This window comes from Aedes albopictus, chromosome 2 (assembly GCF_035046485.1).
Source record: "Aedes albopictus strain Foshan chromosome 2, AalbF5, whole genome shotgun sequence".
NCBI classification, from domain to species: domain Eukaryota; kingdom Metazoa; phylum Arthropoda; class Insecta; order Diptera; family Culicidae; genus Aedes; species Aedes albopictus.
In genome coordinates, this window is record NC_085137.1 from 204,232,555 (window position 1) to 204,376,733 (window position 144,179).

General features: G+C 40.2%; 4 protein-coding genes across 6 annotated transcripts; 3 read left to right on the plus strand and 1 right to left on the minus strand.

The window, feature by feature from the left end:
• Nucleotides 1-8,276: 8,276 nt before the first annotated feature.
• On the minus strand, nt 8,277-10,848 carry LOC134286824 (uncharacterized). The gene is made up of 5 exons (XM_062848506.1): nt 10,597-10,848; nt 9,833-10,537; nt 9,545-9,767; nt 8,755-9,143; nt 8,277-8,615 (listed from the first exon to the last, which is right to left on the minus strand). The coding sequence occupies exons 1-5, from the start codon at nt 10,726-10,728 to the stop codon at nt 8,406-8,408; spliced, it is 1,659 nt and encodes a 552-aa protein (XP_062704490.1). The 5' UTR covers nt 10,729-10,848; the 3' UTR covers nt 8,277-8,405.
• A 19,124-nt stretch (nt 10,849-29,972) lies between these two features.
• On the plus strand, nt 29,973-41,733 carry LOC115254647 (uncharacterized). 3 transcript variants are annotated; one of them, XR_009997616.1, is made up of 3 exons: nt 29,973-38,491; nt 38,717-40,117; nt 40,189-41,733. XR_009997616.1 is itself a non-coding variant. In XM_029852261.2 (3 exons), the coding sequence occupies exons 2-3, from the start codon at nt 36,913-36,915 to the stop codon at nt 39,157-39,159; spliced, it is 2,022 nt and encodes a 673-aa protein (XP_029708121.2). In that variant the 5' UTR covers nt 29,973-30,709; nt 31,075-36,912; the 3' UTR covers nt 39,160-41,733. The 3 variants fall into 3 exon arrangements, 2 of the variants coding, with proteins under 2 accessions (XP_029708121.2, XP_062707014.1); XM_029852261.2 differs by having other exon boundaries at nt 29,973-30,709; nt 31,075-38,491; nt 38,717-41,733; XM_062851030.1 differs by having other exon boundaries at nt 38,717-41,733.
• LOC134286326 (uncharacterized) lies at nt 33,219-34,239 on the plus strand. The gene is made up of 3 exons (XM_062847929.1): nt 33,219-33,785; nt 33,866-34,074; nt 34,176-34,239. Exons 1-3 carry the CDS (start codon nt 33,219-33,221, stop codon nt 34,237-34,239), a joined length of 840 nt encoding a protein of 279 aa, XP_062703913.1.
• Nucleotides 41,734-41,747: 14 nt separating the features above from the next.
• Nucleotides 41,748-118,778, plus strand: LOC134287884 (serine/threonine-protein kinase meng-po). The gene is made up of 2 exons (XM_062851031.1): nt 41,748-41,906; nt 116,788-118,778. The coding sequence occupies exon 2, from the start codon at nt 116,788-116,790 to the stop codon at nt 118,198-118,200; it is 1,413 nt and encodes a 470-aa protein (XP_062707015.1). The 5' UTR covers nt 41,748-41,906; the 3' UTR covers nt 118,201-118,778.
• Nucleotides 118,779-144,179: the final 25,401 nt, after the last annotated feature.

The window sequence follows — 144,179 nt, forward strand, 5'->3', positions numbered from 1 at the left end:
GAAAAAGTTATTGATTTATTTCCGATTAGTGATCCAACGAACGGCTTTTTGTTTTGTTTTATCAGCAGCACTGCTGCTGCCGTTGCTGCATGGGGTGGCGGGTTGCATCACCACCCCCAGAAACAGCAGCAGCCAAGGCAGCAGCTACAGTGCTGCTAATAAAACAAAACAAAAAGCTGTTCGTTGGATCACTAATCGGTAATAAATCAATAACTTTTTCCACAAGCATCCAATAGTTTTGCGGTCTTCGAAGGAAAGTTTTATGAATGATTTTTCTACAAGAAGCGTTGATCGATTTGAATTAAGGAGACAATGGGCGACCTCTGGGATTTTTAATCTGAAAGTGTAACTTTTCCCATAGTAAATCCTATGAAAACTTTAGACTGCTTGCGCTAAATTTTAGTTTCACCGATTGCGCTGAAATTTTGCACAGTTCATATGGGACCTAAATGGAATCAAAAAAGTCGACTGGAGCGAGGATTTATTTTTTCCATACAAGCGTGTCCCATACTAATATGTATCTTGCAAAACGTATCAGTTTTGCTCTAAATGTAAAACAAATTGAAAAATTTTACTTTTTACTTCCAACCTAAACATAATTAAAAAAAAAAACAATGCGCACGCCCCTTGTGCTGCTGTCACTTCACCCAACTAGCGAATCGAATTCGTTGGTTGGGTGGAGGTTGTGGCTCAACGAGCGGGTTCCGACTGTAGTCAGTTAATCAAACAAGACATATTAGTATTAAAGCGAAGAGACAATGAAGCAACAACCCGAACCTTGAGAGCACAAACCCCAAGTACCAAATGACAGGCTGCGCGAACAGTCGATCAACTGACCACCACCAGTGAATAACCAATCGAGCAAACCCTCCAGCACAAACCGCCACCAGCTCTTCCGACCTGTACCCAACAAATCCGAGGCACAGCCCAGCTATAGCTTCACCTTAAAACCAAAATCTAGATTGCAGAGCACAATACTTCCCAAGTAACCACGCAGCTCGGGCCGTAAATCACGCACAACACGTCACGAATAAGACAAACACTACCCCGCCCGTATAACCGAAACCGATCTAGGGTAGAGAAGGGTCTCTTTCCACTCCAACCCGGACTCAACTGCACCCACAGGATCCATCACGACCCGAGCCGCACGGTCACCTGGGTTGCTTCTATCTGCATGACCTCACCCAACCCGTAACGCAGACTTTAAATCCCTCTCTTGCATTACAAAGCAGTTCCAGTTTGTTCGTGGTATAAATGAGTTTATAAAGCTGAAGGAATCGTCACCAACACAACCGCCAACAATGAGCACTCAATGGTGTCGACAGAATCAATGACGACCCCCTCAGTCCCACTGCACGTACGAAGTACATACAGACCTACCCGCACTGCCTAAACAAACCACCTAGGCCGAACACAAGCGAAAAGCGGCGCCACCACTGTTGAACCACGACTATACTAGTGGGTATAATCGCAATTAAGCAATCGTAGATCCATTCCCCGCTCTTACTCAGCCCTAACGATCCATAGCAATGCTTGTCAATATATGCACCCCACACACGCAGCCCCCACAACTCAACAGTATGGTCACTTGAGTATCCCTGGGATTTTGATTACATGATGGTCAGGGATCACAGCCATCCACACTTTACCAGGGCTTGCGACCTGTAACCATGATGATTTCCGCTATGGGAAACCATGATGGCTAGCGGTGTTTATTTTAAAATATCAAGGATATTACTGTAAATAACATTGATTCATTAAATTGAAGAAAATTGATCCTTTTTGGTATACAATTTAGATGATTTCTTGTTAATAAATCAACAGCAGTACACGAGAAAGACACTACCATCAATAGGTGGATTAATCTGTTTTTCAGCAGTTGCCAACATTACCTTACCTTACCGGTCAGGCTAAGGCCGGGGTGGCCTCTGCTGTACATAGTAGCCGCCTCCATTCCACTCGGTCCATGGCTGTTTGTCTCCAGTTCCGCACTCTGCGTAGGGTCCGCAGATCGTCCTCCACTTGGTCGACCCACCTAGCTCGCTGCGCTCCACGTCTTCTTGTACCGGTCGGATGACTCTCGAGAACCATTTTAGTCGGGTTGCTATCCGACATCCTGATGACGTGACCCGCCCACCGTAGCCTCCCGAATCGGGTCCCGATTTTCGCGGTATGGATGGTTGGTTCTCCCAGCAGCTGATGAAGCTCGTGGTTCATTCGCCTTCTCCAAGTCCCGTCTTCCATCTGCACTCCGCCGTAGATGGAACGCATCACCTTCGGGTCCATGTTTCGTGCCCATAGAGGACGACCGGTCTAATCAACGTTTTGTAGATGGTTAACTTCGTGTTACGGTGAACTTTATTCGATCGTAGAGTTCTGCGGAGTCCAAAGTAGGCACGATTTCCTGCCACAATGCGCCTCTGAATTTCTCTGCTGGTGTCGTTGTCGTCCGTCACCAGTGAGCCCAAGTACACGAATTCTTCAACCGCCTCGATTTCATCACCGCCGATATGAATTCGGGGTGGCGGGCGCGGTGATTCCTCCCTGGAGCCCTTTGCCATCATGTACTTTGTCTTCGACACATTAATGACAAATCCGATTCGCCTGGCTTCACTCTTTAGTCGGATGTACGTTTCCGCCATCGTCTCAAATTTACGAGCAATAATATCAATATCATCGGCGAAACCAAGCAGCTGAACGGACTTCGTGAAAATCGTCCCACTCGTGTTTATCCCCGCTCTCCTAATTACACCCTCTAAAGCAATGTTGAACAGCAAGCACGAAAGACCATCACTTTGCCGTAACCCTCTGCGAGATTCAAAGGGACTCGAGAGTGTTCCTGATACTCGAACTACGCATATCACTCGAACCTTCGTCGCCTTGATCAATCGTATCAGTTTATCCTGGAATCCGTATTCGTGCATAATCTGCCATAGCTGTTCTGCATAACCGCGGTAAGGGACGAAATACTGTGGGTGGTGCCTATAGGCCTATCGGCCTATAGGTACACCACAGACTCCGTTAACGATCGAGCATCTAGGTGCTCACTCTAGGTCTAAGTTAGTTATCGCTTATCGAAGAACTCAAATCGAGGAGCTGAATTCAGCAAACTGTTCAGCAAAGCTGTTTACCTTGTATGGGTAGCTGGATATTCTTCCATCGCTGGAAATGGAATGGCTGATGAGTTAGCTCGCACTGGAGCATCACATGACTTCATTGGCCCTGAGCCAGCCTCTGGTAGGTGTTGGGTAGGGGTAGGCGGGGCATAATAAGCACTAAATCCGATAAATTAAGTGCAACCAATGTGTAATTTTAACGTTCAATCCTCATTTGAACCATAACTGACAAAAGCTAATCGTTGAAATTCCGAATAAAGTTTTACATGTTGTAAAATTTTATGTTTTTAAAAACGTATAAAATCGCAAGTTGCGTTTTGAGGGTGGGGCATAATGAGCACCCTAGGTGGGGCAGGATAATCAATACCAGTTTTGCACACAATGAAATGCTAATTGACTATTCTTGCTAATGATAAAGCATACCGTCAACAATCAATGAGAATTTGAAGGGATTACGGGGTTTAATTTGTAGGAAACTGTGGGGTTTCAAGGAGTCTCCTATTAAAGAATTTTTAACGGTGATAATATACAGATACTGAAATTTTCAAGCTAATAAATTGAAAGTTACAGACAAAACCTTACAATATTCATCAAAACAGAGAAAACCATAATTAAAATTCGTTTGTTGAAGAGGTTTACCAATTTCATTATTTTTTCACCAGTTGCTCATTTTGCCCCACCTTACTACCACAGAGAACAGACATCCAAGTCCAGTTCCGAAACTGTGTAAGGAATTTAACGGCCATTTGAAATCGACAACACAAGTGGCAATCGCGTGGCGCTGCAATCGGTTAATTTCCCATACTAATTTTATTCACCACTTGAAATGTTTCAACTCACCACTGACTGTGGCAATATGGTGTTTGGTGGCGTTAGTGTTGTCATCGTGTATTGGTTTGCAACCTTACTCAAGTGAAGATTCAAATCCTTACACAACTTTCTGTGTGAAATTTGTTCTAGCCTGGATGTCTGTTCTCTGTGTTACTACCAACTCTTTGAAGCATATTTTTTCAACAAAATAATTATACGAATATGTAGTTGAAAAGTGTTACAAATACATTTCATTGTCGTATGGAATATCAAGAAAATCGATAGATGCCCAGTAAGTTGTGATTTCGATTCCCAAAACCTTATTTTAGGTCACCTGATTCTTATAATATTTTCCCAGTACATGACCACTTTACGCTTTTTGATTAATTTTTTAAGGTAAACAGATTTTTTGACTAATATTTTGTCATCAACTCATTGGATTTTAGACAATTAGGCTACAACCAAGCAATTTGTTTTGTTAATTTGAAGATTTACAGGCAAAATACAAGGTGCTCATTATACCCCACCTGCTCATTATGCCCCGCCTACCCTCAAAGCTTCAGATTGACACTTGGGCTACCACTCCGCACATGCAATACTGGAATAACTTGGAGACTAGTCATTAAACAAAACTTTATTGTACTGTGGCATTCTTAGGGGTGACGAAATATCTAAAAAATATCTCTAAACTGAATTAAAGCCATTAAGGCCTTTTCTTGTGTCATCACAAAATGGCTTCTTCAGAATCATCATCCAAATTTAACTTTACACAGTATTGCACTAATACATTTACGTAAGAAAATCGACGCTTACCTTTCCTCTAAAATTCTCCACTTCACGCAAGATATTTTGAAAAGAAATATAGAACACACTATTCCAATTAAAATTCTCTTTCGAACTATCTATATCACAAAGAAATATTTTCACTCAAACTTGAAAATTATTCAAATTTGTCTCATCCGCAACAAGAGTTTGATGGCAATGTTTACCACCCACCACAGTACAACGACGACGGCAGCAGCAACGGTGCCGTCCGGCGCACAATCATCGATCATTGAACGCAGTGATGTCGACCATTGGGCCAATTCATCAATAAAATCAATCAAAATCATTGAAATGGTCAACTCAAATTTATCGATTATACGTCGTAAAATCGAAAACTATTCTTCGTAGATTATTGTTGTATTTTGAATCACATATGATAGTAATAAAAGCAAATAATTTTTATTTGTGAAATCTCCTCCGCACTGTTCGCCAACACTGCTGCTGCATGCAAACATCAACAGCGGAAGAACATACTAAGGGGCCGTCCATATACCACGTGGACAGCTTGGGGGGGAGAGGGGGTTCGAGAAAAGTCCACGCTTGTCCACGGAGAGGGAGGTGGGGGTTCGTCAAATGTCCACGTGGAAACAAGGATTTACAAATGAAACAAATAATGTCGCATTATTGATGAAATTCTCTTCAATAAGGCCGTTACAAATATTTGTTTCACTTTTTGTCCCACCACTCTTTGGCTGGTCGAGGTGGGGGGGGGGGATAAAAATAATAAAGCATTTAATCTGAAAATTATTAAAAACTCATCGGATTTGTTAAGAAATTTTTAGCAATACCCGATATTTTGATAAATATTTTTTTATCTGCCCCCTCAAAATGCCAAATCCAGCCAAAAATTTTTGAAATTAAATTTGTATCAGCCTAAGAGTTCTTTGATACATTTTATTTTATTATACATTGTCTTTAAGTTGGAAATGACTTCTATAAGAAAAAAAATATGGTGTTGATCCACCGAATAATTTGTTTTAAATTATCAAAATTTTGAATTACTTAGTTTTTTTCGTCGACGAATATTCTGGAGATTTGAAATGGAGTGTAGGCCATGAAAATTTTAGTGTTTCAGTATGAAACTTTTCATTGAAGTTCTGTATGGAATTCTCAAAGTTTCATATCAAACTACTTTAGAGTTTTCAAATACATGTAGAAATTTGCAGGCTTATCTCAAACACTTTTTCTGTAGCATTCTTTAAAATTTAAGATTTTTCTATAGGATAGTGAAGCAATATAATTTAGTATAGAGTATAGATGCATTTTTGAAAAGTTGCTGTAATTCTTGTTTTTGTAAGAATCTAAGAAATGTAATCTTACCCCAATAAAAGTCTAAGAAAAAAATACCTTAATATCCTAACAAAACAATCAAACAATCATAAACTGAAAAAATAATAAAAAAAAACTCTGTCTTCAACCAGAGGTTGCACAGATTGAACAATCACTAACATTATGCGAAGGACATCACACGAAACACCCAGTGGAGAATTTTCCGTTTGATGAAAATTTGTCATCGACTGGAGCGAAAATCGAACCCACAACTCCGCAAACATTATGCTCAATTGGCTTCTCTAATGATTTTGAGATGATTTCATATTCTGAATCTGCATGCCAAACTGGACCGAAATAAAAATTTTGATGATTTTTGGTGCCCGGGAACCTATTTAAAAATCAATTTGAACTTAGTATGGGAGCGATTTGTTGAATCACTCCTCATCGGATTTTGTACTGGGCGGAGCTGTCCATCAGTTACCCAGCTGTCAAAAGATGATAAAAAAAATCTCTTTAAAATTAATTTTAGGTGAAGTTTTAAAAATCTGAAAAAGATCATAGTTGCTTAGAAAAAGGTGTTCTTGTAAAATTAAAAAAATCAATGAACTTTTCCAAATTTAAAACCCCAATTAAAATAATGTTGAAAACTTGTAGGTACCTATTTTGTGCCTCTGTAGAAAGTTACTTTAAAAAGTTTGCATTTCTGTTATTTTTTAGATAATAACTTGTTTGTACTCTGTGTGAAGCTATAGAATATTTGTGATTGATATTTTTTTTTGTCTTTATTATAGAGACTTTCAGAAATGTAATTGATAAAGATTTTAATTATATTTAAAACAATGTACACAAAAAAAACTTTTGAAAAAAATTTAATATGTATTTTTTTACGTGGAAATTGGGGGAGAGGGGTAGGGGTCAATGAAAAGTCCACGCTTGTCCACGGGGAGGGGGGAGGGGGTTAAAAATTATGAATTTTTTGTCCACGTGGTATATGGACGGCCCCTAAGAGTATTCGATCGTTTTTAGCTTATTACACATACAATTCGGTGTTTTCGTAATGTTGAGACTTGTTTCATTGTTATTTAGCAAAACAGAGTAGTCTACCGCTTGAATTGCTTTTAAGGTGAAACATCAAGAAATCCCATTGCATTTTTGCATACAAACTTTAGAGGCACAAAACTGACGAACGAAGCACCGAACCAAGCCGCACTTGTTAATCCCGGCTTTGCTCACTTGCCAAAAGAGGCAGCTTTTCCTAATCGAGTGCATTTGTTTACGTATTTTCAAGATTGGTGCCCTTGAAAACGTGAGTAAGGGTCCAAGTCGGCCATTGTGGCAGCCATATATGTATTCTCTGAAGCTTCTCCTTAAATGATTAATAATCTTGGAATGTTTACATTGGTGAAAGCGAAACAAAGAGGTGCTATTTTTGTTTGCTTGTTTATAGAACAAATATAAAAAGGCAACACCACTACTGTTGCGCTCGATGATTGTTAGAAATAATAATCGAAAAAGAAGTGCTGAAATAGGAGTGATACAGGGAGTCACCTTAACTGGTCGCTGCCGCCTCAGCTATCACATGGCGAATATTCAACAAGCTTATTCATTTGCATGTGATAGCTGTGAATACAATTATGAAACTTCGTATCATCTCATATGTAATTTACAGTTTTTGCGCAACTGCGTTTCCGACTACTCGGTAAACAAATACTTATTAAGTGAAACTGTCTTCAGAAACCTGAATCTTCAGAATGTTCTGTTGTTCTTAGCCCGCTGTACTGTGGTAAAAAGCTATAGGCTCTCTACGTTATTATAATGCCTTATTCAGGGCACTGTTGGAACCCATTGTAATATGCTTATGCGTTACTACCCTATTCTAGGATATCTTTTTCTGTTTCACTACCTGTTTCTATTCCCATCATAATCCTAATTTCCTTCCAAGTAGATCCCAATTGGAGGATAACGTGCCTTTGGAGCCGGCTTTTTTATATGACAGATGATATTTAGAAAACTAAGAATGTTTGACAAACAGAGGACAACAACCCAACAAGATGTTTTGTAAAACTAATGTCGTTTTCGTTTTTGATTCAGTTTCAACCTGGGTTGGAACTGGATCAGATCACAGTTTCAACCCCAACCCGACTTCGGTTTCGCTTGTACTAAAGTTTGTTTGACGTTGTTTGTTTACACATTTTCCGCCGATCCAGTTCCAACCCAGGTTCAAAAACGAATTCGACATAAATCTGATACGTAGACATTTTCAAATCGAATTCAATTTAATGTTGTTCTGTTCTTTAAAATCTTACATATCGAGGAATGTAGTTTAGTTAAAAATCGGATCGGTCGTATCCAATCGAAACATATCCATTTCACCTACCTCTTCTAAGCAGTAGCCGAGGGGGGCTCAGCATCGATTTGTTTCTTCAACCGTGGGTCGCGATCACATACCTTGGTATGACTGCCGTGGCGCACCTCCGTTGGGCCGACGTTGAACATAATCTGTATGCGTGGATCCAAACTGTACGAGGGTTGTGTGACGAAGGAACGCCGAATGCGATCGAAACTGGGTCTCGGAACGTCAATCGGAATCAGCTATTGGAACAGGAGAAGCTTGATTAGTATTAAAACATCATATTACGTACGAAATATATATTATTTTACGGTATTTTTAATTATTCAAAACCTGTTGGTTGATTATGGTAGTTCATACTTGATTAGAAGGTTCACTCACCTTATACTGAATGTTGGGATATTTGCCATTGGATGCATCGATCTCCTTCGCAGGCGTGTACCGGTTTATGATTGATTTGAAGGGCATCAGAAAGCACGTTTGACTGTCACTGTCGCTGCCAAATGATTGGTTCACCGAATCGGTTACGGATGAATCGTGCTTCGGATAATCACCGGAAGTGTCACTCTCTGCGCTGCCCCAGCTGACGTCCTGTTCCTTCGGCTCGGACAGCAGCGAGTCGATTCTCTTCAGCTGGGCTACGGTTCTCTGAATGGAATCCAACGATTGCCTATCGTTTTCCTTTTCCTTGACCGATGCGTAAAACAGAAGCTGACGGCACTCACTTCCTGCGTCGCTGGGGAATGCTCTCAAGGAGCATTCTTCGGTATCTGTTTCGGAAAAAAAATATCATGATTAAACAATTTTAAGAATAAGCTATGAAACTGCTGACTAAAGTAAATCTAATTCAATCGCAGTGTTACATAAAATAATCTAAAATCCCCAAAATCTTTGCAATAATGGGGATAGATTCAGTGGATGCTACTCTATATAGTGATTTGTTAGAGAACTTGTTTTCGTTAAACTTCCATTCTGCCACATACGCTCGGTAACTGGTAATAACTGTGACAGAGCAAGCGAAAAATGCAAATGTTACAAATACAGTTATGGGCTGTTCTGCTCCCATTCGCACAAGTCAAATGTGAATAGGATACCCATACCCAGCAAAGATGGGACTGTTATGCGAATAGGGGCAGTATACCAAACATCGAAAAGCATAACAAAAATTTACCTGGACTCTTAACGCTGCTACCGATAAATTGGCCTCCAACGCCGACTTCAGACATTGCTCCAGCACGGTCTTGCTTCGGTGAGTCATAATCAGCCGCGCCGGTTGAACCACTACAATCCTCGTTAAGGATGCTCAGTAGTTCCTGATCTGTAAGTGCCGGTTGCTCTCCTATTGCAGAAGCAAGGGAACCATCAAGATCCTCCGAACCAAGGATAGAATCGACCTATTAGAAATATGCATATAATGAGTAGATTCGCTACATATATGCTGGTACTTCGAAAAACTTACAATTTCGTTTGATTCCATTTTCTCGTCGGCGCTGTCGGGAGTGTAAATTGACGTACGACGCTTTGCTTCCTTGAAGTTACCGATTTTGATAAGCGCTTCCAAATCAAACCCCAACTCCTGTAAAGCGGTAGCGCCAAGCTCGAACAGTTGCTCCAGCTTTTCCACGCCAATCCGCGCCAAGGTAGCGATCTGCTCCGGTGCCAGAATATCCACCAGCTGACCTAACTCCGAGAACGGTCCACCGGACATTTTCACCTGGCTGACTGTCTTCATCACCTCACTCAGCAAGGTCTGCGACGGAGCAGCAGAAAGCCCTGGAACATCTTTGGCCAGCGGCTGCCTATTTTCCTCCAGCAACCCTTCCTGTTCCATCAAAATCAGCTCGTGGTGTCGATCGTCGAAGTTTTTCTTCAAGAGCACATTCGGAAAACAGGGAAATCTCTGCAGAAGATTTGCCGGAGCAGAAGTGACATGGTCCCATAGGACATCCTTCATATTTCCATCCAGGGCAGGTCCATGGCGCAGTTTGCAATTATTCCCTTCCTTGCACTCATATCCAAAATAATAGAACTTGCATGGAAACTCGGAATGCATGAAGGAGCAGTTGTCGGCTTTCGAGCAGTGGTCCAAGAAGTAGAAGCGGCACAATTTCTTTTGGGGCTCCATTTCATTAGCCACATCCTGGTCGTCACACTCCAATGGTCTCTAGAAAGGGGATTGAAGCAATTTTTTATATGAAACTGTATTGCTACTAAATTACCCACTTTTTGCTTAGCCTCAGTCGAATCACCATCACTCATTTCCGTAACAGTTCCCGATTCAACAGCTGCGTCTGATTCTGGCAATGTTTCTTCCCGTTGGGGAAACACTCCAATTTTCTCCGGAAAACTATCCATTCCGAACAGCTGAAATTGAAGTTGGCCGTAAAAATACACTTTTTGAAGGTAAATTTTTGGCAAAATTAATCGAAAAAATATGAAATTGTTACAAAATTGCACTAACCAAAACAGTAACGTAAGCAAAATAAACAAACGATGCGGATGCGGGCGAAGCGGGCGGCGGTGTTTTGGTAACTCACGCTTAAAATTTTAAACACAGAAAAGTGAAATAATTATGCCAAATTTTTCATATTTCAAAATTTCATATTTTGAATATCATATTTCATATTCCAAATTTTTCCAAGCTGCATGTCGCAGACATTGACTATGTGAGACTTAGGAGACTTACACATCAGCATTTGCGCATTTACAATAGCTTAAGCGCTTTAACTATGGAACTTTCATTTGATTTACAACGTTTCTGGCATTAATGCCAGCAAACTTTGTCAACATTAGGCTGATTAAGGTACATATTTTAGTGAGCCATGGAATTTTGTTGATACAAAATGTGTAGCATTCGTTTGCCGTGCGCCGTGTTGTTAGAAATGTCAAAACTAATATTGGGCGCAAGGTAATTATATGGGAGGTAATCCGATATGGCATATCATGCATTCCGCCATATTGAAAAAGTAAATGACAGCTGGCAAGTTTGTATGTATTGCTAAGCAAGCCATGATTCGAAAGTTGTCATTTTTTTCTCTCGGCATGAGAAATTTTGATACTTGTACTCAAATTGCATGATTTGGCACGATTCAAAAACTAAAAACGAGAAAGTGCAACATTTTTGATTGCATTCATTAATTATGCTTATTGATTTTGCGTGCTTCTGGACAAGACATTTCTCTAAGTTCGCATAAAGAACGTTAAGTGAGAAAAATCTTGTGCCGGGCAGTGTTCAAGGAGAAGTTCAAATCCACTTGGATGGGACCGGAACAAAGCAACTTGATTGCCAGCACTGCAGTGCACTGTAGTTCTAACGACGTCCACCGCTGGTTCTCCGCCGAAGTCCTTGAAAAAGTATATCCGTGCCAATACGTGCGCAATATTCAATGCTCTTTGTTCACTAGCAGCAGACCTTAACTAATCCACGTACATATTTGGCAAATCTTTACAAAAAAGCATCGATTGAATGCACTGATTTACACCTCGAAAACCTTGACGAAAACATTTTTCCCATTTGTTGATTGATAACGAAGTCGGAAGCGTCTTCGTTCTTGGAAGAAAATTTTCGCTCGGATACAAACAACAACCCAAATATCCCCATAGAAACTGCAATCGAAGGGAAGAGCCGATGTAAATAAACTCGCCAGCTATCACCTCTACCCTCCCCGCAAGATACCTCTCCCCGCATCATCTAACTGCTCATATGCTTGTACCTTCCTTAAACTTACCTTGATTGGGCGTCTGGACGTTTCGGAGTTTTCATCCACACTGAACCCAAACATCCTCCCTAAATCGACTTCAAAGTTTTACGCACACGCCCTTTAACGAACATCATTCCTTTAGCGAATGATTTCCAACCGAAATACTCTGATGTGGATGACAACCTGTCGAATGACGATCATGCTAAAACCGTATGAATTTCAAGATAAAAACCGAATAATTAGTCATCTGGTTTTCAGATGAGTCCAATTTGGTTATCAACTGGAATAAATCTGGTTTTTGTATGGGAAACAGAACGTTTTCCTATGCGTAATGGATCCATAGGGAGGTTTTTGTGAATGAAACAATTTGTTTATCCTTAAAGTTTATTGAATGTCTCATGGTTGAGTAAAACTAAATGCACTACATATTAATCTTACAAGCAACACTAATCCAGTGATGTGCTCAGTTATCGAGCGATGCGGGGAATCCAGGTTGCGACATGAGCTGCTGGACCTGCTAATGGTGCACCCATAGGAGCTTGGGTGGGAGTCTCGTCGGTTCCCGATTCCTGTCGCTGAACCTCGCTCTGAACTATGCGGAAGCTACAGCAAGATGCCTTCCTAAAATGTTGAAACAAAACCTGTAATATTAGTTAAATTTCAAACAATATATACTACTGCTAATATTATGTATTACCTTGATCGCAGTGTTCTGGTGTTATTTATTTTTACCGAGATTTTTACAGAAAAAATATTTAACTTTCAAAAATAAATTACCGAGGTAAAGTGCTCAATTCACCAACAATGGCTGCTGAACGGAACGAAAACTTCCAATGCGGGACCAGCGCAAGCGAAATCCATGCATCCTAGGTGATAAACTTGGAGTTGAAATGAAACACGTCCTTTGTAGTTGGAGGTTCAGTAACGAATGAACAAATTGTATTTAAGCTGTCACTTCATAATAATCATGGTATACTACGATTCATCGATTGCTTCAACATCCCCCCTCAATCGAATAATCCAAGCTTCTCACGCAAATGTTGGAAAGGGGCCTTGGTTAAACCTTTGGTGAAAATATCAGCTACTTGGTCCTTGGTACAAACATAAACTGGGCGGAGTACTTCCTTTTGAACGCATTCACGGATGAAGTTGTACCTTATATCGATGTGCTTCAATCGTTTATGATTTCGAGGTTCTTCTGCCACACGAATACAAGATTGGTTGTCTTCATACAAAACGGTTGGTTCTGTCATCTCAAGGTCAAACTCCGTCAGCAAGTTCCGTAACCATATAGCTTCGCAGGCTGCTTCACTAAGGGACACATATTCAGCTTCTGTCGAAGACAGGGCGATAGAGTTCTGTTTCTTCGTAGACCATGACACCGTCGAAACGTGAACTTGGAAGATATATTCAGAAATGGATCGCCGGTCATCTTCACTGCTTCCCCAATCAGCATCAGCGTATCCTGTCAGGGGTGACATAGAATGATCCTTTCGGTAGAGTAATCCAAAATCTTGAGTTCCTTTGAGGTATCTCAGGATTCTCTTCAAATGGTTCCAATGAATGTCCAATGGTTTCGCTTGAAAACGACTGAAGAAATTGACGGCGGCACAAATATCTGGTCTTGACGAAATTGCCAGGTATGTGAGGCAACCTAGCAGTTCCTTGAACGGAGATTTTGTCACTTCTTCTGTTTCGTTCCTGTCAAATTTCAGGTTTGCTTCAAGTGGAGTTGAAACAGGATTACACGAAGCCATTCCGAATCTCGTCAGCATATTCTTCACATATTTGGGTTGACTGATTTTCATTTGTCCAGCGCCCATATCTCGTTCTATCTTTAGTCCAAGGAATTGCTTCACTTCACCCATATCTGTCATTTCAAAGCGGTTGAACATCTTTTTCTTGATTTGTTGGATGAGTCCGAGATTGCTTGATACTAGTAGAATATCATCAACATATAGTAACAGGTAGATTACGTCATCTCCTGTCTTCTTCAAATACAAGCAGCTGTCATACCCAAGTAACCATTAAGCCGTAAAAATGGCATTAAGTCGGCTCTATAGTCGAATGTAGAACCTGGCTAACAGAGCTAATTGGTTCTATATCCTCTTATAGAGCTGCTCAAAAGCCACTTTTGGCGAATTATTCGGCTGATATACGGCCAACTTTGAAATATCGTACCAAGTCTCTGGAGCGAAAGTTGTCAAAAGTGAGACAAAGAAAAAAGAAAAAAATATTTTGTTTATCTCCTGTTCTTTTCTAACTTCCTTCGCTTCCATTGAAGTTGCTTTTTTGCTACTTCATCCAGATTCTAGCTGTTGTCCTCCGGGTTCCTGATCAAGTCCAAGTCTGTTCCCTTTCTCATCTGCTCCACCAATGCACCATGGGAATGGTGTGATCAAACTAGTATTTAAACCATGAAAAACAAAACAGTTTGGGCATTTCGAGGGTTGAAAATGATATGGGATGAGGATGATTCAGTGGTAGGCTTGGTGGTGACGAACGCAGGAAATGAAGCAGGAGAAGCAATGTTTATATAAATTTTCGGGAAACGTTTCAGAAGAATAGGGAAACGAGCTGGAGTTTGTCTTGATTGAAAAAAATGGAATAATTAACATAACCAGATTCCATTATCTATTTAACAACACAATTCCGATAAACATTCCAACATGGATGTTTAAAATGTATTGATCATGACCGACTCGAGTCTGTTTTGGTCGAAATCTATTTTGATTGATATAAACGTCATGTGCTCCAAGCCCTGTGACAGCACTGACAAACTTCTTTACAGCTTGTAGGCTTTATATAGGCTTACAGGGCTTAATTTAGTTCTTACTGGTTATAGTGCCCATAAGCATTAGGAATGCTTATATAGAGCTATTTAGCACTGAAAAGCTGTTAAATGGCTGTTATAATGCTCGGAACAGTGCTTAGTGGTTACCTGGGTAGTTTGAACGGTGGAATCCTAGCTTCATCACATGGGAATTGAAGGCTTCATTCCAGCTCCTCGGTGCTTGCTTTAACCCATACAGCGATTTCTTCAAGCGACATACAAGGTTCCGATCGGCATCATATCCCTCGGGTTGTTTCATAAAAATTTCTTCCTTCAAATGGCCATTCAGGAAAGCGGTTTTGACATCCATTTGATGGATATGGTAGTCCTTTTGGGTCGCAACAGCCAGGAGAATCCGTGTAGTTGTAATCCGCGCTACCGGGGCAAACGTCTCGCTGTAGTCAAAATCTTTCCGCTGCGAATAGCCTTTTGCTACTAAACGCGCCTTATAACGATCGATGTTTCCGTTCTCATCACGCTTAATCCGAAATACCCATTTGCAGTCCACAATGTTTTTACCAGTCGGTCGTGGAACCAGTTCCCATGTTCCGGATTTCTTCAATGATTTCATCTCGTCGTCCATCGCCTCTTTCCAGAACTGTTTGTCATCACGAGTGCTCAAATCATCAACGTTCCTCGGAAGGTCTTCCACGAAAGCTTCAGCGCTCAGAGCAACTTCTTCTTCAGCTTGCATCGACATTTGGTAGTCCTTATGCCAAGAGGGAATCGAAACGGCACGCCTTGGTCGAGCTTCCGGCTCAGCAACATCATCAGCCTGTTCTTCCACTAACGTTCTTTCGAGTTCCTCTTCTTCCACCGGTACTGGATCCGGTACAGCTGCAAATTGCGGTACAGCTACGGGTAGTCTATCGTCTCTCGCTTCTTGATCAGGTGTACGTTCTTCATAATTATCCACACAACTGTCATCTTCAATTGTCTCCACGTAATGCTTCGGTATGGCCAATGCTGGTTTCTCATCAAAAATCACGTCCCGAGATATGAACAGCTTCCTCTTGTCGACATTCCAAATGCGATAACCGTTGTTTGCGTATCCAATCATCACATTCTTTTGAGATCTCGCGTCCAGTTTTCCTCGCTGCTGTTTCGGTATATGCGTATAAGCAACCGAACCAAAAACACGTAAATTGTCGACATCCGGTTTCCGATGATACCACATTTCGTAGGGCGTCTTCGATTCTCGCAATGCAGCCGTTGGGCAACGATTTCCAAGGTACGCTGCCGTAAGCACTGCTTCTCCCCACATCATCTTCGGTAGGCCAGCATCCAGGATTAGAGATCTTGATTTGTCCAACAACGTCCTATTCATCCTTTCGGCAACTCCATTTTGTTGTGGATTGTACGGAACGGTATACTCCAACGAAATTCCTCTCTTGCGGCAAAAATCTTGAAATTCGGCACTGCTATATTCTCCTCCGTTGTCGCATCTCAGTCTGGCAATCTTGCTTCCAAAATATGCAGTAACCTTGGCTTCGTACTCGATGAAATGTTCCAGCACCTCGTCCTTCGAATTCAACAGATAGACCACAGTAAAATGCGTGTAGTCATCCGTAAACGTTACGAAGTACCGCTTCTGATTCCACGTATGCGGGACAAACGGCCCACACACATCCGTATGAACTAGCTCGAGGGGCCTCCGGGATTTCGGCTCTTGTACCTCCTCAAAGGCTTTCTTTGTCTGCTTTCCCGCGATACAAACTTCGCAAATTCGGTTCTCAGTACTACTCAGTTGACTCACCTTGGTCTTCACCATATCGTGCATCCACAACTTACGGAGATTTGCTTCACCGACGTGTCCAAAGCGCCTGTGCCAGAGTTCGAAGTCATCAGTTTTCGCCACCATTGCATTCTGCTCACGATTCCACAGATGGACGTCCAGCTTGTACAACGATCTTCCTCTCGTGCCCGTCGCAACAACTTGATCATTCCTCTCGATCAGGACCTTTCCGTTGACGAATGTAACTTTCATGCCTTCTTGCTCCACTCTTCTTACAGAAAACAGATTGCAGCTCAGCTTGGGAACATACAGCACATTATCCATAACAGCTCTCAGTCGCTTTCCGTTAACCAGCATTTCAGCTCTCACGGTTCCGGCCAGATTCGTTTCCATCGATTCTCCACTTTTGGCTACAGCAATTCGAACGGTTTCCGGTAGTGTATGCAGCTCTTCAAAATACGCTTCCGAGTTCAGCATATGGTTCGACGCACCGGAGTCTACGTACCAGTCGATCTGCATTCCGTCTTCAGAGCTTCCAACAACCAGTGCTTCTTCATCACACGTGGCCAAAAACGCAATGTCCGCTTCCACACCGATATCCGCCTTGCCTCTGGTTTCGAATTTGGGTCGCCGATTGTTTGGTCTACTTACTTGATTGCTTTTTCTTTCGTCCATTGGTTTCTCCTTGCATTCCGATCGTTTATGGCCTATCTTTCCGCAGTTATAGCACTTGAAGTTCCATTTCTTGCTCACAAACGCCGATTCCGAGCTTCCGGATGCTTCACCCACATTCTTGTTCGCTCGCCTCGTTTCCTCATCCAGCAGTCGTGTTCGCACAAATTCCAGCGTCAATCGATCCGGTTCCACAGTGTCCAATGCCGTAACAAGCGCGTCGTACGAAGAAGGTAACGTCAACAGAAGGTAACAAATTGCGTCTTGCTCATCTATCTTCGCTCCGCTGGCCTTCAGATCACGTAGCAGCTTGTCAAAATCCAGGAAATGGTTTTGTATTCCAACGCCTTCACTCATCTTCATCATCAACAGCTTCCGTCGCAAGAAAATCTGGCTGCCGAAACCCTTCCGTTGAAACACCTTCCGTAGCGTGTCCCACATGTCCTTAGCGGTGGCCTTGTCCTTCACGTACTCCAAATGACTCTCAGCGATTCGATGCACGATGGCCGACTTGCACTTCCGATCCCTCTGGAGCCATTCTTCACGTTTAACGGCCTTCTCTCTTCGGACTTCTTCGGTATCGGTCGCCAAAACTCTTGCAAACGCTTCTTCCTCAATTGATCGTTCCACGCAGTCTATCAAGTTCCGCTCTTCCAGCAAAATCTTCATCCGAAACATCCAGTTGTCGATGTTGGCTCCGTTGAACAGCCACTTCTTATCTTCACCGTCCATCTTGGAATTTCCGTTCAGATGAAAATCTCTTCAGACTGCTTCCAGAACTTCCGATCAGCTTCAAAATTCGTAGTTACGGTTTGGTTAGTGACTGGGCCACATAACCTGATAAACTTGGAGTTGAAATGAAACACGTCCTTTGTAGTTGGAGGTTCAGTAACGAATGAACAAATTTTATTTAAGCTGTCACTAATTCATAATAATCATGGTATACTACGATTCATCGATTGCTTCAACACTAGGCGTTTAGTAATTAGTCGATCTTCGGTGGGAAGCTCATGCGACAACTCTAGATTGAGTTTAAATAAGGTTATTAATGGTTGAACTTTTAGGTCATAAATCGCTAGATTGCGATGCAATCTAGCGTCTCAGTCTAAAAAAGTTCGATTGGATTTGCATTTCGTCACTTTAATTTGCAGAAGAGAGAGTCGATGAAGAGAACTCTCTCATGTTACTTTCGCCCTTATTTAAACTCAATCTAGAACTGAATGATTTGCGTTGTGGGGCACGCGCGTAACAAGCATCATCCAGCTCGCGGATGATCCTCGTTCGGTTTTTTTCTCATCCCACTTTCGATTGACGGTGCATACTGTGGGCGTATTAGTCAAAAGTCTGTATTAAACCGACAATCATCCGGAAAAGCTGTGGTTCATCCTTCGGTTGCATTAGTCATTTAAAAAGGGGCGTATCCTATTTTGGATGAGTACACGGAGAAACAAAAGTACCCAAAATTGAGTTCTTTCCACCCAACTTCGGGGTTGCGTGCGTCAAGCCAATTTTGAGTTGATGGAATCGATGTTTATGCTGGGTTCTTCCCATTTGCTTCCATGTGAAAAAAATACTTAAAAGTAAGTTTTTTTCACCCAACCGAAAAATCGATTAGGTTCTATTCACTCAAATTTGAGAAACTCAACGTTGAGTTGACGCACTCGAACTGAAAAAGTTGGGCTGTTTCTCTCTTCACTCTCTGACAACAAAAGAAAGAGCGCATGAAAAGGGAGATGAAAAAGAACTCAAATTTGAGTTTAAAAGAACTCAAATTTGAGTTGTTTAGTTTCTCCGTGTAGGAATGATGGATCATACACGCAGAAAAATAAATTGTAAACACAATTAAATTCTAGTTCAAATCAACCGATTTTTCAGTTTACTATAGCGACAAACTGATTTCTAGTTTAAACTGAACTGTCCTATTTTTTGATAATACAAATATTTTCGTTTGTCGAAATTTTTGACAGTTTGTTAAAACAAACAGAGATTTGGTATTTTAAACATGAAATAATAGATTGATTCAAACGACTGCACTTTTGCCACTAACAAACCCGGAATGTTATTGTGTTGGTGACGGCAGCAGCTGCGGTAGCTCGAAAATCTATTTTTAGACCGTCGGTAAGCGGATGGAGAGGAGACCCAAGTAACCAAAAGTTTAGATAAAAGGGTACTTTATAAGCTAAGCAGCTTGTTCGAGGTTGCTCATTAGCCTTCTACAGCTTCATTTTTAAGTAATTTTGGAACTTGAAAATTCACATAAGCACACTGGATAGCCTTCTAAGCAGCTTCTGACAGAACTTTGACAAAATTCATGCAGAAACAAAAATTTGTTTTTCAGAATCACAACCCCTGTTGGTGGGTTGGTTTGTGATTCACGTCTGGAAGTTGCTTCTGTTAATTATATTTTACCACATGTCGCTGCTATGTAGATTTGAACTGGATCCTCCTGCGTGATAGCCTGCTGACTTACCGCTGCGCTGCTGAACACACTTGACAAAGTCAAGCTAACTTCACTACTTTACAAATGTGCAAAACTAACTGCCGACAGAAAATCGATTCAAATCAGACTTTACCTGCTGTTAACTCAATCGCAGCTGTAGCACTGTGGTTGAGCGTAGGGTTCTCACGCAGCGGCTATCGGTTCGAATCCGATGGGCGGCAATTTTTTTTTTGCTCATGCCTAGTATTCATTGATTTGATAAATTCATATTTGTCTTTTATTCGTGTATGCTTAAACAGTTGTTTTCTGTAAAAGAAATAAATTTAATCTTCATTGAAACACAATGCTACTGAACTGAACTTCTATGAACTTGAAAGTACCGACAAAGTTCCGAGTAGCATCTTAAGCAGCTTTAAAGTTCCACGAAGTTCAGATAAAGTTCCGAATGGAACTTTCTGGCTGCTTAAGAGGCTAACAATGAGCCTTGCCGGAACTTGTGACCGAAGTTCCACCAAGGCTCATCGTTAGCCTCTTAAGCAGCCAGAAAGTTCCATGTGGAACTTTATCTGAACTTCGCGGAACTTGAAAGTGCATTTTGTCATGGGAAGCGGAACTTTTGATTACTTGGGGAACGACTAAAAAAAAGTCAAAAAAGTCGAAACCGATCAACTTTTTGTGGATGCAGTCGTGAGTACCTGCGCGTTATCCATCACGACCAAAGCTGCACTTGGAAGTTGGCGTGATGGAATTGCTGCACCTTCTTCGTTGTGGCGATGTTGGGGTAAGCATTTTATAGATGTGTGAGTGCTTTCGGACCATGTTTATGGTTTTTATTTTATTGAAACAAATGAAATTTTTGACATTATATGAAATGATGATAATCGGTTGTCTTTATCGATAAAATCTAAATGAAAACAATTAAATATAACTTTGGAATAAGTAAATTCTCAGTTTGAAAATCAACCATGCGTTTTATTGTTTTAAACAAGCGCCATTTTTCTGCGTGTACGTTCTGAGGAGGATGTTTTCGTCAGTGCAGAAGTTTCACGTTACATTTGAAAAGGGTCTATCCCCAAAACATAAACATTGAGAAAATTCGATGCAAACATTTTCAACAGCCAAACAGACGTAACACTCTGATAATTCCCATTGTACATCGATAATATGCAAAGTTTTTTAAACAACATCCCGAATAGCAAAATACCCTTTGTCAGAGGTTCCCAAACTTTTAGTTGTTGCGGCGCCTCTTGAAATTTTCAAAAATTTCGCGGCGCACCTACATCTTTTAACAGAGAATTTTCATTATTTTCGAACAATTTTCAATTCAAACATTTCAATGCAAAATTGTGAAGAACTATCAGTACCATGTTTCCTCAAAATCCAATTAAAACTGAATTTCTTGGGTCAAAACGTGTTTTCAATCAAAAATGCTTTAAAATATCATAAGTATTTGTTAGATTTCAAATGTCACATTTATTTATTGAACAAGGTAAACCAATATGTCCAAACTTTCTCCAGATAAAGCGAGCTGCTGACGCCTTATAATTCAAGAAAAAACAGTTAAACTGTTGCAATAATTTAATGATTCCGGGTACATTTACATAATTTCACAAAATTTTATAAAAACCTTAGATTTTTGATGGAATCTCGGATGGAATTACAAAGTTTTCAAAAACGGTTTGTTAAGAAGGTAGTGTGTTAAATTTCAGCAAACTCAAGTACACAAATATTATGTTCACGACTAGGCTGATGGTGGATCATTCATTTCCATGCGTTTGATCATGATGTCTTGAGAAAAGCTTGAAGGCCTATCCTTTACATAAGTTTTGGATGACTATTTCATCCAACAATTGAAAAAGAAGTGCCTTTGTTGCAAAAACTTCATAAGAAATGTCAGAATGTCGATCAAAAGTTACCTTTTTCAAAATTTTGCAACACAAGGTATTTGGAGTACACAGCTCCAATAACATCATTTTTGAGATGTGATCTACATGCACATAACCGAAAATTTGCAGAAGTATTCTATGATAGTGACGTTAATAATAAATGTCGTCCCGAAAAGCAGAATACAACATAAAGACCGGGAGACTGACGGAAATTATTCTGGAAAGAACTGTAATAGGATTTTTGAAATATTCACTTTCAGTTACAAGCTATTGGTTTGGTAGAATCGAAAACTGAACTGGAGTATATGAAATCCAAACATCTATTTTTTGAATCTTAACCAATAATTTCTCAAAACTCCGAGAATTTAAAAATTTGATAAAATCATATGTTTTAACGTTGAACAATTCGTCATTGAAATAATCGTCATCATCAAACATTTGAAAGCAGTTTTCGCGTTCAAAACAAAAGTCTTTGCTATGAAAATATATTCACTGTACTCCACATGATGAATAGAATGCAGTGAATATATTTTCATGGTCGATGATTTGATTTACAGCGAGAAAACTGCTTTTTATTTTCCGAAAATTGATGACGGATGCTTGAGCCTTAAGAGGATACCAGAATTCCAAGAATATTCGAATGTTGGTATATTTTTTTTGGAAAAATGCCGAGCAGCAACACTTCGAAGATCCATCAAATAAAAAAATACGTTCCGACATTTAATTACATTGTTTTAGCTCAAAACCCTGCGGCGCACTAGCGAAATGTTAGGTGATGATGATGATGATGATGATGATGATGATGATGATGATGATGATGATGATGATGATGATGATGATGATGATGATGATGATGATGATGATGATGATGATGATGATGATGATGATGATGATGATGATGATGATGATGATGATGATGATGATGATGATGATGATGATGATGATGATGATGATGATGATGATGATGATGATGATGATGATGATGATGATGATGATGATGATGATGATGATGATGATGATGATGATGATGATGATGATGATGATGATGATGATGATGATGATGATGATGATGATGATGATGATGATGATGATGATGATGATGATGATGATGATGATGATGATGATGATGATGATGATGATGATGATGATGATGATGATGATGATGATGATGATGATGATGATGATGATGATGATGATGATGATGATGATGATGATGATGATGATGATGATGATGATGATGATGATGATGATGATGATGATGATGATGATGATGATGATGATGATGATGATGATGATGATGATGATGATGATGATGATGATGATGATGATGATGATGATGATGATGATGATGATGATGATGATGATGATGATGATGATGATGATGATGATGATGATGATGATGATGATGATGATGATGATGATGATGATGATGATGATGATGATGATGATGATGATGATGATGATGATGATGATGATGATGATGATGATGATGATGATGATGATGATGATGATGATGATGATGATGATGATGATGATGATGATGATGATGATGATGATGATGATTCCTGTACACTCGTTGTTGTGCAAGATTTTAGATCAATCGAAGAGATCTATATTTTAGCACTCGTTTTTTTTTAATTTTCATATAATTTAGTATGGGGAAGATTTATTTCTTCAGGGAAAAATCCCAAAAAATAATTCGATGAAAGATTTCTGTAGAAAATTTCAAAAGGAATCAGATCTCCGAAGATCGCAAGGCGTTGTGACGTTCATAGAAAAAGTTATTAGGCCTTACGCGATCGATTGATTGGTTGATTTAGCTATATTATAGAGACTTTCAGTCCTTGGCTACCCGATCGATCAAATTACGAGATTTTATTATTTGTTGTTATATCTTACATGTTAAACAGCGTTGTCATACTATTCGGTTTTCAATCTATATCTTTTTCCACGTGCCTTACATCTCTTTGCTGTCTTTGGGGTCTTTGGTTCATCGTAAAATTTCCAACAGAAAAAAATCATCGTTTTATTTTTAGGGATTAAGAACTGTGACGATTTTTCTTCGAAAAGGTAATTTTCCGCATAGTAAATCGTACAACAACATAAAATGGCTCGTGCAAAAATACATTTTCTCCGATCGAGCTGTACACAGTACAGTAGCATAGGACATGCTTGAATGAAAAAAAAAAATCCTCGTTCCAGTCGACTTTTTGGATTCCATTTAGGTCCCATATGAACTGTACAAAATTTCAGCGCAATAGGTGAAACTATAATTTATCGCAAGCGGTTTGCATAGGATTTACTATGGGAAATGTTACACTTACAGAAAAAAATCCCAGAGGCCCAGAAGCACGGGTTATTGGATGCTACCTCCTGTCAAAATTCCTTCATTAAATCGGCTCGTAAAATGGACTATTCAAATCGACCAACGAAAAAATAAAATAGAGAACAAACAAAAAAAAAACAATTGATTTTTTTTTGAAAAATACCAATTATTGAAAAAAAAACTATTGAACATTGTAAATATTTTTGCCTTTCTCGTACACTAAGTGTACTGGAACGGCTATATGGTCACTCCAAAAATGACTTTTTGATAGAAGGTCCGGAGGGTCAAATCACATATACCAATCGACTCAGCTCGACGAATTGAGGTGATGTCTGTGTGTGTGTATGTTTGTGCGTGTGTGTGTGTGTGTCTGTATGTGTGTGTACAAAAAAACTCACATCACTTTTTGGCAGTAAACCTCCTCCGATTTCAATGACCGACGGTTCATTCGACGCGGAATCTGGTCCCATTGTTTTCTATTGAAAATGGTTCGGATCCGTTCAGCCATTTAGGTGTTCCGGAACGGTACCCCAGGAAGGGATCGGATATGAAAATGCATCAAACCTATGCATGCGACACATCAAATCACGGCATTTTTGAAAACCTGATGAGCGGTAAGCAGAAAAATAGTCTAAGACCATATCTGAACCGGTAGTGTTCCGGAACCGGTTCCGGGTGTCTCGCCGGAAGTGGCAAATATCAAAGTGAACCAAACCCATGCATGAGACACATAAAACCACGGCATTTTCGATAACCTGATGAGCGGTAAGCAGGAAAATAGTCTCAGACCATATCTGAACCGGTAGTGTTCCCGAACCGGTTCTGGGCGTCCCACTGGAAGTGGCCAAATATACAATTGTACCAAACCCATGCAAGCGACACATCAAACCACGGCATTTTAGATGACCTGATGAACAATGAGCAGAAAAATCATCTCAGACCATATCTGAACCGGTAGCGTTTCCGAACCGGTTCTGGGCGTCCCACTGGAAGTGGCCAAATATACAATTGTACCAAACCCATGCATGCGACACATCAAACCACGGCATTTTCGATGACCTGATGGACAATGAGCAGGAAAACCATCTCAGACCATATCTGAACCGGTAGTGTTTCGGAACCGGTTCTAGTCGTCCCGCTGGAAGTGGCCAAATATACAAGTGAACCAAACCCATGCATGCGACACATCAAACCACGGCATTTGCGATAACCTGATGAGCGGTAAGCAGGAAAATAGTCTCAGATCATATCTGAACCGGTAGTGTTCCGAAACCGGTTCTAGGCGTCCCGCTGGAAGCGGCCAAATATACAATTGAACCATACCCATACATGCGACACATCAAACCACGGCATTTTCGATGACCTGATGGACAATGAGCAGGAACACCATCTCAGACCATATCTGAACCAGTAGTGTTCCGGAACCCGTTCCAGGGTTCCCGCCGAAGTGGTTAAATCTGAAAGAGAAACAAACCCGTACATGGCTTTTGAATTACCTAATGAACGGCCAGCAAGTGTTTCGGAATCGGTTTTGAGTGGCCGGAAGAGGCCAAATGTAAAAGTAAACCAAATCCAGGCATGTGACACATCAAATCGTGGCTTTTGCGATAACCTGATGAACAGTTAGCTAGAAAATAGCCTTACGTCACACTAAAGACAACTGGTAGTGTTCCGGAATTGGTTCCGAGAGTCCCGTCGAAATTGTCAAACCCTGCATGTGACACCTTCAATTTGCAGCGTTTTTGGTTAACCGATGAGCAGTTAACAAGACAATAATGTTAGACCATATTTGGTTCAGCCGGTAGTTACCCGGAATCAGATTCGGGTAGTAAAATGTAAAATTTAACCAAACCCATGGATGCGGTACATCAAATCACGACCAGTCTTGTAAACATTCGACACTTTTTACTACCTTCATTTCGTTGCCGCAGTCGGCTTTGTTACATTCGTGCGCTATCGTTACCTCTTACCTACACACAAAACGAGCAGTAGAACGAAGGTCAATAAACATAAGAAAGGGTCAAATCAATGTCATCTGACACGATGACATGTGTCTAATTCTAGCTTTACGCATAGATTTTCAGCCAATTCCGATTATGAATGTTTTTTAGTTTATTATTGCATGTTGCATTGAATACGACACACAGATGGGCAACATAGCTCTTATTATGGAAGAAGACAGGAATAACTAAAGCCGAACCGTCTCCCGAAGCCGCTATCGTGGTGAAGTGCAATCGTATGACATTTTTGTTTCGAACAGTAGTTTGATTGCTTGTGTTGCGAATGTCGGAGACAAAGGAGGCCGAATATCGACGAAAAGGTTCAAATGACTGTGATCTTTAACAAGACTGATCACGACTTATCGACAACCTCATGGAAAAATAGGGTCAGACCACAATAGATTCCCGGTAGTGTTACGGGTTCAGCTGTGGCTTCGAAAGTGGTTAGAAGTAAAAGTGAAGCAAACCCATTCATGCGATATATCAAATCGCGGTGATTAGGTAAAGGTGAATAAATAGCAATAAAATATTTTCAGACCATAATTGGGACAACCGGTAGTGTCATGGTCCATGACTCATGGACTCAGATCCGGCTATCCCACCGGAAATTACCAAATATAAAAATGATCCAAACCCATACATACGACACATCAGATCACAGATTTTTTTGATAATCTAATGAACAGTTAGCAAGAAAATAGCCTTAGATCACATTAGAGACTAGCTGTTGTGTAGCAGAACCAACGTTCATGTGAAAAATTAAATCGTGGCTTTGTTTAATGGCCTGATAATCATTAGAACAACAGTGACGAATAGGTCTAAGTTCTCATATATGCGAACAAAATATAGACAAAACTAAAGCGATCTAATCAAATCGTACCATTTCAGATTCCTAAGGTGTAAATTTATAGCAGGATGGGTCAACGTTGAATGGAAAAATAAGAATTTGATCGCGTCAACAGAAGATGGTGGCTGTTTTAAGGAATTTTGAGCTCTAAAACTATGCAAAATAAGTGTATTTGGTATGGGGAATATGTTCGGAGTCCACCAGAGTATCCAAGATAGCGGTTTAAAGTCCAAGATAATGGCCCAGTATTCAAGTTAGTGCCTATTTTATAGGGTTTTTAATTCTTGCATTATGGGCATATTTTGTATGAAAATATGTCCAGAATTCAAAATTTGTAATCAGAAAACCCAAGCTGTGCACTGTTTCACAAGGTCTGCAATATGACTATAGTTTGAATGGGGAAGAATGCCGGTCTTCGTCCAAAACTGGTAACCAGAAAATCATAAACGACATGCCAAAATTCAATACGGCGACTATTTTATGTAATTTTAGGTGCAGAGTCCAAAAAGGAATACCAGAGCATCCAAGATGGTGTCTCAATGTTCAAGATGGCGGTTAGTTTAGTTGGGGTAGATATCCGGAGTCATAAAATGATGACCGGAAAATCTAAAATGACGTTTCAAAATTTTGCGGCTTCATGACACTTGTTTGGTTTGAGTTTTGGATCGTTGTTTTATATTTTCTGAATATTGGATGTTATGCTAATATAAAATGTATCCATATTGAATAGATTTAGTAAGCAGTTTTCATTTTGTATTTATGTCAATGTCATCAACATGTCGCTCGAGTTTTGTTGAAAGGATATTTTAAAGCACGAGAAAGACACCATCCCCGCTAGGTGGATTAATTAGGGTTTTTCTATTGAAAATGGGGTCATAGGACACCATGATTTTTATTCGGCCCTTCAATATTTCAAGATTTTTGAGGGGGGGGGGGTGACATAAAACAAATTAAATATTTGCATCGGTCTAATTGCATCTTCACAATCGCGAGGCAAATTGTTAGAGAGAGAGGAAGGATAGCAATAATAACACGTCATCCCTAGTCACCTTAAACTTTTCTTAAACCATTTTCTGTGCCAATGCTTTTGCTCTTGTTTTGGTGAGATGACGAGGACATCTCCTCTATATTTGGAGAGATCATCTGGTGGATGCTGTTGAATGTTTTTCCACTTGTAACCCCCACAGTGGGGAGTATGCCGCCGTGGAAAATTCAAGAGAACGAGAGACATGGTGTGCGAGAAAATGTGACAAAGAGCGGGAAAACTGAACAAAAGCGCGCTTCTGGACTTGCGAGCGTTGAATTTCGGTTTGCTCGTTGCTCTTACTTCATTCTGGAATACAGAAGGAACCGAAAGGCAAGAGCACTGCGTTGGAGCCGTCTCCGTTTGGCGTCAGTTTTAGTTGGGCTGCCGTCGAGATTGAAAGCTTTCGCTCTTCGCTGAGTTTCGGTTCTTTTCATTTGAGTTTCCTCAGTTTGTTCTTGAGTGGCCAATAACCATTTTCAGCTGATGCTTGTTATAAATGATCCATTCGTGACACAGTCTGTGGATAGGCAAGAATAGCTATCAGTAGCACGCGTGCTCTCGTCGTACGCCAACGGTTATTTATTGCCGGTTGGCTGCTACCAGTTTGGACAACATCAGCAATCCTATGAAACGGATCCATGGATAACCGTCGGGAAATTCAAATCTCAACATGTGGTTTATTCAAAAGTTGCCACCTGCATGCATTTTTGACCAGTTTTTGCCAGTGAAATGTGTTATTTCAAGTGAATCGTCAGTTCTATAAAAAGATAGTTTAGGTCAACCGATGCAAGTGAAGGCGTAACTGAACCAAATCGTTGAAAAAAAAATACATTGGAAAACGAAAACTGACAAAATTCTTCTGCTGAAAATTTATAAAGAAGACAAAAGTGCGACAACAATTTCCAGCCACTGAATCGAGTGTGCTGCAGATGAATGTGTATATGTACAAATCCTGCAATTCCTGTGTCATAAAACGATTCCGACGGAATCGGGCAAAGAAGTCTAATAAAACCTCAATAAGCTGGTAAAGTGGAAATCGTCTTCGCTCAGATTGTGTCTCTGCTGTGGGCGTTCTGGGGATTACAATTTCGTTCGAAACGCGTCGACCACGAAGAAAGCAAAAAAGTCGTTATTGTCAGTGTCGTAAAAGCAACAGTTACTGGCAGCAGAAGGGCAGTGATAGGAAAATTTGATTGTAAAATAGGGTATGTGTTCCTATAGAAATCTCAACACCTATATTCATCTCATCCTAAGGAGGCGGTTATTTAATGATGAAATTACGCAATATTAGAGCACTAAATTGATTTGGAGATTTATGAACAATATCCTTTGAAAAATTTCACAGTATTTCATATAGCACAAAGTATCAAATTATCTTTATAAACTGCTCAAATTTAAGAAAACATCGAGCATTTAATGTTCTAGTCAACTTCTTACCTTTGATCGATTGAATCGTGTCCATCAGTTGCAAGGAACAAGCAAGATCATCTCAATCTGTGCCCGCTTTCATCAGTAATTTTGAGGCCATTGCCAACATTTCACAATACACTGCACTTCAAAGCTAACGATTCACATTTTATTGCGTCAAATAGATAATTTGAAATATTAAAATAGTCTTCATTTTCATTAAAAACCATAAGATTAAATTTCACAATCTTCAAAACATGCTTGTCCGTATTTTCAGCTGTTTTACTTTACGTAGAACTGTACAAGGTTGCCGAATCACACAGTTTTGAATATGAATTAATTTAATTTTAATAATCACTTCTGATAGTTAAGTATCGTAGAAACATTCTCAATTTCACCGAAAAAGTTTCAATATGTGACTAAAAGATGGGTTGAACATATAATTAATGCTGCTTTTCGTAAATATCTACTTTTCCAATTTTTTTTCTTGAACCAAAAAAGTAGTAGGGTCTGGGACCATTTGGGCAGGAGCACCTATTTTGGGCACTTGCTGCTACAACTCAGTCAATTTCAAACTGATTGACTTGAATTTCTGTACATGGCTAGATACTGTGCCTAGCTGATCGTGTTTCAAAAATCAAGTCAATCGGTTAAAAATTGACTGAGTTATAGCAGCAAGTGCCCAAAATAGGTGCTCCTGCCCAAATGGTCCCAGACCCTACATTTTTCCAAAACAGTGCAAAACCCCTAATCTGGCAGCACTGCAAGGATTTTGTTATATGTACACATCCACAATAGTGTGCGTGCATTATAAGATATAGATCTGTTACCACCTACGTCACCAATTGCTTTGTTATGAGCAATTTCTTCTACATCTGACAGAACAACCGACCCGAACTGTCAATTTAGCTTGCGCAACACGCTAAATAAACAAGTCCTTCAAAAGGTCTACTTGATACATATTTATTTCTAAAAGGGCCTAATGCTGGTTGTAAACGTCACCTTGAGTTGAATGCAATACGCTAAATTTGGTTATCACAAAGATTGAGCGCGCGTTGCACATTTTTGTGCTCAGATCAAACTCTTTTTTTTCATACATATTTGCCTCCGCTTTTATCACACTAAATCTCACTCTCATATTCACTAGGCCCAATTTTTTGACAAAAATTGAACGTACTCGAAGAAGGAGAGAAATTCCTTATGTTAGAACGTGGGGTAAATGCACAAAAGTATTTCTCGGTTTCTCGGTTTCAATCTCGGTTTCTGTGAGAGAAATGTTTAGCGTGGATGTTTTGTTGTTGACCGAAATCTGTTTTTGTGCGTCAAGTGGAAAATCTTCAGAAAAACCTCGAGAAAAACAATAAGTCGATAGTGGCCACAAACCTAATACCGGAAATGGATCTCGTCGATGATTCGCCATCCCGGACGGTGCAGCTGTCCATAGGAGATACCTCTTCGGCAGGTAAAATTCTTTGTTTACAATTTGTGTATTATGTGTAAATAGAGTGGGCAGGTGGCACAAAGTTACCGCCCGTAGTATGCTCTGCTCGTAGATGTTCAAATCGAGCAACAGTTAGAAAGGCCGCATCAGCATTATGTAAAAAATAACACGTTTCTGTCGTTTTAGGGTCTTCTAGGAAGCATTTGTGCATCTCAGAGAGTTTGATTAATGTGATTTGAATATATTTGTTTTGCGATGTGTGTATTCCAGACGGCCCTGAATCGACAGAATCGTGTTTGATTACAAGATGTTGGAGCTGCTTTTTCATTTGCTGGTCTATAATAAGAAAACAAGTACATTACTTATATTAGTCTATTTTGTTTTAGGTGGATTGGAACTCTGGAACAAAGATTTAGCGGAAATGTTTGCGCAACCGGCAGTCGCCTCCCACCAAGCCCAACCCACAATCAACGCCAACTCACATAAGAAGCAGAAAAAGAAGAACGGAGCTTTCCATCGAAAGTTAGCCAAGAATTATTCTGAGCCATACCTGCAATGTATGTTAAATAATGTGAAAGACGGGCGAATGACGATGTATCATGTCGATAAATACTATGGCATTCCTCGAGGAACACTACAGTACAGGCTCGGCACAAAATTCATGAGCAAAGGCCGAACGGGACCAGATACTGTGCTCACTACGGAAGAGGAAACTGTAGTACTAGACTGGATTTTGACCATGGAACGACGAGGATTTCCGGTAACGCGCAAGGGTTTGATTGCAAAAGTTTCTGCCTACCTAAAACAGCACCCTAGGGTGAATCCTTGCCGAAACAGCGTACCAGGTAATTGAAACACCATACTTCAGATTTTCACTGTGAATATGAGCCTCCTCTTGTAGTACAAAGTACTCAATTGCAAGCATGTTTAACCACAGGCAAACAAACGTAACGTAATGGTCGTACCACAGACAAACAGATGTAACTCTTAGAGGAAATTCAATTTTGGGTAAATGTCGTTTTGGGTTGAAAAATCTCACTTTTGGGTTTAATTTACCTAATGTTGAGTAAATTTTTTTGATGAAGATAAAGGCAAACTACCTAGTGTTAGTTTAATAGATTTACTCAAATTTGAGTTATTGGCCCAAACTATGGGGTTGCGTCAAAAGAACTCAAATTTGGGTAGCACGAATTGAACAACGTAAATACTTGCTTAAGCTGAGATGCATTCAAGAGTGTTCAAGTGTCCGTTCAAGTCATTTGCCCAGTCATTCATTTGGAAGGAATGTTTTGAGGTGTTTTCAATTCAGATGCTCGTGTTAGTTGAACAATGTAAACCAGGCATTAGGTACTACCAAGGGTACTACCACAATGAAGGGAACGATTAACCTAGTTTATGGTTGATTTTCTTCTTTTTGGCGTATCGTCACAAATGGGACAAAGTCTGCTTCATAGTTATTAACTGAGAGCATAAGAAAAGTTCGTTGCGGGATCAGAAGTTGCTGCGCCTCAAATTGAGGGTATATATTTTCGAAATTTATCAGTCAGTGTCAAATTAAAAATGCTATTATTGAACATCGAAAGCCCCTCCCAGAGCAAGTTTATGGCTACGCCACTGGCTCACCGCATTGGCTATATGCGCCCTCTGGTTGATTTTTTTGAAATGGAGTTCAACCACAGAGAACAGACATTTAAGCCCAAACAAAAATACGTCCAATTCGTGTAAGTGTACCTTAACGCCATCAACGGAGACTGCCCCACTTATAAACTTGATTTGACCACACCAGCCCACAAAGAGATACGAGCGCTGAATTTTTCTGGATTTCCTTTTCAACTAAATTTTCAGGCTTATTCTGCGCCGCGTGTGACGTGAGACGACTAATGTAAATCAAATGGGGCGAGTCGACCTTTATTTTCAAAAATACTTGAGTTTCAGTGGTTTTCAGGAATCCTCAGACGATCCATTTTACCAATTCTGGGACGGCGTTACGGATTCGTCTGTTAGCTTTGGGCGAGGATGTGAAAGACCAGTGGTTCGTGGCTCTGATGCTGTCCAGCCTGCCGGAGTCCTACGGCGGATTGATCATGGCGCTCGAAAGTCGACCGGATGCGGATCTGACCATCGATTTCGTGAAGGGGAAGCTGCTCGACGAGGGAAGACGTCGGGTGGAGAATGCGTCATCGAGCGAAAAAGTTTTGGTGACTGGATCGTGGAAGAAGAATCCGGCTGAGAAGCCAAAAGTGAAGAAGGAAAGGGTGTGTCATTATTGCAAGAAGGAGGGGCACTGCCTATGATCGCATAACTGTCCCATATGAATAGGAAACCCAGCAAATATGGGACTGATATGCGATCATAGGCAGGGCACATCCGACGCGACTGCCGGAAAATGATGCAGGATCAACAGGAGAAGGAGAAGTCCCAGCAAGCAAACATCGTGGTGAAAGCGAAGTCGGAAGGTGAGCTGTGCCTAGCTGCTGGCGTGGCCGGATAGGCTGACGTGTGGTATCTGGATTCGGGTGCCACGGCCCACATGACGACTAACTCCAGCATTCTTGAGGAAATGGATACGACAAAAGCGACGACGATCTGTCGGGCTGACGGAAAATCGATCAAATCGGTCGGATCTGGTGCGGGTCGGGTGATTTCCGTGGATGGGAAAGGCGGCCGGAATGTGAAACTGGAGAATGTGTTTCACGTGCCTTCGTTAGCGGGAAACTTGCTGTCGGTGAGCAGAATAACCGACTTGGGATTTCGAGTGGTGTTTGACAAAACGGGGTGCAAAGTGCTAAAAGAAGAAGAAGCTGTGTTAGTAGGACAACGGAAGGGTGGTTTGTATCACCTGAAACAACTTCCTGGACATGATTTCTTGGTGGATCCGAAGCACAGTGATTTGTGTCAGCACTTGTGGCACCGTATATTGGTACACAGCGATCCACAAGCTGTTAAGAAAATAGTGCGTGAACACTTGGGGCACGGGTTGAAGATAAACGCTTGTGAAGTGCAATCCATGTGTGGCTGTTCCTTTCCGAAGGCGTCGGCGTTGAAGACCAAAGCAGTTGGAGAGCTGATTCACGTGGACCTTGGCGGTCTGATGGAGGTAGAAACACCAAGAGGTAACGTTTCTACATCGCTCTGGTGGATGACTACAGCCGCTACTCAGTCGTCTACCCATTCCAGAAAAAGTCCGATGCTGAGGATAAAATCCGTGAGTATTGCGCATTAGTGAAACATCAATTTGGTGGATACCCGAAATGCATTTGCACCGATGGGGGTGATGAGTTTATGAGTGCTTCGTTGCTTATGTACTTTGCGGCGAATGGCATCGTGGTACAGCAAACGGCACCGTACACGCCACAGCAAAACGGCGTGGAGGAGCGTAAGAACAGGTACGTTGTGGAGATGATGCAATGTATGCTGTCTGAAGCGGGACTCGATAAGCGGTTCTGGACCGAAGCTATCTGCACTGCGAATTACTTGCGACTAACAGGACCCCGTACGAGTTGTGGAGCGGGAAGAAGCCATCGTACGCGCATCTCAGGATATTTGGTTAGGTAGCGTATGTCCACGTTCCGAAGGAGAAGCGGTGTAAGCTTGACGTGAAAGCTGAGAAGTTGATGTTCATCGGGTACGAAGAAGGACGGAAGGCGTATCGATTCCTGAATCTGGAGACGGATCGAGTGACGATCAGCAGGGACGCAAAGTTTCTTGAGCTGTGCGCCGTCAAGGAAGCTGTCTGTCGAGAGCCTGTAGCGACAGGAGGAGTCATCGAAGTTCCTTTGGCCTTGCCGCCGGAGAATGAGGAAGAAGCAGCTGAGGCACCGGATCCAGGCACCGGAGATATCGATTCGGAGGTGGTAGACATCAGCGATTCTCGGTATGATAGTGCGATAGTGCTTCTGATTCTTCGTTTCACGGATTCCCTCTGGATGGAATCGCTCGTTGGAACAGCGGACGACGAAAGGGAAGCCACCGTCCAGGTTGATTGAGGAGATCTTCGTGGCTGAGAGTGTTCCTCAGGAGAAGTCCGAGCCCCGGAGCTTGCGTGAAGCGTTGACCTGTGAAAAGAAGAAAGAATGGGCAGCTGCAATGACGGACGAATTGAAATCACATTCCAACAACGAGACGTGGGAGCTGGTCGATCTGCCGCCCGGCCGGAAAGCAGTCGGTTGCCGGTGGGTCTTCAAAGCGAAGAAAAATGCAGCCGGTGAGGTGACGAAATACAAGGCGCGGTTGGTGGCCCAGGGGAACTCCCAGAAGTATGGCGAAGATTTTGATGAAGTTTTCGCTCCGGTTATCAGGTACACGACGCTTCGAGCTCTTCTAGCTTTGGCGAGTAGCAGAAAAATGACATTGAACCACTTCGACGTCAAAACCGCCTACTTGTACGGCAAACTAGATGAGGAGCTGTTTATGAAGCAGCCACCTGGATACGAAGTGAAAGGGAGGTAGCACATGGTGTGTCGATTGAAGCGAAGTATTTATATATAGCGAAGTATAATAGCAGTCGGCCAGGTGCTGGAATCGGCGGCTGGATAGTGTTTTGCGTAAAATGGGATTACGTCCGAGTGCAGCGGATCCCTGCTTGTATACAAAAGTAGTGAATGGCAAGTGGATATACTTGCTGGTGTACGTCGATGACATTATGGTGGGAAGTGAAGATGAATCTCAGATTGAAATAGTGTACAAAAAACTGAAGAAACATTTTGATATGGCCGACCTTGGTGAAGTGTACTATTTTCTGGGGCTCGAGATCAGTCTTGAGCATGGACAATACAGTGTATCAGTGACGAACTATATTGAAAGAGTGGCGGAGAAATTTGGCCTCCGTGATGCGAAAAGTGCCAAATCGCCGATGGACATCGGTTATACGAAGACGGAGGACAAGAGCCTGGCACTGTCGGACATAACAGCCTACAGAAGCTTGGTCGGCGCGCTCCTGTACATAGCGGTGTGCGCGAGACCGGACATTGCGGCTTGTGTTTCAATACTAGGTCGGAAGGTTAGTGCTCCAACAGAAGTGTACTGGGTCGCGGCGAAGAGGGTAGTTCGCTACCTGAAGACTACGAAGGATTGGAAGTTGAAGTTCGATACAAGTGACGGTCTGGTTGGCTATTCCGATGCCGATTGGGCTGGTGACATCGAAACCCGGAAGTCAACCACAAAATTCGTTTTCCACTATGCCGGTGGAGCAGTGTCATGGGTGAGCCGAAGACAAAATTGTGTAACGCTTTCATCCATGGAGTCGGAGTATGTGTCTCTGTTCGAGGCAAGTCTAGCTTTAGGTCTTTTCGGCGCCCCTCTGAGGCTAGGGGCTTTGGCTGGGCCAACCTGGCCAACCGCAGGCTACGGCTCTGGGTAGGGATTGCTGGGCAGAGGCCGGTAACGCTCGACACGTAAACTCCCCTCCCCGTTATTTGTGGACGGCGCCTTACGACTATGATTCATTAAACTGTTAAAGCCCAGGATTCAAAAAATTAAAGAATTGAAATTTTGTAGAAAACAACATTTGACTGAACCAAAATTTGCTTAACCCTCTAATACCCAACCCCGCCTTTAGACGGGGCATAGTTTGAGCATTTTTGTATTTTTTCTTGCCTGGATAATCAGAACTTTAATATTTTTGGCTGATATTTAGGACTGTTCTGTATATCTTACAATGGTTTTGATCTGTTTAAGCGTATTACCATTTTTTTTTTAAATCATTGAAAAATTGATGTTTTGGTCGCCTTTCAGATGACATTGTTTGTATTTAATCGCAACAATTAACGTATTTTAAATTTTTCCTTAATCATCCTAGTATAGCAAAAGAGTTGAAAAAGTATAGCAAAAGAGTTGAAAAAGGAAGTTGAATACACACTAAAATTATTTTCCTAAAAGTTACATGGAAAATAAAATTTAAAATTTAAATATTTTAACAATTATCATAAAATCTCAAAATGTTTTAGTCTTAAAAAATCGATATGCCAAATAGGCTTCCAGGAAAAATATAAAAGTGTAGGGATGTTCAATAATAAAAATTAGAAAAATCAAAAACCAAAATTCACAAAATCGAGAATTCAAATAATCATCTTCCAAAACGTCTTTAAATCGATTTTAGATGACGAAAAATGATATTTAGATCAAAATATAAAATTTGGGTATAAGAGGGTTAAACGAAAAAAAAACTACAAATTGTTGAAAGTTTTATTTTCCAATTCACAGGCCGAAAATGGCTTGACGGGTTCATGCGACGCCATCCCCAGTTATCGTTTAGAACCCCAGAAGCTGTATCCTCTGCTAGTGCGAAAGTCACTGAACAGGATATCCGGAAATGGTTCCGAACTGTAAAAGATTATCTTATCGAGAATAATCTCATGGATGTCTTGGAAGATCCTTCGCGTATTTTGAATGGAGATGAAACTGGGTTCCGAATGGACTCATCACCAAAAAAGGTATTGGCAACGAAAGGTGCCAAGAATGTACCATTTGTTGAAACGCAAAACAGTAAACAGAACGTCACAGTATTATTTTCCTTTGCTGCGGATGGTACAATAATTCCACCGGATGTGATTCTTCCATTAAAAAGAATGAGCTGTGAGATAGCTCAATCCTTCCCTCATGATTGGGGGTTGGGTACATCCGAATCAGGATGGATGAACTCGTACAACTTTACAGTCTACATAAAAAGAGTACTACATCCTACGTTAATCAAGAGAAATGTAAAATTTCCAGTATTGTATTTTGTCGATGGCCATAAATCCCACACGGCTCTAGAAGCTGCTGACGCCTGCGCTGAACTGGGTATTATTCTTATTGCCTTATTTCCCAATGCAACGCGAATCATTCAACCAGCCGACGTTTCAATATTCCGGCCCCTTAAAAACAGCTGGGAAAGAGTTGTAGAAATCTGGAGGACGGACGAAAAGGCGGAGAAATTGACGATTCCAACAATCGGGCCATTGCTGGAGAAGACGATGGAATCAGCGTTCAAAAAATCTACAATAATAAATGCATTCCGGGTATGTGGCCTCTACCCATTCGATCCAGATGCTGTGGATTACAGTAAATGCATTGCTAGCAGCCACTGTCGTATCAAACCAGCTTCACAAATTTCAACAAACATAACCCTCCCTATGGACACATCAAAGCACGAAAAACGAATAACCCTTGTACCCACATCAGCAATTGAGAGTGCGTTGCAAATGATTGGAAGCGAAAAAATTGAGCTTTACAGATTCGGTGACCCTGACAGCTTTTCAAACGAGGACAAGATGTTGTCATTCATTTACAACAATATACTCAGTGTTGGCCGATCTGATTATGAGCAATCTTATGAAGAACCAACCAGTATGGACCTCGAGTTAGAAGCTGCGATTGCCGAGCCGATAATCATCCTCGAAGACGAAGAAGGAAATCTTGCTAATTATGAGAATGGCTCTTTGAACCTGGAAAGTCGTTGGCCTTCCATGACTGAGAAACCGTCGTCGTTTGATGAACATTTGACACACCAAAATATCAGCGAAACAGTAACTTGTCCCGGTTTCTTGGATATTACCCACAACAAACACAAAGCAACTCCTGCATCAACGATTCTTATCGGGCATGATTCCGTTCTTGAAGAGGAACATCGTTCAAATTGCTCGGAAGTAGACACGACAAAGGATGGTGCCCCAATTGTGTACCAAGAATCCGGCGAAGATACTCTTGAATTCGACCACGAAGAAATAACAATCAATCATGAGGATGAATTTGAATGGTATCCAGATTCACGACTGAACGTTGGACAAGTCGAGTCACCGATTGCTATGGAGAAGTTCTTGTGTGGTACGTATCATTATCCATTTAAAATGTTTAAAGGTTAAACACCATTATCAATTTACAATTTGATCACATTATGTTATCATGCATCATGTTTTGCGTGACGTATTTTATGGAAGTTCTCTTACTTAGAGGCAAATCAAACATGTAGTACATACATATAATTCATTCGAAATGTTTCAAGTCTTTTCGTTTTTTTTATCTTTTGATAAAATTTACGTTTTCTTCCAGATGATCCCCCATCTGACTTTGCAAATAGCAGTAGTTTGTACAATCACCTGGAGACACAATCTAGCAGCGCTTCAAACTTTTTCGTAGCTCCGCCAAGCCCTAAGCGAAGCTCGAAACACCGATTTTATAAGCAGAAATCGTACGCAATTCTGACAGCTGGAGAGAGATTGCAGGAGCTTCGCCAAATAGAGATCAACAAGGAAGTGGCGGCAAAAGAAAAAATAGAAAAAGCTGAAAAGCGTAAGACAGAGAAGCTGAAGAAGGAGGTAGCGGCACTCATTCGAGCTGAAGAGAAAGAAAATGCGAGAAAAATGAGAGATTTCAAGAAGGAAGAAGCAGCCGCGAAACGAGCCGAAAAGAAAGAAAACGCAAAAAAAATGAGGGAAGAGAAGAAAGAAAAGAAAAAGAATGCTGGCAAGCGTTTTGACAAGTTGTTAGTATAGGATCCATAACTACAGTTTCCTGTATGAGATAACATTTTTCTAAGGTGTAAAGGTGTATCGCATTGCTTGTTTGTTTTATCATTGAATCAGCAAAAACAAAAATTCAAAATCGTCAATTATCTTTATAAGTAAAAGGTAAAGTATTTCCAATAAGCACAACGAACAATTCGTTTATTCTTTTTAAATAAATAAAACTAAGTCCTCTAAACTGTGTCACTTTCATTTTATTTAAACAACTTATCTTAGATAATTGAAAAAATGTCATTTTGCTCATTTCCTAATATCGATCTTCATTTATCAAAAAAGCAAAAATTAAAAAGAAGGCTAAAAAGTGAAGCAATTTTACCATTTGACTAATTAAACTGACGAAATAGAAAATGTCAATTACAACGTTGTATTTACAACACGGGAAACAAAAAATGTATGCAGTCCAATTGTGTTTTACATATCATAAAATAAAGAAAAATTTACCCTACTTACACCATACCCTACTTGAACTTGGGTTTGTTCATCGGCTTTTTTTTATAAAAATGAATAAAAATCCAGCATTTACCGGACGTTTCGACCTTTTCGGTCATCCTCAGTGGTTCATGCTATGGGACAGAACTATAACCATTGCAAGGATTATAGTTTTGCCCCATAGCATGAACCGCTGAGGATGACCGAATACGGTAGTAGGTCGAAACGTCCGGTAAATGCTGAATTTTTAATCATTTTCACAGAAAAAAAGCCGCAAAGCAAGCAAAGGTAACCGTACACAATACACATCGTAGTTGCTACTCCGTGATTGATCAGAACAATCGAAGTTGCACAGAGATCCAATTAATGGTACTTGGAACTAGCTACACACTCTCAATGTGAACAATTTGAGAGTTCAACATTTTAAAGTAAAAAACGGCGCCGGCCACGTCCTTACGATCATCGGGACAGGGGAAGGAATGCTAGTTCGACAACCGTTGTTACTAGAAATCATGGAATCCTCAGCATCCCCACAGTTGTCTCGGGAAGGAGTATTTGTTAGCAGGGTAGGGTAAGGTGTGGATCTTGGAGTCACCTTTGGTAGGTGATATGATCCACTAGTTATATGAAAATACACGACACGGTCTTCATCCCGATTATGATTTATTTGATCGCGATAGTAAGGGTAATGCACATACGTCAACGATCGTTCTATATTTAACGCGTCACCGCATTGATCGTTTACTTAATTGTGAAACCTGACTTTCCTACGAAAGTTATCGCGCGCTTCTGATTCCGCATTCAATTTTCGCGTCCCCATCTCCCTACCGAGAAAACCGACTCACAAAAATTGTCGCGCGTTTCTCACAGTATTGAACTTAGAGTATACGGAGAATAAACTTTCAAGCTTAGATAGCTATTTTCGTATTATGTATTTTATTAAAAGTAGTCCCATGTATTACCTGTGATCGACAGCCGTTCAGGTAATTATGCCAATTATTTTTAATTTGCTCAATGATTGTTGTGAACTGCAATTATTTTCTTTTAGCATTTGCAAATATTACAGACTCCAGGAGTCCTCATGAAAACGCATTGGCTAAATTCCTTCTAGGATGTAAAGAAAAAAATCGGAATGATCTCACACAGTTCCATGTCGTCGAATGACCGCAACCACTCCTTAAATTTTCTGTAATGCTATTGGCTACCAAGTGTGCATCCTTGGTATTTTTATCACTTCACGAGGAAGAACAATGTGCACCTGCACCAAGCACGCATCACTTTTCGTTTTTTCGCCGAACAATGCCACCCGATTGATATCCCCTTCGCAACTGCCCCAAACACGCGGCTTTTTTTTTCACTTTTTCCTTAGAACAATTCAACACGATCGAGATCCCCATCTCTTAAGTAATCTCTGGATTCAACTGTGACATTACTACTAAGTATTTTCCGTTTATCATCGGACACCATTGCAATTGAAAGATCTAATTGCAATTATGAATTCATTTAAAGAATTTTATCACAACTTATAGTATCTGAGGATGTTTACCTTTATCTATGTATGTTGTATGCATATATCCTGCAATTTACGAGCGATAATGGCTCTGGTAATATTGTACATTTTTATAAAACATGTATAATCATTCTTAATGGAGCACTTTTTGATTTTCCATGGAGCATTTCAAATTTGTAATGGTCGCAACAACCTTTTGCCATTTTAGCGTGAGTATTTCAAGGTAAAAAAAACAAATGTTTCTTCAGTGGCCCTTTTAAAAATTGCACTGACGTTTCTGCAACAGTTATATGTAGTAGTGTAAAATTGCCGTGCATTTTTTTTTGTATTTTTTTTGTTTTTCATTTTCCTCTGTAGGATTGATAAAGGAGCTCGGATGAGATTAATAATTTTTGGAAGAGATGAGAATGGGTACAAAGGTGTAGCAGTAATTTTGAATAAATTAAGGATTATATGAAAAGAAATATAGTGGTTTTATACAATTAAACGGTGTATCGGAAGATAGCAAGTGCATTTTGTATGTTGTGAAAGTATATCGGCAATTCACAGGTAAGTTATTTATGTATTTCACGAGCTCGTCTGCTTAATGAGATTTTTAATGGTACACATACCCTATTATTACGGGAAAGCAGTCTGCGCTCAGTGTCGAGTGGAAAATTTGATCAATTACGCTGTATCCTATTTTGCGCCAAACAAGACCAACCGCCAGCGGTACATGCGATCCGGGGGCTTCCAGCACGCCAAACAGCAATATTCGTTGGATATATTTTTACGTTAGGTAAGAGAGAAACTTTTGTCTTTTTTCGTTTACATTATTTTAAGTGTTCAATTGATGTTTTGCATTTAAGCCAAAGAAATTATGTCTAGTTAATACTATCTGCAACCACTGGTTTTTTGATCAAATTCGAACCAAAATAAAATTATAATTTAGGAACGCAACTTATTGGCCTTGTTCAATGAAGTAGGTTGAACATAGTCGAACTTGCTGCATACTCCTCTTATCCATTTGTTGATGAATAGGTTTAGAGCTGGATGCCGTAACTTCGATCATGTTCAATCTACTTCATTGAACAGGGCTATTATCTAGGTCATTGCCTATCACATCTACTCAACAAACAACAACTATCTTCTTTCTAACATACTGTCACGAGAAGAATGGCAGATCTCTTTTCCATACCCTTGAAGCCTCAAGCCCACACCTCAAGCTAGAAATTATCCTAATTAATGCCAACACATGAACATACTTCACTTAAAATGTAATAGGATTCCAACGCCAAGGTCGGCTCGTAACTTTTTACCGTAAAGGAGTGGCGAATGCTCCAGATGAATGTGTTGAACAATGCGACCATGCCTTTCCATGACTTGGTTCAAAATACAAAAAAAAAACTCGTGTCTTTTATATCCCTTTCGGGACGGAGCGCGAAAAAGTGAAATTTCCAAACAAGTGGCTCAATTTTAGCTCTCTAGAACTTTTAAATTTCACAAAAAAATGACAATTCTTGTTCCACATTTGCAAAAACTACTCTTTATTTTCCGATTTTGGGAGAAGGCATATAATCTGGTTAGGAATCGTATAAGTGGTGTGGAGCAAAAACGATTTTTTGAACCACGCTAGTCCCTACTACCACGGTGAATGGTGACCTACCACGGAATCAGGCGACCTTACTACCCTCTACTATTTGTACATATCACTAAATTTTGTGAAAATTTTTCTACCTTTGTGGATATTATTTTAATTTTAACCTCCAATGAAACCAATCAACAGCGGCACCAACAATATTTATTAGATTGGTGTCAAATGACAGCCCTTATTCGCCCCAAATCCTCTTAGATCCACGGTGACTGGTGACTTGACGGTATCTAAATAAATCGGAAATAAAAAATATACGACAGACAAAACTTTTTTATGTTTTACAATTTTTGTCCACTATTTTGTCAACTTGTTGTGACAAATCTCACATGCAACGTAAGCAAAAGTTTGTTCGCACACAAGTATAAGCAATAGTTCAATTATTACTAAAACATTTAACATCACACAAAACAAAGACCAAACAGATGAAAAAAACTATGCAAAACCTGTTATTGGTCAACAGCACAATTGTGCTGGTTCGTCACGAAAGGGATATAATATAACTTTTCACTACTTGCCGAAAATATCATGTTTTCAAAACTCAAAACTTTGTGGTAGTTAATCTTTTTTTGATAAAATATTTACAGTAAATCACAAATAAGTTAAATTTTAGCTCATAACACTGAAATCATAGTTTTCTACGTAGTTTCATCATGATCATGATATCATCAGCAGTATAATAGCTCTGTTGGTGTGAGTAATGGATTGGCATTGCAGAAGACCATTGTTTGATCCTGGATTCCAGCATTTTTTTTATCATTAAAATCCAGTTTTGTGTGTTGCCGATGCGACAACATAGACTTCGTCGGCTTTGCGTGCTTGAAGCGAAACGAAACGAAGCTTTTTTTTCTTTTACGTGATTAGCTGCAGAAATGAGTCAGAGCTGTCAGATCGGTGTAACACGCTAAATATAATTTACACAAAAGGCAATTTACACGAAAAAAAATACACGGTATTGAATATTTATTGGGTACCGGACTGGACACTGAAAATTCAATGGTTTTCTTTGGCACATCGAGGTCTTGAAATTAGTCTATGGTTTTATGGAACATTGTAAAAACGTGCTGCATGTACTACACTCCCGATCAAAAGTTTGGGATCACCCCCTCAAAAACATGTCATTTTTTTAGCCCATATCTCCGCCAATTTACGTCCAATTTTAAAACCCTAGGTCTCATTCAAAAGATAATAAGTCAAAGTAACTTTGAAGATGATTAAAATGAAACTTTTACAAAAATGTTTGTATGTAAACTTAAGCTAAAATTGACAAATTTTCTTAAAAATCAATATCAACTTACGGCAGTGTCGCTGAAAATAGGGTCGACAAAATTTTAAGATGATAGCGGTAATATAACCTAGCTAAAAAATCTAGAAAAAAAGTTATTAGGTAAATTAACTCTTGATGCTAAAAGTTTGAGGTCACTTTCGTTAAACATGGAAAAGTGATTTGGTGATATCTTCGTCATCTATAGTTCAATTTAAATTATTTCTGCCTCATTTCAAAGATTATTTAAGTTTGGCTTCTTTGATTCAACCTATAAAACGATGTTTGTATATTAAAATGTTATGTAAAGTTAACACATTTCAACACATTTCAAAAAATGAAGCAATTGGGTTCTTTAGGGGTATCCAGATTATTGCATAATCGGAATCTCCGTCCAAAAATTAGTCGAAATCCAAAATTTCATCATTTTTGGTGCCCGGGAACTATTTTTAAAATGCATTTAAAGTTTGTATGGGGAAAATTTTTTGTTCGGGGCGAACTGTCACTTTATCGATTGAACTGTCATTCTATCCACGGAAATTAAAACTGTTTTGTTTGTTTAACCATCAAAACGAAGGAATTGGAACGCAATAAAATCACGTTATACTCAGAAAAATGAGCTCTTTCGATTAGGCTAAAGTAAATGGCAATATTTAATTCACTAAACAACCCAATTTTACGTTAAGTTTTACTTTGAAAATTTTAGCAATTATGTGTGTTTATGCAGTAAGTACCATTCATTATGTATCAAATAAGCCAAGAAAAACTAAAATTGAATGAAAGATCGAAAGGCACGTTGTCAAAGGCACCCTCGATATCTAAGAAAACACCCAGACAAGACTGCTTTTGAGCGAATGCTTTCTCGATATCGTAACAACCTTGTGTAAAAGAGTCACAGTGGACTTACCAGATTGGTAAGCATGTTGGTTCACATGAAGACGTTGGCCAGATGAACATCACGGATGTGATGATCCACAATGCGTTCTAAGCATTTCAGAAGAAAAGAGGTCAAACTGATAGGTCTGAAACTCTTTGCTTCTTCATACGACGCACGTCCCACTTTTGGAATAAACTTTCCAGTAATATCCCGCCAAGATTTGGGAATATTTCCTGTAGAAAAGCTGCAAACAAGTAGTTTTTTCAAAACATGTTTGAAATAATCAAATCCCTTCTGAAGCAAAATAGGATAAATCCCATCTGACCCAGGAGATTTGAAAGGAGCAAAGCTATTAAGAGCCCATTCAATCGATTCTATAGTTACAATACTCCGAGCCGAAGCTAAAGAATCATAACTACAAGAAAAGGCATAAGGTTCATCCGAAGATGTAATATCCACACATCCAGGGAAGTGTGTGCTGGATAAGCATTCCAGAACTTCCTCATCAGAGGAAGTCAGATCGCCATTTGGCAAACGAAATTCGTTCACCCGGAAATCCTTAGATTTCGCAAGGATTTTGTTTAACCGACTGACTTCACTCAAGCTGGAAACATTTGTACAAAGGTTTTTCCAGCCGGATCGTTCAGCAGACCGGAGAGCTTTCCTGTAGGCCTTGCGAGCCGACCTGAAAGCCTCCGAACCAGCCGAGCGTCGTCTGTTCCAACTCTTTCCACATTGTTTCCTGAGTTTCGCCAGATCAGAGTTCCACCAAGGGGTTCCTCTTGTGATCTTCACAGACCGTAGAGGGTATGCTTCTTCAAAAGCTTCCATGATGAAGGTCGTTGTAGCATCAACGGCATCATCTAAATCACTTGGAGTGTCAATGGATGGTGAGTATCCATGAAATTTGGCCGCAACCAAATCAGTAAAAAGATCCCAGTTTGTTGACCGAGGATTCCTGAAACGCAATGTTTGCGAAGTAACATTTAAATGTTCAAAAAAGATATAGCGATGGTCAGACAAAGATTCTTCATCAGACGCATGACAATTGATCAGCTCGTGACTAATTCTGCTAGAGCAAAGCGTTATATCTAACACTTCCTCTCTAGCAGATACCATGAAGGTTAGGCGGTTGCCTATGTTAAGTAATGCAAGATCTGTACTACTTAAGTACTCCATCAAACTGGAGCCTCTCAATTTAATGTCTGAGCTGCCCTAGATGATATGGTGAGCATTAGCATCACTGCCAACAATTAGCGGAAGGCCTTTTGAAGTACAGTATGCGATGACTTGTTTGAAAGCATCCGTAGGGGATGGTTCATCATGCGGTAAATAAACCGAACAATAGACCTATTTCCCGTTGAGGTTTCCAACAGATACATCAATTGTGATAGCACATACATCTGTGGTGGTTAGTTCAGAGATGAGTGTAGCAACTATCGCGTTGTTGACAAGCACACAGGCTCGAGGCATGACACGCGAGTTTGCCATTTCATGTTTACTGAAAGTAGCAAAAACCGGGTTCACAAGGTTTTCTAGATATAAATTTCCCTTACGAAAGTAAGGTTCTTGTACCAAGACCACTTGGGCTGTACCATTTTGCATAAGTCTGCAAAGATTGATCGTTGCTGTTCTTTTATGCTGATGATTAATCTGAGCTATCCTAACCGTAGCCACTACCCAAACTAGGTAAGATTGAACTCTTCGCAACAACAGCACAACAAAGAACAGCAACAATAAAACCAAATCGGTATCGATTGGAAAACGCCAAAGGCGAGGATACACAGCGAACACTGTGTAAATCGCATAATGCGAAACCATATAGGTGAAAATTTAAACTAATTAACAGCATCTTCATAAGCCCGCCCTTTTTTAGCCTCAAGTGAGACCGAAGAAGGGCAGCTGATTGTCTCGGAGAAACACAAGGTCCACTGCACCATTACTCCGGTTAGCGCAGTTAGGGCCACATACTGTGGAGGGCGCCCTGGTACTCCACAGGCTCCGTTAGCGGTAAGGTTTTTATTAGACCCCCCTAGCCATTCATTCCTAGGCACGGTAAGCATAAAGCCGTATCACACCATGAAATAGGGGTCACCTGTTGGTGGATTCTTACCACCGGAACAGGCAGTCCGTAGTGTCATTCTTAGCCAATTGAGACAATCGCTACCGACACTACACAGCTATCTAGGCTGATCGAGAAAAGAAGTTAATATTGATGATCAACTTCATACGGGCTCGAACAGCCGGAACATCTGCTGCACATGTCGGTGCTTAAACCCAATGTTGCCAATTTTCGCTTCACGAGTGTTCATCACAACTTCTCGATTTTGTTTTAATCGCTTGCGATTGAACGATGCACTGCCAAACGGTGAACGAATACAGAAAGGTTGGAAAACAAGCATGATGTAACTAGCAAACGATTTTGTACACATCTGACAGTGCCGCCACTCGTGCGCCCGACCAGCTGTACCTCACCGAATGGGTTGGTTGTAGAGACTAAGGCGCGAAGGCTCGATACGCATTCGGATGTAACATTCGCATTAATCGATACTGTATATAGTAATAAAAGTTTCCAACTGATGATGCTCCACGATTAGTCGGTATCGATATCATCGAAAGCAATGAAAAGACATGCTTAGCTGGAAGGTAACTGTTCAACGACGAAAATAAATAATCGACAAGGCTAATCAGTGTCGAGTCTGTTCATGCACATGTTCATGTTCGTACGGGAGATTAGGTTGGCGAAACGAATAAAGAGGGTGAAAACGTATTTGTGGCGAATGCAAATCTCATCATAGTGTGAATGTTTTCATTGAATAGCAAGCTTGCTTAAATCCGTGAAGTTTGAGTCGCCACTGATTGTTTTCAGGGCCTCCGATCCGAGTACATACTCGGACTTGTCAGTCTAAAAGATGGGAGCGTCACCATTATCCCTCTTACGAGCAACTGCTCTATCTGATTCCTTATTCTTTCTCTGCTTCCTATTGAATCTATGACAATATTGTCCTATTATTATTGTACCTATTTAGGTAGAAGGATATAAGGTCGAAAGACAAGAGGTCAAAGGACAAAAGCTCGAATAGACAAAAATAATGACTAGACCGCATTTCCAGCTCTCGAATCATCGTCGGTTTGAATCCCTCCTCCTGGCCTACCGAAGTGTTAAGGAGAAACTTCAGAGAATTCAAACATGGCTATCACAATGGCCAACTTGGTTCCAAGAGCCCCAATCTTGAAAGTTCGTAAACAGATGCTCACGATTTGGAAAAGCTGTCTCTTTTTGCAAGTGAGCAAAGCCAGGATAAACAATTGCGGCGTGGTTCGATGCTTCGTTCATCAGATTTGTGCCTTTAAAGTTTGTATGCACATACAATTGCAATGGGATTTCTTTATGTTTCACCTTAAGGTCTAAAGAAGAGCTTGAATGAAGCGTTCGTTCTCGCAATGGAGCAGTGTTCCCGATGAAGCTGAAGAATCGGCAGCTCCACTAAGGATCATGTGGAGAACGTGCCTCTGGAGTCGACCTACTGATACCTGAAGGATCATGTTTCAAGTTTGGCTTACAGTGTTTCACAGTCACTAGGACGTTGATCAGAACGCCTCTAACATGGGGAACAGATGCTGTTGTGATCCGTTCCTAACCTCGTGAGCAGACTATTTCTATATATTTTTTCTATAAAGTCTGCTTCAAATTTCTTGCGATTTGATGCTTAAATTTCTTCACATGTTTCTTTAAGGATTTATATTGGAATTCTAACTTTGTCACCTTCTACAACATAATAAAACAGAAATCGATGTTACTCTTCTGATCAATGAAATGTTGCATCATTTTACAGTAACAAAATTATTCTGCTCGAGTAAACGATAAACTTGATGGCCTCTTGTGCATAAACCCGAACAATTCGACGTCGACCATATCCGAGCAACATTCCGTACGTAGCAGCAGTTCCAAATTAATTGGCGTTCGCTTGAATTTTAATTATTCCAAGCTACTAAATGTGCCATCATATTTCCATCAAACGGCGCCTGTTGCACTGTAATGCATTTTAATCATCATAACTCAAGAAGGAAATGTGCATTCGTCGTCGGTTGAACTCATAAAGCAGACCACTCAGCTTCTGCAATTATAGGATACAACTGTTTGCTGTACTATTCTCGTCTCTTCGGGTGTATTCTCTGCCTGCCCTGCTGGGGTGGAATAACCGCAGTTGGCACGAGCGATATGCACTTTCAAAGGGTCATTTCCGTTTGAAAGTCCATTAAAATTCAATAATATTTCTCTCGCAATAATGCTCTATAAAACAGCACTTAGCCAAAAGGTAAATAAAATCAAAGCCCCACGCGTTTCCTGCTTTGCTTGGCGCCTAGCATACAGCACTACAGGTATATATGAAAAGTATCCCCCTAGTCCCGCACGGAGGAGTGTTGGTGATGGGGAGGTTGGAGCCGTGGAGAAAACATTCTCCAGATTCGAATGACCAAGGGAGAGGCCGAGAGCGAAATCAGGACATCTGTTGGACTCTGGGCCGATTCAGAAACTACACAAAACACGTCTATCGATTTGTTTGGTGTGGCCACAGCAGCAGTAACATGGAGCTAAAAATAGACATCCACTTATGGGTCTATTTTAGCTTCATTTATTCAGAGGCCGCTCCGCGCTTATCGCTCGTGCTCTCTTCTCCCTGTTGTTGCTGGTTGACTACACGGGCGGCAACACAACCAGCCAGCAGCTTCCCACAGTACATTTATCATTGCTCAGCTCGCCGACTGAAGTATATCTCTGCTCCACCACGTTCGTCTCCATGTGGTATCCAACATGTGTGGAAGGTATACACTACCCGTCATAAGTACGGACTCATAAAAAGTATTGAAACAATATTGCATCACCCTGACTCACCTCGATATCTCCAAAACCTGAGGACTTACAAAGATGCTGTCTTCAGGAAAGTTATTCAGAAGACCAAAAGCAACAACTTTTCTGAAGGCGGCATTTTTGTAGGTGTTCTGGTTTTAGAGATATTGAGGTGAGTCAGGGTGATGCAATATTGTTGCAATACTTTTTGTGAGTCCGTACTTATGACGGGTAGTGTATGTTGCTACGGTAATTCCAGTCGGCCTACAACATCGCACAGTGGTCGTAGAGTAGTCCTTTGTACCTGTATACACATAGGGTAACGGTTGAATTTTGGACCCCTAGAGGACATTAGTTTGAATTTAAATCAAAATCAAACAGATTCAGAGAGTATTTACACATAATGATGATGTTAGTATGTTCGTAAAAGCCTCCACTGTCCGTTAAAAATACCCACATGGTCATTTCTGGCTGAACATTTGATGAAAATAACTAATTTTTGAAGCATCAGTTTTCACTGTTTTGGACACCCCAATATATTTTGGACCCTCTTCAGTATATATTTTGGACACTCGGTGTTTAAACTCGTTTGAAACTATTTTGGATGAATTTGCCGCTTGAATATGCTGGATCACATCCTAATTACTTGATTGACAAAGGCTGATTAGACGAACTTTGCGAATTTAATGCGCTAGAATGATAAACTTTTTTGTTTACATCTGCAAGTTTCCTCAGCACCGCAATCTCTTGTTGTAAACATGATGCGACACTCGCATTGATGACGAGATTGGCAAAATTTAATTTCAAGGCAAATAAGGAAATTTCCAGTGATGAAATGATTGCTGCCCGTGCAGAGTAATGTTATTTAGCGAAAGATTCTAAAAATTTCCGTCATCTCATCATTAAACCTGTGTAAGTTGTGATAATACGACCCAGAGGGTCCAAAATATATGGGGGTCCAAATTATATTGGTTACCCTAGCTGTTGTATTTAGAAACGTATTTGGTTGAGTTTCGATTATCAGGCAAGCAGAATTTACCTGTTTTTATTTATATGTTTTGAATCCCTATATTAAATTTCGTTTGATATAAGACATGATACAAATACGTTGTATAACATAGACGTTTCAATTCGTTTTTCTTTTCCTTTTTTTTTGCTTCAAGTTTACATTGGATAACAATCTGCCTATTTTTTTTGTTTAACTGTACTGCCGTTCTACGCATTGTCCCTTGTTACATGGGATCCCCATATGATCCCACCAAATCCATTTTAATTTTTTTTTTGTGAACGCTAACAAAAGTTATATATTTTCCATTTTCCAATTTTAGAATATAGCCTTTATTATTAAACAAGGCAACATGAAGTCTATGTAGACATTTGTCTCTTCTTTTTTCGTTTATAGTGCAGGTGCCCCTGGCACACAGACAGATTGGAACCCCACAATACTATAACAATGTTTATAAGCATTCTTCTGTTTTTTTTTCACACGTTCTTAATCTAAGTAGGATATTGGTGTCAATATGACCCAGCCAGACACGCTGCACGTGCACTACGCCATCGTGGTGCAAAAAACCTTACATCTTAGGAGGGTTCTGCATTTTGGTTTTTTAATTTCTTTAGAACTAAGATTTTTTTAATTTTCTACTTCACCCTCTAATACCCAACACCGCCTTTGAACGGAGTATACTTTAAGCATTTTTGTTTTTTTTTTTTCTGGGCAATCAAAACTTTCATATTTGTGGCTGATATTTAGGACTATTCTGTTTATCACAAAACGGATTTCGGAATCTTTTAAAGCGTTTTTATAATTTTTTTTAAATCAATGATAAATCGATGTTTTTGACACTTTTTAGGTGTCATTGTTTCATTGTATTCAATCATAACAATTACCGTATTTCAATTTTTTCTCCAATTATCCTCTTACAGTAAAAGAGTTTAGGGGGTTTGAATACACTCTACAATAATTTTCCTTAAAATTACATAGACAATATTTTTTCATGAAGAAAAATGCTTCAACAATAAGGCCGATGCAAATATTATTTTTCTTTTATGTCCCAGACCTCCCATAGGGTACGAAAGGAGGGACGAAAATAAATAAGGAACAAACCAAAAATACTATTGAAAATGGAATCATAGGACGCCATATTTTTTTTCGCCTCTTCGATATTTTGATATTTGAAGGAGGGGTGACATAAAACAAATTAAATATTTACATCGGCCTAATCAGAAGATTTCAAAATATTTTCGTCCTAAAAACCGATATTCCAAATGGGCTTCCAGGAAAAATATATAAGTGTAGAGATTTACAAAATTAAAAATAGGAAAAATCAAAACCAAAGTTCACAAAAACGTGAATTCAAAAGAATCACCTTCCCAAACATGTTCAAATAGATTTTAGATGACAGAAATGATATTAGGTCAAAAATTTTGGTATTAGAGGGTAAACTGCTTTGGATATTTTAGCAATTTCTTAATATGTAATTTGGATTTTATTCTACCGATTCAAGTAAGATAGTCCTTTGAAATTATTCATCTGTGCTCATCCAAAATATATAAGTATATTTATTTTGGATGAACACAACTGTTTTTTTTTTAATTTACACAGGCTTTCACAGTGAGTTTTTAACTACTCAAGACTAAAAAAGAAAGTTTTCCGAAATTTTATATTTTTTTTCCTTTTCAACAGTTAACAACTAGCTTAACTTTAGCTTAATAGTATCGGAGTGTAAAATTAGCCTAAGATCAAATGCACATAAATAAAAACTATTTAAAAAACTTAACAATACTTTCCTGGATCTTCAGAAATTTCCAAGAATTCAGCAACAACTCATCTGTTATTTTTTTCATTTCTATAAACTTTTATATAATTTCCTGTCAAGTTCGTATCAAAGATTAATTTTGCAGTTTCAAGATATTTGAATCATAATATTTCCCAAAAGAATCAGCTATTCAGCTATCTCTTTTGTAATGCAAGTAGGAAATATGTTGGAACTTTAAAGATTCAGGAAAAAAATAATATAATTACATACTGAGAAATTAATTGTTAAAGATGTTTATATTACTTAATAAATATTTAAAAAAGATCTTTTAAAGGGGTTGCGGGGATAAAAAAATTCGTATTTAAAATCTTGAAGTACTGAATGGGTCACTTAAACGGATTTGTTTACATGTTGAACGAAAATATCGTCGTTTTTGGTACTATATGTTCAAACAAAGTATTTTTTAGTCAACTATGCATTTATTTCTGGAAAGTGATTTTTTTAATAAAATCAATTTTATTTTCATTTCTCTTAACAATCACTGTTCTTTTTATATTTCAATTGATTCTACGCTTATAGCATTAGTCTTCTTTTTTTCTTAGTTTTTTTTTCTTTGATTTATGGTTTCATTTTACATTCTGAATGCTTTTGCATTACCGTTTCTAACAATAAAAAAAAAAAGTTTGAAAATCGATCAATTAGTTTTCGAGATATTGTTATCACCGGAGCGGGCATTTTTAAAAAGACAATTTCGAGATCATTGGGATTAAAGTTTCGCGCTTTGCTTTTTCCTTATGGAGCGTGTTACAATGGGAGATTGGCGCACTCAAATCGATACCGATCTGGCTTTATTGTTGCTGTTCTTTTTTGTGCTGTGATTGTTAAGAGTTTAATCTTGCCTAGTTTGGGTAGTGGCTACGGTTAGGATAGCTCAGATCAATCTTCAGCACAAAAGAACAGCAACGATCAATCTTTGTAGACTTATGCAAAATGGTACAGCCCAGTGGCGTTAGTCGAAGAACCTTATTTTTGTAAGGGGAATTTCTATCTAGGAAACCTTGTGAATCCGGTGTTTGCTACTTTTAGTAAAAATGAAATGGCAAACTCACGTGTCATGCCTCGAGCATGTGTGCTTGTCAACAACGCAATCGTTGCTACACTCATCTCTGAACTAACTACCAGAGATGTATGTGCTATTACAATCGATGGAAACCTCAACAAGAAAAAACGCTTATTGTTCGGTTTATTTACCGCATGATGAACCATCCCCTACGAATGCTTTGAAGCAAGTCATTGCATACTGCACTTCAAAAGGCCTTCCGCTAATTGTTGGCAGTGATGCTAATGCTCACCATATAATCTGGGGCAGAGACATCAATTTGAGAGGCTCCAGTTTGATGGAATACTTAAGTAGTACAGATCTTGAATTACTTAACATAGGCAACCGCCCAACCTTCATGGTATCTGGTAGAGAGGAAGTGTTAGACATAACGCTTTGCTCTAGCAGAATTAGTCATGAGCTGACCAAATGGCATGTGTCAGATGAAGAATCTTTATCTGACCATCGCTACATCTTGTTTGAACATGTGAATGTTACTTCGCAAACTTTGCGTTTCAGAAATCCCCGGTCAACCAACTGGGATCTCTTTACCGAATTGGTTGCAGCCAAATTTCATGGATACTCACTATCCATTGACACTCCAAGTGATTTAGATGATGCCGTTGATACTACAACGACCTTCATCATGGAAGCTTTTGAAGAAGCCTGCCCTCTGCGGTCTGTGAAGATCACAAACCCCTTGGTGGAACTCCGATCTGGCGAAGCTTAGGAAACAATGTAGAAAGAGTTGGAACAGACGACGTTCGGCTGGATCGGAGGCTTTCAGGTCGGCTCGCAAGGCCTACCAGAAAGCTCTTCGGTCTGCTGAACGATCCAGCTGGAAAAACCTTTGTACAAATATTTCCAGTCTGAGTGAAGCCAGTCGATTGAACAAAATCCTTGCAAAATCTAAGGATTTTCAAGTGAACGAACTTCGTTTGCCAAATGGTGATTTCACTTCCTCTGATGAGGAAGTTTTTGAATGTTTATTCAGTACACACTTCCCCGGATGTGTGGATATTACATCTACGGATGAACCTGAGGTCTTTTCTTGTAGTTATGATTCTTTAGCTTCGGCTCGTATTATCATAACTTTAGAATCGATTGAATGGACACTTAATAGTTTTGCTCCTTTCAAATCTCCTGGGGCAGATGGGATTTACCCTATTTTGCTTCAGAAGGGATTAGATCATTTCAAACATGTTTTGAAAAAAAAAAAAATACTTGTTTGCAGTTTCGCTACAGGATATATTCCCAAATCCTGGCGGGATATTACTGTGAAGTTTATTCCGAAAGTGGGTCACGCGTCGTATGAAGAAGCAAAGAGCTTCAGACCTATCAGTTTGACCTCTTTTCTTCTGAAATACTTAGAACGCATAGTCGATCATCCCATCCGTGATGTTCATCTGGCCAACGTGCCTCTTCATGTGAACCAACATGCTTACCAATCTGGAAAGTCCACTGTGACTCTTTTACACAAAGTTGTTTACGATATCGAGAAGGCATTCGGTCAAAAGCAATCCTGCTTGGGTGTTTTCTTAGATATCGAGGGTGCCTTTGACAACGTGCCTTTCGATGCCATATTGGAAGCCTCACGGGGTCATGGTATATCTCCAATGATTTCCAATTGGATTCACCAAATGCTTAAAACCGATATCTCTTCTCGACATTGCGTGAAGTGGCGATTAGGAAATTGAGTGTTTGGGGATGCCCCCAAGGGGGAGTCTTATCACCACTTTTGTGGAATCTCGTAGCAGATACGCTATTGAGGCTACTCAATAATAGCGGTTTTCCTACTTATGGTTTTGCCGAAGACTACCTAACATTGTTAGTCGGTATGTGCATCAGCACCCTTTTCGACCTGATGCAAAACGCTCTTCAGGTAGTTGATGGTTGGTGTCGCCAATATGGCCTTTCGGTAAATCCGAGTAAAACATCTATTGTTCTTTTCACGGAAAAGCTAAACCGTAATGGTGTTCGACCTTTACGTCTCTTTGATTCTGAAATCAATGTGACTGAACAGGTAAAGTACGTTGGAGTCATTCTTGATTCCAAGCTTTCCTGGACACCTCATGTTGAGTTCAGAATCAAGAAATCTTGTATGGCCTTCGGGAAATGCCGGCGAACCTTCGGTACAACTTGGGTATTAAACCCAAGAATATCAAATGGATTTACACAACTGTTGTTCGTCCAATATTGGCTTATGGATGTCTGGTGTGGTGGCAAAAGGGCGAAGTGAGAACGGTCCAATCAAAATTATGCCATCTCCAAAGGATGTGCTTAATGGCGATGTCTGGAGCGTTCTCTTCAACTCCCACGGCAGCGCTCGAAGTGCTCTTTGACGTTGCCCCACTACACATTCATCTCAAACAAGAAGCACTTTCTTGCACTTACCGTCTATGGGTACTCGGTTTACTAGAGGAAACTCCTGTGAACCGTAATTCAACACACACCTCGTTGTTTCCACTGTTGGTGAATTGGGACAAACTTGTCCTTGCTCCAAGTGATCTTACAATTGCTTGTAATTTTCCATATAGGACATTTTCCACGAAATTCCCTTCCCGGGAAGAGTGGACATCTGGTTATCTGGAGAGAAGTATTTCAGACGGCATCGTATGTTACACTGATGGCTCCCTTCTCGAAGGTCGAGCAGGTGCTGGTGTTTATTCTCGTGAGCTAAGGCTGTATCAGTCTTATTCACTTGGTAGACACTGCACCGTTTTTCAGGCCGAAATCTTTGCTCTTATGTGCGGAGTGCAATCAGCACTTCAGCAACACGTAATGGGCAAAGTAATATACTTCTGTTCAGATAGCCAGGCTGCTATTAAAGCACTTGCTTCGGCCAACTCCAGGTCGAAGATAGTTATCACTTGTCGAACTCAAATCGAGGAGCTGAATTCAGCAAACGCTGTTCACCTTGTATGGGTACCTGGCCATTCTTCCATCGCTGGAAATGAATTGGCTGATGAGTTAGCTCGCACTGGAGCATCACATGACTTCATCGGCCCTGAGCCAGCTATTGCGGTATCCAAGTGTTGGGTGAAGCTTCAGATTGACACCTGGGCTGCCACTCAGCACAAACAATACTGGAATAGTTTGGAGTCATGTCGTCAAACAAAATTGTATTGTACTGAGCCATCTGTAGGGGTGGCAAAGTATCTAACAAATCTGTCAAAGCAGAATTGCAGCGTGCTGGTCAAAGCAACGACTGGCCACTGCCGACTCAGTTATCACATAGCGAATATTCAGCAAGCTGATTCATTTGCCTGTGATAGCTGTGAATCCGATTATGGAACTTCGTATCATTTAGTATGCAACTGTCCAGTTTTTACGCAATTGCGTTTCCGAGTACTCGGGAAACACTTATTAAGTGAAACTGACTTCAGAAACCTGAATCTTCAGGACGTTCTGTTGTTCTTGACCCGCTGTGCTAAAGAGCTAAAGGCTCTCTTTACGCTTTATGCGTTATTACAGTGCCCTTCTCAGGGCGCTGTTTGAACCCATTGTGGTACGCTCATGCGTTATTACAGTGCCCTTTTCAGGACGCTATGTGAACCCGTTGTGGTACGCTTTTGCGAGTATGACGATCCTATTCGCTTACCTGTCCTTTCCCATGTCCTATCCTTTTTCCTTCCCTTCTCCGTCAGGTAAGTGATGAATAGACTCGTGTTCATGGCGATGGCACAAATTTCCCGAATGGAGGAGAACGTGCCTCTAGAGCCGACCAACTGATACCTGATACAATGGGAGATTGCTTTGGTTCTAGTGCTCCAATCTTTATGAAATTTGGAAGTGAATTGTCTAGCCAGTACCCAGTCAACACACGATCGCATATGATGTTGAATAACATGCAAAAATGGAGGCGATATACGCACACTTTACACGCGGTTAAATGGAAGCATGTACTCATATGGCCTCCACTTTAGCATCCTATTCAATATCATATAAGACTACGTGTTAGCTGGGTATACTTTCAGATAATGCAATAAAACAAAGGTATGTAACTCCTTAGAGAAATCTTGAGAACAAAAGTAGATCATTTTTGGATAGTGATATTGATGTAGCAAATTAGCACGCAAAAAGTGTGAATCCATCACAACTTTTTTCAACGTTCAAAAAGTGCCTATTTATAAGCATTAATATATATATTGTTGATAAACGTTCAAAGTTTCATTCGTTTCGCTCCACTGGTTTCGGAGATATGACAGTTCAAAAATTAGTTGTCTAAAAAATAGTTTTTCACAAGAACGGTTCACAAGAATGATGCACATATAATAGTTTGACAAACAGTCAAAATTTGAGATCTTTTATGCACTCTATGAAAAGTTGCAGCTTGTTGAACTTTTTTGTGGGGAAAAAAGTTACCAATCCAAAACATTTTGGCCACTCCCCGTTATCCTCAGTTAAAATGTACCCACAAAAAATATGCCCCAACCGTTCGGGAAGCACTGAGCAAAAAGTTACCTTTCCATATGTAATTGAAAATGCAACATATGAGCAAATTATGATGCACTGCACTGGTACACGTACTTGATCGTACCTCATAAATAGCAGAAGTTACAACCAGACTTTGGAGGAACACGTAGGGTGGGCCATACTTGCGTTAACTTCAAAGTTGTTTTTGTCTAGAATCACACTGAACTGTTTTCTATGACCTTTTCAAAGGTTTACCTTATTTTGTAATTATTCAGCATTTTTCAAGAAAAGTTGTGTATCAAAGAGTTCTACAAAATTTTGTGGTTTACTTTCGAATTGCCCCATGGTACAGCATCAGCATCACGCTGATGCGGTATACAACAAGTGTACTTTTTTCAACGTGTTGTACAAAATACAACCGGCAACCACTGCAAAGCTAAAAAAATATTAATTTCTAGTTGTGGCAATTCTTGAAAGCTTTCAAAATTTCACCTTGCCCTAACATCAAATATGGTTTCCCACGTGAAATATGTTGGAAGAGGGTTGCGACACGAGACAAGGATTCGCCGCCACCACAGGATCGTTGGGGTCGGCACATCCGGTGTGTGCGGTGGTACACATCATGGTCTCCGAGAACGAGTAGCGAGTAGGTACGGATGAGTTGATGCAAATAGCACCCTATCAGAGTGAATCCACTTTTGTTCGCTTGTTGAAACGGAAGTTGCATTAGTGCGGTTCAGCTGCTCCTCGGCAAGTGGCAAGTTTGTAACGGATGTCAGCCGGGTGGACAGTTAATATGTGTATGTATGGTGGTAGGGGTCTGGCAAAAGACTCAAAAGTTAAACTGGCTATATGTGGGATGGAGGACATGTTTTGAAATGTAAATCACATGAATAATGAGCACAATGAATTAATTTCTCCGGAAGAACAGGGCAGCCTCGAACCATATTTCAACGAATGAATGGACCATTTATGCACATGACTCGTTTAGAGGCACCAGCCGTCTCCATATTGGTACATCATAAAACACGATCTGGTTCGCAAGCGGTCGCATGGTTGATTGTACTTTGGTTATCATTACCACAACAAACGCAGAGGGAGATTCAGTATCACTCTATCTCTAGATATCACTACACAGAGCAGAGTGTGGGATGTTATCCTGTCGCAAAGCCGCTCTCCAACATGTTCCCAAGCGGTGGTGAACGTTCTACCGACAAGTGAGGAAAAGTTCCATTAGGCTTAGCCATCCTGTGGTTGTCACATTGTTTCAACGTTGTGGGGAACAGTAGTGGCTGTGACTTACGGATGGACGATGCTGTTTCTGTGCAGCTTTTTCATATGGTTGTGGGGATAGTGTAACAGGGTGGATTAGTGTAGATTATTGCTCATGACGCTAAGCGTGCTCGATTACATTGTAATATTTTTTAATATTTAATGAATGTTGAATGATAGTAAATTTTGGTTTTTGTCCTGTGCTAAGATTTAGTGTGAACTGATTTTAGTATTTTTTTGCGTTGATATGAAAGTTTTCATCGAAGAGTACATTAGCGATACAATGGACGCAACAGTCGTTGAAACAATGTCGTGTTGCATCTCATCAGTTTGAGGGAGCAGGAAGTATTATTGAATCTCGCTTTTCAGGAATAGGGTCTGGGACCATTTGGATAGGGGGACCTATTTTCGGCACTTACTGCTACGACTCCGTCAATTTCAAATCATTTGATATGATTTTTTGTACATGACTAATTAAGGTGAGATACGTATTCCAAAAGTCCGATCAATTGGTTTAAAATTGATTAAGTTATAGCAGCAAGTGCCCAAAATTGGTCCCCCTGCTCAAATGGTCCCAGATCCTACGTCTTTTTCTACATCGACTGTATTACCACATACACTTTCTGCAGCAATGTGCCTCCAGTAAGCACCTGCATCAATGGTTTCCTTCTATTTTCAGTAGGACAGTGATCTTACGCAAATCGTACTCCTCGTTATTATTGTCTGTACACAGCAAAAAAATTCTTGTGATATCACATCACTTTCGCTGCACATCAGTCGCGTCGTAAAAGTGATGTACAAACTACATCCTTTCCACGCAGCAAATAAGCCGCCGCAACTTGAAAGTGAGTCTAGCAATCGCTAGAACCGGAACGATAGATGTTTCATATATAAGTAAAATATTGGCATGGATTCGTACACTGATCCGCGGATTGTGAGGCATATACCTTGCCTCTCGGCTATTTCACCGAGTTAGAAGGAGAGTGATAAATATGATACTGCTTCTAGGTATCTGCTAGAATGGGTTTGTTGACACTTTTCGGTGCGAACCAGGGTGTACATGGTGAGTGTGATAATTGTTGGAAAACGATGTGTCCGAGTGAGATTACGTTCGAAAATGGATACATCGCCAGAAATTACGCGCCTGGATATTACAAAATTATTTGCTGTGTACCCTCCCACCCAGTCTACATATGTAGTAGGTAGAGGTGGCTGGACTATGGAATCGTGCGTCCATCCGATCATACTATTTCTAGCGGCGGTGGTCAATTAAACGAGCAATTTGTTTATAATGCAATGAATCTCCTCCGCGCAGTGTGGCCATTCTGCTCTGACGAGTGATTGTCTGTTTGTGGCAGCGAGCTTGAAGTTAAAGTGAATCATGGCTCTGTCTGTAGTCTGCGGTTTGTTCCACAATTCGGACACGGACGGTGGTGACGATGGCCTGCCTGCTGGTGTTGATTTGCAACCACCGAGGACGCCTACAACATAACGATAGGTTCTATACGAGCACGGATAAATGTCTCGTTAGATGTCAGGGACTGTAGTGTATACAACAAACTGATGGATGGAGAACAGATGGAGAGAGGAGGATGCCTCATCCCTTGTAAAACCGTTAGGCAGTAATCGTGTTTGAAGCACTAATTCAATGTTCGTAATAAGAAATGTTCGACGATTAAACATTTCTGAACCCGAATTCAAAAGTATAAGATAACGTTCTTAAGTAAGTCATTAGTCATGAAAAGTATAACATTGTTGCATCATAGTGAGTTACGTTGTTCAAATAATTTCTTTTATTTATTATGTTATAAACTAGATGCAAATAAAATATTTAAAATTGTAACAAAAAGTTCGAAGGTCAAAACAATAAATAACTTGAAATGGTTTTATAATCACATCAAAATTACAAAATTATAACTAAATTTGATATTTTTGTTAGTGATGGGCTTGGTGGTCTAGTGGCTACCGCTTCTGATTCGCATGCAGAAGGTCCTAGGTTCAATACCTGGCCCGTCCCTTTCTTCCTGCTTGTATTTTTCGAAGGACTTTTCCCCCCTCTCTATATATACAATTTATGTATGCCTTCGCTAGAACAGAAACGGGTTAAAAAAGCCGTTTTCGTTATTTCCAACTTTCATAGCATAGTGTCAATGTCAACAGAACCCGTAGCTTCCGGGAAGGTAAGCCCAGCTCCCTGGGTTAGTGGGTTGGTGTCAGGCCCTGCGAGCCAGCCGTAAAAAAGACTAGCACCGGAAAATCAACAAGAGAAGAATGCGAACCGATACCTATGGCGACGACCACAGCGACGAAAAGGGACTTGCGATTGGAAGCTCGGTACGTGGAACTGCAGATCTCTCATCTTCATCGGGAGCACCCTCATACTCGCCGATATATACTGAAGGACCGCGGGTTCAGAATCGTAGCGCTGCAGGAGATGTGTTGGAAAGGAACTATGGTGCGAACGTTCAGAGGTAATCATACCATCTAAAGTGTTCGCCGATGAAATTGCCACACAGAAAATATTGTATAACTTTTGATTGCGTTCGTCAAAATAGCTAATTTTTTGATCATGAATGGTATATTATGTGTAGCTAATACCATAAAATTTTCATTGAAATCGGTTGAGTATTGGCGCATATATTGTCGATATCATATAATGAGATTTTAGAAAACTTGTACACTCATTTCAAAAAATTACTTAGGCTATAACTTTTTTTTACCTCATCAAAACGTTTGAAAATTTCACTCGATATTCTTAACATAGTATCAATTAAGTGGTAAAAATTTGATCGAAATCGGTTCAGTACTTTTTCTAGTAAATATCCAAAGCTCAAATCGCTTCAAGGTAAATTTTAGGTACTTTTTGACCATTTTTAGTTCCGCGTGAATTATTTTGACTGTAGAACTGGTAACACTGTCCCGATTTTTAAAAAACTTTGACAGTGTAAAATTGTTGAGTGTAACTGTTTGCAGTGAAAATTTCAGCCATTTTTGTTGAGTACTTTTAAAGTAAGAGCAGTTTGAATTTCACTATACCAAAATCCACATCTGCTTATTGTGACATAGTGCGACATATAAGGCTATAACTTTTTAACGGTATGATCAAATTGAATGAAATTTTGACAAACTACTTCTACATACATACTTTACGTACAAAAAAATTTTCATTGAAATCGGTTCAGTATTTTTGGCGCCAGCGTTGAAACGGCAAAAAAGTGATATTTTCCAAAATGTTTGTTTGTACAAGATTCTCAAGTGGCAATTTCCTTGTTTCAACGATATCTCCGCCATTACTCAACCGATTTTAATGAAAATTTCATGGTATTAGCCACACATAATATACTATTCATGGTGAAAAAATTAGCTATTTTGGCGAACGCAATCAAAAGTTATACAATATTTTCTGTGTGGCAATTTCATCGTGTTCGCCCTTTACCAGAGTTGCGGCAACACACGTGAGCTGGGAACAGCTTTTATAGTGATGGGCGACATGCAGAGGCGCGTGATCGGTTGGTGGCCGATCGACGAAAGAATGTGCAGGTTGAGGGCCGATTCTTCAACATTAGCATAATAAACGTGCACAGCCCTCACTCCGGAAGCACTGATGATGACAAAGACGCATTTTAGGCGCAGCTCGAACGCGAGTACGACCGCTGCCCAAACCACGACGTCAAGATCATCATAGGGGATCTAAACGCTCAGGTAGGCCAGGAGGAGGAATTTAGACTGACGATTGGAAAGTTCGGCGCCCACCAGCTGACGAACGAAAATGGCCTACGCCTCATCGACTTCGCCGCCTCCAAGAACATGGCCATTCGTAGCACCTTTTTCCAACACAGCCTCCCGTATCGTTACACCTGGAGATCACCACAACAAACGGAATCGTAAATCGACCACGTTCTGATTGATGGACGGCACTTCTCCGACATTATCGATATCAGGACCTATCGTGGCGCTAACATCGACTCTGATCACTACCTGGTGATGGTTAAACTGCGCCCAAAACTCTCCGTTATTAACAATGTACAGTACCGGCGGCCGCCCCGGTACGATCTAGAGCGACTGAAGCAACCGGATGTCGCCACCGCATACGCGCAGAATCTCGAAGCAGCGTTGCCGGACGAGGGTGTGCTCGATGTGGCCCCTCTAGAGGACTGCTGGAGTACAGTCAAAGCAGCCATCAACAACGCAGCCGAGAGCACTATCGGGTACGTAGAACGGAGTCGACGAAACGATTGGTTCGACGAGGTAATGCTGCAGTATGGAACCCGACAGAATGTGGAGCGATACAGACAGAAGCGGAAGCAGCAGACCCGTCTCTTCCTGGAGAAAAAGCGCCGCCTGGAAGAAGCGGAGTGCGAGGAAATGAAATTGCTGTGCCGTTCACAAGAAACACGTAAGTTCTACCAGAAGCTCAACGCATCCCGCAAAGGCTACGTGCCGCAAGCCGAAATCTGCAGGGGTAAGGACGGGAGCCTCCTGACGGACAAACGTGAGGTGATCGAAAGGTGGAAGCAGCACTTCGACGAGCACCTGAATGGCGAAGAGAATGTAGGCACGGAGGACCAAGGCGGCGGAGGAAACGACTATGTTGGTGTAGCAGAGGACGGGAACGAACCAACTCCCACGCTGAGGGAAGTTAAGGATGCTATCCACAAGCTAAAAAACAACAAAGCGGCTGGTAAGGACGGTATCGCAGCAGAACTCATCAAGATAGAACTTTCGAGCGATCACCATTTTGAACGCCGCCTACAAAGTGCTATCCCAGATCATCTTCCGTCGTCTTTCACCTAAAGTAAATGAGTTCGTGGGAAGTTACCAAGCCGGTTTCATCGACGGCCGGTCGACAACGGACCAGATCTTCACCGTACGGCAAATCCTCCAGAAATGCCGTGAATACCAGGTCCCAACGCACCACCTGTTCATCGACTTCAAAGCGGCATACGACAGTATCGACCGCACAGAGCTATGGAAAATCATGGACGAGAACAGCTTTCCCGGGAAGCTTACCAGACTGATAAGAGCAACGATGGACGGTGTGCAGAACAGCGTAAGGATTTCGGGTGAACTATCCAGTTCATCCGAATCTCGACGGGGACTACGACAAGGTGATGGATTTTCCTGCCTACTATTCAACATCGCCCTGGAAGGTGTTATGCGACGAGCCGGGCTCAACAGCCGGGGTACGATCTTCACGAAATCCGGCCAATTTGTCTGTTTTGCGGATGTCATGGATATTATTGCTAGAACATTTGGAACGGTGGCAGAACTGTACACCCGCCTGAAACGTGAGGCAGCAAAGGTCGGACTGGTGGTGAATGCGGCTAAGACAAAGTACATGCTGGTAGGTGGGACTGAGCGAGACAGGACAAGCCTTGGCAGCAATGTTACGATAGACGGGATACTTTCGAGGTGGTAGAAGAATTCGTCTACCTCGGTTCCTTGCTAACGGCTGACAATAACGTGAGCCGTGAAATACGAAGGCGCATCATCAGTGGAAGTCGTGCCTACTATGGGCTCCAGAAGAAACTGCGGTTAAAAAAGATTCGCCCCCGCACCAAATGTACCATGTACAAGACGTTAATAAGACCGGTGGTTCTCTATGGACACGAGACATGGACGATGCTCGAGGAGGACCTGCAAGCACTCGAGGTTTTCGAGCGACGGGTGCTAAGGACGATCTTCGGCGGCATGCAGGAGAACGGTGTGTGGCGGAGAAGGATGAACCACGAGCTCGCTGCACTTTACGGCGAACCCAGCATCCAGAAAGTGGCCAAAGCCGGAAGGATACGATGGGCAGGGCATGTTGCAAGAATGCTGGACAACAACCCTGCAAAGCTGGTGTTCGCTAACCATCCGGTTGGTACAAGAAGGTGTGGAGCGCAGAGAGCACGATGGGCGGACCAGGTGGAGCGTGATCTGGCGAGTGTTGGGCGTGACCGACGTTGGAGAGCTGCAGCTGCAAATCGAGTATTATGGCGGCAAATTGTATCATGAATTTGATGTTAACTAAATCAATGAAATGTCAATGTCAACGCATTATCTTCAGAGTAATAAACACACTAATATTTCACCTTACGCCTGGCATCCATGCACCTATGTGTGAACCCTCTGCCAACAATATCCCACCAACACTCCGACAACCGCATGAATTTGTGCAGCTCAGAGTTATATTCGACATGCTGTGGATACAATTGATTGCAATCCTCACTTTCTTTCCCTTCGACTATATGTACTGCAACCTGACGTGGCAGGTGCCATAGTCGCCTAAAAATAGAAGATCACCAACACGCATACACTGAAGATGCCTGCTTAATCACTGGCAGATATCTCATTGGTTTCTTGTGTGGGTGTAGCGGGTCTGGCGATACTGAAAAGTACCCAGACAACCAGAAATCGCATAAGGATGTACGCTGTACATCGTATAAAGTACTATTTTTACTCACTATCACATACATATACGGCTGAGGGAAAATTTTCATCGCATATGATGTTATTTTTTGAACTTATTGCGATGAATCTGGTAAAATCAAATAAGAGTGCAAATTAACTTTTATAATGTATAACTACATCGTAGTAGACGATATTCTGATGTTTTATTGTGACGAACTTTACTTATTCGCAAAAGAGTTCGAGCGGACTCGCAAAGTGTCAATTGAATTCGCATAATTACGCACTGCGATGATTATACGACTTCGCTTGGTACTTTTCTTATTAGGTCAGTTAAACTCGCATTGGTGTACAAACTAAATCGCATAAAAGTAAAAATAAACTCGTTAAAATGTGCATACAAACTCGCATAAGCTTGAATCGTTAACGTTGGTATATTGCGATGTGGTATATGATAACAATGAAAGAGGTGCGTTGGAGTGCCAAAAAACTACAAGAAAGTTAACAGTCATCATTATGGTTACAAAACAAGTTACTTAGTTATCATTTTTGTCTTGTTGACCTGATAATTAACAATGGGTGGTGCTAGCAATAGAGGGGTAGTGATAACTGTGCGGGAAATCACGCTTCGTCATTCTGAGCTCCAGATAGCTTGTCGAACATGTACAGCGCAGGGAACACTGACGTGAGTTAAAATGTCATGGCAATTAATCAGTGCGTTTCATAAGTAGTGTTTGGTGTTAAGTGTGAAGTGTGGCTCGAAAATCCAAAGGTTCTTAGTTCGATACTAAAGACGCTATATTACGTCGCAATAGTGCACACCGTACATCGCATAAGATATCGTTTGAAGTCATATAGCGTTATCATTTTTGCTTCAATGCACGTATAGTGCCTCCACTTTTGTACGCATAAGGCACTTTTACTGCATCTTATGCGATGTAACTTTACCGCATAAAAGTACGTATAACATGAACATAAACTTCATTTACGTGAAAATGGGTAGCAATCACGGGCAGTCAATCAAGATCAAGCATTTATGTTGTATCTTTCTTGCCGGGATGCTTCATCTATTGTAGCAGCAAGGCATCTGGCTATAACACTGGAGTTATCAGAAAAGCGATTTGATCAAGGTTGTGCTATTGTTAGTGGTCAATCATTCTCCTGTATGAAGGCCCTAAAACGGTTATGCGGACCGCAAACAGAGACACTAGCACTCCTGGAGTAATTCCTAGAAGAATCACTGGAGGAATTCCTATTGAAGTGTTTGAAGAAATTCATGTTAGATTTCCACGGAGGTACTCCTGAAAAAAGTTCTGGGGAATATCAGGAGCAATTATCGGTGGAAGCCCCGCGACTTGAGAAATTCTAGTATGAATTCCAGGAGAATTTCGTGCCATAATTTCAAGAAGAATCTCTGCAATATTTTTTAAAGAAATCACTAGAGGGAATACGGAGATATATTTTTGTACGAGTACCAAGAGGAAACCTTGAAGGTATTTCAAGAGAAAACTCAGGGAAATTCATAGAGGAAGCCCTATAGGGAACTCTATAGATTAATCCTGGAGAAATTCCCAGTGAAATTCCTGGAAAAATAGTTGAAGGCATCCTGAGAAGTATTTTTAAGAAACCCTTGGATGAATGTCCGATAGAATTTCTGCAGCAGTTCCAGCAGGAATTCCTGAAAAAAAAAACATCCTTGAAAACTCCCTAGATAAGGTTTGGAAGGAGAAATCTTAGATCTGGCTCTAAGATTTTCGGCAGATTTTCGGAAATCTTGGAGGAATCCCAGAAGGAACTCCAGGAGGTTTCCGTAAAGGAACTCCTGAGGGAATCCTCGAAGAGGTTCTGGTGGAATTCAACAAAGACTCCATAAAATTCCTTGACGAATCGCATAAAGATCTCATTGAAAAATCACTGGAGAAATTTATGAAGAATTCCCAGGAGGAACTGCTAAAGTAATTCTCAAAATAGGAAATCATAAAAAACAACTGCTTCAAGAAACTTTTTGAGGATTTCCACAATTAATTCCTGAAGGAACACTAGAAGAAACTGCTGGAGTAATTTGAGTAGGACCCCCTTCGAAGAAACTTCTAGAGAAATCTAAGACAGAACTCTTAGATCAATCTCTGAAGGCATCCTGGAGAAATTCAAGAAGGAGCTCCTTAATCTTAGCATGAACTATAGGAGGAAACTGAGAAGAAAATTCCGTAGGAAAATCAGAAGGAATTTATGGAGGAATTCAGAGGGAAATTGTGAAGGAATGCCTGAAGGAATTCAATGAGGATTATTACTCTGCAGTAGGCAAATTCACTGGTACATTTCTACCAACTGAAGTTGTATAATGGCTGTTTGTATAAAAAATAAATAAATAATGGATAACAAATAAAATAAACGATCATTTTAAAGTGATGGAGACGCATGGTCATTGGTCATTCCATAAGTATTTGAGCACAAAACTTGAAATTTTCAAAAAAAAATGCAGCTCAAAAACGGCTTGAAGAACATTTCGTATTTGTTTATAAATTATGAAAAAATAGTTGAATTTTCGATAAAAAAAATAAAATATAAAGTAGTGGTCCAACATTGTGAACATTATAAAAAAAAATGCAATTTTCGTATTGTTAAGTTTACTGTTTTTTCCGCGATATTTTTTTTTTCTAAAATGTAGAACTAAAAATGTTTCCATTCGTGAAAAAATATAACAAAAAAGCTATGATGGTTTGAAAATAAAAAAAATGGAAATGTCGCCTACCATATTATTTTCAAAATGACCACTCTAATGGCGAAACAAAAAAACACGGGTCCAATTATTTTTGGTTAAGTTCATTCCTACCGAATTTGAGCAATATCGTAGCACTTTTTTGTTCGAGTATTTTCTTTTTTATGGAATGGCTACATGATTATGTTTTAAAATAGATGGATAAGAGCCAATGCGATGCTTCAAAGAAACATGCTATTGTAGCAGCAACCAATCGGAATGAGAATATGATCAAATTGGTAAGTTCTAGAAGTTTTCACAAATAGATGTTGCAGAACGTGTACGCACAGTCCAGCATTAAACATAAGGCAGAAAAAGAACCCATTTCAAAGTAAGTAGGGTTACACTCAGTCAGCAGTAGTAGTCCCCATCGCTCTTATTACGTCAGAGTTCGCAACGAGCATGCCCTTCTCAGTTCTATTCAGCGCAAACTAGGCATGACGACAACTGAAACTTTTCGCCCAAAAGGTCAACTGTGAAATAAATTGCCAACCCACGCACTTTGATTCTCCCTGCTGGCACCTGAGAGCCTTTTCCTACCAGAGTCCCCTCTTTTTCTCTGCAAAACTTGCTTCTGTGAAAGGGGTGACACTTTTCTCTTGATGGGTTCACAATAATGTCACCTAGACCGCAAACCCCGGCTGACCAACAAAGGGGTTTTTTTGGGGGGAGGTGGTAAAAATGTGGATTTATGCTAAAAATAATTTTAATTTATGATGCCAATTAATCTCCATTAGTTTCGACACCAAACCCATGCGGAACGTTCAGTTGCCTTTATTCCGATTTTGTTTCCGAGATTACTGGTCTGCAATATCATTGTCAGCTATTATCTCTTTTCATTTTCATGAAAAAGAAAGAACAATTAATAATACAAGTTTTATCAACGACAGTAAGGTTGTAATCCATCTATTAATTTAGTCCACGGAGAGAGTAATTCCAATGGATCGTTATCTCGTGATCTGAAATCTGCCTATGATTTTCTCTCAAAACTACCGATACTTCAAATTCAAAATCAAAAAGCATTAAAATCAATCCACTATATCACACTTTTAGACGTTGTTTTAAGGACTTGTGACGTAGTAAATGATGACTTTGTTATGTTAGGTGATATTTAACCCCCTATCTCCAGTGTGTTGAGTTGACTCTTGTGAAATACGCACAAAAGCAAATTAACAAAATTGAATAATTGCATAGCACGTTGCCACATTCACCATCATCGTCATGTTTGTGTGTGGCTTTTCAAAATATCAAATCGATTTTACGAAACAAGTTTAATTCCGTTTTAATTACCATCCAGCAGAAACACAAGCGCGCCAACTTGCACTGCACCCTTCGCTCCGAACATTTACTGTTTACTCGAAATTAATTGAGTTTTAATTCCATTCTAAGCCGCCGCAGTTGTTGCACAACTTTTCGTGCCGGTCCGGTTCGGTACCGGGATCCGGTGGTATTTATTTTCGAATCAAATAGACTCCATCGGTTCGGTTTCCGTCGTTAACCATTTGGAAAGCAATAAATTTTCAGCAACTGACCGTCCCCCGCCCGGATCGTGCAAACCAATCCAATCTGAGCCAATGACTGCACACGGGGGAAAATGTACTTTTAAGCATACATATGGGGGGCTGTTCATCAACTACGGCAGGCATTTTTCTATTCGTTTTTTTTGACACCTACTTAACAGAAAAATATAAGTATTTTTCTTCATTTTGAAAAAAAAAAATCAAAAATCGATGAAGTTAAAAAAACTGTGGTGTTGAAGTGCGTGGAATTTATACAATATACAAATTTAAAAGGCAAAGCAAAGCCCTTCAATTAATAATTGTAGAAGTGCTAAAAACACAGAGACAGGCCAAGAGAAGAGAGGCAGGCCAAATTTGGGAAAATAGAGCCATACAGAAGAAGAAGAATATATATGCTCAGGCTCACCCAGTCTTATGCAATTATGTTCGGAGTAAAGGTAAGATCAATTATTGCTTAGGGTTCACAAGAACTATCTTGAGTCTGGGTCATCGAATGTACAAGCCTGACTAGTGATTTTTTGTTGAATTACAAATAAGGCTTATACTCACATAGGCTTATTCATGGTTTATCAATTCCCTTCTGAAACTTCTTGAGACTATCATGCAACGCATAGAAACCCTTCCAAAAAGCCGCTGAAACTCCCGATAATTTGTCTTAAAATTCCATGAGCTCTCCTAAAACGCTCCGGAACTCACTTAACCGCCTTGAAACATCCTCTGGTCCGGAGTTCTATTAAACTCCGATAACTTCTATAAAATCTATTGAATTTCTATGAAATGGCTTGAAACTCTACTAAAAAAAACTAAAACTCCCGAGAACATCTCTTATTCCCTTGATACTCACAAAACCCACTATTTTTTTTTGTTCAACATCACATTTAAGACAAGACATAATCAACAATAGTACGCCACAATACTCGGTTTGTGGCTGCCGCACTCCATCCTCGGTCGCGCCCAATGCTCGCCAGGTCACGCTCCACCTGATCCGCCCATCGTGCTCTCTGCGCTCCACGCCTTCTTGTGCCAACCGGATCAGTTGCAAACACCAGCTTTGCAGGGTTGTTGTCCAGTATTCTTGCAACATGCCCTGCCCACCGTATCCTTCCGGCTTTGGCCACCTTCTGGATGCTGGGTTCGCCGTAAAGTGCAGCGAGCTCGTGGTTCATCCTTCTCCGCCACACACCGTTCTCCTGCACACCGCCGAAGATCGTCCTTAGCACGCGTCGCTCGAAAACTCCGAGTGCTTGCAGGTCCTCCTCGAGCATGGTCCATGTCTCGTGCCCGTAGAGGATTACCGGTCTTATTAGCGTTTTGTACATGGCCCATTTGGTGCGTGGGTGAATCTTTTTCGACCGCAGTTTCTTCTGGAGCCCGTAGTAGGCCCGACTTCCGCTGATGATGCGCCTCCGAATTTCATGACTCTCGTTGTTGTCAGCCGTCAGTAGGATCCGAGGTAGACGAATTCCTCCACCACCTCGAAAGTATCCCCGTCTATCGTAACATTACTACCCAGACGGATCCGGTCGTGTTCGGTTCCGCCTACCAGCATGTACTTTGTTTTTGAGGCATTCACCACCAGTCCAACCTGCTGCTTCGCGTTTCAGGCGGGTGTACAGCTCTGCCACCGTTCCAAATGCTCTGGCAATAATGTCCATGTCGTACGCAAAGCACACAAATTGTCCGGATTTTGTGAAAATCGTTCCGCGGCTGTTGAGCCCGGCTCGTCGTATCACACCTTCCAGAGCGATGTTGAAGAGCAGGCATGGGAGTCCGTCACCTTGTCGCAGTCCCCGGCGAGATTCGAACGAACTAGATAGTTCACCCGAAACCCTTACGCAGTTTTGCACACCGTCCATCGTTGCTTTAATCAGTCTAGTCAGCTACCCAGGAAAGCCGTTTTCGTTCATGATTCTCCATAGCTCTGCGCGGTCGATACTGTCGTATGCCGCTTTGAAGTCGATGAACAGGTGGTGCGTTGGGACCTGGTATTCACGGCATTTCTGGAGGATTAGCCGTACGGTAAAGATCTGGTCCGTTGTCGACCGGCCGTCGATGAAGTCGGCTTGATAACTTCACACGAACTCATTTGTTTTAGGTGACAGACGACGGAAGATGATCTGGGATAGCACTTTGTAGGCAGCATTCAAAATAGTGATCGCCCTGAAGTTCTCACATTCCAAATGGTCACCTTTCTTGTGAATGGGGCAGAATACCCCTTCCTTCCACTCCTCCGGTAGCTGTTCGGTTTCCCAGATCCTGACTATCAGCCGATGCAGACAGGTGGCCAACTTTTCTGGGCCCATCTTGATGAGTTCAGCTGCGATACCATCCTTACCAGCTGCTTTGTTGGTTTTGAGCTGGTAAATGGCATCCTTAACTTCCCTCAGCGTGGGAGTTGGTTTATTTCCGTCCTCCGCTGCACTGGCGTCGACGTTTCCACCGTTGCCGTGGGCTCCCGTGCCTACGTTCTCCACGCCGTTCAGAAGTGCTGCTTCCACCTTTCGATCACCTCACGTCCGTCCGTCAAGAGGCCTCCGTCTTTATCCCTGCATATTTCGGCTCGCGGCACGAAGCCGTTGCGGGATGCGTTGAGCTTCTGATAGAACTTCCGTTTTTCTTGGGAACGGCACAGCAGTTCCATTTCTTCACACTCCGCTTCTTCCAAGCGGCGCTTTTTCTCCCGAAGGAGGCGGGTCTGCTGTTTCCGCTTCTGTTTATAACGTTCCACGTTCTGTCGAGTCCCTTGCTGCAGCATTACCGCCCTCGCTGCATTCTTCTCCTCCAAAACCGTTCTGCACTCTTCGTCGAACCATTCGTTCCGTCGATTCCGTTCCACGTACCCGATGGTGCTCTCGGCTGCGTCGTTGATGGCTGCTTTCACTGTACTCCAGCAGTCCTCTAGAGGGGCCTCATCAAGCTCGCCCTCGTCTGGCAACGCGGCTTCGAGATTCTGCGCGTATGCTGCGGCGACATCCGGTTGCTTCAGTCGCTCTAGGTTGTACCGTGGCGGTCGCCGGTACTGTACATTGTTGATGAGTTTTGGGTGCAGTTTGACCATCGCCAGATAGTGGTCGGAGTAGATGTTGGCGCCACGATAGGTCCTGACGTCGATAATGTCGGAGAAGTGCCGTCCGTCAATCAGAACGTGGTCGATTTGAGATTCCGTCTGCTGTGGTGATCTCCAGGTGTAACGATAAGGGAGGCTGTGTTGGAAAAAGGTGCTACGTATGGCCATATTTTTGGAGGCGGCGAAATCAATGAGTCGTAGGCCGTTTTCGTTCGTTTGCTGGTGGGCGCTGAACTTACCAATCGTCGGTCTGAATTCCTCCTCCTTTCCTACCTGAGCGTTCAAATCTCCTATGATGATCTTGACGTCGTGGCTTGGGCAGCGGTCGTACTCGCGTTCGAGCTGCGCGTAAAATGCGTCCTTGTCATCATCAGTACTTCCGGAGTGTGGGCTGCGCACGTTTATTATGCTGAAGTTGAAGAATCGGCCCTTGATCCTCAACCTGCACATTATTTCGTCGATCGGCCACCAACCGATCACGCGCCTCTGCATATCACCCATCAGATGAAAGCTGTTCCCAGCTCGCGTGTGTTGCCGCAGCTCTGGTGTACCATCTACCTACATCTACAGTGTACATCTACACTTCGAAAAATTCTTGTAATTTTGTGTCATATTTGTTGGAGGCTAGTCCACCATGGCCACGCAGGCCATAGCGAGGCTAGCTCCGTCGATGTCTGTTTCTAAATTACAATAAAAATAGAACGCGAGACATCTTCCATCAAACTAGACGGCTGCCGACTGATACCTCAATCAGCAACCGCTACACTCTTTATTCATTCCAGGTATATACAATTGTTCAATCTTCTTCAATAACAACATACCTACGCCAACAAATCTACCTCGCTCCAACACTCCAAACTCGTACCTGAAGGTTCGACGCTACCCGAGCGTTCAACGCTACCTAACTTCCAACACTCTTCCTTAGCGTCGCAACCTTCGAAACACGATCACCTCCTCCTGGATCGAAGCTCCTCCTCACTCCAACGCTTGACAAGTGGCCCAACTCCGACGCTTGCACCAGCCTTACACCATTTCCGAGCTCCGATTAGGTCCATCTCCGAGCTCCACCTTCATGTTGTCTTCCGGATCACTCCTCCTGTCGCCAACCTCTTCGTCCAGGTGCGACCACCGAGCTGCATCCGATCCAACTCAACAATCCTCGAGCTCCTTCCGGTGACCAGCCAGCAGTCATCCAGTTGACCCGTATCGCCAACATTCCCATGGATCCTGTCCTCCGTTGCAGCCAATCCATCCGCCCAAGGATCCCGTGCTGCGACTCCGCGGCTTATGCGGCCGATCCTTCTCCCGGTCGATACGTGCTGTGGAACACGTTCCTGGGCCCATAACCTGTTGGAGGCTAGTCCACCATGGCCACGCAGGCCATAGCGAGGCTAGCTCCGTCGATGTCTGTTTCTAAATTACAATGAAAATAGAACGCGAGACATCTTCCATCAAACTAGACGGCTGCCGACTGATACCTCAATCAGCAACCGCTACACTCTTTATTCATTCCAGGTATATACAATTGTTCAATCTTCTTCAATAACAACATACCTACGCCAACAAATCTACCTCGCTCCAACACTCCAAACTCGTACCTGAAGGTTCGACGCTACCCGAGCGTTCAACGCTACCTAACTTCCAACAATATTAGTCCGACATATAAAAGCAACACATTTGACGCAAAATTGTGTGCGATCTTATTTTTACAGGAAACGGAAAATGTTTGACTCATGTAATTTTACCGCAACAGCTCAGCGCGTCGGCTGCTTGTATACATGATTGAGAACTGTGCTATTTATAGCACCGAATATTGAAACAAAAAAAAATACAAAAAGTTCCATTCGGGAATCGAGCTTTGATCCTCAGAGTGTCAGTTTTCGATCTTGCTCTCTCGGCTGACTCACCACGCTGAAGAGATGGCAGTCGACGATGAACAACTTCTACCATAAACAAACTTGCCAGTTCGGCTGTCACGTCGTCACTGCTGGCGTGTAGTATGTACTGTCGCAGCCAAGCAGACAAAGACGCCTTCTGATTGACTGAGCGTGGCTGTTTTCGTTCACCACTGCATCGGCTGATGCCAACGGATTGTCATTTCCAGGTTTGTGGCTCAACTCGGTGTTGAATTTATGAGCGGTTTTCATGCTGTTTAACCTTCGTAATAAACAAATTTCCAATCGACTGCAGTCTTCATCTGATTTTGTAAGGTGCTGTTTGACAGTTCAACATCAGTAATCATTATGTTTCTGTAATATATCGAGTAAATTTACAGCGTAGAGAAGTTAATTATCAGTTCTGTAATTTAAAATTATGGCTGGAAGAACTCAAACAATATAAATTTAATACGTACGTCACAAAAAGTGTAAAAATGTGGCACATTTTTGTTTATGTCAAAGCTTTTTCAGGCAGTTCGATCAATTGTGTCACTATTAAAATTGAGATTTTTTTAGTGTGTATGTAAACTCAAATGTAAAGAAGCATTTTTATTCTTATTTTAACGATTGCAGTTGAAGAAAGTACTGAAAATAACATGGTTTGCCTAAAACAAGGGTGGCGCAACTTGCCCCCCCCCTATGGGCGTTATGGCCGCAGTTCCCCTACCTCTAAACGTTCGCACCATGGATTCTGTCCAACACACTTCCTGCAGCGCTACGATGCCGAACCCGCGGTCCTTCAGTAGATCGGCGAGTATGCGGGTGCTCCCAATGAAGTTGAGAGATCGGCAGTTCCACGTACCGAGTTTCCAATCGCAAGTCCTTTTTGTTCGCTGGGGTCGTTGCCGTTGGTCTCGGTTCGTATTATTCTGTTGCTGATTTTCCGTTACAATGGTTTTTTACGGCTGGCTCGTACACACTAAAAAATCTCAATTTTAATAGTGAAATTTATATTGTTTGAATTCTTCCAGCTATATCACAGAACTGATCATTTAGTTCTCTAAGCTGTAAATTTATGCGATATGTTACAGAAACATAACGATTACTGATGTTGAACTGTCAAACAGCACCTTACAAAATCAGATGAAGATTGCAGTCCATTGTAAGTTTGTTTATTACGAAGGTGAAACAGCATGAAAACCGCTCATAAATATAACGCCTGACACCAACCCCCTACTTTCCGGAGGACCATAGTGCACAGTTAAGCTTAGAGTCCTTCGCTGGCACTCGGACGTAGATCAGCCGTCCCTAACATGGGTATCAGACGCTGTTGTGAGCCGCTCCTCCTGGAGAACAGACGCTCAGGTTTGCCGAAGCAAACCCCCCCCCCTTCCTTGTCAGCCTATGACCAAAGTTCCCACCGGGATTGGTTACCCGATCTTCCCTAAGGTTGCTCATAGTTTCCGGCCGGTACCGCGTGGAGGTAGGGATAGGAGTTGCTGAGCAGAGGCTAGTGGATCACAATGGGATCTGAATTGCGCAGCATACCCAGCCTTTACCGTGCCGAATTATCCACACATTTGAGCAAAATAACCACCCAGAAAGTTTTTAATTTTCAGTCAATTTTTGCACTCCAAACAAAACAATAACAAAAACAAACGAGAGTAGAGGCTAATATTTCATAGTGGTGAAAACAGAACACTGCGATTTTTTCAGATTGACATTTTTTCAATCGAATATGTTGAATATAACATCCTTTATGTATGAAACACATACTTATTTGCTTTCAGCATGATAAAATGGTATTAAAATCAATTTTGCAAACGAAAATTCAAGTTTTGTTATTTGGTTGTTACGTCTTTCTACTGGTTCTAAAACATGATAGAGCGTAGGTGAAATTTGTACCCAGTTGACAGACAACTTACACCCCTGCACATAACGCCTCCCATCCGAACAAATACTACCGGAAGGGAATTTAAGGTGGAGGTGAACTAGGAGAGTGTTTTAGTGGGTAGGTGCATATTCGAATCCCTCACAGCGTCTTTAGAAGATGTTTGGATTCCTAAATAAAATACACATACACACATACAACCATCATCTCAATTCTTAGAACTGAGTTGATTGGTATATGTGATTCGATCACCCAAGCCTTCTATCGATAATTCATTTTTAGAGTGAACATATAACCTTTCAGTGCACTTTGGTGTACGAGAAAGGCAAAAGGCGTTTTCGTTCTTTTGATTATGATGCGTAATCATCACTAATAAACATACAAAAACGAGGAATAAAATAAATACCCCTTAATACCTACTTTAGTTTAAGTAGGTTTAACATGGGAGCACTGTGTCTATAATGCGTTATGTTTCCCCAATGAAATTACCATTTCAAGCAACATTATTAATATGCCTCCTTCGCAACGGCCCAAGAAGTTATTTAATCGAATTATGGTGCCATCATCTTCTACTTTCCTCCATCCCATACTGTCACAACGCGCCCATAAGCACCATTCTATCGAGTCAAGTCGATTTTGATGAAATCATTCCTCTCCCGCCCACTCCCAATAAACTGATTACATGTTAAACGTGAAGTGAGTGAAAGACGATTCCAGCATCCGTAATCGTAATCCTCCCTTCCACGCCTACGCTACCGCCACCGCCTCCGCTTCTATACGGTTCTCGGAGGGATCGTTAACCGATCCACCGTTGAAGTGAATGGGGGAAACTTTTCTCATCCATCCCCCAATCAGTGGAGCCGTCGTGTGCTATTTATAGCACAAAATCGATACCGCTGGCTTCCCTCATCCGCGCGCGTAGACCACCCGTCGCCAGCCAGCCAGCTAGCGCCAGCGTAATGTTGGAGCAGAAAAAGACTGTTTAAACTTATAAGCGACTTTTCCAAACCATCATTCTAACGCAACGGTACGTACCTACCTACGTACGTCGATGTTTGGAAACGCCCTCGCACCACCACCCGCGCAATCTACCAGGAAGGATTCGATCCAATTTTGGTTGAACAAATTTAATGAAAATATAAGGTATGAAACAGATATCACTCAGCAGGTACACGCTGACCACAATCGGGTACACAAACGATGAGGCCGGCTTTGCAGGCTGAGGTTGAACGCGCCAATGACACGGGTAAACGAAGATTAATAGCGGAAATGGTTCTTCAATAGATCCGTTATTTCTGGAAAGGCCCATGTTGTTCCGAGTTGTTGTTAGCACGTGGAGATACTGGAAGGTTAAACAATTTTGCGATTGAAACCTGTGTCCGCATTGATCTGCGCATGGATGTAACTCATGCAGTTTTGCGAAGTATTCTTCACTATGTTGACTAGAAAAGTTACCAAATTGGGTTTACGACTAAAAATAAACACAATCATGTTACATGTAGTGACTTCTCATTGGGAAATTTCCACCACTTTGTACAAGTTCACCAGTGCAAAAAGTTTCATGTATCCACCGAGAATCGTCCGGAATGGTGCGAGTGTCGCTAGAAGAAGGACCATCCTAATTGGTGATTTGTTGTTGCATGAAGAAGAAGAAGAACGATGGTGTTTTGAAAAAAAAAAATCCTTTCCCTACAACACAGGGGAAGTTTTTAAAATGCCTCTATAAAATCTTAAACAAAATCTAATTAAAAACGGTTTGATGTACGGTGTTAGACTTTGAGCGGACTACAAATTAAGTACCTTATCAAGAAAAAAAGTTAAATTTAAATTTATACGTTCAATATGTAGTCCGTCCAAAGTCTAACATCGTACATCAAACCGTTTTTAATTAGATTTTGTTTTAGATTTTATAGAGGCATTTTAAAATCTTCCCCTGTGTTGTAGGGATAGGATTTTTTGAAAACACCATCGTTTTTCTTCTTCTTCATGCAACATCAAATCACCAATAGAATCCTTTTCTACTCGCGATGATTTCTGATAACGTGCTGAGATCTTGATATTCTTTTGCATCGACAAAACGAGAAATGGGAGCAATCAAAATAACGACACATTCCATCCAACACTTTTGATATCCGTACCGAACCCACCCTGAATGATGAACGTGCAATGATTTCACCCGCCTTTCAAGGAACAATTGTGTACAGATGATGAATGCTATGAGGGGGAATTATTTGTACCTTGGATTTGAGCATATCTGCGCTTGAAGACATTAAAGCGAACCAAGATTTAGTTGTTAAAATCAAATCATAATTTCCGCGAAAATTCAAATACAGATTCAAGTTGCTTAAATGTCAATTCTCATTCTATAACTTTTGGACAGTTTTGGTAAACCAAAATAAAAATGCTGCTCTGTGAAACCTGCCTTATAAGTCCACCCTAATAAACAAGAACAACTTTCTACTCCGTCGTAGACTGCGATCAAATTATATTTTCATTTCTCACCACCCTTACTGACTGATAATGCGAAGTAAAAACGTCATCTCTACCGTATTCAAAAGAATGCTAAAGAATCGTTTGATTTATGGTATCACTCGAACGGCACAGTGCCTCGGAACAGAACCGAGCCAATGGCACCATCCTTCCTGTAACGATGACGGTGACGACGACGACGAGGTCCAGATAGAGAGAGAGCGGGAGCAATCACGTGAATGATCGAAGAAGAAACGGAAATCAGTTGGAAATTGGTTCTGCCAATCCAAGCTGATACCTATATTCACTCGACACAAGAAATGAGATGTTTCTTGGATCTGGCTGACTGAGACTGGATGGGGGTGGAGTGTGCTTTTACAGCTCTGGTGACGGTGATTGAGTTGTCTCACTTCTCGGTTGTTCAGTGTTCACTATAGAAATGACGGAATGTCACTGTATCTAACGTTATGATAGAAGTACATATCAGAACATCTAGAGTAGTCAAGATTTTTAAATACTCTTTGTTTGCATCTTAATCAATTTATTGCATTCATCAACTTAAACTACATTGAAATAAATTTTGTTGTGGAAACTACCGATTCCATAGTAAAATTAATAAGGCTAAAATGTAAATGACTCATAAAAAAGTGATAATTTACCATTTCAAAATCAGAAATTGCCAATAAAGAAGTGAGGGTGGGAGCAATAATAAACTACAAAACCTTCATAAACAATTCAAAATATGCATAAATAAATCAAAATTTCCCAAAAATAATTGATTTTTGAGTAATAAAAAATGTTGAAGTTTCCACGAATAATTCAACATTTGCAATAAATAATTACATTTTTTCTACCAAAATAGTTTAAATTTTCCATGCAATTTTCCATAAATAAACCCGGTTTTTCCATAATAAATTTAAAAATTCATAACAAAAAAGCAATTTAAAGTTTAACAATAAATACGAAACGACGACCATTCGAGAATTAGCAAACGTTAAAATACACATAGGGTAATTGTTTTCTTCGTTGAGGTAGTTCCTACTGTTGCAGTAGTGGCATTTAAGCACTATTTCGACTAAAATGTTACCAAAAGGCACTTTAACAGGGTTCATTTCATTTATTTAGTTAACATCAAATTCATAATAACAAGGATCGGTAAATTCGCCTCACTCCATTCATATTCACTCCTCTTTGCTGGAGCGAATCGAGAAAGATGCAGCAAACGGATAGTCGTGATCAAACACGCAACCCCATCACCAGTGGGAAGCGATGCGCAAGCTGGTTGGCATGGATATTCGTGGCCGATCGTCGCAGTTTGGGTCGCAAGCGAATGAATGAATGGCGAATGATGACGAATGCTGGTGAGCGATCGAAACGGCTATTATCATAACTAGAAGAGAATTTCTGCATGTAATGCATACGTTTTTAGTGCATTGTTGTTGAAATGCTAGATAAGCAAAGAAAATAATAAACATTTTTAGAAAACTTCAAATATTCGTACGCGCAATATCACTCACGAATCGCATCACCTCTCCATCGCTTGCGATGCGAATGTGGACGAATGTTTAAATTCCATGTATGGCTTCCCACCGTTCGCCGGTGTTTGCTGTCGTCGCTGACAAGCAAATACACAAACTAAAGCGACAACCGTTCGCTGCTGACTGTATTAGAGTGTGGAAGAAGATGAAAAGTGGAAATCAGGAACCCTGCATGATAATACTGAATCAACAATTTGCCGCCATAATACTCGATTTGCAGCTGCAGCTCTCCAACGCCGGTCACGCCCAACACTCGCCAGATCACGCTCCACCTGGTCCGCCCATCGTGCTCTCTGCGCTCCACGCCTTCTTGTATCAACCGGATGGTTAGCAAACACCAACTTTGCAAGGTTGTTGTCCGGCATTCTTGCAACATGCCCTGCCCATCGTATCCTTCCGGCTTTGGCCACTTTCTGGATGCTGGGTTCGCCGTAAAGTGCAGCGAGCTCGTGGTTCATCCTTCTCCGCCACACACCGTTCTCCTGCACGCCGCCGAAGATCGTCCTTAGCACGCGTCGCTCGAAAACTCCGAGTGCTTGTAGATCCTCCTCGAGCATCGTCCAAGTCTCGTGTCCGTAGAGAACCACCGGTCTCATTAACGTCTTGTACATGGTACATTTGGTGCGGGGGTGAATCTTTTTTGACCGCAGTTTCTTCTGGAGCCCATAGTAGGCACGACTTCCACTGATGATGCGCCTTCGTATTTCACGGCTCACGTTATTGTCAGCCGTTAGCAAGGAGCCGAGATAGACGAATTCTTCTACCACCTCGAAAGTATCCCCGTCTATCGTAACATTGCTGCCAAGGCTTGTCCTGTCTCGCTCAGTCCCACCTACCAGCATGTACTTTGTCTTAGCCGCATTCACCACCAGTCCGACCTTTGCTGCTTCACGTTTCAGGCGGGTGTACTGTTCTGCCACCGTACCAAATGTTCTAGCAATAATATCCATGTCATCCGCAAAACAGACAAATTGGCTGGATTTCGTGAAGATCGTACCCCGGCTGTTGAGCCCGGCTCTTCGCATAACACCTTCCAGGGCGATGTTGAATAGTAGGCAGGAAAGTCCATCACCTTGTCGCAGTCCCCGTCGGGATTCAAATGAACTGGATAGTTCACCAGAAATCCTTACGCTGTTCTGCACACCGTCCATCGTTGCTCTTATCAGTCTAGTCAGCTTCCCGGGAAAGCTGTTCTCGTCCATAATTTTCCATAGCTCTGTGCGATGGATACTGTCGTATGCCGCTTTGAAGTCGATGAACAGGTGATGCGTTGGGACCTGGTATTCACGGCATTTCTTTAACTTTAACAGGGTGCGGCAGGAAAAAATGCGAAAAGTTCAAGGAGCTATCATACGTTAAATATGGGATATATATGACTATTTTATCAAGACAGTGTATTAGTCAATTTCTATATTCTAGTACTACAAAATAAAAAGAACATATTTGATTTTTAACATGAGATAATGCGCGCCTTAAAAGTGGGTATCGTTAAACTGCGCGCCCAATGGTCATAAGACAAAATGGCTAAAATAGTAAAAAAAATACCTTTGATTCAATGAAAAAACAGGCCATACTAATCCAGAGCCATGTAGTTTCACATACTAGATAAAATAAGCACATATATTTTATAATATTGTAGAGAAAATTTTAATATTTGTTTCATCACATATGAATTTACACAGGTCGTGGTTTAGTGGTTTGAACATTCTAATTGTCTTCAGCTTCAGGCGCCGTCTTGTAAAGTTTAGTGACCAAAATGGGATTTTTTAAAGAACTTTTTCAGAAAATTAGCCTGTTAGATATCATGAAACATTGAAACATAACTTGGTTACCGTCAAATGGACGAAAATGAGGCTTGAAGTTGAAAAACACTTTCGCATTTTTTCCTGCCGCATACTGTAATAGATATATTATGCTTCAATTGTGAGATTGCACCATTTGTATGCTTGACATTTGTCTAATATTTTTGCAGTTGTGTTCCTATTGTTGCAGTAGTGTTGATATCCTCCAAAATTCCATATAAAATCAATGGGATACCGCAACAATAGGAACCTGAATTATATTTTACCTCCATTCCATAATAGGAACAGTGTGCCTTATGTTGGTGCCAGCGATTAATTATTCAAAACAGCGTTAGTTTTCATAATTTTCTGTGCAATTTCGAATAGAAAACTACCAACCATAGGTGACACCCAGACCTGACAATGTACCCTACCCTACTAATAAAAATCCTTCCCAAGACAATCGTGGAAACACTGAGATTTCCGGTGTCATTAACAACGGTTGTCTTACAAACAATCCCTTCCCTCCTCGATGACCGTAAGGAAGTGACCAGCGCTGTTATTGACATTACTTGTGAGTTCTCGAACTCTGCTCATTGAGAATAGTAAGCTAGTAACAAGCTCTATCCGTTGGTGCCTTGTACAATTTCGATTGCTGTGGTCAATCACGGAGTAGCAACTACGAATTGTGCGGTTGTCTATGCTCATGCTCATGCTGAAAGTTTTGATTTTATATTGAAAAGTGAGTATAAACAGTAGGGTATTGTACTATTTGGTCAGGTGCACCTATTTTGGGCACTTTCCGCTATAACTAAATCAATTTCATACCAATTGATTTGATTTTTTGTGCAGGGTTAGATACTGTACGTATCTCTTCGTGTTCCAAAAACTAGGTTGCTAGGTAAACAGTTGACTTAGTTAAAGTGGCAACTGCCCAAAATAGGTACACCTGCCCAAATGGTACAACACCCTATAATGTATTGATTACACTTGGTTTGAATATTTGCAATGTGGTTTTTAAAAGTTAAGTTTTTATCTAGCAAAACTTCGAAATATTTGACTTTGTCCGACCAATTTATTGGAGTTTTCCTCATAGTAGTCACAACATGTCTGTTTGAAGCTTTTTAATAAAGAGCTCTGCAAATGAGCAAACATAATGATAAGTTTCTAGAACATAGTGGGGAAGAGTCTAAGATCACCAACCTTGTAGCAACAGAGAAATTGCGGACATTTTCATCGCCTTTAATTTTTACTTCCTGTTTTCATATTTTAGTTTCAGTTAGATTTTAATATTTTTGGCTAAAATGGCTTGGTGATCTAGTAGCTATCGCTTCTTATTCGCATGTGCAAGTTCCTAGTCTCAATCATATGCATTTATCTTTTCATTGTCTTTCTCACTCATTTCCACAAATACAATTCATAAATTCGAAAATTATGTTTCGTTAGGGCCTAACCAACATGATTGATTTGATCCTTTTTTTGTGTTATAACATAATGTTATTGGGGTTTCAAAAAAAAAAAAATAATGACTGAAATCCGTAATGGTCGGCTACATGTTACTGTAGGAACAAGGACAAAAGATAGTCAATGAATAGAAATCTATCATGTCAGCTATGTTCTAATGGAAAATCATTGTCGTATACTGTACATATATTTAAAGCCTTGACCAAAATGGATTGAAAAGTCCGTTTCCCTACCTTTCAACCATAATTGTTTTTTTGAGTTTTCTTTTTTTTTGTTGGAAGTGAGCACTATGATAACAAAAGGAACGGAATCAGTCGGTACTCTAATCGCTTTGTTGTCGATGAATTTGGAAGTATTGGATTACTAGTGAACCTATTGAACCTGAACCTTTTTGAAAAAGCAATTCTCTTCGAAGAATTTAGTTGTTTGTATAATTTAATGGATTTTTTGATGTTTTTTTTTTCTGCAAAGCTAACACATTGAGCTTCAAATTCAAAATAATATTTAATAATTATATAAACTATATCTAATATTTATTTAATATTTTTTTACAATCACTTGTGGGCCACGTGACCGTGCGGTTAGCAGCGTCAGTCGTCTAGGCATTTCGTAAGCCTCGGAGTGCGGGTGCGATTCCCGCTCAAGTTGGGGAAAACTTTTCGTCAATCGGAAAATTCTCCATTGGGCCACCGGTTTGTTATGTGTGTTGTCCGTTGTCTCGTGTTAGTGTTATGTTCAGTCTGTGCAGCCTCTGGCTGAAGACGGTGTAGTGTCTTTTTTGACAAACAACTTGATTTTTCGTAATTCAAGATTTTTGTGTATTTTTGAATTATTTTCAACCATTGAATCAGTGGAAAGGCTACACTAGTACAACACGAAAGTCGTGAAAAAAAACGGATGTCAGTTTGCGCTGAAAAGTTGATCGATTAGTCATCACCAGCGGGGAACCAATGGATTAAGTTTTCAGCTCAAACTGACTCCAGATATTCAGATTTGTTCTCTTGCAAAGTCGAGGAAACATGAAATGTCCGCGGAGAAGCCCCTAAAACTCGTTCCGAAAATCAACGTCCCCGACCTGACCTCCAGGTACCCCCACTTACCCACTTTGGATCTCCTGAAATGCTTCTAAGACTATCTAAAACACCCCTGAGACCCCCTGAATCCCTTGGAACGCCCCTGAGACCCCTTGGAACTCCTTGAGACCCTTTTAAACGCCCCTAAGGCCTCCTGATGCACACTGGAACCCCTTGGAATGTCCCTGAAAGGCCCTTAAACCCGCTAAAACTCTCCTGGAACCCCCTGCGGCTCCCCTGGAATTCCCCTGAGACTGCCTGAAACTCACTTGATACCCCCTGAAACACTCCAGAGATTTCCTACAATCCCTAAGCCCCCTGAGAGAACCCTGAAACCCCATTAAATGCTCACGAGATCTCCCGGTACCCCACTGAAACCCTTTTTGACCCCCTCCATTCTCCCTTTGCTCGTCCCCATAAACGTCCCCAGGCCGCCGCACAGTGCTGCGCCCCGTAGACAAAAATGTATAAATCGACTTAAAAATTTTGTTCAATCTAGTATGCCATGCTATTCATATAAATTTGAAGTATGTTGCTCGTCTATTAGAAGCTTGGAGATCGTGTTTATTATACAAAAAACCCAGATTAATCCACCTAGTGGTGATAGTGCCTTTCTCGTCGAATATGTACTCAAGAGCCATAAGACGAAGTGTTCCTGAATTCTGAGAATACTCTAGAACGGAACAAATCTCATTTTTTTTTCTTTTGTCACAGTGCTCGTTCACTGAGTAGAGTTGATAAATAATTAATGTATTTGATGAAAAAATACCCAAACAATTAAGCAAATCCGCTTAACTCATCGGATTTGGTAAGAGATTCTCTGGAGGACTCTAATTTCACTTTAAAATTTAAAAATTTATTGGTCAAGGGGGATTAGGCGCATAATGGAAATTCTAATCACAAATAAAATACTTTATCCATTGCAAAATCTACGTATACATGCAGATAAGGTAGCAATTCACTTGTTTTATGGTGGACACACTCAAATACTCGTAATACCTTGTTTGCTGCTGCTTTGAAATTATAAGAATTTCACCATATGAAAAACATATTTCAACATATTTCAATTTCATATTTCAATTTCAATGATATTTAGTCGAGTCAAGTACAAGACACTGAAGACGACCTTACAGTTGAGGTCGAAATACGTATCTGTCAAAGGATGCAAATTCTTAGTGGAATTCAAAGGAACCGTACTTAACCCGATTTTCTTTTTATTTACAGATATTCCCCTAACAAGCCCAGGTTAATCATCATGATATTTAGGTTGTTTTGGAGGCATATGAATGGTACTTTTGAAAAACAGAACGATGAATTGTTCCTTTACACTTATGCATTAAAAGTTTAGCATAAAAGTCAACGGTTTCGGCAAAAATAGGGGGGTCCATTTCGTCCCGATCTCTTCTATTTATTTGTGACCTTCCTCAAAATGATGAATTCCGGATAAAATTTCCTTTTGACTTGAAGAGAAAATCGAAATTTGTGTCAGCCTTATTCAGAAAAGCAACAATTATATCAAAGCCATAATCGAATTTGGAAACTTATTGATGGCTCATATTCCGAAGTTATGTATTATGTTAAAGGTATAATCAGAGCTGAAGAATATCAATCCTCTCAGTTGACTGCTTGACCACCTTCACTAGCACTGAATGCCGATTATTATCAAGATATTTCGGCAAATTTTTTTCTGCACATTTTAGCCTTTATTTTATTATCATTGGTTATAAGATTTATGTAAAATTTGACAAAAAGATGCAAGCTAGTAAAATTTCTCATAATAAAACCCATTCAGATTTCAACCGTGTTACAGAGCGCGAGGGCTTAACCAGTTGCATCAAAATTGTGTGTAGTAATTTCAACCGCAAAAGGGGATTGAGCATAAGCATGAGCATGAGCATAGATGACCGCACAATTCGTAGTTGCTACTCCGTGATTGACCAGAACAATCGAAATTGCACAAGGAACCAATGAATAGGGCTTAGGACTAGCTAACTATTCTCAATGTACACAGGTCGAGAGCTCTCAACTTTAATAGGGTCAATAACGGCGCCGGCCACGTCCTTACGGTCATCGAGGATGGGAGGGAATGTTAGTAAGACAAACGTTGTTATAAAGACCGCGAATCGCTGCATCTCCACGTTTGTCTCAGGAAGGATTTTTTTTTGTTAGTAGGGTAAGGTACATTGTCAGTCCGGGAGTCACCTATGGTTGGTGACAGGCTTGTCCGCACTCGGCGCATGAAAATTCTGCTCTTTTGATTTACATCCCCTAAACCATCGTATTTATTCAATCTTTCTATCTTGCCTGATAGAAGGATGTTGAAATATCCTAAATGTCATTTCAAACTGTCAAAAAATCGCACCGCAGTGCCACACTGTGCGCGCAAAGAGAATTTCACCCGGGTGAATTCACCCCAGTGAATTTCTCTTTGCACGCTCAGTGCGGCACTGCGGTGCGATTTTTTGACAGTTCGAAATGACATTTAAAATATTCAAACATCCTTCTATCAGGTAAAATAGGAAGATTGGATAAATACGATGCTTTTGGTGGTGTAAATCAAAAGAGCAGAATTTTCATGCGTTCAGTGCGGACAAGCCTGGTTGGTGATATGATTTGACAATGGATCAATATACACAAACCGCCGTTAACAACCGACCACTTTTCGACGCAAAAACTAGCCAAAAAGAAAATTCTATCGCGCGTCTCCACTCCACTAGGGAGCAGAAACCTTTAGTCTATTCCACACAGAAATACACTGAACGCAACTCACTTATCGGCGCTCGGATTTTCTCGACCGGCGAGCCCGAACTAACACTTTTCACTCTTTTGTGTAAATGCAAAAAATGAAAGAAAATATCTATTATCAACTAAAAGTGTATTGGGAACTAGCGCGACGGGAAGCAAAAAATTCGGAACCGACTCGATCCACGACCACGACACGTCCACCGCACACTCACCGCCGTCGAAATGCTCACTTCGGAAAACAAAATAGAAAAGGAAAAAAAAATAAAAATAAAGATCGAACCACCGAAGCAAATGCGCGTGAACTGGCACCCGGACGAAATTCTACCGCACAGAAAAAGAAAAAATCGAACCACCGAAGCAAACGCGAACTGGCACCCGGACGAAATTCTACTACCTCAACCGCAAAAGGGGATTGATGCTATAAAATTAAAATTTCCCCATGCAACGTTGATTCATCCTACTGTATAATTCCGTCTCAGGAATCTAAAATGATGTGATTTGACAAGATCGCTTTAATTTTTATCAAGATTTTGTTCTTTTACGCATATTTATCGCTTGCATTGATTTTGTTCACCTTCGGAATTTCAGCGATGAATCCAATTCTGATTCTGCAACATTGCTGGTTATCTTAGGTGTGGTCAGAGACTATTTTCTTGCTGCCCGTTTATCTGGTTATCCAACATTTTTGATGATTTGATGTTTCATATGCATGGGTTTGGTTCACTTTTTTAACTGGCCACTTCCAGTGGGACACCTGGAACCGGTTCCGGAACATAACCGGTTCAGGTATGTTATTTATGGATTGATTGGTAACACTAGTTTACAGCATTTTTGAACTCGGTAAGCTGATGATCATTTTTGGTGTAGAATCATGCCCTGAGTTCGAAAACGCGAAGGAAAAAAATTACAGTAGAGCGGAAAAATTTTCGACTTTCCATACAACGTTGATGATTTGAAATCGATTTTTGTTCTATTTTTAAGCAAAGTCGCTCACTTCAAACATCTCATTCTTCGTAATCAATGCTCCGATTGAGCTGAAATTTTTACTGTAACTCGCCTACATATTATATGTCAAATAAACGTCGAGAAAGAATTTTTAAGTTGGCTTTTTCTTATTGAAAAAAATACATTTCTTCAAAAATTTTTGGGAATTTTGATAAAATTTAAGAAGATCGTCCCCAAAACTCGCCAATATCTTGAATTTCATCAATCTGATGCAAAACCTGTATTCAGATGATCGAATGGTATTGTATTCAGCTTTTAATTTATGGAAAAAGATTTAAAATTGGTTGAACAAAACGCAATATATTTGAATTTTAGTAAATTATATATTTTGAAAAGTTACAAAATTCGATATAGAGGTAAAACTCAAAAACTGTTCTACTTTAAATTTTTTGAAGGTCGGTTTCGAAATCAGCACTAAATTGTGCTTCAAAAATTTTGGTCGTTGACAGAAGTTCACGACTTTCGTTTTATTTTGTAAACTTGTGTAATTATCGGTGACAAATATTTTTATTTTTTATTTTATTTCGGTCATCGTCAGACGCATTCAGTTGGATTCACCCCTTCAACTTCATCAGTTTAACATATAAGCGGTTCAGATATGGTCTGAAACTATTTTCCTGCTTACCGTTTATCTGGTTATCGATAAATCCGCTATTTTGTGTGTCACATGCATAGGTTTGGTTCAGTTTCTTAATTGGTCACTTCCGATGGGATACCTGGAACCGGTTCCGGAACACAACCGGTTCAAATACGGTTTGAAACAATTTTCCTGCTAACCATACATATGGATATCGAAAAAGCCGCTCTTTGATGTATCGCATGCATGGGTTTTGTTCACTTTTTTAATTAACCACTTCCGGCGGGACACCTGGAACCGGTTTCGGAACACAACCGGATCAGATAAGATATTTTCCTGCTTACCGTTCATTTGCTTATCGAAAAAGCCGCTCTTTGATGCGTCGCATGCATGGGTTTGGTTCACTTTTTTAATTGGCCACTTCCGGCGGGACGCCTGAAACCGGTTCCGGAACCCAACCGATTCAAATACGGTATGAAACTATTTTCCTGCTAACCATTCATCTGGTTATCGAAAAAGCCGCTCTTTGATATGTCGCATGCATGGGTTTGGTTCAATTTTTTAATTGGCCACTTCCGGCAGGACAGTGGAACCGGTTCCGGAACACTACCGGTTCAAATATGGTCTGAAACTACTTTCCTGCTTAGTATTCAACTGGTTTTCGAAAAAAGCCGCTCTTTGATGTGTCACATGCATAGGTTATGTTCACTTTTATATTTGGTCACTTCCGGCAGGATACCCGGAACCGGTTCCGGAACACTACCGGTTTATATATAATCTGAGACTATTTCCCTACTTCCCGTCCATCAGATAATCGAAAATGCCGTGGTTTGATGGGTCGCATGCATGGGTTTGTTGCATTTTCATATCCAGCCCCTTCCTGGGGTACCGATCTGGAACACCTAAATGGCCATAACTCCGGAACGGCTGGACCGATCCGAACCATTTTCAATAGAAAACAATGGGACCAAATTCCGCGTCGAATGAACCGTCGGTCGTTAAAATCGGTTGATGTTTACTATCTAAAAGTTAGGTGACCTTTTTGTACACACACACACATACGCACACACATACACACACACACACGCACACACATACACACACACAGACATCATCTCAACTCGTCGAGCTGAGTCGATTGGTATATAACACTTGACCTCTCCGGAGGCTCTATCAAATTTTCGTTTTTGGAGTGAACATATAGCCTTTCGGTACACCTTGGTGTACGAGAAAGGCAAAAAGCTAGATCATCAAACAGTGTTTTCGTTGTTCATAGAAATAAAATATTTTTTAAAACAGATTCATCTTTTGCCTAGCTCAACATCATTAAAGGTTTAAGATTTCAGTGAAAATCAAATGGAAGGTCAGTAGAATCTATTTTAGCGTTTGGCACGGCAACATGTTTTGATATTTGTGAAAATAAAATATCATCATGTAAGTAATGTATGGCGCAGAGGAAAAACGACCCCAAAATTCAAATAGAAACAAAAAAATGACTTCAAAAGACCTCTCTGAATTTTTTACCATGTTTTCTTTATAGTATCCGCTGAATACTGAATGCGACTCCAACTGCTTTTATTTGCTAATTTGTTAGCAATCGAGCTTTTTCCAAGTAGTGTCTTTATAGTCAAAATCGAAGATATTTTTGATAAGTGTTCTTTTCTAATCCATTCCAACGAAAAGTGTATCAATTTATATTGTTCCCACGTTTTTCCAATGAAAATGCTGATTTCTACGAAAAATATGAGGGTAAACTTCAACAATTTATCTATTTTTAATGTGTGCAACTGCAAACGGTCAAACGCACAACCTCTAAGAAACAAAATGTTCTGTGAGAATAAAATTAGGTAAATAAGTCATTCTTGCAATTTCCTATTTATCATGATCTATTTGTTTTTATATAGTAACCCAAACTGCATTATAGAAACATATCAGCAATTTTATTATTAATTGGCGTTTTTGACACTTAAGCGATTATGAATTATGCATAGGAAATTTATGCAAATTGTGGCTATTATCAAGTTTGACAACTTCACCGCAGACACTATTAAGCCTCCTTTGGCATTAGGGTCATTTTTGACCCAAATCATACACTACGTCAGCGAGCTGCTGCCAACGTGATGCAAAAGGAAGGTTAAGAAAAAATGTATGGTACGTAAGTTATGATTTTTGTCCCGCCGTTCCATACTTTCGCAGCACTGTGCTATTTTCTTATACACAATATTCTAGGGCATAAAAAAGCAAAGCATTGCATGAATATTGAATACTTGCACAAATCTAGGATGTAGTTGCAAAGTTGAATATTGACATTGCTGATTTCGCTACTAACTATAATGTCTAGCCTCACTCAGCTCCACACACCTGGCTTAGTCCTTGCATGCATTTTTATTAAATCCAATCATTAATTTAGAAAAACTTAGAACTGAAGCAGCTTCCAATAGATGGGAGGATGTTGAAAATAGCGAATTTTCAATATACATGTAGTCATATACCAATCGCTCATCGTTTTTGGTACGCTGCGTTTTGGTACCCACTTCCGGGTTGATTTACCTTAAATTGCTCCTAATTTTCGGGTGTGTGGCTCGTGTGTTGCTAGTGCTTATTTTGGAAATTACACATTTCAACCAAATTTGTTGTTTTTGATGATTGTTTCTCATTGTTTATCCCTTTGCACGATATTATAAATATGTAGCAGCGAAGGAGTGTCGATGTTTCAAGCGCATTTTGCCACGAAAAAAGTAATAAAAACAAAAACATTGGACGCCATGTCTAATCGAATGCTGGGTTGCTGATTCTGACCCTTCGTCATCCCCCTGGTTTATTCGCACCCGCCTGCATCGTGAGTAAGAAGCAAAACGAAAACAAAAACACTCATGAGTTTTTGTTCGTGAAGAACTAGGAAGTGCACCAAGTGTGGTTATAATAGCAAATCCAGTGAAACTAATGCTTTATGCTTCATTGTTCCTGTTCCGGTTGTGAAAATGCATTTTTCGTCAAAAGGCAAAAAAAACTCAGAGAAGCTTCGCGAATCACAGGTGAGTGCTTGGGCCCCTGTTGTTCACGAGTAGGTTTGTTTTGGTTTGTGCCTGCTCAGCTTCAATCTTCACCTGTAAATACCTGTAAAATCTTCCTGGAATTGCTTTTACACATAACATTTAGTATTGCTCTATGAGTTTCTCAGGAGTACTGTCGGCATTCCTTAAGATTTTCATTTAAATTGTATAAGAAATTTTTTTTAAAATACAACTATTCAGAAGGCCGGCTCCAGAGGCACGTTATCTTCATCGACCTATACAGTTCCAGAGAGGAGAAATTCTTAATCCCAAAGAAGTTTATAACGGACATTCTCAGCTTGCGAGTGATAGACAACCTCATCTAATGTTCCCTGGATGTTCTTCTAATGCTACTGTTACATCATGCGAAGCGTGCTTTGCTCAACATTCGTGTTTTCGCCGCAATCGACACACTCCCTAGAGGAAGTTTTTGAACGTAATTTTGAAAATGTGACTAATCTAATTCATAGGGTAGAAAAAAACTGCTTAGCAACAAATAGTGCACAAAGTTATTTTGACATGTCTCGTTCAACGAGAGACATTATTACATATTGCCAAAATTTCAATCGCATGCGTAGTGCTGGTAAAATATCGGATATCCATAATAAAATATTAAGTTGTTCCTATACCGTAATTCTAGGAAACGAGACCAGCTGGGATGAAAGCATACGAAGTGAAGAGCTTTTCGGAAATTATTATATTGTTTACAGAGATGACCGCAACTATCAGTGTTCTGAGAAAATGTCAGGTGGTGGAGTGTTAGCTGCGGTATCAACTGAGTATAACTCTGAGATAATAACGACCACAAAATGTAAAGAATTTGAACATGTGTGGGCTAAGGTGCAAATATCTGGAGAGACACACATTTTCGCTTCGGTATGCTTCCCCCCATATAGTGCGCGTAAAGAAATATATGATTTTTTTTTTAAACAAACAGAAGAAATTATGTCCTCTTTACCTTTACCAGAAGCAGTTTTTGTTATATGCACTCCGCAGATTAGGTTGGTCATCATTTGCTTTGCCGTCTTATAAATCTCGATGTATGCTTATAAATATCGAAACATTAAAAGAGCGTAGAGAGTTCGCGATGGTTCCGTTCGTAAATAATGTTATTTCGTACAGAGTTGATGCTATTGAGCTCCTATCAAAACTAAACTTTTACTTGCCCTCACGAAATTTGCGTCATCGAGAGCTATTTTCTATTAATTTTCATCTTAATGACTATGCTAAATTTAAGCCCTCCAATCAAATGATGCTTGTTTACACAGTGAACACATTGATTTCACATTTTCCAAGACAAGACTTAAGGAATACTTTAGATCATAACGTTAACGAACAGTTGCTTATTGAAGGATGCATAATTCCAATGTAATATAAATATAAGTGAACTAGTTCTTCAGATAAAATGTAACAACACGGTCTACTTATGTGATTGATGACAATAAAAAAAGGGATTTTTTTAACGTTGAACAATTCGTCATTGAAATAATCGTCATCATCAAATATTTGAAAGCAGTTTTTTCGCTCAAAACAAAAGTCTTTGCTGTGAAAATATATTCACTGTACTCCACATGAGGAATTGAATGCAGTGAATATATTTTCATGATCGATGTTTTGATTTACAGCGAGAAAACTGCTTTTTATTTTCCGAAAAATGGTGATGGATGCTTGAGCCTTAAGAGCTTTTACAACGCTGGACTCGTGTTTTTGCACAATACCGTTTTTAAAACACAGAAACAGGTATCTCTGCGAGTGTATACAAAGAAAATCCTTTTGAGGCTCTTTGGAGATCCAGTGAATTTTTCTGTGGACTGATTTCTGGTTTTTGGCCAGTGCACGTCACGCCAAAGTGAAAGCATAAGTGTAACAAACTACATGCATCAGTGTTAGTCACAGTTCTGTCTTTTTTTAATTCCAAAAATATAGCATTCACATTTTTGAAACACCCGGCTCTCTGCATTGCCTGATTAATCGCCGTCAGTTTTATGACAAGCATATATAATTTTTACCTCAACGTCCATCGTGACTGAGAATCAAGAATGACGATACCCTCAAGGATCGCAATGACATCAACGCCGCGCCGGCCGTCCCCAGACGCAGAAGCAATTGCATGTTACAGCTTGAGCGCTCTTAGCAGACCTTCCCCGGGGGCTGCAAAGAAAATTCATTGGCTCCGGTCCGGCATCGTAAATCTCCATATCGACGTATTAGCGCATTTTACGATGCTATTTCGAACTTATCTTCTTCAAAAGCAGACCGCATTTGAGTATACAGATGAAGCATGTGGTCATGGAGACGCTTGGTTTCTGATAATTCACTGTGAAATTGTGAACGACGTGTGAGGTGACCCCATCCACGCTCCAGATAAGATTTATTGTTTCAAATTTTTCCTCTTTCCGAAAAGATTCCATCAGAGTAAGGGGCACCTGAGTGATGCCATGTGCATTTCCCTAACCACCTCGTCGGTGTCAAACGCGCATCGGCTAGTTGACGGCAAAGGTCGCCACTGCTATTTCGAACCGAACTATTATTAAATCGTCTTATTTTTACTCAAATCCTTGTACACCTACTGGCAGTGATGGCGATATTTCTGCAGCTTCTGTTTACGTTGTCGTTAGTGGCCCCTCCCTGCCGGGAGTTGGGATTCTATTTTGAGCCAGAGTAACTGCATGTAAATGTACGGAGAAATCAATTTTTCGCACCGCTGCTCGTCTGGTTCGAATTGGCACGACCTGCCCTCTGGTGTCAGCTAATGAAGCCAGCAAAGTTGCCAGAAATGCTATTAATAGTGAAGTTTATTCCGAGTTTTTGCCCCGGAGCGATAAGCCAGCAGTTATTGAGTAACTACACCTGGGAACACAGTTAGGTAGCGCCGCCAGTATATCTACCTACGTCAGTCACTGGCTGTTGTGAACTCCCACGCATCCATCAGCAGTCAGACGCAACAGGTTCGCACAACACTACGTTTACCCCTTTCCTTGCGGGAAAGTTTTTGTTTTCAAGGTGTCTGTGCTTGCTCCAAAGAAGTGATATACAACGTTATATGTAGCATGGTTTTTGTGATTTTGAATCCATTTTACCGATGCAGTGACACCTAGACAGATATGATACGGGGGTGTGCGGCTGGGTTGGGTGACCTGAGCGTAGCAGTAGAGGTTTGACGTAGGTATAAACATATTCTATCCACAAGTCTACATCAACCAAACACGGTTCTATTGGACGAAAGATTTCTGCGACAGTTAAAAAACTGGATCATGTATATTTAAATGAAAAATTTGTTGTGTTTTTGAAAGGAAATGTCTCAAATGGTCAAATCACGGACAACCAGACGTCTAACTTTATTAACTTCCAATCGTTCTACTTTTCAACTGTTAGGTCAAATACTCTGTAGTACGCTTACAACGTTTGCATTGCTTTTGCTCCTGTCTGACGTTTACTCACTAAAACAACTGGTGCGCGCTTTGCAAAGCACAGCGTAATTGGCACTACAGTCACTATATATACAGTCTGGCGAAAAGAAAATTCTTAGAACTGGCAACTGGAGTATATACTGCCAACACTAGAAAAAGTTCAAGCTTTCGACAGACTTTGTGTTTTCAGAACATTAATTTATTATCTTTACGGATACAATACTCCCCTCATATTCAAGCTCTTTTAAACTCTCAAGTTCATTTGGCTCCGATAGGTCTATCCGCCAGACATATAGTGTTTGTAGATGGCACTGGGCGATTATAGTTTAACGATGATTGTTTTATCCGCAATTTGTTTATCAGTTTGAGATCAAACAGTTTCAGTCAAAACTGAATTGCTGCAGAATATAAAACTTTATTTAAATCTTTTCACGAGGGCAGTATTTTACGGATCCACTATGTAGGCTCCCGTTCTGTTGACTAACAATCCATATTGCTGAGGCTGCTACAATATACATGTGTATGGTGGTCAGGCATAGACGGTGGCGGATCGATGTCGGTCAGCCGCAATCCAGGGTCCACCGAGCACGTCTCAGCAACACTGTTTACGTTCACAGGCAGCTATAATCCAGAAATATACGCCACCACGTAGTAATGATTGATAAATAGTATAAATACGCAGAGTCGAGGTCGTTCATCAAGGTTTGATGAGAAATCACTTCCACTTCCGAATCACTTACTTCGATCCGGATGGAGCCAGCTGTTTATCTTTTCCGAAGGATTTTCGCCCGGTTGCGGTTTGGTCGTCTCCCAGCATATGTAGCCACTGTGACGGCAATTATGGCTCACTGATCGGAAGGGGTGGAATCGTTAACTGCGTTTATTTACATGCTATGAAGGTGATATTGTCAGATTGGACGGAAGCTGATGTATTCATAATTAATTGACAATTTATGTTCTATGAATTACTTTAGAGCAATGACGATATACTGTTCGAGGTTAATTTGCTATCTTTTGATTGTGGTAGAATAAAATTGAAATTAAAATAGCTCATTACCTTTCTACATTGCTTTGCTTTAATACGTAGTTACGGATTATTCAGTAGAATGTGTAGAATGTGCGAATCAAATATATTATATAAACAATATGATTCACTTCCGCGTTCCCCATACATTGAATTGGCGAACAGCTTACAGCACCATCTAGCGTCAAACGTGGCAATCAACCTTAAATTAAACCACATATTTGCTAAATATGTTTAACCGTGTCTCCATGACATTTCGTTTTGTTATGGTCGTCAATCATATTTAGGGATGTACAAGATTCAATTTGCACAAACAAAATTATGATATTGGACAAAGCAAATATTAAGTTTATATTTTGTAACTGTCGTATATCAGTGATGGAACATACGCAATTTGACGTTTCGCAATTAGGTATCATTTTTTTCAGAAGCATATTTGTTTTGGAAGTACCGATAAGCGAAATATTTTGGTCAAATTGCTATGGCTAATGGGGATACTTGTTGATTCATTTTGACTTAAAGTATGTTGTGTGCAAAAACTATTACGCAAAGAATATGATTTGTTTGTTTAAACCCTAAACATTTTGATATTATTTATCGATAACTGAAGAGATTATTGACATCCCTAGTTCATAAAAGTTGACAGCGTGTGTATTTCTGAAGGGTTTACGTTTTTAGAGTGTAATAGTTGCCACGTTCGTCACAAGCGGCGCCACAAGCACAGGATAAAGGGTCGCCAGAAATAGCTGGAAGTGAGTTATATGATTAATGTAGTATATTTGACCGAATGCTAATATGTTAGGGCATGTGTACCAATAGTAATCTCACGCTTCCTTATTCATCCTATTCTATATCATTTTGGCTGTTTTGAGTTACATAACATTACCAACCGTAACGATTTTATCTAATTCATTTATTCAGCGTTAATAATAATTATAATAAAACTGAATCAGCAATTCTTCACTTCATCACTCGGTTTGTGGCTGCAGTCCTTATTCTTGGCCGCGCCCCACATTTGCCTTCAGATTTGTGCTCGCGATGTGGCTTCGTCTTATCTTTACCTTAGCTGAAACTTCTTAGTTGTAGAGAAGTTTAGTATTTCTGGAATATCTCAAAGGTATTTTGGGATTGCTCTGAGTTTCACAGGAGTTCACGGATCTGGGTGGGTTGGACCTGGTAACGTAACTTTTTATACACCTTGTCCTTTTTTTACGTCCATGCTTGGCTAAGCGACAAAAAATTCTACCGCATGACAATGAGCAAACTCAACAGTTTTATATTTTTTAAAACATCTTCGTGATTAGGAGAAGTGTACAAAAATATAAAAATGTGTATTTTGATTTTGATCACTATTTTGTCGGTAGATTTTTTTTTTCGCTAAGCCAATAGTGGACGTAAATCACGGTTTAGGTGTAGCACAAATAATGACTACAGTGGTGGTGCAGTATTATTACATCCGAGGCCATAATGTCTCAGGACTTTATGGCGCATTTTTACGGGGCGTAACGTCCAAACATGTAGATATGTCACGAAGTCCAAGGAAAGAAGGTACATAGAATATTATGACGCATCCAAACTTTCGGATGTCATTTCGCAAAAAAAAACGCGACTTAACAACCGGAACAGTATGGCCTCGGACGTTGTGATCCGGCCCCTACAGTGGTATTTGCAGTTCGGTATTATCACTAGTCGTTTTAATCACTACTCGCCAAAATTCACGGTTTTCAATTCGATATTATCAGGATTTTCATTTCGTTTTTATCTCACTTGTTTTAAAACACCCTGAAATCAATATAATATCAATACAGCATTGCATTGTCCAGTCCACCAAAACTGTTAAAAAATATGAGCTACAACTCATATATTTTCCAGCTGAACGATATTTAATAATAAAAATTACATTTATTTCACGTTTCGCCAAATTCACGGTTTCGTTAATATCACTGTATTATTTGTTTGACCGTGATCAAACCGAAAAACCACTGTACAACGAATGCAGATTTGAAAAAAAATGAGTTTGATAAAAGTTTGAACATCAAAATTATCATAAAATGACGATTGAGAGTCAAGAGGTTAATGGATCATATTTAATTGTGTAGCGTTACTATCTAAAACCAAATCACCTCATGAGTGGTTGTTTCTATCAACTAAGCTCAATAACATTAAGAATGGCCCATAATATCACAAAATTATATAACAATGCTTATTTTTTTCTCGATCTACTTTTATAACTACAGTGGATGTAACACTACTTTACGTACTGGCAAAAGCGATTATCACAAGTGTAGACCTGAAGCTATGGTCTCCGAAGTAGTTTGGAAGATCTGGAATACCTCAAAACTTTCTTGGAATGGCTCACGAAATGCCATTGGATTGTAATGTTAGAGTTCATTGTGACAATAACTGTCAAGAGTTAAACTTCAGGCTAGTTTGCACGACCCTGAAAGACCCAAAGGTTCATAATAATATCAAGTAGAATTCAGATTGGTCCAATAACCACAGTTATAGATATATGCAACGTTACTTAGTATAGCAGATATGGCTGCTGTTTACGATGGTACATTAAGATGGTACATGAAGTTTTGAGCTCCAAGGTAGTTTGGCTGAGCTTGAATATCTCTATAGCGTCAATAAATAACATTGTAAATTTCAAGAGCTTCAGATTATGTTATGTTATTATTTATGGCGAATACACATGAAATTACTACAGTACTGTTTAGAACACCTAGAACATCTCAGAATATAAAATACTTTTTGATATTCTTGGCGGAGGTTAAATGAATACATATGAATGTAACCCATGCACATTCAGCTTTTAGAACAACTGGCATGTCAATAATTTCGTTTCTCCAAACTTTAAGGTATTCAGGATGTTCTAGGTTGTCAGTAAAGTCTCAAATACAAATATTCCCATTTTCCTTAATAGAGGACTCAATTTGCAACAACTTTGCCAAAGACAAGATTCTGTTTTATTGAATGTGTGAATTTATACAGCCGTTTCTATGTTGGGGTCATATATGACCCTTCCGGCTCCAAAGGATTAAGACATTTGATAATATAAGGTCAATTGGGAGCCATCCCAAGTAACAATTCCATTGCTGATTGGTTTTGTTTGATTTTTATTAAGGTTTTATTACAGCAATAAGTAAAACTCACAGTTTTATGAATACTTTTACGAAAACCATTGATGAAATGTTTTATAGTATCCTTGAAAATATCCATACAGCCAGATTTTAAGAGTAAACATAGCTTTCCGATATGTAAACCTTCTGGCATTCATTATTACCACAATAAAACTGTTCAAACTCTCAACAGATGTCGATCCGTTCGATTAGTAACGATATCTATTGGTGGAAAAGCAGAAACTACGACACTGCTACACTGAAAGACGGATTGCGTTTGAAATTACTATTCTGAGGGTCAACTCAAATACACAACGCCACTTAATTTGTGCAGACTGAGTTTCGTTTCAGTTCAACAGATTAATGTTTTCTATTTTACCGTGGACCCGATTTACAATTAAAAAAAGTTACTGTTGCCAACCAAGAACCTTGAGATCATCAGGCGCTACCTCTCGGCTATCGAACCGGTTGAAATGGGAGGAAACAAAATGCACACAAGAAGCGTTTGTTGGTCGATGATCACGTTTTGCCATGATTAAATTGAAAACATTTTTATGCATTACCGCAAGCTGTCTTTCAGTGTAGGTTTATTGTGGTCATCATAAAAGTAAACTTACTTTCGTTTTATTTTAGCTAATTATGGTCGTCGCCTTATAGGTGGTTTTTGGAGAAACTTTCGAGTTATAACGGTTTAAATGAGCCACAATTTGATCAAAATCGAGGGTTCTGCAAAAAGTTTTGTGGCTCTAACTAACGGGGGGTCTATCAATTTGAGTAACCAAATGCATTTTCCTTATTTTTTTAGCGAGGACTTTCAGAAAATCACCACCTTCAAAATTTTTGAAGACAAGGTGTTAATAGTGAACCGGTCTCAGCGAGAATTACCCATTTCTATGATGGTTGCTTTAACGCAATCCCATTCATTTAAGAATTGGCTTGGGACTTCATTCAGGATACATTTCCAAATATTTCCAAAAAATCCTTCAGAAACATCGCTTGGGACTCAACAAGAATTCGTCGCAAAGTTCCTTCCGATTGCTGTTCTGCAGTCCTGTCTGAGAAGTTATGCTGGTGTTTTCTTGGATTTCTTCTCAGATTGTTTTATCGGGATATCTAGCGGAATTCCCATTAAAATTCTATTCGGAATTATTTGCTGAGTATTTCTCAGGATTCTTTCCGATGTTCCTGGAGTTACTGCTAAGATTAGTACAGAAATACCATTCCTTCCGGAATTCTTTTTTAAATTTATTCAGAAGTTTACCGTGACATTTCTCCAGAAGTTTGCTGCGATAATCTCATACGATTCTCATTGAGAGGTATCCCGAGAGAAACTACCACACGGGTTCTATGATAAAGATTGGGACAAATTCCTGGAGAAGCTTTAGAAGTAGATTCATTACCAGACCTGTGAGAAGTCGTGGGAGAAATTTGGGAAGAATTATTCTGAGAATTTAAAAATTTCCTTCAAGTGGAATTTTTGTGGAAAATCTGGAAAGTTTTGGAATGCTGGATTTCTCAGTCTCAGGTTGTTCAAAACCGTTTGCTTTGTTTTGCCTGACGGTTTGAATCTTTTATTAATCTCTTTGCCCATGAAAAAGGACTAAAAAGAGACGAAACGTCGGTCAAACCAAACATACAATACTCATAGACAAAGAAAGTCAGAATCAACAGACTTCTAGTCGCACTCATCCTGCACATTCTGGAAAGTATTCCGAAAGCTACTCGAAGAAGAAGAAGGATTCGAGAAAACTTGCGGTTTGCATTTCGGAAAATGTTTAGCGAGGAGTTCGAAACGAATTTTCGTCAGAATTCTAAAAAGGATACTGTGAGTAGCTCTGATAGGAATAAACTTGGGAATAAAATTGGGAGTAATCCTAGAAGAATTCCTGAGAAAGGAGGAATCCCTGGGAGAATTCTTGGAAAATTTGGAGCTTGGAAGAAATTCAAGCGAGGAAATCAAAGACCTGTGGGATTAATATCAAATATATCGCAAAAAGAATTCCAGAAGCAATCTTGAGATGAAATTCCATCAAAACATCTCGAAAGAATACCGTATGGGAAGAAATTTGAGAAATTCCTGGTGGAATAATAAGTTAAGTTATGTAGGAAATCAAACAACAATTTCTACAAAATATAATAAAGAAACTTCTCAAGGAATTTTCGGGAAATTTTTAAGAGTATGGAATAAATAATTAAAAAAAGAATTTGAGGTGGAACACTGGCAAATATACCGGAAAGAATATCGTAAGAGATTCTGTAGTTGTTATTTATCATATTTTATTGCATGCTTTGATCCCTATGCCTATTCATCTCTTACAAAATAAGGAAGTATTCCGTAAAATTGTCACAGTAGAAACCCTTTGAAGTAGGGTAACAAAAAATCGGAAGAAAAATTTTGGTAGAAATTTTGTGGACATTTTGTATGAAATCATGAGAGGAATTCTAACGGAAAACTTGATGAAATTGTGAGCAAGTTTCTGAACGAATCCAAGAAGAAAATCCTGAAGGAATGTCAATAAGCTCGTTCTCAGAACACACAACGCCATCGTGGTATCTCAAAACTTTATCTGGCATGTACAGCCGACCTTCGTCCGATGGGCTACGTTTTGGTGGGCTTCGTTTCAACTGGTCGCCCGTTAGGTGGGCTAAAGCCCATTTAAAACGAAGCCAAACGTCATTTTTTGACGTGAAGCACGATTTTTCAAGGTTGACAGGGATTATTTGACAGCTCAAAACTCAGTCGACCTAGTGAAAGTCTTTCATTAACGTTTGCATTAAAAAGCGGACTTTTTTCACCTATTTTTCACGAACATATTTTACACTGGAGGGTCATATTAAAAAAAAAATCCAGTGCAGTGTATCTCTGTGCTCCATTGAGATCTTTCAAAAATTTATAAGAACTTATCTATGCACGGTTGATGAAAATACATGGGAAACTTAGATGATTGTGGACATTTCACATTATAATGGCGTTTTGAAGTAGGGCCGCACGTTTAAGAAAATACAATTAAGTCATATTTTTCTTTCGGTAACAAAATTTTCTATGAAAATTTGGTTAACTTTTGTGTCAATTGCACCACGGAAGATATCCTATTTCATTCGCAAATATCATGGGGATGATGATATTCTGTTTTGACAAGAATCTACAACGCCGATTAGCATAACATAATTTTCTAGCACACTTTAAAAAAGTCCATTGTTTAATGCAAACGTTAACTGGGCTAAGGAGCTTGTTAGTGCAACGAACGAAAATTGACTGTATCAGCTTTCTGCAGCATGCACCATTACTAATCGAAACTTTTCGTAATGGAAATTCCCTTGAATTTCTTGAGCACAGAGACGTAACGCCAAAAATAAGAAATAGAAGAAGAAGAAGAAGAAGAAGAAGAAGAAGAAGAAGGAGAAGAAGAAGAAGAAGAAGAAGAAGAATACTTTTATTCAAAGTGAACGTGTTCCACAAAATTGAAGAAAAGAGCAAAACATTAAACTATGCTGAACAATAAAAACACAATCGTTATGATGATAATTATAAGAATTTGATTCCGATAAGCTTTTGGATTCTATCGGACCGCATTAGACAATTTCTTATTTCAGTGCCTAGCTCTTGAGACCAATTGTTCTCAAGATGGTACAAATGTTGAATAGGTATAGCATATTCACGGAATCTATATATATAAAAATGAATTTCCGTCTGTCTGTCTGTCTGTCTGTCTGACCGCTATGGATTCGGAAACTACTGAACCGATCGGTGTGAAATTTTGTGTGTGGGTATTTTTGGGACCGGGGAAGGTTCTTAGCTTGGTGCGGGACCTCTCCGGTCTCTGGAACGGGGGGCTCCCATACAAATGACCTTGCGGGGCACTTCGCTATGGAACTGGATGTCAAAAAACACAGTAGGCAGGCAGCACGACGTTTGCCGGGAAGTACAAGTGAATGCTTCAAAAAAGATATGTCAACATTGTAAGTGATAATGCAAGGCTATTTTGGCATCGGAACTCGATTACCTCTGGGGGAGAACTACAGATTCAACATGATTATTCAAGCTAAGGCGTCAGTAAGAGCAGGTAAGACACTATTTTTTTCGGCTTAGGTCATAGAGCGTTAATAATAATGAAAACCTTCACGAAATAGGAGTACGCCAGTATTGATGGTGGTCTGCATATTTCGGCGCTTCAGAATTCAGCCTGTAAAATATTACTACCATGGTGCAGACCTATATATCAGCAAGCAAGGACAAGTAAAACGATATCGGGACGCGGAGCATCCACCGACCGAGAAATTCAACTGGCTTGAGAAGGCTGCACCAACCGGCAGGTTTCTGAGGATTACTACGACCCGGACAAACCGGATGATTTTTTTTTCTGGAGGGGGGGGGGGGGGGGGGGGGGGGGCAGGGGGCCTAACTTGAGAAGACATGAGGGTGAATTCCGGCGCACAATTTCTTCGCAGAGAAGAAATTTTCTTCCATTGCTCACCAGCAAGAAAAATTTGTTTTCTTCGGAGAAATAGTGCACCGGAATTCGCCTAATGGTCGCCCGATATTTAAATATGCAAATCTGGATTGCAGTTTTGAAGAACAAAATGACTGGATTCTCCCAGAGATTCCTTCAAGAATGCATCTAGGGGTTCCACAAGACATTTCTTTGGGAATTTATCCTCAAGCGGGGATTGAGATATCTTTTGATGTTCCTTAAGTGATTGTTCCAGTGCTGTTTTCGCGGTTTCCTTCGAGAGTTTTACCAGAGATCCTTTAAAGTATTTCTGCAGGTATACCTTCAGAGATGTCTTCCAGAATTTCACTAGAGATTGCCTCAGTTAATCCATCCGAAATTCGCAGTATTTCTACAGGAATGTCTAGCAGAAATTCTTCAGGAAATGATCCAGGATTTCTCTTTGGTTTCCTTCAGGGATTCGTCTAAAAAATCCTACAGGGATTCGTCCAGGAATTCCTCTATAAAGTTCGCTAGAGATTCCTCAAGAAATTCCTCAAGGTATTCCTCTAGATATAACTCGAGCGATTTCTCTAGAGATTCCACCAGGGGTTCATCCAGGAACTCCTCCAGGAATTCTTTCAGGGATTTGTTCAAGAATTCTGCCAGGGATTATTCCTGAAAGTTTTCCAGTGATTCTTCAATAAAATCAACCAGAAATTTCTCTAGGGATTTCTCTAGAGAATCCTCCAGAAATTCTCTCAGGTATGTCTACTGGAATTCCTTCAGGAGCTCCTCCAGGCATTCCTTAAGGAGTTCCTCCACAAATTTTTTTTAGGAATTCCTTCAAGAATTATTTTAGAAATACCTCCAGGCATTCACCCAGCGATTTATATAGAGAATACTCCAGGGATTCATCCGGGCATTCCTTCAGGATTCAATTCAAGATTGACAAACTAGAATACCTCCAGGACTTACCTAAAGAATGAATCCAGCAATTGATCCAGAAAATCCTCCAGGGATTCCTTTTTGAAATTATTTCAAGAATTTCTTCAGTAATTCCTCCAAAATTTTTTCCACGGAATCCTCTGGGAATTTTTCCAGGGTTTCCTTGAGAGATTTTTACAGAAATTTCTCCCTCAGGTATTCATCTAGGGATTCCTCTAGAGATTTCTCCAGGAATTGCTTCAAGGGATCCCTCCAGGAATCCCACCAGAATTTCCTCCAGGAATTCCTTCAGGAATTGGTTCAGGTTTTTACCAGAAATTTCTTTAGGGATTCCTCTAAAGATTCTTCCAGGAATTCTTCGAATAATTCCTCCAACAATTCATCCAGATATTCCACCATGAATTTTTCCAGGAATTTCTCCAGAAATTCCTCTGGAAATTCCTCTGGAAATTCCTAATGGAATTTCTGCAGGTATTCTTCCAGGAATTCCTTTGGAGATTTCTCAAGGACTCCTCCAGTGATTCCTCCAGGTATTTTCTAGAAATACCTCATGAAATTCCTGCAGAAATTCCATGAGGGATGCCTCAATAGTTATTTATGTAACGAGTTGCAAAATGATGATTTTTACAGCACGAGTCGTACATTTATCCAACGAGGCTTGCCGAGTTGGATAAATATGACGAGTGCTGTAAAAATCGAGTTTTGCAACGAGTTGCATACAACATTTTTTGCAATGAGAAAAAATAATCACTGTAATATGATCATTTCCATCAGCATCATCATGCTTCCAGGTGGTTGTACGAGATCACCCACGTGTTCCATCAACCTAGACGCAAAACTTGAATCAAGTAAGCTGTGCTATAACCGTCACAGTTTTTCAAGCTCTTGACATGGAAACACAGGTTGTTGCCCAAACAATTACATTATGATTCATAATACAACCCAAATGAGTTGCATTATGAATCATAATGCAACTGCTTTTTATAGTAAGGAAAAGTAGGCCGTAGTGACACTTAAACGGCAAGTATAAAATGCAATATTATAGTGCCAAGTTGCAAAAAATTCTTTAAAGGATTCCTCCCAGGATTCTACCTGAAAGTTTCTCTTCAAGAAAATCCTCGAGAATTTCCTCCAGAAGTTCCTCTGAAAATTTCTCAATGAATTTCTCTAGATATTCCTCCAGGAATTCGCACAGACATGTCGCATTTCTTCGGGAGCTTCTCTAGAGAATCTTCTTGGGAAAGATCTTGGAATTCCTCCAGGAATTCTTTTAGGAATATCTCCAGGCATTCCTGCAGGAGTTCCCCCAGGGATTTTCATAGGCATTCCTCCAGGGATTCATCCAGGCATTTCTTGAGGATCTGATTCTGGGAATCCTCCAGGAATACCTTAAAAATTCCACCAGGAATTACCCCTAGAATTCCTGCGGAAATTACCTCAGGAATTCTTGCAGAAATTAATCCAATAATTCGTTAATAAATTACAACGGCAATTTATCCAGGAATTTCTCAAGAAAATCATCCTCCCGGAGTTTATACACGAATTATTCCAAGAATCCAGGGATTCCTCCAAGGATTCCTCCAGAGATTTCTCCAGAAATTGGTTCAGGAGATTCCTCCAGTAATTCCACCAGGATTTATCAGTAATTTACCAGCAATTACTCGAGGAATTCACCAGGAACACCTTCAGGGATTCCACTCACTAAAGATTCTTCCGGAACAGAAGATATTGAAAACCATCAGAACTAATCCAATTTAAAGTATCGTATTGAAAGATCCACAATTGAAATGGGGCAATACAAAGTTTGCCGGGTCAGCTAGTATTTAAATAAAAGAAAATTTGTAATATGTTTGAATTCACGAAACACGGTCTGTACTAGGAATGTCGTTTTTTCCTGGCACTGCACGTCGCTTTTGATCTTATTTGTCATTTTTCAGTTTTTCCCCTCCTTCCAATTAGTACCTCTTCAGCTGATACTCGACCGCAATCCACGGGCGTTCCATTTGCTCATGGTGGTATTCCAAGACTAACGAAGACGACAACAGCAGCATGGTGAGATGCATTTGGATTTGCTACAGCTCGAGAAAAAGCTAACAACTTTAACACGAAACAGACGGGACATGTCAGATGAAATAATCTTTGATTGATTTAGATTCAACCTCATTTTGCATTTCCTCCCACCGCTACCAGGAGTATTTGGTGGTTGCACAGCATGTACCATTCAACGAAAAAGTGTCTCAAGTCCAGCGCGAATGTTTCAAAATTGACTCACTCGCAGCTTGGTGAAAGTGCATCGTTAGATGCTAGAGATGACCCCGTTCGACCAAATAGAACCATCATCGGTAAATATCGCGCCGTACATCATCCTCAGCTGAGTGCACGTGAGACAACCTCGAAATCAACAGCGGACATGCTAGAGTGCCGATGGCAATCTTCTGTACCCGTTTGTTGCCGCCACCGACCGACCTGCTACCAACCGTTTTGACTTGACAGTGAGCTGATGACGCCAATTCGCGAAATCTATCGCGGGCTGTGATGTTCTGTTTATCTTCTGCGTAGCTGGAGTGTGCCAACAAATTGTCCGTTTGGTTATCAAGGATGAGTCTTTTCAATGAATTATATTTTCATGGTTTTATATTTATATTTGAGAAGAAAAGATCAGCACTTTTTCATCAGTACCATTTACTCTACATAACATTCAAGATAAATAACACATAATCAACAATAGTACGCCAAATTACTTACTCGTTTACGACTTGAACTCTCCATTCTTGATCAAGCCCAATGCACGCAGGATCACGCTTTACCTGTTCCATCCATCTTGACTGCTGCAATCCTTGCCTTCTTGCGCCAATGGGATCTGTGGCGAACACCAACTTTACAGGGTTGTTGTCCGGCATTTTGAAGCATATTTCACCCACTGTTTCTTTCCGGCTTTGGCCACTTTCTGGTTTCTGGTTGCGCCGTAGCGTTCTGTAACGACATTAAGCTCTAATTACATACATCATATAATTTCACGGTGCACTGTACTCTCGCTCCAAACATTGGCACGAAACATATGAGCCGCCGTCTATTTAGATGGACCAGAAACCCCCTTCCGTTTGGTTTCGCAGCGCACAAACGCCGCGAGGGAAAACGGACCAGAGGAAGTGAGGTTCGAAACAGACAGTTTTAAATAAAACCAAAGTTGTAACTTCCACTCGTCTTCATCGGTATATTTATACATTTATACAGAGCGCGGATCAGTGTGCCGTCGGCCGCGCAGCCAAGTGGATTCAGTCAATCAGAGAGCTGGGGGAGGATGAACTTCGCACCCTTTTCGGGTGTGAAAAAATCGGATGCTACTGCTAACACCCGCAAGCAAATGCTGGGGGGTAAGATATTAATTTCCGAACATGATTTGTGCTAATTACCGTGGGAAAAGGAACGTTGCCGTCGTGACTGACGAATGGCGTGGCGAATGGGGTTTGCTGTTACAGATTTTTAGCTGCACTGTCCTCCCAGTGTACTGGAGGTCAACCTTGACATAGTTTGCCGATATATCAGAGGCAGGTTTGTGTTTTTTTTTTTGCGGATCATGTATGACAAGACATTGCAAATTCAGGTTTTGTTGTTAAGCTTCACTTTTCATTATTCTGACTGGTTTTGACAGAACAGGACTGTGTTTCGACAGTGCGCGATTGTAGCGTGTTTGTTGAAAAGTCAAGGATGTCTGAACAAAGTTCTGAATTTGTAGGAAATTTCAACCGCACAAAGTTAGGTGAAACGTCTGTTCGAATGAAACTTGTACAACAAGTTTTTTTTCGTAAGTCATTCAAAAAGCATCTTGAACATCTGTTTATTGAGTAACAGAACACAGGAAAATAATTTATCGCGTAGCGTCTTTTTCGCGCGACGGTGAAGGCAAGGTTATTTTCGGTAGGTGTGCTTCGTTCCACATGGAAGGTGACGACAGAAATTAGTTCACAATGAAGCAACGGACTGAGAAGTTGGTGAGGTCGTTTCAACTTTGCCAACTTGTTTTTTTTTTAATTGATCTAGATTAAGGAGAAAACGTTGTTTGACCAGGTATGTTTTCATTAAATTTTCTAGTCTCGAAGATTTTTTATTGCAAAGATGTCCAATAAATCTAATAAACCCTCCTCTTCTTGACGTGGCGTCCCCACTGGGACAAAGCATGCTTCTCATCTTAGTGTTCTATGAGCACTTTCAAAGTTTTTAACCGTGAGCTTCCCGAGCAGCGGAAAATAGCAAATTGTTAACAACAAAATCACATAGCTTGTTATTGTTAACTTATCAAAATATATCTTTTAAATAACATGTTTTGTTGGGCAATCTTATTTTGTTATGTTCAAGTTATTGGGATACATCCACAAGATAACATTTCAATAATAAATTTGGTTGAAGAACAAGTTCAGTTATTCTACTAAAAAGAATGTACAAATATGTTTAACACAACAATAACAAGTTCACAAATTTATTGTTATTAGGTTGTGATTGATCTAACAAAACATGTTATTGAATTAGTATTCCAGGAACTTTTTTTTTTGTTGGTTCCGGGTCATTTGGCCGAACGCCATTTGGCCGAATACCGTTTGGCCGAACGCCATTTGGCCGAAAGGGTCATTTGGCCGAACGCCATTTGGCCGAATGCCATTTGGCCGAAAAAGGATGATGAACTTAAGTGATCTTGCCACTGTTGCCTATATCAGTATAGCTCGAAAGAACAGCCTTTGATTCAAAGAAGGAAAAATCTCTGACAAAAATCGTCCCAGTTTCAACGCCAACTAATCCCTTGATGGTAAAACTTGAAAGAATAGCCTATGATGATCATATTGGCAGCTAGAATGTTATCCAGAGTTTGCCCACGCCTCCAAATCCTTTTGATAATAATTCGGCCAAACGGCATTCGGCCAAACGACCATTTCGGCCAAATGGCATTCGGCCAAATGGCGTTCGGCCAAACGACATTCGGCCAAACGGCATTCGGCCAAATGGCCGGACACCATAACAAGTTCACAAATTTATTGTTATTAGGTTGTGATTGATCTAACAAAACATGTTATTGAATTAGTATTCCAGGAACTTTTTTTTGTTATGATATTTGTTATTTTGCCACTTATGACAGACAAGTTTATAACATAATATGTTATGTTAATAACATAAAAAAAAAACTGATTCCAGTTTTCAGTTATTAAGCCAAAATACCATATTTTATTATGCTGTTGATATTTTCTTCTGCTCGGGTTTCTCTGCCAATGATTATGTTGCATGTGTAGATCTTGTGGGTCTCCGGGAATCGAACCCGTCACCCCTAGGATGGTCATGTTGGTTTCCCACGCCTTTACAGCTGTAGCTATATGGGCCCTAAAAGAGCCAATCTGCGAAAAGTCATCCCGCGAAATAGTTCCCGGTGAAACGGTGTATGCTACCGTTTCCGAAATACAGCAATTGTACTAGGTAATTTAATGAAAATATCTAACTTTGAATTATTGTAGAGTGGGAAATTTAAGGGACTTTCAATGAAGTTTCAAGGGATTTTCAGAGGGTTACTAGGCGTTTCGTCAGGTGGTATCAGTGATATATCTCATGGAAAGCCAATGAAACTCACTGAGGTCACTACAATGCCCCTTAAACCCATTAAAACACATGGAACGCTCCTGAAACCCCCTTAAACCCCTTAGGACGCTTCTGGAATACCTCTAAAATCACTTGAATCCTTTTTGAAACCTCCGGAGACTCCTTGCTACACCTCTGGAACGCTCTTGAAATCCCCAAAACGCCTCTAAAACCCACCGATGTCCTATGAAACGGCCCTGAAACTCTCAAAACCCCCTGGAATACTCCAGAAATGTCCCATAATCCCTTGAAATTCTCTGGGACATCTCTAAAACCCTTGCGTCCCCAAGAGCAGCTATAGAATGCCTCTGAAACCCCTTGAAATACGTGATGAACCAGCCGAGGGCCGGAAATCTCGATTATAAAGAAAAAAACCCTTATTAATCCACCTAGCGGTGATGGCGCCTTTCTCGTGCCTTCGAAACCCCATTTCAATAAAAATCAAGCGAAATGTTGATGTATATCGCACTTTCATACAATTAACAGAAATCCATTTCATGATACCAGAAATCATATCGTTTGTCTGGCTTTTAATGCTCGAGCCTCAAACTCTTAAGCAAAAGACGCTATCTTGAATTCGAAGCTGCCATTTAGGATTTAAGATTGCCATCTTGGATGTTCTGGTCGCCATTTTTGGCGTCCTGGCATCTTCCCTACGAAAAATATACTTCATTAAACAGCCGCCATCTTGATTTTGGACCAACATCTTGGATATTCAAGTCGCTATTTTTGGAATCCAGAAATCATCCCCATACCAAATATACCAAATATGCATTGTTTCAGGCCCTAAAACTCCATAAAAAAAAAACCGCAATTTTGAATTCGGAGCCGCCATCTTAAGTTTTAGTGGAGTTTCTGGTCTCCAGTGTTGATTTCCGCACAAAACTCGCCAACCATGATGTATCGCATGATGGGGCTAGTTCAGTTTTATATACGGCCAGTTCTACCGGTGCTGGTCCGGATCACTGAAATGGCCATAACTTCGGAACGCCTTGGCCGATCTAGACCATTTTTAATAGCAAACAATTCCAGTTAGCTTCAAGCTATAATCCGATAAATCGGCCAATGGGAAGTGCCTTAAAAGTGAGTGAACTTGTTTTGCGCACATACATACATACATACATACATACATACACACATACAGACATAATCTTAATTCGTTGAACTGAGTTGATTGGTATATGCGACTTGATCCTCCGAGCCTTTTTTCGAAAAATCGTTTTTTGAGTGAACATATAGTTTTTAGTACACTAAGTGTACGAGAAAGGCAAAACATTACTTTCGAGCTTTTTAGCTTTAGTTATCTAACTAAACAAATAGATTCCAAGATCTTTTTTGGTAGCAAATTTAATAATCTTTCAAATGCGATAAGTTTGACCATTTTCAAGTTATAGCCAGTTTGAGACACGCAAAGTCAAAAACATATAAAGTTCAATTACTACGTAACGATTGAGATTTGACCATATGCGTAAAACATTTTTTTCACCGGTCTGAACCTGTTTGCTTGCTAACGTTCATGAGGTTATCAAAAAATCCTAGCTTTGCTCTGTCGCATATATTTAGCCGCTTTCGGAGGGACACCCGGAATTGGTTACGGCACTACCGGCTGTCCCTAATGTGGTCCTAACCTATTTCTTTGATAACCAGTCATCAGGTTATCAGAAAAGCCGTTATTTGTTGTATCGCATGCATGGGTTTGATACTCTTTTATATTTGGCCACATCCGTCGAGACCCCCGGAACCGGTTCCGGACAACTACCGGTTCAGACATGGTCTGATACTGTTTTCCTGCTAGCCGTTCATCAGGTTATCGAAAATGCCGCTGTTTGATGTGTCGCATGCATGGGTTAGGTACACTTTAATATTTGTCCATTTCCGGTGCGACACCCGGAATGGGTTCCGGAATACAACCGGCTGTCTCTAATGTGGTCCTAACCTATTTCTTTGATAACCAGTCATCAGGTTATCAGAAAAGCCGTTATTTGTTGTATCGCATGCATGGGTTAGGAACTCTTTTTTATTTGGCCACATCCGCCGGGACCCCCGGAACCGGTGCCAGAACACTACTGGTTCAGATATGGACTAATATTGTTTTCCTGTTAACCGTTCATCAGGTTATCGAAAATGCCGCTGTTGGATGTGTCGCATGCATGGGTTTGGTACTCTTTTATATTTGGCCACTTCCGGTGGGACATCCGGAAGCGATTCCGGAACATTACCGGTTCAGATTTGGTCTAATCCTGTTTTCCTGCTAACTGTTCATCAGATTATCGAAAAAGCCGCTGTTTGATGTGTCGCATGCATGAGTTATGTTCAATTTGATATTTGGCCACTTCCGGCAGGACACCCAGAACCGGTTCTGGAACATGACCGGTTCAGATATGGTCCGCGACTATTTTCCTGCTCACCGTTCATCAGATAATCGTAAATGCCGTGGTTTGATGGGTCGCATGCATGGGTTTGTTGCATGATGTCTGTCCCCTTCCAGGGGTACCGATCCGGAACACCTAAATGGCCATAACTCCGGAACGGCTGGACCGATCCGAACCATTTTCAATAGGAAACAATGGGACCAGATTCTGCGTCGAATGAGCCGCTGATCGTTAAAATCGGTTGATATTTACTGTCTAAAAGTGAGGTGAACTTTTTTTGTACACATACACACACACATACATACACACACACACATACACACACACAGACATCATCTCAACTCGTCGAGCTGAGTCGATTGGTAAATGAAACTTGCCCCTCCGGGGGCTCTATCAAAATTTCATTTTTGGAGTGAACATATAGCCTTTCGGTACACCTTGGTGTACAAGAAAGGCAAAAAAATAATAATAATCACTTGAGATCCCCTGAAGCTCTTAGGGGTACTCCTGGAACGCCTCCTAAACTTCCTGAATCGCCTCATTTATTTAATTATTTATTTATTTAACAACACCATCATAAAACAATAGTCCCAATAATAATGAATAAAACAATCTAGATAAAGACATCTTCTTCTTTATGGCTCCAGGTCCCCACTGGGACTTGGCCAGCCTCGCTTCAACTTAGTGTTCTTTGCGCACTTCCACAGTTATTAATTGATGGGCTTTCTTTGCCTGCCATTGCATGAATTTGTATATTGTGAGGCAAGTACAATGATACACTATGCCCAGGGAATCGAGAAAATTTCCCCGACTGGAACGGGAATCGAACCCGCCGTCCCCGAATTGGCGATCCATAGCCTTAACAACTAGGCTAACTGGAGACGAAGACATACATACAAAAACAAAACATGGATAAGGTTGTAACTAATCGTCATTCAATCTAGAGAAAAATGCGCAAAGGCTACGACGAACATTCTCACGATTTAAATAAAAATCAAACATTGATGCCACCCTGTTCAAAGTTCGTTGAATGCCCGTTAATACACTGTTTAGGCCGTAATTGGGTTGTTTAGTGAATAATATATTGACATTTTTATAGCCTAAGCGTAAGATTTCGTTTTTCTGAGTGTAACGTGATTTTATTGCGTTCCAATTCCTTTAATCATCAAATTAACAAAACAGTTTTAATTTCCGTGGATAGAATGACAGTCCAACCGATAAAATGGCAGTTCACACCGAACAAAAAATTTCCCCTATACAAACTTTAAATGCATTTTAAAAATTGTTCCCGGGCACCAATAATGATGAAATTTTGGATTTCCACTAATGTTTTGGACGGAGATTCCGATTATGAAATAATCTGAATAACCCTAAGTAACCCAATTGATGCGCCAAGAACGCAGTCGAAGCATAGATTTATTTCGAAGCGCCCTGTGGCGAACGTTTAGATTGGCAGTGTTTGCGTCCAGCGCAAGGCTTCCAACAAAAAATATGTGTGTACGTACACTCGCAGTCACCAATGCTACAACGGCACGGCAACCCGGATCAACAATGCAATGTCGTTAGCAACCGTAACACGACAAATCGGCTCCGTGGCTTAGAAAAGGATGGCAACTGATCCAGAGATCCTGCAGAGAAGGCTGATGAGATAGGTCAGCACTTCGTCAGCTCTCACAATCTCAGAGAAGATATACTTAGTCGACGTGAGGCTGTTGCTGTAAATAGCCATGCAAATGCGCTATATCTGACTCCAAACGACTTCACAGAGGAGTTGGATTTTACCGCTGACGAACTAGTGTTCTATATCAAAACCTCAAAGGCCCCAGGTTTCGATAACATCTTGAACTTGGAGCTCAAGCACTTGAGCTTCCAGTTCTACATTCATCTTGCGCTGATTTTTAATCAGTGTATCCGACTTTCCTTCGCAGTGGAAGTCGGCCAAAGTCATATCAATCCGGAAACCTGGGAAGGATGTTCCTTCTCCTAAAAGTTATCGTCCCATCAGCCTTCTCATAGCTTTGTCTAAGCTGTTTGAAAAAGCAATCTACCGCCGGGTCCTTTGTCATCAACCGACAAACGACGGTCCGGTCAGTGTAGATGACGTCCGTTTGAGTAGATGCCATGAATCTTTCTGTGACGTAAGATGTGAGGCACAAGAGATTTGTAGTGGTTGATCTACTCGAGATAAAGCCATGCTGGTCATCGCTTAGGTACTGTTACAGTGAAACAATAGAGGATTCAGGACTACGAGTTCGAATAACTTGGAAATAACACATAGAGATAATATACATACCTCGACAGTTGTCCACATCCTTCTGGTCACCTTTTTTGTGGACAGGAAACATAACGGCACCTTTCCATATGGGCGGAAACACTCGAAAGGGACAAGTTAAACGCATGCAAGAAGATTGTTGATGAATTTCTTGACGAAAATAAAAGGAATACCGTCTGAACTGAGATTAGACGATGATTTTAGTAGCGATGCGACAGCAGATATCAATATCTGTCGTCAATATCTGGTTTAAAACCGCCTGTCAAACTCCCTGAGAACTTCGTAACGCGCTTGAAACGCCAATGAAAATTTCTGCAACTCCATGGATCGCCGTATACAGCGCATGAGATTTTTTTTTTTAATCATTTTGCAGGTATTTTGAACAGAGAATTAGACCTCGCACGCAGTAGGAAAAATAAAGTTTTACGAGGACAGCTATTTTATAATAAGATTTGTAGAAACTGTTCAACATTGGGGAAGCGAATCACCTTATCCAAATTACTGATCAATTTCAGTAATTTCCGTTACCGAACTCGTCGAGCCCCTATTCAGCTTTTTATAAGTGTGTGTAAAAATTTGAACTTTTTCTGAACCGCTGGCTGGGGGAAAAGTTCGAATCTCCATGTTTAATCCAATTTCTCAAACTGTAACATAATATTTTAATACTGTAGAAATAGAAATACTTGAAACCAGTTAACGTCTGATGTTGGATGTGGAATACACTTTAAATTACGATCTACGTTTTACCCAAATAAGTGTTAAAATGCAAAATACCGAAATTTAATAGTTTTAATAGAAATTCGTTGGAATGAACTACCTTGTTCTGCATATGCCGTGTTCGTGTTAATCAATTTTTCATTGATGTAATTATTTCAACAACATTTCTTTAAGGTGAGCTGCTCTGTGTAACAAATACCTTAAACCACCAACAACATTAATAATGAATGACGCGTGGGCTAAAGATCTAAGTGATGACATTATATGACAAACGACAGACTTTGATCTATGAAAAATAAAACACATGTCGATATATTTCACACCCACGCTAACGTTCAGTTTCCACTTTTTTTCTCTCCACCTTCCAGATGAGAAATATACCGAAAAGCATCGCAATGAAGCTATCCGAGAGTAAATCCGACACATCAATCATCGCCAACCTGTACAAATCGATCAACCACAATTATCGGAGGCTGTCCAACACGAGCAGCCTTCTGCATCGGATTCCGGACATGGAGATACCGTCCTTGAACATAGCCGACGAGTACGACATCGAGAAGACGATTGCGGAAGGCTGTTTCGCGAAAATATTCCTTGCTCACCACCGACCAACCGGGACCACTGTTGTGCTCAAAGCAATACACACCGAGCTGACCACACTGAAGGAATTCATCAAAGAGTTCCACTACAACTACCAGCTCAGTCACCATCCGAACATTCTCAGCTGCTATCAGGTCAAATTTCAAACGAATGAATATTACGTCTACGCCCAAGAGCATGCACCGTTCGGCGATTTGGCGGCAAATGTAGGGGCCAACGGGCTACAGGAGTCCAGCTGCAAAAAGATAGCCGAACAGTTAAGTTCAGCTCTAGGGTTCATGCACTTGAAGGGGCTGGTTCACAGGGACCTGAAGTTAGAGAACATTCTAGTATTTACACCAGATTTCTCGCGAATTAAGCTGTGTGACTTCGGAACAACCACCCGCGAGGGCATTCTAGTCAATAAGAACAATAAAACGTGGATATCATTCCTACCCCCGGAAGTATTAGAGGTTGTGAAAAATGAAAGGTTCATCTGCAAATCGTCGTCTGATTCGTGGCAGTTTGGCATTGTACTGTACGTTTGCCTAATTGGATCTACGCCATGGAAGTCCGCCGATTGGGTGCGTGATGGCAAGTATGCGGCCTTCATGAAGTACCAGAAGCGGGAAACGACAAAAATTCCGGAAAATTTCAGACGATTCACGCCCCGTCTTCTTCGAGCATTCCGGCGGATTTTCGACCACAATGAAGAAGATCGAGCAAAGGTCAGCGATATCATGAAATATATGAAAAACAAGTGGATGGACAATAAGATAACTACTTCCAAATCGACTTCCAACATTGCAAGCAATACTCAGCAACAGGCTTCCTCCGATCAGGACTCCATCAAATACATCAACCATAGGGAAAGTCGGAACTCCTTCGATGGGAGGCTCCGAGCGCGAAGAATGACAAGTTTCGGAGGTCTGACACCAGAACCGGCTCCAGTTTCCAGCGTGGATCAGGACACAATCCGAAACAAAGTGTGGGAGTGGCTAGAGTCGAACGATTTGAACCGCCACGACAGCATGGACGACGTGGTGGACTTTTCTTTTTGGAACAAGAGTGAATCGAAATCGTACCAGTATGCGAAACGGGAATCGATTATTGGTGCATGTTCAACGACGACCACCGCCATGACACTGACGACTACGGCGAGAGACACCAGCAGTGCAAGCAGCGGACATCGCTATAAATAGATTCGCCGCCGTGAAGGGAAACGCGAACTCTCATGGTCCTTCAGATTGATCCGACCCAGACGAGTGCAGTGACGATGAAACGGCACCCTGTGCAGAACCAACCTTTCCTCATTAGGTAAAACTGATCAAATATTAACTCCTCCTCAGTCGTCCGATAGAATATAGGTAGTACATGTGATTATATTAATTATATGTGTGATAAAGTGAGAATACTTGAACATCAGCAATGTCATGCAACAGATCGTAGATGGTACAACACAGAGAACATATAGTTTGTTAGACTTTTAGCAAGGTGATAGAGTGTTTAGGGCGATATTTATATTTATGGTAACGATGTAGACGGAAATTGAATAAAACCAATTGAAATGCTAGTCAGAACGAAAAGTTCAACTTGTAATAATTGTTTCCATTAAGTGTTATGTTGGTATAAATGTGGCAAGAGCAGATAAAATGGAATGTAACTAGAAATATTATTCGTAAACGACTTTGAATTATACAGAACGGTAGTATTTTGAGCGCCATAGAATTGTTTATAATAAAAAAGAATAATATTGGAAATTGATAAATGAAATGCTTTCCATGGCTTTGAGTGTAAAGATGACAAATCCTTTTAAATCATTACTGTTTTTCAGAGTGTTTTTCATACGCACCAGCTGAATAAGTTGCCTCAGTTTATCCAAATAAGGCACATACACTTGAAAAGTAGTTCAAAAAGCTTAAAAAAATGCGCTTTGTTCAATTATGAACAGCTTCACCCCCTAAGTTGGTCCCTATGGTATTGTTTTCTAGGAAATCGCAAAGTCACACTTTGGGAACTATGTTAGTTTCCTTCTTTATGTCTCATAATCTAAATATATAATTAGCAATTTTGATGACATTGGTATTTATTTTGCTTTTTACTTTTTAGGCAGACGCAAACATTATTTTTCTTTTATGTCCGAGACCTTTCATCAGGTACGAGGGGGGGGGGGGGGGGACAAAAATAAATAAGGAACAAACAAAAAAAAACTATTGGAAAATTAAAAAAATACCAACTATTGAAAAATAGTTGCTTGTAAAAAAATCTATTGAAAATGGAGTCATGGGACGCCATGTTTTTATTTTAGCACCTTCAATATTTTGGGTTTTTGAGGGGGGGGGGGGGGTGACATAAAACAAATTAAATATTTGCACCGGCCTTATTACTATCAAGTTTAGAACAGGTTCGAGTATGAGTAATATAACAGTACCTGTTCTGCAAACCAGCGCCTGGGTTGCTATGCTGTCACGTCAGCTAGGTATACCTAAGGTGGCAACCCTATCAGCACAAGTGAGAGGAGCACGAATTTGGAAAGGTAAACTTCTTAATCCACTAAAATTAAGTAAGAAAAAAACCCGACCCGACCAGATAACAGATTATGATTGGAAACTCGGTACATTTCTACATATCTAAATTCAATCACATCCAGATCCAGCACATTTTAGAAGCTCAACCTGAGAATATGGTACATGAAAAACTTGTGCGGCTAGACCAGTCCCTCAAGAAAGTCACGGAAAATCCGCTCTTTTTTTGTTTGAATATTTAAGGTATCATTGGCATTCATCTTGAATATTCGAAAAATATCGGTTTTCCGTTACTTTCTTGTAGAGCTGGTCTAGCGGAAAATGTTTTCATATACCATATTCGCAGGTTTAGCTTCTGAAATGAGCTGGATGTGATTGCATTTAGATATGTCAAAATGACATATGGTTACTAAACTGGTTAGGACTTCGATTGAACCCGGAAGAGTGTTCTTTTCGCTCCTGAACTGCAGACGTTTGGAGTGAGCGTAGCTGCTACATATTCAGAAGTGCTGTGGCGTAGATTGGAAGAATGTAAATTCACGATTTTCTGGTAACAATTTTCGGACGCAGGACATCTTATCCATTCCAATTGTACCCATTTTACATGGTTAAGGAGCCGAAAATTTACCGAGACAAATTTCGTTCATCTGAAACAAAAAAAAAAACTTGTCTGATAAAATCGTCCCCTTAATGCTAGAACTAGGTAACTGGTTTTGCGAAATTTCGATAGCTTTGTTTATATCTGAACATAGATAAACAAAAATTTGTCCATTGGAACTACGAAACACATAATGATCCATCTTTTAAGGCCAACAAAGTGTTCCTGGTATAAAGGATTAGTTTTACCAGCCATTTTTACCTACACTTCCAAAAACGATTTACCTAGTTCTAGCATTAAGGGGACGAAATGTTATAAACTAATTTCACAAATTTTTATTGATTTCTACGATACCCATTAAAAAGCCTCTTGTTCCGCCGTCAAGAACATAAACAAAACTCACAAGTTGCAGCTGCAAGAATGAAGAAGATTTCTTCCTAGAAAAAAATGTTAAGTTTCTCGTATAGTTTCCATTTTTGGAATATTGATAGAGTTCCCTAACCAAATATACACATTTTGCATGATTTTAAGCCTAACATTTCATAGAATCGCCACCATCTTTGATTGTGGGCAATCTTTTTAAACTTTAGGCCACCATCTTGGATTTCATGGCTACTAGTTTCAAAATTTGGATTTGGATTTTCAGCCGCTATCTTGGATTTTCATGTCACAGTTTTTGGGCTCCGGACTTTTTACCTTACCGTCAGACCAAGGCCTGAGTGACCTCTGCTGTACCTAGGAGTCGTCTCCATTCTACTCGGTCCATGGCTGTGTGTCTCCAGTGCCGCATTCTGCGACTAATCCGATTCGCCTTGCTTCATTCTTTAGTCGGATGTACGTTTCTGCCATCGTCTCAAATTTGCTACCTACAATATCAATATCTTCAGCGAAACTATCACCTTGCCGTAACCCTCTGTGAGATTCGAAGGGACTCGAGAGTGTCCCTGATACTCGAACTACGCACATCACGCCTTAATCAATCGTATCAGTTTATCCGGTAATCCGTATATGTGCATATTCTGCCATAGCTGGTCTCGATCGATAGTATCATACGCCGATTTAAAATCGATGAACAAGTGATGTGTGGGCACGTTGTATTTGCGGCATTTCTGCAACACCTGGAGGATGGCGAACATCTGGTCCGTTGTAGCGCGTTCACCCACGAATCCAGCCTGATATTGTCCCACGAACTCTCTTGAAATCGGTGATAGACGGCGGCATAAAATTTGAAAGAGTTTCTTGACGACAGCGCTCAGTAGTGTGGTCGCGCGATAGTTCCTTCAATCCAACTTGTCGCCCTTTTTGTAGATGGGACACCCGATACCTTCTATCCATTCCTCCGGTAATACTTCCTCCGCCCAAAGCTTGGTAATGACCCAGTGTAGTGCTATCACCAGTGCTTCTCCACCGTGTTTTAGTAACTCGCTTGGTAGTTGATCTGTTCCAGTGGCTTTGTTGTTTTTCAACCGGCCAACCTCCTCCTCAATTTCTTGGAGGTTAGAAGCTGGAAATCTTTCATCCAGTACACGTACTCCTAGATATGTTACCACACCACCTTCGGTGCTTGCAACATTATCATTGAGGTGCTCATCGTAATGCTACCGCCACCTCTCGACTAGCTCACGCTCGCTCGGGAGAACATTCTCGTGATTATCTCGGCCCATGTCAGCTTGTGGCACATAGTCTCTGCGCGAGTGGTTCAGCTTCTTGTAGAACTTTCGTGTGTCCTTAGCGCGGTACAGCTCTTCCATCGCTTCGTGATTTCGTTCTTCGTGCTGGCGCTTTTTCCTCCGTTCCTGAGTTGTGTCTGTTCCGTGCCTGACTCCGGATTGATCCAGCCTATATTCTATCACCATTTCGGAACTAAGGACATCTTTTCTATACCAGATGAACCCATATTGCTTGTTATTTTTAGCCTAAAACTTTATAAAAATGCCACCATATTTGATTGTATTCCGCTATTTTGGATTTGAAGCCGCCATCTTTAAATTTTTTGTCTCCATTTTTGGACTCCAGACATGTTTCTCATATCAAATATACTCCTTTTGCATAAAACTTCATAAAACAGACGCCATACTTAATTATAGGCTACAATATTTGGTTTAAGGGCACCATACACTAAGGTCTTTTTTTACACGTTTTTTTTTACACGGGTTTTTTTACACGGCTTTTTTTACACGGTTTTGCGAATTAACACGTTTTTTTTACACGGATTCGCGAATTAACACGGTTTTTTCAACTTTCTCGCGCTAAGTGTCTAGAAGGGAACTCTTTTAGTAAGCGAAGAAATGGGATTTATGGGAAAGGGTTGGGGGAGTTGAAAAGTGGTATGAGGTGAAGGCGGATGATGATGTAAGAGGTCTGCAGGAAAGGGATGTGTGTGTGGGGGGGGGGGTCTGTTTCTTGAAGGGGGGGGGGGGGGTTAATACATGGGGGGCTAGGAGGGGTTAAATGGGGAATTTCCTAAAGGTGATTTTTGGAGTATGGTTCAGCGTCCTACAGGTCCATGGAGCATAGTTCTGAAGAGAAGTAATTTTCAAGGATATTCTAAGGCATCCAAGAATTTCCGCAAATAAAGGCCTTAAGATCTACAAGCGTAATCGATGGATTGTAGTCACATTATTGCAGGAATTTCCGAAGGAATTCCTCCTGGAATTTCCAATGAAATTCGTCCAGCAATTTCCGAAGGAATTCCTCCCGGAATTTCTGAAAGAATTCCTCCAGGAATTCCTAAAGGAATTCGTCCAGCAATTTCCAAAGGAATTCCTCCCGAAATTTCTGAAAGAATTTCTCCAGGAATTTCCAAAGGAATTCCTCCTGGAATTTCCGAAGGAATTCCTGCAAGAATTTCCAAAAAAAATCCAAAAAGTATTTCCGAACAAAATCCCCCACGATTATCCGAAGGAATTCCTCCAGGAATTTCCAAAAGCATTCCTCCAGGAAGTTTGGAATTATTTTGTCCAGGAATTTCGTAAGGAATTTACCTAAGGATTTCCTCACGAATTTCTCTATGGATTTCTGAAAGAATTCCTCCAGGAATCTCCGAAGGTATTCATCCAAGATTTTTCCAAGGATCTGCTCAAGGAATTTTCGAAGGAATCCTTCAGGAATTTCCGATGGAATTCTTCCAGGAATTTGCCAGGATTTTAGGATGAAATTCCTCCAGGTATTTCCGAAGGAATACCCTCAGGAATTTGCGAGATATTCCTCCAAGAATTTCCAAAGGAATTCCTGCATACAATAAAAAAATACGAGGATGCAGGAGAATTTTATTTTTAGTAGTCAAAAACAGCTCTGATCATCTCAGTTTTTCGGTTAAGTTAGAATATAGTTGCTCGGTCAGGGGGGGGGGCCACGGCCCCCCCTGCCCCCCCCTGGCTACGCCCTTGCAACAAACCATTGATAACGCTGGTAGATGTTCAGGTCTTTACTCATGGAAGTTCTTGGAGGTACTAGATCATCTTTGGAAATTATTTCTCTACAGGACTATGCTCCCTGGACCTGTAGGACGCTACACTATATCAGTAATGTGGCAACACAATTGATAACGGTTGTAGATCTTAAGGCCTTTACTCGCGGAAGTTCTTGGAGGTCCTAGATCATTTTTGGAAATTATTTCTCTAAAGACCTGTGCTCCCTGGACCTGTAGAGCGCTACACTGTATTGGTAATGTGATAACCAACCATTGATATCGCTTGTTGATATTCAGGTCCTTACTCATGGAAGTTCTTGGGGGCCCTAGAACATCTTTGGAAATTATTTCTCTACAGAACTAGGCTCCCTGGACCTGTAGGATGCTACACTGTATTAGTAATGTCACAATAAACCATTGATAACGCTTGTAGATATTCAGATCTTTACTCATGGAAGTTCTAGGAGGACCTAGAACATCTGTGGAAATTATTTCTATACAGAAAAATGGTTCATGGACCTGTGGCATTCTACAACGTATTAGAAATGTAACAACAATCCATTGATTACGCTTGTAGATCTTAAGGCCGTTACTCGCGGAAGCTCTTGGAGGTCCTAGATCATCTTCGGAAATTATTTCTCTACAGAACTATGCTCCCTGGACCTGTAGGACGCTACACTGTATCAGTAATGTGACAACAAACCATTGATAACGCTCGTAGATCTTCAGGTCTTTACTCATGGAAGTTCTTGGAGGACCTAGAACATCTGTGGAAATTAGTTTCTTACAGAAAAATTGTTCATGAACCTGTAGCATGTTACAACATATTAGAAATGTAACAACAATCCATTGATTACGCTTGTAGATCTTAAGGCCTTAACTCGCGGAAGTTCATGGAAGACCTAGCATATCTTAAGAAATGAATACTCTTCAGTACAATGCTCAATGGACCTCTGTGATGCTACAACGTATCGGTAATGTAGCAAGAAACCGTTGGCTATGTTTGTAGTTCTTGTGGCCTTTACTCGCGGAAGTTCTTGGAGATCAAAATTGGAGGTCAAGTTTGAAAATTATTTATTTACAGAACAATGCTCCGTAGACCTGTAGGATGTTGAGCAGTATCAGTGATGTAACAACAATCAATCGATTACGCTCGTAGATATTAAAGCCTTTACTCGCGAAAGTTCCTGTGTGTCCTGGAACATCTTTCTCTACACCACCATGCTTCGTGGACCTGTAGGGTGTTGACAGTCTCCTTGATTCTTCATTTCGTCCGTCTAGACAGTACTTAAAACTCCAAAATATCCTTTTCGAACTTCCTTTGAAACAGTATGCACTCTGCTCCCCATAACCCATCCCTTGTCCCCTTCCCCACTAACCCCTAGATTCAACCCACTACCACCCCCCCCCCCCCCCCCCCTCTTTCCTTTTTAACTTTCTAAAACAAACCTCGAATAGCTGCTGAAGGTGAGGACATTTCAAATTTTTTCAGATTTCCCTTAATTTTTTTTACACGGATTCCTGAATTAGCACGGTATTTTTTTACACGGTTTCGCAAATTAACACGGTTTTTTTACACGGTTTCGCGAATTAACACGTTTTTTTTACACGGTTTCGCGAATTAACACGGTTTTTTTACACTGTTTTTTTTTTACACGGGACGTATCCCCCGTGTAGAAAAAGACCTTAGTGTATTGCATTTTTACCCATCATTTTTGATCTTTGGACACTTATTGTGCACAATCGACTCATGTTTAATATACATGAATGCGGTAAAACTGAAATTTCTGCCTCTAAAATTGCAAGGCAAATCGTGGAAAAAAGAAGGAGCAATAAGGAAAATAACACGGCACTGTGTCGTGTCCCTTTGATGACGACATGCTACTCAACCTCCTTTGAAATTTAGCTGATAATACAACCTTGATCGTAAGCAATGAAACTGGAAGTTGCTCATTTTCATAGAGAAATTAAATAACTTACCATGAGCTTGCCCAACTGGCTTCTAGAAGGATGTTATATGCAAACATATCTTGGCACCATTCACTTATAGCACATGATAGGAATTTCTCGGCTCTAACAGATCCTAAGAAATCGACCATTGAAGCCAACTTTTCCACTGCTCACCGCATCAAAACAAAAGCGCCACTATGGAAAACGGCCGCCATGGAATAAACAGATAGCGCCAGCGTAGCCTTGTGTGTTTGACGTAACTCGACTTCTGTCACTGTGTTACAGTCCATGTACAGTGGCGCTTTTGTTTTGATGCGGTGAGTAGTGGAAAAGTTGGCTTCAATGATCGATTTTCTAGGAACTGACAGAGAAAAAATCCTATTAAATGTAGAATCCACAGTCGTAAAACCAACCATTTTACCCCATCTTGGCATTTTGTACTTAGTTCCCGTCTATGGTGTCAACCCATTCTAACCACGCTCCTTCTACACTTTCCTTTGCTCCTGGAAAGCGTTCAGTGGAGCCCCGTGGTATTTCATTACAATCGAAAGCAAAACATGCCTCAACCGAAAAGACGTTTTGTCTCCTACAATTTTTCAGCATCTAAAAAATAATACTATTTTGAATTGATTATTCCAGAGGTTTCCAAACTTTTTGCTATCGCGGCGCCCTTTGAAATTTCGAAAAATGTCGCGGCGCACCAATGATTTTAAAAAGGTATTTTTTTTTAAATTATAAACGACTTTCACTTTGAAATGTCAAAGGTAAAATCATGAAATACTTCTTATATCACGTTTTCTTAGAATTCAGAAAAAAATTGAAAAACTTTTTTTTAAATAAATTTCTCAAAGATAATTTTAATATGTTTGCAAGATTTCAAAAATCATGTTAATTTTATCATGGAAGCTTTATAAAAGAGCAAAAAACTCAGATGTACAGGTAAAACAAACTGCTGCTTTTTAATAATTCAGCCAAAAATTCTAAAGCGTTTGCAATAATTAAAGAATTCCAATTTAAATAAAATGACTTCACAGATCTTGACCAAAGTTTCAATTTTTTACGGAAATTGCAAAGCAACACTTTCAAACACTTTTATTTATTTTGAAAAAAATCGGCACATGAAGAGATTGTAAAGAACCTGTCAGGTAAGCTTTGATTGAACTTTTTATTTTCAAAAATTTCGACTTAAATTTCGGCTGGAGTGGCCATATATAACCCCAGTGATGAAACCGAGCTTGGCAAACTTATTCAAAGTTCAGTGAGGTTGCGGCAGTACTGATGAAACAGTCCCGTTCAAAAAGGTTAAAGCTAGCTCATCACAATGTCACAACGGCAAACCTGCATGCCGCCAACTGCCCCGAAGACCTTGTAATTATTCTGAAAAGAACGCAAATAAAGTTCTTGAAATAAAAACTATGGACAAGTTATAGTTAAATCAAAAGCTAAGCTGAAGCTTATAAGGCCCAAAAACAATTTTAATAACTTAAAATTTAAACATTTTAAAATTTGATGTTTAAAAAGGCTACCACAAATCCAATGGACAATCAAAGACTCAGGGAAAGATTAAAAAAATATGAAGCGACGCTAGTTTTACCAAACAAAACAAAATTAAAGGTGTTTCTCGGCTCTAACAGATCCTAAGAAATCGACCATTGAAGCCAACTTTTCCACTGCTCACCGCATCAAAACAAAAGCGCCACTATGGAAAACGGCCGCCATGGAATAAACAGATAGCGCCAGCGTAGCCTTGTGTGTTTGACGTAACTCGACTTCTGTCACTGTGTTACAGTCCATGTACAGTGGCGCTTTTGTTTTGATGCGGTGAGTAGTGGAAAAGTTGGCTTCAATGATCGATTTTCTAGGAACTGACAGAGAAAAAATCCTATTAAATGTAGAATCCACAGTCGTAAAACCAACCATTTTACCCCATCTTGGCATTTTGTACTTAGTTCCCGTCTATGGTGTCAACCCATTCTAACCACGCTCCTTCTACACTTTCCTTTGCTCCTGGAAAGCGTTCAGTGGAGCCCCGTGGTATTTCATTACAATCGAAAGCAAAACATGCCTCAACCGAAAAGACGTTTTGTCTCCTACAATTTTTCAGCATCTAAAAAATAATACTATTTTGAATTGATTATTCCAGAGGTTTCCAAACTTTTTGCTATCGCGGCGCCCTTTGAAATTTCGAAAAATGTCGCGGCGCACCAATGATTTTAAAAAGGTATTTTTTTTAAATTATAAACGACTTTCACTTTGAAATGTCAAAGGTAAAATCATGAAATACTTCTTATATCACGTTTTCTTAGAATTCAGAAAAAAATTGAAAAACTTTTTTTTAAATAAATTTCTCAAAGATAATTTTAATATGTTTGCAAGATTTCAAAAATCATGTTAATTTTATCATGGAAGCTTTATAAAAGAGCAAAAAACTCAGATGTACAGGTAAAACAAACTGCTGCTTTTTAATAATTCAGCCAAAAATTCTAAAGCGTTTGCAATAATTAAAGAATTCCAATTTAAATAAAATGACTTCACAGATCTTGACCAAAGTTTCAATTTTTTACGGAAATTGCAAAGCAACACTTTCAAACACTTTTATTTATTTTGAAAAAAATCGGCACATGAAGAGATTGTAAAGAACCTGTCAGGTAAGCTTTGATTGAACTTTTTATTTTCAAAAATTTCGACTTAAATTTCGGCTGGAGTGGCCATATATAACCCCAGTGATGAAACCGAGCTTGGCAAACTTATTCAAAGTTCAGTGAGGTTGCGGCAGTACTGATGAAACAGTCCCGTTCAAAAAGGTTAAAGCTAGCTCATCACAATGTCACAACGGCAAACCTGCATGCCGCCAACTGCCCCGAAGACCTTGTAATTATTCTGAAAAGAACGCAAATAAAGTTCTTGAAATAAAAACTATGGACAAGTTATAGTTAAATCAAAAGCTAAGCTGAAGCTTATAAGGCCCAAAAACAATTTTAATAACTTAAAATTTAAACATTTTAAAATTTGATGTTTAAAAAGGCTACCACAAATCCAATGGACAATCAAAGACTCAGGGAAAGATTAAAAAAATATGAAGCGACGCTAGTTTTACCAAACAAAACAAAATTAAAGGTGTTCCGCAATACAAATAAAGTGTTTGTTTTTGTTTGTTTCGTCACAACTCAAAAGCCTGCGGTGCACCTGGGAAAGGTTCGCGGCGCACCAGGGCGCCGCGGCGCACAGTTTGGGAAGTACTGGATTATTCGATTGGGACATTTTGGCTTCACGCAAGCCCCAAGTTGGAGTTTCTAAGGCAAGGTAGCGATCTACTCTCGAAAGCAAAATACACCATGAAAATCAGCATAATTTGAGGGGTGTCAGGCTCCCGCTTCCCCGGCAATCGTTTATCGTCTGGCATGCATACTTTATGATACTCTAAGAAAAGTCAGATAAGTCAAGAACAGTGTAAATCCCTGCCACCAATAGAAAAAAAAAACGCAAACTAAGAACAATTTATTGCATCACTTCGTACTTAGCACGAGACACCAGCTTACATCAAGAAAATCACAAAACAATCTCTTCGAACGGCATTTTCCGCATCCCTCATCAACATAATTGCGCATCGCCAGGCCAAACAAAGTGATTTTCATTTTCTGCAAAATGAACCCGAAATGACGTACAAACGAGTGATGCTTCAGCTGAGCTGACGGCGGGGGTAGCAAAAAGCGAGAAAAGAAGAAGAAAAAAAGAACGAAACTGCCGCGTCCGCGAGGCGCGAATCGATCGCCGTTGGAGCGTAAAACAGGAAAAAATATTACCAATAATAAGTTATTCCGTCTGATGGTGACTTGAAAATAAACAAACCGGTGCCAAAACAAACGGCCGAACAATTTGTTTTCCACATGCTACGTACTCCCTCTGTGTGTAGTGCCGATTTTGCGGCATTTTTTTAAGAGAGTTTGAAATTTCGGTTCGAAAATTGAAAATGTGACGTAGGTAGGAGGGAGCGTTACAATGCGCACCTATAATAAGCTTTTCCGACATTTTCCTCTATGAAGGGAATTAATGATCGTGACTCGTGTTTCAAGTAGGAAACGATCTCGGAAACGGCATCCCATATTGTTGCCCTATATGCATGTCTCAAAAATGTTGGTTGGTCATGATTTTCATCGATATTGAAATTTCTGTACGGACTCTTGATAAAAAAAAACAATCAAGGTTCCGTTTGAAAATGTTAAGTTATCAAAGATTTTTTTAGAAATTCATCTATTAACTTCAACAGAAATCTTTTAATAATTCCTTCATTAAACTTTTTAAGAATGTCATTTATTCAGACATGAATTCGTGTAAAAAATCCTTTAGGTCCCAGTGATTTCTTCAGAGAATATTCCATACAATTTTAAAGAAACTCTGCCAAGAATGCCTACGAAGATTTCACATTTTTCCAAAATTTCATTTCCCCACTAATTTCTTAAGAAAATTCTTCAGGAATCCATTTAAAAAGTCTTCCGCGGATTCTCTTTGACAGTTTTTTTTTAGAACATCTTTCATGAAGTGCTTCAGAAATTCCTCGAGATTTTTTTTCAAAATTTTTTCAATAACTTCGCTAAAACTGTCATGGATTTTCTCAGAAATTCCTCCAGAGATTCTTACATAAATCCGTATTCTTATCGGAAATCACCCACGGATTTCTCCAGTGATGCTTTCAGGAAGTTCTTCTTAAAATCAAGAGTTCAGGATTCCGCTAAAAAGTTCTCAAATGATTAGTTCAGAAATTGTTCCAAAGTTCCCGTCAGAAAAAAATCATCCAGGCTTTCCTTGATAAATTTGTTCCTCAACCATTTTTCCAAAAATTCTTTCAAGATTTTTTTAGGAAAGTTTCTATAGGTTACTTTTGAAACTCTGCCAGGAAAAAGCATCATGCAGGAGATCCTGATGCACTATTACTTTCATTGCTTCAGGCAAGAATTCTTCCAGAAATTCCCACGGAAGTTTCAACAAAGATTTCTTCAGAATTCCTCACAGATATTTCTCAATGAATTTCCTTGAAAATTTCTCCGGCATGTCTTCTTAAGACAACTCCAAGAATTTCTCCACGATTTTTTTAAGGAAGGTAATCCAGAAATATTTTCTTGGAATTTCTGAAGGAATTTCTTTAGATACATCTCAAGATTTTTTTCCGGGATGTTTTTATAGAATTATTATCTACGTGTTTCTCTAAGTTTTTCTTCGGGAATTCCTTCAAAAATATCAAAAATACGACCTCGGATTACTCTAGGATTACTTTAAGAAAATCTTCTAAAAGTTTTATCTAAAAATTTCTCCATGACTTCTTTTGAAATTGTTTTAGGGACACATTCAAAAATATATCAAGAGACTTCTTATGAATTTGAGGGATTTCTTCAGGAATTTTAGTATTTCTTCAAAAGCTCTTCCATAAATTCCAAAGGAAATTTTTCCAAGGGTTCCTCCAAGAATTCCTTGAGAAATGTCTCTAAGACTATCAGAAATTGTACGAAAAAAACTAGCAAAATTCTCGAAAGACTCCATGAAGGACTTTCTAAAAAATATCCCTGAAGAATTATCTGAAGGAATTCCGTAAAAAAAACTCCTGGTGATACCATTGGAGAATCCTTGGAGAAATTTGATACTTTTCTGTAGAGATTCCATTACAACAATTTTAGAAGCAATTTCTGAAGCTATCTCTGGAGGAACTCCTGGGGGAATTTCTTGAACGTGTCTGCAGAAATCCTTGCAAAAATTTTAGACAAAGATCTTTGTAGAAAAGAAATCGTTCAATAAAAGTCTAAGGGATCTCTGGCGGATTCTTCTTAGGAGAACTTCTGGAGATATCTTTGAAGGAATTTTAGAAGAATTTTTTGTACAAGTTTCGTAGAGAATAGTACACAAAAATCATTGTAGTACGCCTGGAGAAATTTTTTGGAGAAGATCCTGCAGAAACAAAAAAAGTGGATTCTTTACAGAAACACTGACAAAATTAAAAAATAATAATTTTTGAACGTTTTTTTGAAAGAAACCCTGAAAGAACTTGCGAACCCTTTGCAGGTATTCATAAACTATTTCTCAAACAATATCATGTTATATACCAAGGAATGAATTCTGAAATAATTTCTGAAGCATCTCCGGAAACAAAAAAACTGAAAAAATCCCGGGAGGAGGGTCTGAATAATCTAATCAAGGAAGGAATAAATGAAGAAAAATCAGGAAAAACAACCAGAAAATTATGAAGAAGCTCTTGAGAATTTTCTAGAGTTATTTCTAAATAAATGCTTCAGAGAATCATATGGAGAATTACCTAAAGGAACCTTTTGAGAAAATCCAACAAATATATTTTTTTAAAGTTTATTGAATAATTTGAATATTTAATATTGAATAAATTCCGATAAAGGAAAACCCTAGAGGAGTTCCTAAAAAGAATATACGTGTAAAATACGGCTAACCGGGGAGAGCTCTTTCTGGGGTAAATGATCAAACCACTTCTAGTACATTTGCTATCCAGACCAGGAATGAGCTATGCTCTTCTCTGTCAGCTTTTATTAGTTTCTATTTACATATACATTTACATTTTGATGATGGTCAGCACTACACTGATAGTGCTTCTTCTGATCTCGCATACACAAGAGAATACAATACAATTATAATTCAGTACACTGATAAAAATAACTAATTCTAATTCAGAAGATGTCCCAACCTAGACACAACAACTTCTTCACCCTTAGAGAGTTTGTTCTTATTCTATTTTCTGAATCTCGAGAGAATGCTAATTCATTTATAAAGTTCAACGCAATTCAATTTCATAGACTAATCGTAATAAACAAAATCTGAATCGGTCTTGTTTGCTCTTTGGCGTTTCGAACGCCTCAACTCCACTGACGGCGACTGTTCCAATATCCTTTTCCGTCTTGTTCTTAATGTCACGCCCGGACCTACTGCAGGCTCGTCTGGACCAACAGTTGTCGGTATTCCACCTGCGCTTGCCATGCTTCGGTCATTCGATATTGGAAGCATCACGCTAGGACGGTCAGAGGGATCCGGCTCAGTGTATTGCCGTAGTTGTGTGCGATGAGCTGTTGTTCGCACGCTTCCAATTTCCACCTGCGTCCATGTCATCATCCTCACTGTCCGATCTATCCGCCCTAAGTCGATTGAAAAGTCCGCTAATGCTGGTGTCGCCATCCTTTTCGACGCCATTCTCCACCTTCCATTCTTCGACAAACTGTACAGAATCTCTTTTGAGATTTTTTAATTTGAAGCACTTTCTTTTCAAATGACCCTTGGCGCCACAAAATTCACAAAATCTATCCTCATTGTATTCTCTTTGCTTCGATGGTCCTTTGTTCCAGCTCAATTGTTTCGATCGATTATATGTCCGTTGTCCTTGCTGGTGCTGGTAACCTAGGCGACTTTTCACAGGACCCCTCGAATTAGTTTGATTAGAAGCAGCTGCTAAATGGAAAGTATCTGCAAGCTTTTTAAAGGCTGAACCCACTGGACCACGCTGACGAAGGGAGGAAATTTGTCCATAAGTATCATTTTGACCCATTTTCTTTGCATTATTTGATGCAATTTCCCAAGTAACCACAAGTTTTTCAGCGTTTTGCAAAGTTAAATTTTCCTCGCTCAGCAACCGCTGTTGCAGTGCTTTATCCCTAACGCCAGCGATTATGCGGTCAAGAATTGCTTTTTGTTTGAAATTTTCAAAGAAACAAAACTCCGCCTGCAGCTTAACTGAGAGAACGAAATCTTCTATTGTCTCATCTGGCTGCTGTACACGATGATTGAAGTTAAACCTCTGAATCACCTCAGATTCAGATTTGTCAAATCTACTTTTCAATTTCTTTATCATCTCGTCAAAATTAATTTCATCGTAGCTATCATTGGGAAATAGAAGCCTAACTTCACTATAAACGGCTGGCCCACACAACGTCGCGAAGTAATCCTTTTTGTCTCCTTCTTGAATTTTATTTAAACGAAAAACAGAATTTAAGCGTTCAGCCCACTCGGTGAACGACGTCCCTTTTCTATATGGCTCCATAATCGTCGTAAGAGCAGCCATGTTATGCGCAATTTATGGTTTTCAGCAAAGTAGTACAAGCAAAATGGGTAGCTTACCGAATATCTGCTTTACTTCACCACACTAGCCAATCAGCCAGCGTATGGATCACGAGGAACGATTGATACAGCAGTAAATCTCGGGCAATCTCCCTTCTAGATGCGCCAGGGGTGATACGGATGTCCAGGCTAGCCCTTGCCACTGAGCAGGGAATGCGAGTGCCAATCAGCGAAAAACTCTCAGCCCGGGTGACCACCGGTAATGATAAGCTTAACCAGATTCAACCGAGCCCAGTTAGACTAGGTCCTGTCCAAACGTAGGATGAAAACTCAACTTCTTAGAAACCACCGTCCTTCAGTATTGTCAGCTGCCAAAGCGGTTCCTTACACACTGATGACGAGGCAAGTGACGATGGCACGTGTTCTGCTGCGGCCGAAAACACTAAGTCTGCTATCACTACTAAACGTGACTAAACTGCGATTCACTGTTAACGAGTTTTCACAAATGTTCTTCACGAATTGCACGCCTTCCAAATTATCCTTCGTCGACAGATGTAAAATACGGCTAACCGGGGAGAGCTCTTTCTGGGGTAAATGATCAAACCACTTCTAGTACATTTGCTATCCAGACCAGGAATGAGCTATGCTCTTCTCTGTCAGCTTTTATTAGTTTCTATTTACATATACATTTACATTTTGATGATGGTCAGCACTACACTGATAGTGCTTCTTCTGATCTCGCATACACAAGAGAATACAATACAATTATAATTCAGTACACTGATAAAAATAACTAATTCTAATTCAGAAGATGTCCCAACCTAGACACAACAATACGAATCATCTCCTGAAATTGCATCTTTTGAAGAAATCTGTGAAAGAAAGTCCAAAGAAAAACTCGTGGAGAAAATTGGAGTAATTTAAGTGAAAGAATTTCTTCAAAAAATTTGAATAAATGCATGAAGAAATACATACATGAACTTCAATAGCATGCTATTACAATCCTTCAAGAAAATTCCCAACCCAAGAGATTTTTTTTCTAAAAAAACATTTCAAGATGAATGTTTTGAGAAATTTAGGAAATTTGAGAAAAAATAACCAAGCATCTCCAAGAAAACTCATTTGAAGTAGGAGCTAATTTATGTTCAAAAATTCAACTATATTCTTATAAAAAAAAAATTGAATAACTATTAGTTTGGAGATGCTCAGGACTTTCTGGAGATTTTTGACTGCAAATGAGATGCTAAGGAGAGTCTGGCTTTCCCAGTCTACGGCATTCATGTTGTAAATAGAGTAATGTTTAATAGAGTAATGTTTAATACATTAAAGGTTGAAGCTTAGGCTCCCATGCCCCATAGCCAGATAACTGGGGTTTCGCAAACTAAGCATTATATGTGGCAGCACTTTAAGCGGCGTGATGGAGCTATGCCGAGCGCGCTAAGTTTTATTAGTACACTAATGTAGTTGCATTTAGTGGGTGTTGAGGGACAAAAGTAACTTTATAGCGTGGCATTCTCCCGAACATTTAGGACTGATTTATTCATCGCCCGACGTTTAGGATTGATTTATTTGGTCTTTTTCAGGGAAAAAGCTGTCTATCGTTTTTGTTTTTTGGAGCTTTTTGTATATTTCCTTCACAAACAGTTTTTAAGAAAATGGTAAAATATTTTGGGAGGGACATTCTTAGGCGCTGTTACATTTTAATCAATTAACCAGTACAGAGCAAATTAATGATTATGAAGCAATTGAATCCTCCCAAAACAGTTTTCCCCTTAAAAAGTAAATGAGGCCAAAACGTCGGGCAATGCAAATTTAATTGTTTAGATTCCCTAAACTGAGAAATCCAGTCTATCCATGCTATACCTTTTCCAGTCAAAAACCTCCAGCAAAACACAGAATAACATTTTCAGGAAAAGATGACAAAGAATTGATTAAACCGAGTTTTATGAAATTGAAGTATTGTAATGATTTACGTGTTTACGTCCGGATAATGTTTCAAATTGAACTTGATAAGATTAATAGTGCGCTTATTATTATTGTGTTACACGGAGCTATTTTACATTTTATTTATTGTTATATGAAGAACAAGATATCAATGAACAAATATGAAACACAAAGTGTCATTTTATGGTTGTTGTTTGTTTTGGTGTACCCGTGACACTTCGATTGTAAAAACTAAACAAACAAAATGTTTCTTTGGATAAGTTTCAAAAAAAAAACAGATGTTCGTTTTCGAATAGCAGATGAATGTGTAAAAATAAGTTTGACCATACCAATCCTACCGTCAATTTCCCACGTCGAACATCTCTCCCAGTAAGATGTACTCAGCTCCCATTACACCCTCTTAGAATGGCATACCAACTGCAGGACCCAATTTCTTTTCCACCAGTCTGCAGTCATCCGGGAAAACCGTAAACGAGAGATTATTTTCAATATTTCTTCCCACTTGAGTGTACGATAATAAAGATCTTAGGTAGGTACGTCAGCTCGACTGGGATATTTGAAGAGTTTCCTCTTCCATACGCTTGGCTTTCATGTGCTATTGTGCGTAGGTGGTGGGTGGTTCAGAGGGGGATGGGTCTCGAATGGTGACACGTCTGGGAAATTTAGTTTGCATGTCTCTGCTAGTGTAGCAGATTTTGGCTTCCGTGTTCGCCGTTAAGATGTTTATGACCTTTTAAAGACTCTAGGAGAAATTACTCTAATATTCATCTTTTACTATAAATACGTATATATAGAGGGTGGATCATATACATTTCAACAATTTCACCTCTCTCAAACAATTATTTGTTGATTGAATTAGTTCCTTACATTAGACTCTAGACTGGCTCAAGTCAGCGGTGAGATAGTGCCTCTGGTCCTATATGTGGGAGTTACCAACCGTTAGTACGTAATGACAAACACAAAGTTTCAGTTGGCTCGAGTCTAATTGGTTGAAATTACGATTAAATCCCATCCTGATAGAATTCATAGATGTCATGCAATCTAAACTATTTTCGGAGAACCTACAATATTAGTTATTGATTGGATTTCCTCGCTGTTGCCATGTCATACGGGCATTCGAATCTCCGGATCTGTTTGAATAGTAGCTTTGTGGTTACGGACAGTTTGTACAGAGAGATTGTTTCCATCCACTCGAAGGGGATTGAACAGTTTTGCAAACATTGATTTCGTTTATTGTTCTTTCAATGGCTTTGATGTAGGTGTCTGAGGGAGTGGCGTAAATGCCAGAAGAAATATGACGTGCAGCAAAACCTTGATATTTTTACCCTTCCCCACTCCGTCTGTCTCACTTTTCCATATGTTGAATGAACAATCATAATACTTCAAGTTTCTCTTCCCAAAAGCAATGCCCAAACTGTGTATTTAATCTGTCTGTCTTCGTAAAATTGTTGCCAGGACCTGGTCATTGTTACATAAGTTGTTTAGAGAAGAACCTTTCAAATCTCATTTGTTGCTGGGCAATGAACCCACAGCAGTAGAAGGGATGAGTTCACTTTGCTTAACAGAACAACAAAATAGATTTCAAATTGCCATAAGCCAAAAAAGAATGGGCTCTAGATATCCATTTTTTTGGTTTGGAATTATAAAACGAAAGAGAGTTTTTCTGAAAATTCTTCAAAGCAATCTTCCAGGCAATCCTTCAGATGTTTTCCCAGGAATTCTTCCTGGAGTTCTTCCAGGTATTCTTCCAAGAATTCCTTCAGGTATATCTCCAAGAATTCCTGGAACTTCATCAGGGATTCCTCCAAGAGTTCCTGGAGTTTCAATAGGGATTTCTCGAGTTATTCCCTCAGGGATTCCTCCAGGACTTCTTCCAGGGATTACTCCAAGAATTCATTCATGAATTTCATCAGGGGTTCCTCCAGGAATTCCAACAGGGCTTTTTCCACGAATTACTTCTTGGATTCCCCCAGGAATTCCTTCAGGGATTCCTCCAACAATTCCTTCAGGGATTCCTCACGGAATTCCTTCAGGGATTCCTCCAGAAATTCTCCTTCAGGGATTCCTCCAGGAATTCTCCTTCAGGGATTCCTGCAGGAATTCTCCTTCAGGGATTCCTCCAGGAATTCCTTCATGGATTCCTCCGGGAATCCCTTCAGGGATTCCTCCAGGATTTCCTTCAGAGATTCCTCCAGGAATTCCTTCAGGGATTCTTCCAGGAATTTCTACAGGGATTCCTCCAGAAATTCCTTCATGGATTCCTCCGGTAATCCCTTCAGGTATTCCTCCAGGATTTCCTTCAGAGATTCCTCCAGGAATTCCTTCTGGGATTCTTCCAGGAATTTCTACAGGGATTCCTCCAGGAATTCCTTCAGGGATTCCTCCCGGAATTCCTTCAAAGATTCCTCCCGGAATTCCTTCAAAGATTCCTCCCGGAATTCCTTCAGAGATTCCTCCATGACTTTCTTCATGGATTCCTTCCGGAATTCCTTCAGGGATTTCTCCAGGAATTCCTTCAGGGATTCCTCCCGGAGTTCCTCCAGGGATTCCTGTTGGAATTTCTTCAGGGATTCCTACCGGAATTCCTTCAAGGATTCCTCCCGGAATTTCTTCAAGGATTCCTTCAGGAATTCCTTCAGGGATTTCTCCAGGAATTCCTTCAGGGATTCCTCCAGGATTTCCTTCAGGGATTCCTCCAGGAATTCTTTAAGGGGATTCGACCAGGGATTGCTTCAAGGATTCCTCCAGGAATTTCTTCTAAGGATTCTTCGAGGAATTCCTTCAGGAATTCCTTCAAGGATTTCTCCATGAATGGCTTCCACTAGAAATTGAGAGATTCCTTATTCATTTTACTCAGGATTCCTCTGGAAATTCCTCTACAGATTCCTCCAGGAATGCTTTGGGGATTTATTCAGGAATTTCTTCAGGGATTCCTTCAGAAATATCTTTAGGCGATCAATTACCCAGAATAGAAATCTTCCACGTCGATCCGCTGCACCATCATGGGCGCTCAAGACTGAAAGCAAGTAGCACAAGAATGCCAAAAATCATTACGGATCGATTTCTACTCTAGAGATAGGATTGGAACCCATCATGTCAGTAGTGAACGTTAACCCCGACTTATTGCCGTCTTTCGTCCGAACCAGTGGTGTCATCGTGGTTACTCCAAGTTACTCACTGAGTAACCAGCTCTTCAGTTCAAAAAAAAAAAATTTTTTTTTCAGGATGCAAAATATAATAAAATACCAATTTTGGTCATTTTGGGTGCACACTGTTAACGCCCTGACCACATCAGTTTGAGTGAATATGGATTTTTAAACAATTCGACATTCTGAACCGCCCCCTCAGGAAGCGAAATATAATAAAATACCAATTTTGGTTATTTTGGGTGCACACTGTTAACGCCCTGACCACATCAGTTTGAGTGAATATGGATTTTTAAACAATTCGACATTCTGAACCGCCCCCTCGGGATGCGAAATATTATAAAATGCCAATTTTGGTTATTTTGGGTGCACACTGTTAACGCCCTGACCACATCAGTTTTAGTGAATATGGATTTTTAAACAATTTGACATTCTGAACCGCCCCCTTGGGCAGTGGTGTCATCGTGGTTACTCCAAGTTACTCACTGAGTAACCAGCTCTTCAGTTCAAAAAAAAAAAAAAATTTTTTTTCAGGATGCAAAATATAATAAAATACCAATTTTGGTTATTTTGGGTGCACACTGTTAACGCCCTGACCACATCAGTTTGAGTGAATATGGATTTTTAAACAATTCGACATTCTGAACCGCCCCCTCGGGATGCGAAATATTATAAAATGCCAATTTTGGTTATTTTGGGTGCACACTGTTAACGCCCTGACCACATCAGTTTGAGTGAATATGGATTTTTAAACAATTCGACATTCTGAACCGCCCCCTCAGGAAGCGAAATATAATAAAATACCAATTTTGGTTATTTTGGGTGCACACTGTTAACGCCCTGACCACATCAGTTTGAGTGAATATGGATTTTTAAACAATTCGACATTCTGAACCGCCCCCTCAGGAAGCGAAATATAATAAAATACCAATTTTGGTTATTTTGGGTGCACACTGTTAACGCCCTGACCACATCAGTTTTAGTGAATATGGATTTTTAAACAATTCGACATTCTGAACCGCCCCCTCAGGAAGCGAAATATAATAAAATACCAATTTTGGTTATTTTGGGTGCACACTGTTAACGCCCTGACCACATCAGTTTGAGTGAATATGGATTTTTAAACAATTCGACATTCTGAACCGCCCCCTCGGGATGCGAAATATTATAAAATGCCAATTTTGGTTATTTTGGGTGCACACTGTTAACGCCCTGACCACATCAGTTTTAGTGAATATGGATTTTTAAACAATTCGACATTCTGAACCGCCCCCTCAGGAAGCGAAATATAATAAAATACCAATTTTGGTTATTTTGGGTGCACACTGTTAACGCCCTGACCACATCAGTTTTAGTGAATATGGATTTTTAAACAATTTGACATTCTGAACCGCCCCCTTGGGCAGTGGTGTCATCGTGGTTACTCCAAGTTACTCACTGAGTAACCAGCTCTTCAGTTCAAAAAAAAAAAAAAATTTTTTTTCAGGATGCAAAATATAATAAAATACCAATTTTGGTTATTTTGGGTGCACACTGTTAACGCCCTGACCACATCAGTTTGAGTGAATATGGATTTTTAAACAATTCGACATTCTGAACCGCCCCCTCGGGATGCGAAATATTATAAAATGCCAATTTTGGTTATTTTGGGTGCACACTGTTAACGCCCTGACCACATCAGTTTGAGTGAATATGGATTTTTAAACAATTCGACATTCTGAACCGCCCCCTCGGGATGCGAAATATTATAAAATGCCAATTTTGGTTATTTTGGGTGCACACTGTTAACGCCCTGACCACATCAGTTTGAGTGAATATGGATTTTTAAACAATTCGACATTCTGAACCGCCCCCTTGGGCAGTGGTGTCATCGTGGTTACTCCAAGTTACTCACTGAGTAACCAGCTCTTCAGTTCAAAAAAAAAAAATTTTTTTTTCAGGATGCAAAATATAATAAAATACCAATTTTGGTCATTTTGGGTGCACACTGTTAACGCCCTGACCACATCAGTTTGAGTGAATATGGATTTTTAAACAATTCGACATTCTGAACCGCCCCCTCGGGATGCGAAATATTATAAAATGCCAATTTTGGTTATTTTGGGTGCACACTGTTAACGCCCTGACCACATCAGTTTGAGTGAATATGGATTTTTAAACAATTCGACATTCTGAACCGCCCCCTCGGGATGCGAAATATTATAAAATGCCAATTTTGGTTATTTTGGGTGCACACTGTTAACGCCCTGACCACATCAGTTTGAGTGAATATGGATTTTTAAACAATTTGACATTCTGAACCGCCCCCTCGGGATGCGAAATATTATAAAATGCCAATTTTGGTTATTTTGGGTGCACACTGTTAACGCCCTGACCACATCAGTTTGAGTGAATATGGATTTTTAAACAATTTGACATTCTGAACCGCCCCCTCGGGATGCGAAATATTATAAAATGCCAATTTTGGTTATTTTGGGTGCACACTGTTAACGCCCTGACCACATCAGTTTGAGTGAATATGGATTTTTAAACAATTCGACATTCTGAACCGCCCCCTCAGGAAGCGAAATATAATAAAATACCAATTTTGGTTATTTTGGGTGCACACTGTTAACGCCCTGACCACATCAGTTTGATTGAATATGGATTTTTAAACAATTCGACATTCTGAACCGCCCCCTCGGGATGCGAAATATTATAAAATGCCAATTTTGGTTATTTTGGGTGCACACCTTTAACGCCCTGACCACATCAGTTTGAGTGAATATGGATTTTTAAACAATTCGACATTCTGAACCGCCCCCTCAGGAAGCGAAATATAATAAAATACCAATTTTGGTTATTTTGGGTGCACACTGTTAACGCCCTGACCACATCAGTTTGAGTGAATATGGATTTTTAAACAATTCGACATTCTGAACCGCCCCCTCGGGATGCGAAATATTATAAAATGCCAATTTTGGTTATTTTGGGTGCACACTGTTAACGCCCTGACCACATCAGTTTTAGTGAATATGGATTTTTAAACAATTCGACATTCTGAACCGCCCCCTCAGGAAGCGAAATATAATAAAATACCAATTTTGGTTATTTTGGGTGCACACTGTTAACGCCCTGACCACATCAGTTTGAGTGAATATGGATTTTTAAACAATTCGACATTCTGAACCGCCCCCTCAGGAAGCGAAATATAATAAAATACCAATTTTGGTTATTTTGGGTGCACACTGTTAACGCCCTGACCACATCAGTTTGAGTGAATATGGATTTTTAAACAATTCGACATTCTGAACCGCCCCCTCAGGAAGCGAAATATAATAAAATACCAATTTTGGTTATTTTGGGTGCACACTGTTAACGCCCTGACCACATCAGTTTTAGTGAATATGGATTTTTAAACAATTCGACATTCTGAACCGCCCCCTCAGGAAGCGAAATATAATAAAATACCAATTTTGGTTATTTTGGGTGCACACTGTTAACGCCCTGACCACATCAGTTTGAGTGAATATGGATTTTTAAACAATTCGACATTCTGAACCGCCCCCTCGGGATGCGAAATATTATAAAATGCCAATTTTGGTTATTTTGGGTGCACACTGTTAACGCCCTGACCACATCAGTTTGAGTGAATATGGATTTTTAAACAATTCGACATTCTGAACCGCCCCCTCAGGAAGCGAAATATAATAAAATACCAATTTTGGTTATTTTGGGTGCACACTGTTAACGCCCTGACCACATCAGTTTGAGTGAATATGGATTTTTAAACAATTCGACATTCTGAACCGCCCCCTCAGGAAGCGAAATATAATAAAATACCAATTTTGGTTATTTTGGGTGCACACTGTTAACGCCCTGACCACATCAGTTTGAGTGAATATGGATTTTTAAACAATTCGACATTCTGAACCGCCCCCTCGGGATGCGAAATATTATAAAATGCCAATTTTGGTTATTTTGGGTGCACACTGTTAACGCCCTGACCACATCAGTTTGAGTGAATATGGATTTTTAAACAATTCGACATTCTGAACCGCCCCCTCGGGATGCGAAATATTATAAAATGCCAATTTTGGTTATTTTGGGTGCACACTGTTAACGCCCTGACCACATCAGTTTTAGTGAATATGGATTTTTAAACAATTTGACATTCTGAACCGCCCCCTTGGGCAGTGGTGTCATCGTGGTTACTCCAAGTTACTCACTGAGTAACCAGCTCTTCAGTTCAAAAAAAAAAAAAAATTTTTTTTCAGGATGCAAAATATAATAAAATACCAATTTTGGTTATTTTGGGTGCACACTGTTAACGCCCTGACCACATTAGTTTGAGTGAATATGGATTTTTAAACAATTCGACATTCTGAACCGCCCCCTCAGGAAGCGAAATATAATAAAATACCAATTTTGGTTATTTTGGGTGCACACTGTTAACGCCCTGACCACATTAGTTTGAGTGAATATGGATTTTTAAACAATTCGACATTCTGAACCGCCCCCTCGGGATGCGAAATATTATAAAATGCCAATTTTGGTTATTTTGGGTGCACACTGTTAACGCCCTGACCACATCAGTTTTAGTGAATATGGATTTTTAAACAATTCGACATTCTGAACCGCCCCCTCAGGAAGCGAAATATAATAAAATACCAATTTTGGTTATTTTGGGTGCACACTGTTAACGCCCTGACCACATCAGTTTTAGTGAATATGGATTTTTAAACAATTTGACATTCTGAACCGCCCCCTTGGGCAGTGGTGTCATCGTGGTTACTCCAAGTTACTCACTGAGTAACCAGCTCTTCAGTTCAAAAAAAAAAAAATTTTTTTTCAGGATGCAAAATATAATAAAATACCAATTTTGGTTATTTTGGGTGCACACTGTTAACGCCCTGACCACATCAGTTTGAGTGAATATGGATTTTTAAACAATTCGACATTCTGAACCGCCCCCTCGGGATGCGAAATATTATAAAATGCCAATTTTGGTTATTTTGGGTGCACACTGTTAACGCCCTGACCACATCAGTTTTAGTGAATATGGATTTTTAAACAATTTGACATTCTGAACCGCCCCCTCAGGAAGCGAAATATAATAAAATACCAATTTTGGTTATTTTGGGTGCACACTGTTAACGCCCTGACCACATCAGTTTGAGTGAATATGGATTTTTAAACAATTCGACATTCTGAACCGCCCCCTCGGGATGCGAAATATTATAAAATGCCAATTTTGGTTATTTTGGGTGCACACTGTTAACGCCCTGACCACATCAGTTTTAGTGAATATGGATTTTTAAACAATTCGACATTCTGAACCGCCCCCTCAGGAAGCGAAATATAATAAAATACCAATTTTGGTTATTTTGGGTGCACACTGTTAACGCCCTGACCACATCAGTTTGAGTGAATATGGATTTTTAAACAATTCGACATTCTGAACCGCCCCCTCGGGATGCGAAATATTATAAAATGCCAATTTTGGTTATTTTGGGTGCACACTGTTAACGCCCTGACCACATCAGTTTGAGTGAATATGGATTTTTAA

Excerpts from the sequence above, each read along its gene's own strand:
- LOC134286824 (XM_062848506.1), bottom strand. The coding sequence starts at position 10,728 with ATGGATAGTTTTCCGGAGAAAATTGGAGTGTTTCCCCAACGGGAAGAA. Across the intron at positions 9,768-9,832 it reads AAATGGAATCAAACGAAATT|GTCGATTCTATCCTTGGTTC; the intron begins GTAAGTTTTTCG and ends TATTTCTAATAG. Across the intron at positions 8,616-8,754 it reads ATCCCAACATTCAGTATAAG|CTGATTCCGATTGACGTTCC; the intron begins GTGAGTGAACCT and ends CTGTTCCAATAG.
- LOC134286326 (XM_062847929.1), top strand. The coding sequence starts at position 33,219 with ATGACGACTAACTCCAGCATTCTTGAGGAAATGGATACGACAAAAGCG. Across the intron at positions 33,786-33,865 it reads ACCTTGGCGGTCTGATGGAG|AAAAAGTCCGATGCTGAGGA; the intron begins GTAGAAACACCA and ends TACCCATTCCAG. Across the intron at positions 34,075-34,175 it reads GTGGAGGAGCGTAAGAACAG|GACCCCGTACGAGTTGTGGA; the intron begins GTACGTTGTGGA and ends TGCGACTAACAG.
- LOC115254647 (XM_062851030.1), top strand. The coding sequence starts at position 36,913 with ATGCGACGCCATCCCCAGTTATCGTTTAGAACCCCAGAAGCTGTATCC. Across the intron at positions 38,492-38,716 it reads TATGGAGAAGTTCTTGTGTG|ATGATCCCCCATCTGACTTT; the intron begins GTACGTATCATT and ends GTTTTCTTCCAG.
- LOC134287884 (XM_062851031.1), top strand. The coding sequence starts at position 116,788 with ATGAGAAATATACCGAAAAGCATCGCAATGAAGCTATCCGAGAGTAAA.